The following is a 142,039-nucleotide window of genomic DNA, read 5'->3' as shown; positions in this document are numbered from 1 at the left end:
GATTGCTTGCCTACTGTCTTTTTGTATGCTGTATGGACGAGGGGATGTTTCAGTTGCACAGGAAAATTAGGATTAATACCCAAGTGAGGGCTGGGTTGGGGAGACTGTGCTTCCCAGGCAGCAACCAGGGCGTCTGTGAAGGCTAGCTTTTTGGAACAGATTGAGTTGGCAATCGGGTTCGCTTGCCTACTGACTTTTTCTAAACCGTATGGACGGGGGGATGTTTCACTTGCACAAGAAAATTAGGGTTAAGAAGCCTCAAGTTAGGGTTAGGGTTGGTGAGACCGGGCTTCCCAGGCAGGAACCAGGGCCTCTGTGAAGGCTAGCTTGGTGAAACAGATTGAGTTGGCAATCGGGATGGCTTGCCTACTGACTTTTTCTAAACCGTAAGGACGGGAGGATGTTTCACTTGCACGAGAAAATTAGGGTTAAGACTCAAGTTAGGGTCAGGGTTGGGGAGACTGGGCTTCCCAGGCGGGATCCTGGGCGTCGGTGTAGCCTAGCTTGGTGAAACAGACTGAGTGGGCCATCGGGATAGCTTTCCTACTGGCTTTCTGTGCACTGTAAGGTCGGGGTATCGTTTCAGTTGCACAAGAAAATTTGTGTTAAAACTCAAGTTAGGGTTAGGGTTGGGGAGACTGCGGATCCCAAGCGTGATCCTGGGCTTCGGTGCAGCCTAGCTTGGTGAAACAGACTGAGTGGGGCATCGGGATAGCTTGCCTACTTTCTTTTTGTACACCGTTTGGACGGGGGAATGTTTCAGTTGCACAAGAAAATTAGGGCCAAGACTCTAGTTAGGGGTAAGGTTGGGGAGGCTAGGCTTCCCTGGAGGGAACCAGACCCTCTGTGAAGCCTAGCTTGGTGAAACAGACTTGATTGGGCCACGAGGATGGCTTCCCTACTCCGTTTTAGTACACCTTATCCATGGGGGGATGTTTCCATTGCAGAAGAACATTAGCATTAAGACCCAAATTAGCGTTAGGGTTATGGAGGCTGGGCTTCCCAGGCAGGAACCAGGGCCTCTGTGAAGGCTAGCTTGTTGGAACAGATTGAGCTGGCAATCGGGTTCGCTTGCCTACTGACTTTTTCTAAACCGTATGGACGGGGGGATGTTTCACTTGCACAAGAAAATTAGGGTTAAGAAGACTCAAGTTAGGGCTGGGTTGGGGAGACTGTGCTTCCCAGGTAGCAACCAGGGCCTCTGTGAAGGCTAGCTTGGTGGAACACATTGAGTTGGCAATCGGGATGGCTTGCCTACTGACTTTTTCTAAACCGTATGGACGGGGGGATGTTTCACTTGCACAAGAAAATTAGGGTTAAGACTCAAGTTAGGGTTAGGGTTGGGGAGACTGGGCTTCCCAGGTGGGATCCTGGGCGTCGGTGTAGCCTAGCTTGGTGAAACAGACTGAGTGGGCCATCGGGATGGCTTTCCTACTGGCTTTCTGTGCACTGTAAGGACGGGGTATCGTTTCAGTTGCACAAGAAAATTTGTGTTAAAACTCAAGTTAGGGTTAGGGTTGGGGAGACTGCGGATCCCAAGCGTGATCCTGGGCTTCGGTGCAGCCTAGCTTGGTGAAACAGACTGAGTGGGGCATCGGGATAGCTTGCCTACTTTCTTTTTGTACACCGTTTGGACGGGGGAATGTTTCAGTTGCACAAGAAAATTAGGGCCAAGACTCTAGTTAGGGGTAAGGTTGGGGAGGCTAGGCTTCCCTGGGGGGAACCAGACCCTCTGTGAAGCCTAGCTTGGTGAAACAGACTTGATTGGGCCACGAGGATGGCTTCCCTACTCCGTTTTAGTACACCGTATCCATGGGCGGATGTTTCCATTGCAGAAGAACATTAGCATTAACACCCAAATTAGGGTTAGGGTTATGGAGGCTGGGCTTCCCAGGCAGGAACTACGGCCTCGATGAAGCCGATCCTGGTGAAACAGACTGAGTGGGCCATCAGGATTGCTTGCCTACTGTCTTTTTGTACGCTGTATGGACGAGGGGATGTTTCAGTTGCACAGGAAAATTAGGATTAATACCCAAGTGAGGGCTGGGTTGGGGAGACTGTGCTTCCCAGGCAGGAACCAGGGCCTCTGTGAAGGCTAGCTTGTTGGAACAGATTGAGTTGGCAATCGGGATGGCTTGCCTACTCACTTTTTCTAAACCGTATGGACGGGGGGATGTTTCACTTGCACAAGGAAATTAGGGTTAAGAAGACTCAAGTTAGGGCTGGGTTGGGGAGACTGTGCTTCCCAGGTAGCAACCAGGGCCTCTGTGAAGGCTAGCTTGGTGGAACACATTGAGTTGGCAATCGGGATGGCTTGCCTACTGACTTTTTCTAAACCGTATGGACGGGGGGATGTTTCACTTGCACAACAAAATTAGGGTTAAGACTCAAGTTAGGGTTAGGGTTGGGGAGACTGGGCTTCCCAGGTGGGATCCTGGGCTTCGGTGCAGCCTAGCTTGGTGAAACACACTGAGTGGGCCATCGGGATAGCTTTCCTACTGGCTTTCTGTGCACTGTAAGGACGGGGTATCGTTTCAGTTGCACAAGAAAATTTGTGTTAAAACTCAAGTTAGGGTTAGGGTTGGGGAGACTGTGGATCCCAAGCATGTTCCTGGGCGTCGGTGCAGCCTAGCTTGGTGATAAAGACTGAGTGGGCCATCGGGATAGCTTGCCTACTTTCTTTTTGTACACCGTTTGGACGGGGGAATGTTTCAGTTGCACAAGAAAATTAGGGCCAAGACTCTAGTTAGGGTTAAGGTTGGGGAGGCTAGGCTTCCCTGGAGGGAACCAGACCCTCTGTGAAGCCTAGCTTGGTGAAACAGACTGGAGTGGGCCACCAGGATGGCTTCCCTACTCCGGTTCAGTACATCGTGTCCATGGGGGGATGTTTCCATTGCAGAAGAACATTAGCATTAACACCCAAATTAGGGTTAGGGTTATGGAGGCTGGGCTTCCCAGGCAAGAACTACGGCCTCGATGAAGCCGAGCCTGGTGAAACAGACTGAGTGGGCCATCAGGATTGCTTGCCTACTGTCTTTTTGTACGCTGTATGGACGAGGGGATGTTTCAGTTGCACAGGAAAATTAGGATTAATACCCAAGTTAGGGCTGGGTTGGGGAGACTGTGCTTCCCAGGCAGCAACCAGGGCCTCTGTGAAGGCTAGCTTGGTGGAACAGATTGAGTTGGCAATCGGGATGGCTTGCCTACTGACTTTTTCTAAACCGTATGGACGGAGGGATGTTTCACTTGCACAAGAAAATTAGGGTTAAGACTCAAGTTAGGGTTAGGGTTGGGGAGACTGGGCTTCCCAGGTGGGATCCTGGGCGTCGGTGTAGCCTAGCTTGGTGAAACAGACTGAGTGGGCCATCGGGATAGCTTGCCTACTGGCTTTCTGTGCACTGTAAGGACGGGGTATCGTTTCAGTTGCACAAGAAAATTTGTGTTAAAACTCAAGTTACGGTTAGGGTTGGGGAGACTGCGGATCCCAAGCGTGATCCTGGGCTTCGGTGCAGCCTAGCTTGGTGAAACAGACTGAGTGGGCCATTGGGATAGCTTGCCTACTTTCTTTTTGTACACCGTTTGGACGGGGGAATATTTCAGTTGCACAAGAAAATTAGGGCCAAGACTCTAGTTAGGGGTAAGGTTGGGGAGTCTAGGCTTCCCTGGAGGGAACCAGACCTTCTGTGAAGCCTAGCTTGGTGAAACAGACTTGAGTGGGCCACCAGGATGGCTTCCCTACTCCGTTTTAGTACACCTTATCCATGGGGGGATGTTTCCATTGCAGAAGAACATTAGCATTAAGACCCAAATTAGCGTTAGGGTTATGGAGGCTGGGCTTCCCAGGCAGGAACTACGGCCTCGATGAAGCCGAGCCTGGTGAAACAGACTGAGTGGGCCATCAGGATTGCTTGCCTACTGTCTTTTTGTACGCTGTATGGACGAGGGGATGTTTCAGTTGCACAGGAAAATTAGGATTAATACCCAAGTGAGGGCTGGGTTGTGGAGACTGTGCTTCCCAGGCAGGAACCAGGGCCTCTGTGAAGGCTAGCTTGTTGGAACAGATTGAGGTGGCAATCGGGTTCGCTTGCCTACTGACTTTTTCTAAACCGTATGGACGGGGGGATGTTTCACTTGCACAAGAAAATTAGGGTTAAGAAGACTCAAGTTAGGGCTGGGTTGGGGAGACTGTGCTTCCCAGGTAGCAACCAGGGCCTCTGTGAAGGCTAGCTTGGTGGAACACATTGAGTTGGCAATCGGGATGGCTTGCCTACTGACTTTTTCTAAACCGTATGGACGGGGGGATGTTTCACTTGCACAAGAAAATTAGGGTTAAGACTCAAGTTAGGGTTAGGGTTGGGGAGACTGGGCTTCCCAGGCGGGATCCTGGGCTTCGGTGCAGCCTAGCTTGGTGAAACAGACTGAGTGGGCCATCGGGATAGCTTTCCTACTGGCTTTCTGTGCACTGTAAGGACGGGGTATCGTTTCAGTTGCACAAGAAAATTTGTGTTAAAACTCAAGTTAGGGTTAGGGTTGGGGAGACTGCGGATCCCAAGCGTGATCCTGGGCTTCGGTGCAGCCTAGCTTGGTGAAACAGACTGAGTGGGCCATCGGGATAGCTTGCCTACTTTCTTTTTGTTCACCGTTTGGACGGGGGAATGTTTCAGTTGCACAAGAAAATTAGGGCCAAGACTCTAGTTAGGGGTAAGGTTGGGGAGGCTAGGCTTCCCTGGAGGGAACCAGACCCTCTGTGAAGCCTAGCTTGGTGAAACAGACTTGAGTGGGCCACCAGGATGGCTTCCCTACTCCGTTTTAGTACACCGTATCCATGGGGGGATGTTTCCATTGCAGAAGAACATTAGCACTAAGACCCAAATTAGGGTTAGGGTTATGGAGGCTGGGCTTCCCAGGCAAGAACTACGGCCTCGATGAAGCCGAGCCTGGTGAAACAGACTGAGTGGGCCATCAGGATTGCTTGCCTACTGTCTTTTTGTACGCTGTATGGACGAGGGGATGTTTCAGTTGCACAGGAAAATTAGGATTAATACCCAAGTGAGGGCTGGGTTGTGGAGACTGTGCTTCCCAGGCAGGAACCAGGGCCTCTGTGAAGGCTAGCTTGTTGGAACAGATTGAGGTGGCAATCGGGTTCGCTTGCCTACTGACTTTTTCTAAACCGTATGGACGGGGGGATGTTTCACTTGCACAAGAAAATTAGGGTTAAGAAGACTCAAGTTAGGGCTGGGTTGGGGAGACTGTGCTTCCCAGGTAGCAACCAGGGCCTCTGTGAAGGCTAGCTTGGTGGAACACATTGAGTTGGCAATCGGGATGGCTTGCCTACTGACTTTTTCTAAACCGTATGGACGGGGGAATGTTTCAGTTGCACAAGAAAATTAGGGCCAAGACTCTAGTTAGGGGTAAGGTTGGGGAGGCTAGGCTTCCCTGGAGGGAACCAGACCCTCTGTGAAGCCTAGCTTGGTGAAACAGACTTGATTGGGCCACCAGGATGGCTTCCCTACTCCGTTTTAGTACACCGTATCCATGGGGGGATGTTTCCATTGCAGAAGAACATTAGCATTAAGACCCAAATTAGGGTTAGGGTTATGGAGGCTGGGCTTCCCAGGCAGGAACTACGGCCTCGATGAAGCCGAGCCTGGTGAAACAGACTGAGTGGGCCATCAGGATTGCTTGCCTACTGTCTTTTTGTACGCTGTATGGACGAGGGGATGTTTCAGTTGCACAGGAAAATTAGGATTAATACCCAAGTGAGGGCTGGGTTGGGGAGACTGTGCTTCCCAGGCAGCAACCAGGGCCTCTGTGAAGGCTAGCTTGTTGGAACAGATTGAGTTGGCAATCGGGATGGCTTGCCTACTGACTTTTTCTAAACCGTATGGACGGAGGGATGTTTCACTCGCACAAGAAAATTAGGGTTAAGACTCAAGTTAGGGTTAGGGTTGGGGAGACTGGGCTTCCCAGGTGGGATCCTGGGCGTCGGTGTAGCCTAGCTTGGTGAAACAGACTGAGTGGGCCATCGGGATAGCTTGCCTAGTGGCTTTCTGTGCACTGTAAGGACGGGGTATCGTTTCAGTTGCACAAGAAAATTTGTGTTAAAACTCAAGTTACGGTTAGGGTTGGGGAGACTGCGGATCCCAAGCGTGATCCTGGGCTTCGGTGCAGCCTAGCTTGGTGAAACAGACTGAGTGGGCCATCGGGATAGCTTGCCTACTTTCTTTTTGTACACCGTTTGGACGGGGGAATATTTCAGTTGCACAAGAAAATTAGGGCCAAGACTCTAGTTAGGGGTAAGGTTGGGGAGTCTAGGCTTCCCTGGAGGGAACCAGACCTTCTGTGAAGCCTAGCTTGGTGAAACAGACTTGAGTGGGCCACCAGGATGGCTTCCCTACTCCGTTTTAGTACACCTTATCCATGGGGGGATGTTTCCATTGCAGAAGAACATTAGCATTAACACCCAAATTAGGGTTAGGGTTATGGAGGCTGGGCTTCCCAGGCAGGAACTATGGCCTCGATGAAGCCGAGCCTGGTGAAACAGACTGAGTGGGCCATCAGGATTGCTTGCCTACTGTCTTTTTGTACGCTGTATGGACGAGGGGATGTTTCAGTTGCACAGGAAAATTAGGATTAATACCCAAGTGAGGGCTGGGTTGTGGAGACTGTGCTTCCCAGGCAGGAACCAGGGCCTCTGTGAAGGCTAGCTTGTTGGAACAGATTGAGTTGGCAATCGGGTTCGCTTGCCTACTGACTTTTTCTAAACCGTATGGACGGGGGGATGTTTCACTTGCACAAGAAAATTAGGGTTAAGAAGACTCAAGTTAGGGCTGGGTTGGGGAGACTGTGCTTCCCAGGTAGCAACCAGGGCCTCTGTGAAGGCTAGCTTGGTGGAACACATTGAGTTGGCAATCGGGATGGCTTGCCTACTGACTTTTTCTAAACCGTATGGACGGGGGGATGTTTCACTTGCACAAGAAAATTAGGGTTAAGACTCAAGTTAGGGTTAGGGTTGGGGAGACTGGGCTTCCCAGGCGAGATCCTGGGCTTCGGTGCAGCCTAGCTTGGTGAAACAGACTGAGTGGGCCATCGGGATAGCTTTCCTACTGGCTTTCTTTGCACTGTAAGGACGGGGTATCTTTTCAGTTGCACAAGAAAATTTGTGTTAAAACTCAAGTTAGGGTTAGGGTTGGGGAGACTGCGGATCCCAAGCGTGATCCTGGGCTTCGGTGCAGCCTAGCTTGGTGAAACAGACTGAGTGGGCCATCGGGATAGCTTGCCTACTTTCTTTTTGTTCACCGTTTGGACGGGGGAATGTTTCAGTTGCACAAGAAAATTAGGGCCAAGACTCTAGTTAGGGGTAAGGTTGGGGAGGCTAGGCTTCCCTGGAGGGAACCAGACCCTCTGTGAAGCCTAGCTTGGTGAAACAGACTTGAGTGGGCCACCAGGATGGCTTCCCTACTCCGTTTTAGTACACCGTATCCATGGGGGGATGTTTCCATTGCAGAAGAACATTAGCACTAAGACCCAAATTAGGGTTAGGGTTATGGAGGCTGGGCTTCCCAGGCAAGAACTACGGCCTTGATGAAGCCGAGCCTGGTGAAACAGACTGAGTGGGCCATCAGGATTGCTTGCCTACTGTCTTTTTGTACGCTGTATGGACGAGGGGATGTTTCAGTTGCACAGGAAAATTAGGATTAATACCCAAGTTAGGGCTGGGTTGGGGAGACTGTGCTTCCCAGGCAGCAACCAGGGCCTCTGTGAAGGCTAGCTTGGTGGAACAGATTGAGTTGGCAATCGGGATGGCTTGCCTACTGACTTTTTCTAAACAGTATGGACGGAGGGATGTTTCACTTGCACAAGAAAATTAGGGTTAAGATGCAAGTTAGGGTTAGGGATGGGGAGACTGGGCTTCCCAGGCGGGATCCTGGGCGTCGGTGTAGCCTAGCTTGGTGAAACAGACTGAGTGGGCCATCGGGATAGCTTTCCTACTGGCTTTCTGTGCACTGTAAGGACGGGGTATCGTTTCAGTTGCACAAGAAAATTTGTGTTAAAACTCAAGTTAGGGTTAGGGTTGGGGAGACTGTGGATCCCAAGCATGTTCCTGGGTGTGAGTGCAGCCTAGCTTGGTGAAAAAGACTGAGTGGGCCATCGGGATAGCTTGCCTACTTTCTTTTTGTACACCGTTTGGACGGGGGAATGTTTCAGTTGCACAAGAAAATTAGGGCCAAGACTCTAGTTAGGGTTAAGGTTGGGGAGGCTAGGCTTCCCTGCAGGGAACCAGACCCTCTGTGAAGCCTAGCTTGGTGAAACAGACTTGAGTGGGCCACCAGGATGGCTTCCCTACTCCGTTTTAGTACATCGTGTCCATGGGGGGATGTTTCCGTTGCAGAAGAACATTAGCATTAAGACCCAAATTAGGGTTAGGGTTATGGAGGCTAGGCTTCCCAGGCAGGAACTACGGCCTCGATGAAGCCGAGCCTGGTGAAACAGACTGAGTGTGCCATCAGGATTGCTTGCCTACTGTCTTTTTGTATGCTGTATGGACGAGGGGATGTTTCAGTTGCACAGGAAAATTAGGATTAATACCCAAGTGAGGGCTGGGTTGGGGAGACTGTGCTTCCCAGGCAGCAACCAGGGCGTCTGTGAAGGCTAGCTTTTTGGAACAGATTGAGTTGGCAATCAGGTTCGCTTGCCTACTGACTTTTTCTAAACTGTATGGACGGGGGGATGTTTCACTTGCACAAGAAAATTAGGGTTAAGAAGCCTCAAGTTAGGGTTAGGGTTGGTGAGACCGGGCTTCCCAGGCAGGAACCAGGGCCTCTGTGAAGGCTAGCTTGGTGAAACAGATTGAGTTGGCAATCGGGATGGCTTGCCTACTGACTTTTTCTAAACCGTAAGGACGGGAGGATGTTTCACTTGCACGAGAAAATTAGGGTTAAGACTCAAGTTAGGGTCAGGGTTGGGGAGACTGGGCTTCCCAGGCGGGATCCTGGGCGTCGGTGTAGCCTAGCTTGGTGAAACAGACTGAGTGGGCCATCGGGATAGCTTTCCTACTGGCTTTCTGTGCACTGTAAGGTCGGGGTATCGTTTCAGTTGCACAAGAAAATTTGTGTTAAAACTCAAGTTAGGGTTAGGGTTGGGGAGACTGCGGATCCCAAGCGTGATCCTGGGCTTCGGTGCAGCCTAGCTTGGTGAAACAGACTGAGTGGGCCATCGGGATAGCTTGCCTACTTTCTTTTTGTACACCGTTTGGACGGGGGAATGTTTCAGTTGCACAAGAAAATTAGGGCCAAGACTCTAGTTAGGGGTAAGGTTGGGGAGGCTAGGCTTCCCTGGAGGGAACCAGACCCTCTGTGAAGCCTAGCTTGGTGAAACAGACTTGATTGGGCCACGAGGATGGCTTCCCTACTCCGTTTTAGTACACCTTATCCATGGGGGGATGTTTCCATTGCAGAAGAACATTAGCATTAAGACCCAAATTAGCGTTAGGGTTATGGAGGCTGGGCTTCCCAGGCAGGAACTACGGCCTCGATGAAGCCGAGCCTGGTGAAACAGACTGAGTGGGCCATCAGGATTGCTTGCCTACTGTCTTTTTGTACGCTGTATGGACGAGGGGATGTTTCAGTTGCACAGGAAAATTAGGATTAATACCCAAGTGAGGGCTGGGTTGTGGAGACTGTGCTTCCCAGGCAGGAACCAGGGCCTCTGTGAAGGCTAGCTTGGTGGAACAGATTGAGCTGGCAATCGGGTTCGCTTGCCTACTGACTTTTTGTAAACCGTATGGACGGGGGGATGTTTCACTTGCACAAGAAAATTAGGGTTAAGAAGACTCAAGTTAGGGCTGGGTTGGGGAGACTGTGCTTCCCAGGTAGCAACCAGGGCCTCTGTGAAGGCTAGCTTGGTGGAACACATTGAGTTGGCAATCGGGATGGCTTGCCTACTGACTTTTTCTAAACCGTATGGACGGGGGGATGTTTCACTTGCACAAGAAAATTAGGGTTAAGACTCAAGTTAGGGTTAGGGTTGGGGAGACTGGGCTTCCCAGGTGGGATCCTGGGCGTCGGTGTAGCCTAGCTTGGTGAAACAGACTGAGTGGGCCATCGGGATGGCTTTCCTACTGGCTTTCTGTGCACTGTAAGGACGGGGTATCGTTTCAGTTGCACAAGAAAATTTGTGTTAAAACTCAAGTTAGGGTTAGGGTTGGGGAGACTGCGGATCCCAAGCATGATCCTGGGCTTCGGTGCAGCCTAGCTTGGTGAAACAGACTGAGTGGGGCATCGGGATAGCTTGCCTACTTTCTTTTTGGACACCGTTTGGACGGGGGAATGTTTCAGTTGCACAAGAAAATTAGGGCCAAGACTCTAGTTAGGGGTAAGGTTGGGGAGGCTAGGCTTCCCTGGGGGGAACCAGACCCTCTGTGAAGCCTAGCTTGGTGAAACAGACTTGATTGGGCCACGAGGATGGCTTCCCTACTCCGTTTTAGTACACCGTATCCATGGGGGGATGTTTCCATTGCAGAAGAACATTAGCATTAACACCCAAATTAGGGTTAGGGTTATGGAGGCTGGGCTTCCCAGGCAGGAACTACGGCCTCGATGAAGCCGATCCTGGTGAAACAGACTGAGTGGGCCATCAGGATTGCTTGCCTACTGTCTTTTTGTACGCTGTATGGACGAGGGGATGTTTCAGTTGCACAGGAAAATTAGGATTAATACCCAAGTTAGGGCTGGGTTGGGGAGACTGTGCTTCCCAGGCAGCAACCAGGGCCTCTGTGAAGGCTAGCTTGGTGGAACAGATTGAGTTGGCAATCGGGATGGCTTGCCTACTGACTTTTTCTAAACCGTATGGACGGAGGGATGTTTCACTTGCACAAGAAAATTAGGGTTAAGACTCAAGTTAGGGTTAGGGTTGGGGAGACTGGGCTTCCCAGGTGGGATCCTGGGCGTCGGTGTAGCCTAGCTTGGTGAAACAGACTGAGTGGGCCATCGGGATAGCTTGCCTACTGGCTTTCTGTGCACTGTAAGGACGGGGTATCGTTTCAGTTGCACAAGAAAATTTGTGTTAAACCTCAAGTTACGGTTAGGGTTGGGGAGACTGCGGATCCCAAGCGTGATCCTGGGCTTCGGTGCAGCCTAGCTTGGTGAAACAGACTGAGTGGGCCATCGGGATAGCTTGCCTACTTTCTTTTTGTACACCGTTTGGACGGGGGAATATTTCAGTTGCACAAGAAAATTAGGGCCAAGACTCTAGTTAGGGGTAAGGTTGGGGAGTCTAGGCTTCCCTGGAGGGAACCAGACCTTCTGTGAAGCCTAGCTTGGTGAAACAGACTTGAGTGGGCCACCAGGATGGCTTCCCTACTCCGTTTTAGTACACCTTATCCATGGGGGGATGTTTCCATTGCAGAAGAACATTAGCATTAAGACCCAAATTAGCGTTAGGGTTATGGAGGCTGGGCTTCCCAGGCAGGAACTACGGCCTCGATGAAGCCGAGCCTGGTGAAACAGACTGAGTGGGCCATCAGGATTGCTTGCCTACTGTCTTTTTGTACGCTGTATGGACGAGGGGATGTTTCAGTTGCACAGGAAAATTAGGATTAATACCCAAGTGAGGGCTGGGTTGTGGAGACTGTGCTTCCCAGGCAGGAACCAGGGCCTCTGTGAAGGCTAGCTTGTTGGAACAGATTGAGGTGGCAATCGGGTTCGCTTGCCTACTGACTTTTTCTAAACCGTATGGACGGGGGGATGTTTCACTTGCACAAGAAAATTAGGGTTAAGAAGACTCAAGTTAGGGCTGGGTTGGGGAGACTGTGCTTCCCAGGTAGCAACCAGGGCCTCTGTGAAGGCTAGCTTGGTGGAACACATTGAGTTGGCAATCGGGATGGCTTGCCTACTGACTTTTTCTAAACCGTATGGACGGGGGGATGTTTCACTTGCACAAGAAAATTAGGGTTAAGACTCAAGTTAGGGTTAGGGTTGGGGAGACTGGGCTTCCCAGGCGGGATCCTGGGCTTCGGTGCAGCCTAGCTTGGTGAAACAGACTGAGTGGGCCATCGGGATAGCTTTCCTACTGGCTTTCTGTGCACTGTAAGGACGGGGTATCGTTTCAGTTGCACAAGAAAATTTGTGTTAAAACTCAAGTTAGGGTTAGGGTTGGGGAGACTGTGGATCCCAAGCATGTTCCTGGGTGTGAGTGCAGCCTAGCTTGGTGAAAAAGACTGAGTGGGCCATCGGGATAGCTTGCCTACTTTCTTTTTGTACACCGTTTGGACGGGGGAATGTTTCAGTTGCACAAGAAAATTAGGGCCAAGACTCTAGTTAGGGTTAAGGTTGGGGAGGCTAGGCTTCCCTGCAGGGAACCAGACCCTCTGTGAAGCCTAGCTTGGTGAAACAGACTTGAGTGGGCCACCAGGATGGCTTCCCTACTCCGTTTTAGTACATCGTGTCCATGGGGGGATGTTTCCGTTGCAGAAGAACATTAGCATTAAGACCCAAATTAGGGTTAGGGTTATGGAGGCTAGGCTTCCCAGGCAGGAACTACGGCCTCGATGAAGCCGAGCCTTGTGAAACAGACTGAGTGTGCCATCAGGATTGCTTGCCTACTGTCTTTTTGTATGCTGTATGGACGAGGGGATGTTTCAGTTGCACAGGAAAATTAGGATTAATACCCAAGTGAGGGCTGGGTTGGGGAGACTGTGCTTCCCAGGCAGCAACCAGGGCGTCTGTGAAGGCTAGCTTTTTGGAACAGATTGAGTTGGCAATCAGGATTGCTTGCCTACTGACTTTTTCTAAACTGTATGGACGGGGGGATGTTTCACTTGCACAAGAAAATTAGGGTTAAGAAGCCTCAAGTTAGGGTTAGGGTTGGTGAGACCGGGCTTCCCAGGCAGGAACCAGGGCCTCTGTGAAGGCTAGCTTGGTGAAACAGATTGAGTTGGCAATCGGGATGGCTTGCCTACTGACTTTTTCTAAACCGTAAGGACGGGAGGATGTTTCACTTGCACGAGAAAATTAGGGTTAAGACTCAAGTTAGGGTCAGGGTTGGGGAGACTGGGCTTCCCAGGCGGGATCCTGGGCGTCGGTGTAGCCTAGCTTGGTGAAACAGACTGAGTGGGCCATCGGGATAGCTTTCCTACTGGCTTTCTGTGCACTGTAAGGTCGGGGTATCGTTTCAGTTGCACAAGAAAATTTGTGTTAAAACTCAAGTTAGGGTTAGGGTTGGGGAGACTGCGGATCCCAAGCGTGATCCTGGGCTTCGGTGCAGCCTAGCTTGGTGAAACAGACTGAGTGGGGCATCGGGATAGCTTGCCTACTTTCTTTTTGTACACCGTTTGGACGGGGGAATGTTTCAGTTGCACAAGAAAATTAGGGCCAAGACTCTAGTTAGGGGTAAGGTTGGGGAGGCTAGGCTTCCCTGGAGGGAACCAGACCCTCTGTGAAGCCTAGCTTGGTGAAACAGACTTGATTGGGCCACGAGGATGGCTTCCCTACTCCGTTTTAGTACACCTTATCCATGGGGGGACGTTTCCATTGCAGAAGAACATTAGCATTAAGACCCAAATTAGCGTTAGGGTTATGGAGGCTGGGCTTCCCAGGCAGGAACTACGGCCTCGATGAAGCCGAGCCTGGTGAAACAGACTGAGTGGGCCATCAGGATTGCTTGCCTACTGTCTTTTTGTACGCTGTATGGACGAGGGGAAGTTTCAGTTGCACAGGAAAATTAGGATTAATACCCAAGTGAGGGCTGGGTTGTGGAGACTGTGCTTCCCAGGCAGGAACCAGGGCCTCTGTGAAGGCTAGCTTGTTGGAACAGATTGAGCTGGCAATCGGGTTCGCTTGCCTACTGACTTTTTGTAAACCGTATGGACGGGGGGATGTTTCACTTGCACAAGAAAATTAGGGTTAAGAAGACTCAAGTTAGGGCTGGGTTGGGGAGACTGTGCTTCCCAGGTAGCAACCAGGGCCTCTGTGAAGGCTAGCTTGGTGGAACACATTGAGTTGGCAATCGGGATGGCTTGCCTACTGACTTTTTCTAAACCGTATGGACGGGGGGATGTTTCACTTGCACAAGAAAATTAGGGTTAAGACTCAAGTTAGGGTTAGGGTTGGGGAGACTGGGCTTCCCAGGTGGGATCCTGGGCGTCGGTGTAGCCTAGCTTGGTGAAACAGACTGAGTGGGCCATCGGGATGGCTTTCCTACTGGCTTTCTGTGCACTGTAAGGACGGGGTATCGTTTCAGTTGCACAAGAAAATTTGTGTTAAAACTCAAGTTAGGGTTAGGGTTGGGGAGACTGCGGATCCCAAGCGTGATCCTGGGCTTCGGTGCAGCCTAGCTTGGTGAAACAGACTGAGTGGGGCATCGGGATAGCTTGCCTACTTTCTTTTTGTACACCGTTTGGACGGGGGAATGTTTCAGTTGCACAAGAAAATTAGGGCCAAGACTCTAGTTAGGGGTAAGGTTGGGGAGGCTAGGCTTCCCTGGGGGGAACCAGACCCTCTGTGAAGCCTAGCTTGGTGAAACAGACTTGATTGGGCCACGAGGATGGCTTCCCTACTCCGTTTTAGTACACCGTATCCATGGGGGGATGTTTCCATTGCAGAAGAACATTAGCATTAACACCCAAATTAGGGTTAGGGTTATGGAGGCTGGGCTTCCCAGGCAGGAACTACGGCCTCGATGAAGCCGATCCTGGTGAAACAGACTGAGTGGGCCATCAGGATTGCTTGCCTACTGTCTTTTTGTACGCTGTATGGACGAGGGGATGTTTCAGTTGCACAGGAAAATTAGGATTAATACCCAAGTTAGGGCTGGGTTGGGGAGACTGTGCTTCCCAGGCAGCAACCAGGGCCTCTGTGAAGGCTAGCTTGGTGGAACAGATTGAGTTGGCAATCGGGATGGCTTGCCTACTGACTTTTTCTAAACCGTATGGACGGAGGGATGTTTCACTTGCACAAGAAAATTAGGGTTAAGACTCAAGTTAGGGTTAGGGTTGGGGAGACTGGGCTTCCCAGGTGGGATCCTGGGCGTCGGTGTAGCCTAGCTTGGTGAAACAGACTGAGTGGGCCATCGGGATAGCTTGCCTACTGGCTTTCTGTGCACTGTAAGGACGGGGTATCGTTTCAGTTGCACAAGAAAATTTGTGTTAAACCTCAAGTTACGGTTAGGGTTGGGGAGACTGCGGATCCCAAGCGTGATCCTGGGCTTCGGTGCAGCCTAGCTTGGTGAAACAGACTGAGTGGGACATCGGGATAGCTTGCCTACTTTCTTTTTGTACACCGTTTGGACGGGGGAATATTTCAGTTGCACAAGAAAATTAGGGCCAAGACTCTAGTTAGGGGTAAGGTTGGGGAGTCTAGGCTTCCCTGGAGGGAACCAGACCTTCTGTGAAGCCTAGCTTGGTGAAACAGACTTGAGTGGGCCACCAGGATGGCTTCCCTACTCCGTTTTAGTACACCTTATCCATGGGGGGATGTTTCCATTGCAGAAGAACATTAGCATTAAGACCCAAATTAGCGTTAGGGTTATGGAGGCTGGGCTTCCCAGGCAGGAACTACGGCCTCGATGAAGCCGAGCCTGGTGAAACAGACTGAGTGGGCCATCAGGATTGCTTGCCTACTGTCTTTTTGTACGCTGTATGGACGAGGGGATGTTTCAGTTGCACAGGAAAATTAGGATTAATACCCAAGTGAGGGCTGGGTTGTGGAGACTGTGCTTCCCAGGCAGGAACCAGGGCCTCTGTGAAGGCTAGCTTGTTGGAACAGATTGAGGTGGCAATCGGGTTCGCTTGCCTACTGACTTTTTCTAAACCGTATGGACGGGGGGATGTTTCACTTGCACAAGAAAATTAGGGTTAAGAAGACTCAAGTTAGGGCTGGGTTGGGGAGACTGTGCTTCCCAGGTAGCAACCAGGGCCTCTGTGAAGGCTAGCTTGGTGGAACACATTGAGTTGGCAATCGGGATGGCTTGCCTACTGACTTTTTCTAAACCGTATGGACGGGGGGATGTTTCACTTGCACAAGAAAATTAGGGTTAAGACTCAAGTTAGGGTTAGGGTTGGGGAGACTGGGCTTCCCAGGCGGGATCCTGGGCTTCGGTGCAGCCTAGCTTGGTGAAACAGACTGAGTGGGCCATCGGGATAGCTTTCCTACTGGCTTTCTGTGCACTGTAAGGACGGGGTATCGTTTCAGTTGCACAAGAAAATTTGTGTTAAAACTCAAGTTAGGGTTAGGGTTGGGGAGACTGTGGATCCCAAGCATGTTCCTGGGTGTGAGTGCAGCCTAGCTTGGTGAAAAAGACTGAGTGGGCCATCGGGATAGCTTGCCTACTTTCTTTTTGTACACCGTTTGGACGGGGGAATGTTTCAGTTGCACAAGAAAATTAGGGCCAAGACTCTAGTTAGGGTTAAGGTTGGGGAGGCTAGGCTTCCCTGCAGGGAACCAGACCCTCTGTGAAGCCTAGCTTGGTGAAACAGACTTGAGTGGGCCACCAGGATGGCTTCCCTACTCCGTTTTAGTACATCGTGTCCATGGGGGGATGTTTCCGTTGCAGAAGAACATTAGCATTAAGACCCAAATTAGGGTTAGGGTTATGGAGGCTAGGCTTCCCAGGCAGGAACTACGGCCTCGATGAAGCCAAGCCTGGTGAAACAGACTGAGTGTGCCATCAGGATTGCTTGCCTACTGTCTTTTTGTATGCTGTATGGACGAGGGGATGTTTCAGTTGCACAGGAAAATTAGGATTAATACCCAAGTGAGGGCTGGGTTGGGGAGACTGTGCTTCCCAGGCAGCAACCAGGGCGTCTGTGAAGGCTAGCTTTTTGGAACAGATTGAGTTGGCAATCAGGATTGCTTGCCTACTGACTTTTTCTAAACTGTATGGACGGGGGGATGTTTCACTTGCACAAGAAAATTAGGGTTAAGAAGCCTCAAGTTAGGGTTAGGGTTGGTGAGACCGGGCTTCCCAGGCAGGAACCAGGGCCTCTGTGAAGGCTAGCTTGGTGAAACAGATTGAGTTGGCAATCGGGATGGCTTGCCTACTGACTTTTTCTAAACCGTAAGGACGGGAGGATGTTTCACTTGCACGAGAAAATTAGGGTTAAGACTCAAGTTAGGGTCAGGGTTGGGGAGACTGGGCTTCCCAGGCGGGATCCTGGGCGTCGGTGTAGCCTAGCTTGGTGAAACAGACTGAGTGGGCCATCGGGATAGCTTTCCTACTGGCTTTCTGTGCACTGTAAGGTCGGGGTATCGTTTCAGTTGCACAAGAAAATTTGTGTTAAAACTCAAGTTAGGGTTAGGGTTGGGGAGACTGCGGATCCCAAGCGTGATCCTGGGCTTCGGTGCAGCCTAGCTTGGTGAAACAGACTGAGTGGGGCATCGGGATAGCTTGCCTACTTTCTTTTTGTACACCGTTTGGACGGGGGAATGTTTCAGTTGCACAAGAAAATTAGGGCCAAGACTCTAGTTAGGGGTAAGGTTGGGGAGGCTAGGCTTCCCTGGAGGGAACCAGACCCTCTGTGAAGCCTAGCTTGGTGAAACAGACTTGATTGGGCCACGAGGATGGCTTCCCTACTCCGTTTTAGTACACCTTATCCATGGGGGGATGTTTCCATTGCAGAAGAACATTAGCATTAAGACCCAAATTAGCGTTAGGGTTATGGAGGCTGGGCTTCCCAGGCAGGAACTACGGCCTCGATGAAGCCGAGCCTGGTGAAACAGACTGAGTGGGCCATCAGGATTGCTTGCCTACTGTCTTTTTGTACGCTGTATGGACGAGGGGAAGTTTCAGTTGCACAGGAAAATTAGGATTAATACCCAAGTGAGGGCTGGGTTGTGGAGACTGTGCTTCCCAGGCAGGAACCAGGGCCTCTGTGAAGGCTAGCTTGTTGGAACAGATTGAGCTGGCAATCGGGTTCGCTTGCCTACTGACTTTTTGTAAACCGTATGGACGGGGGGATGTTTCACTTGCACAAGAAAATTAGGGTTAAGAAGACTCAAGTTAGGGCTGGGTTGGGGAGACTGTGCTTCCCAGGTAGCAACCAGGGCCTCTGTGAAGGCTAGCTTGGTGGAACACATTGAGTTGGCAATCGGGATGGCTTGCCTACTGACTTTTTCTAAACCGTATGGACGGGGGGATGTTTCACTTGCACAAGAAAATTAGGGTTAAGACTCAAGTTAGGGTTAGGGTTGGGGAGACTGGGCTTCCCAGGTGGGATCCTGGGCGTCGGTGTAGCCTAGCTTGGTGAAACAGACTGAGTGGGCCATCGGGATGGCTTTCCTACTGGCTTTCTGTGCACTGTAAGGACGGGGTATCGTTTCAGTTGCACAAGAAAATTTGTGTTAAAACTCAAGTTAGGGTTAGGGTTGGGGAGACTGCGGATCCCAAGCGTGATCCTGGGCTTCGGTGCAGCCTAGCTTGGTGAAACAGACTGAGTGGGGCATCGGGATAGCTTGCCTACTTTCTTTTTGTACACCGTTTGGACGGGGGAATGTTTCAGTTGCACAAGAAAATTAGGGCCAAGACTCTAGTTAGGGGTAAGGTTGGGGAGGCTAGGCTTCCCTGGGGGGAACCAGACCCTCTGTGAAGCCTAGCTTGGTGAAACAGACTTGATTGGGCCACGAGGATGGCTTCCCTACTCCGTTTTAGTACACCGTATCCATGGGGGGATGTTTCCATTGCAGAAGAACATTAGCATTAACACCCAAATTAGGGTTAGGGTTATGGAGGCTGGGCTTCCCAGGCAGGAACTACGGCCTCGATGAAGCCGATCCTGGTGAAACAGACTGAGTGGGCCATCAGGATTGCTTGCCTACTGTCTTTTTGTACGCTGTATGGACGAGGGGATGTTTCAGTTGCACAGGAAAATTAGGATTAATACCCAAGTTAGGGCTGGGTTGGGGAGACTGTGCTTCCCAGGCAGCAACCAGGGCCTCTGTGAAGGCTAGCTTGGTGGAACAGATTGAGTTGGCAATCGGGATGGCTTGCCTACTGACTTTTTCTAAACCGTATGGACGGAGGGATGTTTCACTTGCACAAGAAAATTAGGGTTAAGACTCAAGTTAGGGTTAGGGTTGGGGAGACTGGGCTTCCCAGGTGGGATCCTGGGCGTCGGTGTAGCCTAGCTTGGTGAAACAGACTGAGTGGGCCATCGGGATAGCTTGCCTACTGGCTTTCTGTGCACTGTAAGGACGGGGTATCGTTTCAGTTGCACAAGAAAATTTGTGTTAAACCTCAAGTTACGGTTAGGGTTGGGGAGACTGCGGATCCCAAGCGTGATCCTGGGCTTCGGTGCAGCCTAGCTTGGTGAAACAGACTGAGTGGGCCATCGGGATAGCTTGCCTACTTTCTTTTTGTACACCGTTTGGACGGGGGAATATTTCAGTTGCACAAGAAAATTAGGGCCAAGACTCTAGTTAGGGGTAAGGTTGGGGAGTCTAGGCTTCCCTGGAGGGAACCAGACCTTCTGTGAAGCCTAGCTTGGTGAAACAGACTTGAGTGGGCCACCAGGATGGCTTCCCTACTCCGTTTTAGTACACCTTATCCATGGGGGGATGTTTCCATTGCAGAAGAACATTAGCATTAACACCCAAATTAGCGTTAGGGTTATGGAGGCTGGGCTTCCCAGGCAGGAACTACGGCCTCGATGAAGCCGAGCCTGGTGAAACAGACTGAGTGGGCCATCAGGATTGCTTGCCTACTGTCTTTTTGTACGCTGTATGGACGAGGGGATGTTTCAGTTGCACAGGAAAATTAGGATTAATACCCAAGTGAGGGCTGGGTTGTGGAGACTGTGCTTCCCAGGCAGGAACCAGGGCCTCTGTGAAGGCTAGCTTGTTGGAACAGATTGAGGTGGCAATCGGGTTCGCTTGCCTACTGACTTTTTCTAAACCGTATGGACGGGGGGATGTTTCACTTGCACAAGAAAATTAGGGTTAAGAAGACTCAAGTTAGGGCTGGGTTGGGGAGACTGTGCTTCCCAGGTAGCAACCAGGGCCTCTGTGAAGGCTAGCTTGGTGGAACACATTGAGTTGGCAATCGGGATGGCTTGCCTACTGACTTTTTCTAAACCGTATGGACGGGGGGATGTTTCACTTGCACAAGAAAATTAGGGTTAAGAGTCAAGTTAGGGTTAGGGTTGGGGAGACTGGGCTTCCCAGGCGGGATCCTGGGCTTCGGTGCAGCCTAGCTTGGTGAAACAGACTGAGTGGGCCATCGGGATAGCTTGCCTACTTTCTTTTTGTTCACCGTTTGGACGGGGGAATGTTTCAGTTGCACAAGAAAATTAGGGCCAAGACTCTAGTTAGGGGTAAGGTTGGGGAGGCTAGGCTTCCCTGGAGGGAACCAGACCCTCTGTGAAGCCTAGCTTGGTGAAACAGACTTGAGTGGGCCACCAGGATGGCTTCCCTACTCTGTTTTAGTACACCGTATCCATGGGGGGATGTTTCCATTGCAGAAGAACATTAGCACTAAGACCCAAATTAGGGTTAGGGTTATGGAGGCTGGGCTTCCCAGGCAAGAACTACGGCCTCGATGAAGCCGAGCCTGGTGAAACAGACTGAGTGGGCCATCAGGATTGCTTGCCTACTGTCTTTTTGTACGCTGTATGGACGAGGGGATGTTTCAGTTGCACAGGAAAATTAGGATTAATACCCTAGTTAGGGCTGGGTTGGGGAGACTGTGCTTCCCAGGCAGCAACCAGGGCCTCTGTGAAGGCTAGCTTGGTGGAACAGATTGAGTTGGCAATCGGGATGGCTTGCCTACTGACTTTTTCTAAACAGTATGGACGGAGGGATGTTTCACTTGCACAAGAAAATTAGGGTTAAGATGCAAGTTAGGGTTAGGGTTGGGGAGACTGGGCTTCCCAGGCGGGATCCTGGGCGTCGGTGTAGCCTAGCTTGGTGAAACAGACTGAGTGGGCCATCGGGATAGCTTTCCTACTGGCTTTCTGTGCACTGTAAGGTCGGGGTATCGTTTCAGTTGCACAAGAAAATTTGTGTTAAAACTCAAGTTAGGGTTAGGGTTGGGGAGACTGCGGATCCCAAGCGTGATCCTGGGCTTCGGTGCAGCCTAGCTTGGTGAAACAGACTGAGTGGGGCATCGGGATAGCTTGCCTACTTTCTTTTTGTACACCGTTTGGACGGGGGAATGTTTCAGTTGCACAAGAAAATTAGGGCCAAGACTCTAGTTAGGGGTAAGGTTGGGGAGGCTAGGCTTCCCTGGAGGGAACCAGACCCTCTGTGAAGCCTAGCTTGGTGAAACAGACTTGATTGGGCCACGAGGATGGCTTCCCTACTCCGTTTTAGTACACCTTATCCATGGGGGGATGTTTCCATTGCAGAAGAACATTAGCATTAAGACCCAAATTAGCATTAGGGTTATGGAGGCTGGGCTTCCCAGGCAGGAACTATGGCCTCGATGAAGCCGTGCCTGGTGAAACAGACTGAGTGGGCCATCAGGATTGCTTGCCTACTGTCTTTCTGTACGCTGTATGGACGAGGGGATGTTTCAGTTGCACAGGAAAATTAGGATTAATACCCAAGTGAGGGCTGGGTTGTGGAGACTGTGCTTCCCAGGCAGGAACCAGGGCCTCTGTGAAGGCTAGCTTGTTGGAACAGATTGAGCTGGCAATCGGGTTCGCTTGCCTACTGACTTTTTCTAAACCGTATGGACGGGGGGATGTTTCACTTGCACAAGAAAATTAGGGTTAAGAAGACTCAAGTTAGGGCTGGGTTGGGGAGACTGTGCTTCCCAGGTAGCAACCAGGGCCTCTGTGAAGGCTAGCTTGGTGGAACACATTGAGTTGGCAATCGGGATGGCTTGCCTACTGACTTTTTCTAAACCGTATGGACGGGGGGATGTTTCACTTGCACAAGAAAATTAGGGTTAAGACTCAAGTTAGGGTTAGGGTTGGGGAGACTGGGCTTCCCAGGTGGGATCCTGGGCGTCGGTGTAGCCTAGCTTGGTGAAACAGACTGAGTGGGCCATCGGGATGGCTTTCCTACTGGCTTTCTGTGCACTGTAAGGACGGGGTATCGTTTCAGTTGCACAAGAAAATTTGTGTTAAAACTCAAGTTAGGGTTAGGGTTGGGGAGACTGCGGATCCCAAGCGTGATCCTGGGCTTCGGTGCAGCCTAGCTTGGTGAAACAGACTGAGTGGGGCATCGGGATAGCTTGCCTACTTTCTTTTTGTACACCGTTTGGACGGGGGAATGTTTCAGTTGCACAAGAAAATTAGGGCCAAGACTCTAGTTAGGGGTAAGGTTGGGGAGGCTAGGCTTCCCTGGGGGGAACCAGACCCTCTGTGAAGCCTAGCTTGGTGAAACAGACTTGATTGGGCCACCAGGATGGCTTCCCTACTCCGTTTTAGTACACCGTATCCATGGGGGGATGTTTCCATTGCAGAAGAACATTAGCATTAACACCCAAATTAGGGTTAGGGTTATGGAGGCTGGGCTTCCCAGGCAGGAACTACGGCCTCGATGAAGCCGAGCCTGGTGAAACAGACTGAGTGGGCCATCAGGATTGCTTGCCTACTGTCTTTTTGTACGCTGTATGGACGAGGGGATGTTTCAGTTGCACAGGAAAATTAGGATTAATACCCAAGTGAGGGCTGGGTTGGGGAGACTGTGCTTCCCAGGCAGGAACCAGGGCCTCTGTGAAGGCTAGCTTGTTGGAACAGATTGAGTTGGCAATCGGGATGGCTTGCCTACTCACTTTTTCTAAACCGTATGGACGGGGGGATGTTTCACTTGCACAAGGAAATTAGGGTTAAGAAGACTCAAGTTAGGGCTGGGTTGGGGAGACTGTGCTTCCCAGGTAGCAACCAGGGCCTCTGTGAAGGCTAGCTTGGTGGAACACATTGAGTTGGCAATCGGGATGGCTTGCCTACTGACTTTTTCTAAACCGTATGGACGGGGGGATGTTTCACTTGCACAAGAAAATTAGGGTTAAGACTCAAGTTAGGGTTAGGGTTGGGGAGACTGGGCTTCCCAGGCGGGATCCTGGGCTTCGGTGCAGCCTAGCTTGGTGAAACACACTGAGTGGGCCATCGGGATAGCTTTCCTACTGGCTTTCTGTGCACTGTAAGGACGGGGTATCGTTTCAGTTGCACAAGAAAATTTGTGTTAAAACTCAAGTTAGGGTTAGGGTTGGGGAGACTGTGGATCCCAAGCATGTTCCTGGGCGTCGGTGCAGCCCAGCTTGGTGATAAAGACTGAGTGGGCCATCGGGATAGCTTGCCTACTTTCTTTTTGTACACCGTTTGGACGGGGGAATGTTTCAGTTGCACAAGAAAATTAGGGCCAAGACTCTAGTTAGGGTTAAGGTTGGGGAGGCTAAGCTTCCCTGGAGGGAACCAGACCCTCTGTGAAGCCTAGCTTGGTGAAACAGACTGGAGTGGGCCACCAGGATGGCTTCCCTACTCCGGTTCAGTACATCGTGTCCATGGGGGGATGTTTCCATTGCAGAAGAACATTAGCATTAACACCCAAATTAGGGTTAGGGTTATGGAGGCTAGGCTTCCCAGGCAGAAACTACGGCCTCGATGAAGCCGAGCCTGGTGAAACAGACTGAGTGGGCCATCAGGATTGCTTGCCTACTGTCTTTTTGTATGCTGTATGGAAGAGGGGATGTTTCAGTTGCACAGGAAAATTAGGATTAATACCCAAGTGAGGGCTGGGTTGGGGAGACTGTGCTTCCCAGGCAGGAACCAGGGCCTCTGTGAAGGCTAGCTTTTTGGAACAGATTGAGTTGGCAATCGGGTTCGCTTGCCTACTGACTTTTTCTAAACCGTATGGACGGGGGGATGATTCACTTGCACAAGAAAATTAGGGTTAAGAAGACTCAAGTTAGGGTTAGGGTTGGTGAGACCGGGCTTCCGAGGCAGGCACCAGGGCCTCTGTGAAGGCTAGCTTGGTGGAACAGATTGAGTTGGCAATCGGGATGGCTTGCCTACTGACTTTTTCTAAACCGTAAGGACGGGAGGATGTTTCACTTGCACGAGAAAATTAGGGTTAAGACTCAAGTTAGGGTCAGGGTTGGGGAGACTGGGCTTCCCAGGCGGGATCCTGGGCTTCGGTGTAGCCTAGCTTGGTGAAAGAGACTGAGTGGGCCATCGGGATAGCTTGCCTACTGTCTTTTTGTACGCTGTATGGACGAGGGGATGTTTCAGTTGCACAGGAAAATTAGGATTAATCCCCGAGTTAGGGCTGGGTTGGGGAGACTGTGCTTCCCAGGCAGCAACCAGGGCCTCTGTGAAGGCTAGCTTGGGGGAACACATTGAGTTGGCAATCGGGATGGCTTGCCTACTGACTTTTTCTAAACCCTATGGAAGGGGGGATGTTTCACTTGCACAAGAAAATTAGGGTTAAGAAGACTCAAGTTAGGGTTAGGGTTGGTGAGACCGGGCTTCCCAGGCAGCAACCAGGGCCTCTGTGAAGGCTAGCTTGGTGGAACACATTGAGTTGGCAATCGGGATGGCTTGCCTACTGACTTTTTCTAAACCGTAAGGACGGGAGGATGTTTCACTTGCACAAGAAAATTAGGGTTAAGACTCAAGTTAGGGTCAGGGTTGGGGAGACTGGGCTTCCCAGGCGAGATCCTGGGCTTCGCTGTAGCCTAGCTTGGTGAAACAGACTGAGTGGGCCATCGGGATAGCTTTCCTACTGGCTTTCTGTGCACTGTAAGGACGGGGTATCGTTTCAGTTGCACATGAAAATTTGTGTTAAAACTCAAGTTAGGGTTAGGGTTGGGGAGACTGCGGATCCCAAGCGTGATCCTGGGCTTCGGTGCAGCCTAGCTTGGTGAAACAGACTGAGTGGGCCATCGGGATAGCTTGCCTACTTTCTTTTTGTACACCGTTTGGACGGGGGAATATTTCAGTTGCTCAAGAAAATTAGGGCCAAGACTCTAGTTAGGGGTAAGGTTGGGGTGTCTAGGCTTCCCTGGAGGGAACCAGACCTTCTGTGAAGCCTAGCTTGGTGAAACAGACTTGAGTGGGCCACCAGGATGGCTTCCCTACTCCGTTTTAGTACACCTTATCCATGGGGGGATGTTTCCATTGCAGAAGAACATTAGCATTAAGACCCAAATTAGCGTTAGGGTTATGGAGGCTGGGCTTCCCAGGCAGGAACTACGGCCTCGATGAAGCCGAGCCTGGTGAAACAGACTGAGTGGGCCATCAGGATTGCTTGCCTACTGTCTTTTTGTACGCTGTATGGACGAGGGGATGTTTCAGTTGCACAGGAAAATTAGGATTAATACCCAAGTGAGGGCTGGGTTGTGGAGACTGTGCTTCCCAGGCAGGAACCAGGGCCTCTGTGAAGGCTAGCTTGTTGGAACAGATTGAGGTGGCAATCGGGTTCGCTTGCCTACTGACTTTTTCTAAACCGTATGGACGGGGGGATGTTTCACTTGCACAAGAAAATTAGGGTTAAGAAGACTCAAGTTAGGGCTGGGTTGGGGAGACTGTGCTTCCCAGGTAGCAACCAGGGCCTCTGTGAAGGCTAGCTTGGTGGAACACATTGAGATGGCAATCGGGATGGCTTGCCTACTGACTTTTTCTAAACCGTATGGACGGGGGGATGTTTCACTTGCACAAGAAAATTAGGGTTAAGACTCAAGTTAGGGTTAGGGTTGGGGAGACTGGGCTTCCCAGGCGGGATCCTGGGCTTCGGTGCAGCCTAGCTTGGTGAAACAGACTGAGTGGGCCATCGGGATAGCTTGCCTACTTTCTTTTTGTTCACCGTTTGGACGGGGGAATGTTTCAGTTGCACAAGAAAATTAGGGCCAAGACTCTAGTTAGGGGTAAGGTTGGGGAGGCTAGGCTTCCCTGGAGGGAACCAGACCCTCTGTGAAGCCTAGCTTGGTGAAACAGACTTGAGTGGGCCACCAGGATGGCTTCCCTACTCTGTTTTAGTACACCGTATCCATGGGGGGATGTTTCCATTGCAGAAGAACATTAGCACTAAGACCCAAATTAGGGTTAGGGTTATGGAGGCTGGGCTTCCCAGGCAAGAACTACGGCCTCGATGAAGCCGAGCCTGGTGAAACAGACTGAGTGGGCCATCAGGATTGCTTGCCTACTGTCTTTTTGTACGCTGTATGGACGAGGGGATGTTTCAGTTGCACAGGAAAATTAGGATTAATACCCTAGTTAGGGCTGGGTTGGGGAGACTGTGCTTCCCAGGCAGCAACCAGGGCCTCTGTGAAGGCTAGCTTGGTGGAACAGATTGAGTTGGCAATCGGGATGGCTTGCCTACTGACTTTTTCTAAACAGTATGGACGGAGGGATGTTTCACTTGCACAAGAAAATTAGGGTTAAGATGCAAGTTAGGGTTAGGGTTGGGGAGACTGGGCTTCCCAGGCGGGATCCTGGGCGTCGGTGTAGCCTAGCTTGGTGAAACAGACTGAGTGGGCCATCGGGATAGCTTTCCTACTGGCTTTCTGTGCACTGTAAGGTCGGGGTATCGTTTCAGTTGCACAAGAAAATTTGTGTTAAAACTCAAGTTAGGGTTAGGGTTGGGGAGACTGCGGATCCCAAGCGTGATCCTGGGCTTCGGTGCAGCCTAGCTTGGTGAAACAGACTGAGTGGGGCATCGGGATAGCTTGCCTACTTTCTTTTTGTACACCGTTTGGACGGGGGAATGTTTCAGTTGCACAAGAAAATTAGGGCCAAGACTCTAGTTAGGGGTAAGGTTGGGGAGGCTAGGCTTCCCTGGAGGGAACCAGACCCTCTGTGAAGCCTAGCTTGGTGAAACAGACTTGATTGGGCCACGAGGATGGCTTCCCTACTCCGTTTTAGTACACCTTATCCATGGGGGGATGTTTCCATTGCAGAAGAACATTAGCATTAAGACCCAAATTAGCATTAGGGTTATGGAGGCTGGGCTTCCCAGGCAGGAACTACGGCCTCGATGAAGCCGTGCCTGGTGAAACAGACTGAGTGGGCCATCAGGATTGCTTGCCTACTGTCTTTTTGTACGCTGTATGGACGAGGGGATGTTTCAGTTGCACAGGAAAATTAGGATTAATACCCAAGTGAGGGCTGGGTTGTGGAGACTGTGCTTCCCAGGCAGGAACCAGGGCCTCTGTGAAGGCTAGCTTGTTGGAACAGATTGAGCTGGCAATCGGGTTCGCTTGCCTACTGACTTTTTCTAAACCGTATGGACGGGGGGATGTTTCACTTGCACAAGAAAATTAGGGTTAAGAAGACTCAAGTTAGGGCTGGGTTGGGGAGACTGTGCTTCCCAGGTAGCAACCAGGGCCTCTGTGAAGGCTAGCTTGGTGGAACACATTGAGTTGGCAATCGGGATGGCTTGCCTACTGACTTTTTCTAAACCGTATGGACGGGGGGATGTTTCACTTGCACAAGAAAATTAGGGTTAAGACTCAAGTTAGGGTTAGGGTTGGGGAGACTGGGCTTCCCAGGTGGGATCCTGGGCGTCGGTGTAGCCTAGCTTGGTGAAACAGACTGAGTGGGCCATCGGGATGGCTTTCCTACTGGCTTTCTGTGCACTGTAAGGACGGGGTATCGTTTCAGTTGCACAAGAAAATTTGTGTTAAAACTCAAGTTAGGGTTAGGGTTGGGGAGACTGCGGATCCCAAGCGTGATCCTGGGCTTCGGTGCAGCCTAGCTTGGTGAAACAGACTGAGTGGGGCATCGGGATAGCTTGCCTACTTTCTTTTTGTACACCGTTTGGACGGGGGAATGTTTCAGTTGCACAAGAAAATTAGGGCCAAGACTCTAGTTAGGGGTAAGGTTGGGGAGGCTAGGCTTCCCTGGGGGGAACCAGACCCTCTGTGAAGCCTAGCTTGGTGAAACAGACTTGATTGGGCCACCAGGATGGCTTCCCTACTCCGTTTTAGTACACCGTATCCATGGGGGGATGTTTCCATTGCAGAAGAACATTAGCATTAACACCCAAATTAGGGTTAGGGTTATGGAGGCTGGGCTTCCCAGGCAGGAACTACGGCCTCGATGAAGCCGTGCCTGGTGAAACAGACTGAGTGGGCCATCAGGATTGCTTGCCTACTGTCTTTTTGTACGCTGTATGGACGAGGGGATGTTTCAGTTGCACAGGAAAATTAGGATTAATACCCAAGTGAGGGCTGGGTTGGGGAGACTGTGCTTCCCAGGCAGGAACCAGGGCCTCTGTGAAGGCTAGCTTGTTGGAACAGATTGAGTTGGCAATCGGGATGGCTTGCCTACTCACTTTTTCTAAACCGTATGGACGGGGGGATGTTTCACTTGCACAAGGAAATTAGGGTTAAGAAGACTCAAGTTAGGGCTGGGTTGGGGAGACTGTGCTTCCCAGGTAGCAACCAGGGCCTCTGTGAAGGCTAGCTTGGTGGAACACATTGAGTTGGCAATCGGGATGGCTTGCCTACTGACTTTTTCTAAACCGTATGGACGGGGGGATGTTTCACTTGCACAAGAAAATTTGTGTTAAGACTCAAGTTAGGGTTAGGGTTGGGGAGACTGGGCTTCCCAGGCGGGATCCTGGGCTTCGGTGCAGCCTAGCTTGGTGAAACACACTGAGTGGGCCATCGGGATAGCTTTCCTACTGGCTTTCTGTGCACTGTAAGGACGGGGTATCGTTTCAGTTGCACAAGAAAATTTGTGTTAAAACTCAAGTTAGGGTTAGGGTTGGGGAGACTGTGGATCCCAAGCATGTTCCTGGGCGTCGGTGCAGCCTAGCTTGGTGATAAAGACTGAGTGGGCCATCGGGATAGCTTGCCTACTTTCTTTTTGTACACCGTTTGGACGGGGGAATGTTTCAGTTGCACAAGAAAATTAGGGCCAAGACTCTAGTTAGGGTTAAGGTTGGGGAGGCTAAGCTTCCCTGGAGGGAACCAGACCCTCTGTGAAGCCTAGCTTGGTGAAACAGACTGGAGTGGGCCACCAGGATGGCTTCCCTACTCCGGTTCAGTACATCGTGTCCATGGGGGGATGTTTCCATTGCAGAAGAACATTAGCATTAACACCCAAATTAGGGTTAGGGTTATGGAGGCTAGGCTTCCCAGGCAGAAACTACGGCCTCGATGAAGCCGAGCCTGGTGAAACAGACTGAGTGGGCCATCAGGATTGCTTGCCTACTGTCTTTTTGTATGCTGTATGGAAGAGGGGATGTTTCAGTTGCACAGGAAAATTAGGATTAATACCCAAGTGAGGGCTGGGTTGGGGAGACTGTGCTTCCCAGGCAGGAACCAGGGCCTCTGTGAAGGCTAGCTTGTTGGAACAGATTGAGTTGGCAATCGGGTTCGCTTGCCTACTGACTTTTTCTAAACCGTATGGACGGGGGGATGATTCACTTGCACAAGAAAATTAGGGTTAAGAAGACTCAAGTTAGGGTTAGGGTTGGTGAGACCGGGCTTCCCAGGCAGGCACCAGGGCCTCTGTGAAGGCTAGCTTGGTGGAACAGATTGAGTTGGCAATCGGGATGGCTTGCCTACTGACTTTTTCTAAACCGTAAGGACGGGAGGATGTTTCACTTGCACGAGAAAATTAGGGTTAAGACTCAAGTTAGGGTCAGGGTTGGGGAGACTGGGCTTCCCAGGCGGGATCCTGGGCTTCGGTGTAGCCTAGCTTGGTGAAAGAGACTGAGTGGGCCATCGGGATAGCTTGCCTACTGTCTTTTTGTACGCTGTATGGACGAGGGGATGTTTCAGTTGCACAGGAAAATTAGGATTAATCCCCAAGTTAGGGCTGGGTTGGGGAGACTGTGCTTCCCAGGCAGCAACCAGGGCCTCTGTGAAGGCTAGCTTGGGGGAACACATTGAGTTGGCAATCGGGATGGCTTGCCTACTGACTTTTTCTAAACCCTATGGAAGGGGGGATGTTTCACTTGCACAAGAAAATTAGGGTTAAGAAGACTCAAGTTAGGGTTAGGGTTGGTGAGACCGGGCTTCCCAGGCAGCAACCAGGGCCTCTGTGAAGGCTAGCTTGGTGGAACACATTGAGTTGGCAATCGGGATGGCTTGCCTACTGACTTTTTCTAAACCGTAAGGACGGGAGGATGTTTCACTTGCACAAGAAAATTAGGGTTAAGACTCAAGTTAGGGTCAGGGTTGGGGAGACTGGGCTTCCCAGGCGAGATCCTGGGCTTCGCTGTAGCCTAGCTTGGTGAAACATACTGAGTGGGCCATCGGGATAGCTTTCCTACTGGCTTTCTGTGCACTGTAAGGACGGGGTATCGTTTCAGTTGCACATGAAAATTTGTGTTAAAACTCAAGTTAGGGTTAGGGTTGGGGAGACTGCGGATCCCAAGCGTGATCCTGGGCTTCGGTGCAGCCTAGCTTGGTGAAACAGACTGAGTGGGGCATCGGGATAGCTTGCCTACTTTCTTTTTGTTCACCGTTTGGACGGGGGAATGTTTCAGTTGCACAAGAAAATTAGGGCCAAGACTCTAGTTAGGGGTAAGGTTGGGGAGGCTAGGCTTCCCTGGAGGGAACCAGACCCTCTGTGAAGCCTAGCTTGGTGAAACAGACTTGATTGGGCCACGAGGATGGCTTCCCTACTCCGTTTTAGTACACCGTATCCATGGGGGGATGTTTCCATTGCAGAAGAACATTAGCATTAAGACCCAAATTAGGGTTAGGCTTATGGAGGCTGGGCTTCCCAGGCAGGAACTACGGCCTCGATGAAGCCGAGCCTGGTGAAACAGACTGAGTGGGCCATCAGGATTGCTTGCCTACTGTCTTTTTGTACGCTGTATGGACGAGGGGATGTTTCAGTTGCACAGGAAAATTAGGATTAATACCCAAGTGAGGGCTGGGTTGTGGAGACTGTGCTTCCCAGGCAGGAACCAGGGCCTCTGTGAAGGCTAGCTTGTTGGAACAGATTGAGGTGGCAATCGGGTTCGCTTGCCTACTGACTTTTTCTAAACCGTATGGACGGGGGGATGTTTCACTTGCACAAGAAAATTAGGGTTAAGAAGACTCAAGTTAGGGCTGGGTTGGGGAGACTGTGCTTCCCAGGTAGCAACCAGGGCCTCTGTGAAGGCTAGCTTGGTGGAACACATTGAGTTGGCAATCGGGATGGCTTGCCTACTGACTTTTTCTAAACCGTATGGACGGGGGAATGTTTCAGTTGCACAAGAAAATTAGGGCCAAGACTCTAGTTAGGGGTAAGGTTGGGGAGGCTAGGCTTCCCTGGAGGGAACCAGACCCTCTGTGAAGCCTAGCTTGGTGAAACAGACTTGATTGGGCCACCAGGATGGCTTCCCTACTCCGTTTTAGTACACCGTATCCATGGGGGGATGTTTCCATTGCAGAAGAACATTAGCATTAAGACCCAAATTAGGGTTAGGGTTATGGAGGCTGGGCTTCCCAGGCAGGAACTACGGCCTCGATGAAGCCGAGCCTGGTGAAACAGACTGAGTGGGCCATCAGGATTGCTTGCCTACTGTCTTTTTGTACGCTGTATGGACGAGGGGATGTTTCAGTTGCACAGGAAAATTAGGATTAATACCCAAGTTAGGGCTGGGTTGGGGAGACTGTGCTTCCCAGGCAGCAACCAGGGCCTCTGTGAAGGCTAGCTTGGTGGAACAGATTGAGTTGGCAATCGGGATGGCTTGCCTACTGACTTTTTCTAAACCGTATGGACGGAGGGATGTTTCACTCGCACAAGAAAATTAGGGTTAAGACTCAAGTTAGGGTTAGGGTTGGGGAGACTGGGCTTCCCAGGTGGGATCCTGGGCGTCGGTGTAGCCTAGCTTGGTGAAACAGACTGAGTGGGCCATCGGGATAGCTTGCCTACTGGCTTTCTGTGCACTGTAAGGACGGGGTATCGTTTCAGTTGCACAAGAAAATTTGTGTTAAAACTCAAGTTACGGTTAGGGTTGGGGAGACTGCGGATCCCAAGCGTGATCCTGGGCTTCGGTGCAGCCTAGCTTGGTGAAACAGACTGAGTGGGCCATCGGGATAGCTTGCCTACTTTCTTTTTGTACACCGTTTGGACGGGGGAATATTTCAGTTGCACAAGAAAATTAGGGCCAAGACTCTAGTTAGGGGTAAGGTTGGGGAGTCTAGGCTTCCCTGGAGGGAACCAGACCTTCTGTGAAGCCTAGCTTGGTGAAACAGACTTGAGTGGGCCACCAGGATGGCTTCCCTACTCCGTTTTAGTACACCTTATCCATGGGGGGATGTTTCCATTGCAGAAGAACATTAGCATTAACACCCAAATTAGGGTTAGGGTTATGGAGGCTGGGCTTCCCAGGCAGGAACTATGGCCTCGATGAAGCCGAGCCTGGTGAAACAGACTGAGTGGGCCATCAGGATTGCTTGCCTACTGTCTTTTTGTACGCTGTATGGACGAGGGGATGTTTCAGTTGCACAGGAAAATTAGGATTAATACCCAAGTGAGGGCTGGGTTGTGGAGACTGTGCTTCCCAGGCAGGAACCAGGGCCTCTGTGAAGGCTAGCTTGTTGGAACAGATTGAGTTGGCAATCGGGTTCGCTTGCCTACTCACTTTTTCTAAACCGTATGGACGGGGGGATGTTTCACTTGCACAAGGAAATTAGGGTTAAGAAGACTCAAGTTAGGGCTGGGTTGGGGAGACTGTGCTTCCCAGGTAGCAACCAGGGCCTCTGTGAAGGCTAGCTTGGTGGAACACATTGAGTTGGCAATCGGGATGGCTTGCCTACTGACTTTTTCTAAACCGTATGGACGGGGGGATGTTTCACTTGCACAAGAAAATTTGTGTTAAAACTCAAGTTAGGGTTAGGGTTGGGGAGACTGCGGATCCCAAGCGTGATCCTGGGCTTCGGTGCAGCCTAGCTTGGTGAAACAGACTGAGTGGGGCATCGGGATAGCTTGCCTACTTTCTTTTTGTTCACCGTTTGGACGGGGGAATGTTTCAGTTGCACAAGAAAATTAGGGCCAAGACTCTAGTTAGGGGTAAGGTTGGGGAGGCTAGGCTTCCCTGGAGGGAACCAGACCCTCTGTGAAGCCTAGCTTGGTGAAACAGACTTGAGTGGGCCACCAGGATGGCTTCCCTACTCCGTTTTAGTACACCGTATCCATGGGGGGATGTTTCCATTGCAGAAGAACATTAGCATTAAGACCCAAATTAGGGTTAGGCTTATGGAGGCTGGGCTTCCCAGGCAGGAACTACGGCCTCGATGAAGCCGAGCCTGGTGAAACAGACTGAGTGGGCCATCAGGATTGCTTGCCTACTGTCTTTTTGTACGCTGTATGGACGAGGGGATGTTTCAGTTGCACAGGAAAATTAGGATTAATACCCAAGTGAGGGCTGGGTTGTGGAGACTGTGCTTCCCAGGCAGGAACCAGGGCCTCTGTGAAGGCTAGCTTGTTGGAACAGATTGAGGTGGCAATCGGGTTCGCTTGCCTACTGACTTTTTCTAAACCGTATGGACGGGGGGATGTTTCACTTGCACAAGAAAATTAGGGTTAAGAAGACTCAAGTTAGGGCTGGGTTGGGGAGACTGTGCTTCCCAGGTAGCAACCAGGGCCTCTGTGAAGGCTAGCTTGGTGGAACACATTGAGTTGGCAATCGGGATGGCTTGCCTACTGACTTTTTCTAAACCGTATGGACGGGGGAATGTTTCAGTTGCACAAGAAAATTAGGGCCAAGACTCTAGTTAGGGGTAAGGTTGGGGAGGCTAGGCTTCCCTGGAGGGAACCAGACCCTCTGTGAAGCCTAGCTTGGTGAAACAGACTTGATTGGGCCACCAGGATGGCTTCCCTACTCCGTTTTAGTACACCGTATCCATGGGGGGATGTTTCCATTGCAGAAGAACATTAGCATTAAGACCCAAATTAGGGTTAGGGTTATGGAGGCTGGGCTTCCCAGGCAGGAACTACGGCCTCGATGAAGCCGAGCCTGGTGAAACAGACTGAGTGGGCCATCAGGATTGCTTGCCTACTGTCTTTTTGTACGCTGTATGGACGAGGGGATGTTTCAGTTGCACAGGAAAATTAGGATTAATACCCAAGTTAGGGCTGGGTTGGGGAGACTGTGCTTCCCAGGCAGCAACCAGGGCCTCTGTGAAGGCTAGCTTGGTGGAACAGATTGAGTTGGCAATCGGGATGGCTTGCCTACTGACTTTTTCTAAACCGTATGGACGGAGGGATGTTTCACTCGCACAAGAAAATTAGGGTTAAGACTCAAGTTAGGGTTAGGGTTGGGGAGACTGGGCTTCCCAGGTGGGATCCTGGGCGTCGGTGTAGCCTAGCTTGGTGAAACAGACTGAGTGGGCCATCGGGATAGCTTGCCTACTGGCTTTCTGTGCACTGTAAGGACGGGGTATCGTTTCCGTTGCACAAGAAAATTTGTGTTAAAACTCAAGTTACGGTTAGGGTTGGGGAGACTGCGGATCCCAAGCGTGATCCTGGGCTTCGGTGCAGCCTAGCTTGGTGAAACAGACTGAGTGGGGCATCGGGATAGCTTGCCTACTTTCTTTTTGTTCACCGTTTGGACGGGGGAATGTTTCAGTTGCACAAGAAAATTAGGGCCAAGACTCTAGTTAGGGGTAAGGTTGGGGAGGCTAGGCTTCCCTGGAGGGAACCAGACCCTCTGTGAAGCCTAGCTTGGTGAAACAGACTTGATTGGGCCACGAGGATGGCTTCCCTACTCCGTTTTAGTACACCGTATCCATGGGGGGATGTTTCCATTGCAGAAGAACATTAGCATTAAGACCCAAATTAGGGTTAGGCTTATGGAGGCTGGGCTTCCCAGGCAGGAACTACGGCCTCGATGAAGCCGAGCCTGGTGAAACAGACTGAGTGGGCCATCAGGATTGCTTGCCTACTGTCTTTTTGTACGCTGTATGGACGAGGGGATGTTTCAGTTGCACAGGAAAATTAGGATTAATACCCAAGTGAGGGCTGGGTTGTGGAGACTGTGCTTCCCAGGCAGGAACCAGGGCCTCTGTGAAGGCTAGCTTGTTGGAACAGATTGAGGTGGCAATCGGGTTCGCTTGCCTACTGACTTTTTCTAAACCGTATGGACGGGGGGATGTTTCACTTGCACAAGAAAATTAGGGTTAAGAAGACTCAAGTTAGGGCTGGGTTGGGGAGACTGTGCTTCCCAGGTAGCAACCAGGGCCTCTGTGAAGGCTAGCTTGGTGGAACACATTGAGTTGGCAATCGGGATGGCTTGCCTACTGACTTTTTCTAAACCGTATGGACGGGGGAATGTTTCAGTTGCACAAGAAAATTAGGGCCAAGACTCTAGTTAGGGGTAAGGTTGGGGAGGCTAGGCTTCCCTGGAGGGAACCAGACCCTCTGTGAAGCCTAGCTTGGTGAAACAGACTTGATTGGGCCACCAGGATGGCTTCCCTACTCCGTTTTAGTACACCGTATCCATGGGGGGATGTTTCCATTGCAGAAGAACATTAGCATTAAGACCCAAATTAGGGTTAGGGTTATGGAGGCTGGGCTTCCCAGGCAGGAACTACGGCCTCGATGAAGCCGAGCCTGGTGAAACAGACTGAGTGGGCCATCAGGATTGCTTGCCTACTGTCTTTTTGTACGCTGTATGGACGAGGGGATGTTTCAGTTGCACAGGAAAATTAGGATTAATACCCAAGTTAGGGCTGGGTTGGGGAGACTGTGCTTCCCAGGCAGCAACCAGGGCCTCTGTGAAGGCTAGCTTGGTGGAACAGATTGAGTTGGCAATCGGGATGGCTTGCCTACTGACTTTTTCTAAACCGTATGGACGGAGGGATGTTTCACTCGCACAAGAAAATTAGGGTTAAGACTCAAGTTAGGGTTAGGGTTGGGGAGACTGGGCTTCCCAGGTGGGATCCTGGGCGTCGGTGTAGCCTAGCTTGGTGAAACAGACTGAGTGGGCCATCGGGATAGCTTGCCTACTGGCTTTCTGTGCACTGTAAGGACGGGGTATCGTTTCAGTTGCACAAGAAAATTTGTGTTAAAACTCAAGTTACGGTTAGGGTTGGGGAGACTGCGGATCCCAAGCGTGATCCTGGGCTTCGGTGCAGCCTAGCTTGGTGAAACAGACTGAGTGGGCCATCGGGATAGCTTGCCTACTTTCTTTTTGTACACCGTTTGGACGGGGGAATATTTCAGTTGCACAAGAAAATTAGGGCCAAGACTCTAGTTAGGGGTAAGGTTGGGGAGTCTAGGCTTCCCTGGAGGGAACCAGACCTTCTGTGAAGCCTAGCTTGGTGAAACAGACTTGAGTGGGCCACCAGGATGGCTTCCCTACTCCGTTTTAGTACACCTTATCCATGGGGGGATGTTTCCATTGCAGAAGAACATTAGCATTAACACCCAAATTAGGGTTAGGGTTATGGAGGCTGGGCTTCCCAGGCAGGAACTATGGCCTCGATGAAGCCGAGCCTGGTGAAACAGACTGAGTGGGCCATCAGGATTGCTTGCCTACTGTCTTTTTGTACGCTGTATGGACGAGGGGATGTTTCAGTTGCACAGGAAAATTAGGATTAATACCCAAGTGAGGGCTGGGTTGTGGAGACTGTGCTTCCCAGGCAGGAACCAGGGCCTCTGTGAAGGCTAGCTTGTTGGAACAGATTGAGTTGGCAATCGGGTTCGCTTGCCTACTCACTTTTTCTAAACCGTATGGACGGGGGGATGTTTCACTTGCACAAGGAAATTAGGGTTAAGAAGACTCAAGTTAGGGCTGGGTTGGGGAGACTGTGCTTCCCAGGTAGCAACCAGGGCCTCTGTGAAGGCTAGCTTGGTGGAACACATTGAGTTGGCAATCGGGATGGCTTGCCTACTGACTTTTTCTAAACCGTATGGACGGGGGGATGTTTCACTTGCACAAGAAAATTTGTGTTAAAACTCAAGTTAGGGTTAGGGTTGGGGAGACTGCGGATCCCAAGCGTGATCCTGGGCTTCGGTGCAGCCTAGCTTGGTGAAACAGACTGAGTGGGGCATCGGGATAGCTTGCCTACTTTCTTTTTGTTCACCGTTTGGACGGGGGAATGTTTCAGTTGCACAAGAAAATTAGGGCCAAGACTCTAGTTAGGGGTAAGGTTGGGGAGGCTAGGCTTCCCTGGAGGGAACCAGACCCTCTGTGAAGCCTAGCTTGGTGAAACAGACTTGAGTGGGCCACCAGGATGGCTTCCCTACTCCGTTTTAGTACACCGTATCCATGGGGGGATGTTTCCATTGCAGAAGAACATTAGCATTAAGACCCAAATTAGGGTTAGGCTTATGGAGGCTGGGCTTCCCAGGCAGGAACTACGGCCTCGATGAAGCCGAGCCTGGTGAAACAGACTGAGTGGGCCATCAGGATTGCTTGCCTACTGTCTTTTTGTACGCTGTATGGACGAGGGGATGTTTCAGTTGCACAGGAAAATTAGGATTAATACCCAAGTGAGGGCTGGGTTGTGGAGACTGTGCTTCCCAGGCAGGAACCAGGGCCTCTGTGAAGGCTAGCTTGTTGGAACAGATTGAGGTGGCAATCGGGTTCGCTTGCCTACTGACTTTTTCTAAACCGTATGGACGGGGGGATGTTTCACTTGCACAAGAAAATTAGGGTTAAGAAGACTCAAGTTAGGGCTGGGTTGGGGAGACTGTGCTTCCCAGGTAGCAACCAGGGCCTCTGTGAAGGCTAGCTTGGTGGAACACATTGAGTTGGCAATCGGGATGGCTTGCCTACTGACTTTTTCTAAACCGTATGGACGGGGGAATGTTTCAGTTGCACAAGAAAATTAGGGCCAAGACTCTAGTTAGGGGTAAGGTTGGGGAGGCTAGGCTTCCCTGGAGGGAACCAGACCCTCTGTGAAGCCTAGCTTGGTGAAACAGACTTGATTGGGCCACCAGGATGGCTTCCCTACTCCGTTTTAGTACACCGTATCCATGGGGGGATGTTTCCATTGCAGAAGAACATTAGCATTAAGACCCAAATTAGGGTTAGGGTTATGGAGGCTGGGCTTCCCAGGCAGGAACTACGGCCTCGATGAAGCCGAGCCTGGTGAAACAGACTGAGTGGGCCATCAGGATTGCTTGCCTACTGTCTTTTTGTACGCTGTATGGACGAGGGGATGTTTCAGTTGCACAGGAAAATTAGGATTAATACCCAAGTTAGGGCTGGGTTGGGGAGACTGTGCTTCCCAGGCAGCAACCAGGGCCTCTGTGAAGGCTAGCTTGGTGGAACAGATTGAGTTGGCAATCGGGATGGCTTGCCTACTGACTTTTTCTAAACCGTATGGACGGAGGGATGTTTCACTCGCACAAGAAAATTAGGGTTAAGACTCAAGTTAGGGTTAGGGTTGGGGAGACTGGGCTTCCCAGGTGGGATCCTGGGCGTCGGTGTAGCCTAGCTTGGTGAAACAGACTGAGTGGGCCATCGGGATAGCTTGCCTACTGGCTTTCTGTGCACTGTAAGGACGGGGTATCGTTTCAGTTGCACAAGAAAATTTGTGTTAAAACTCAAGTTACGGTTAGGGTTGGGGAGACTGCGGATCCCAAGCGTGATCCTGGGCTTCGGTGCAGCCTAGCTTGGTGAAACAGACTGAGTGGGCCATCGGGATAGCTTGCCTACTTTCTTTTTGTACACCGTTTGGACGGGGGAATATTTCAGTTGCACAAGAAAATTAGGGCCAAGACTCTAGTTAGGGGTAAGGTTGGGGAGTCTAGGCTTCCCTGGAGGGAACCAGACCTTCTGTGAAGCCTAGCTTGGTGAAACAGACTTGAGTGGGCCACCAGGATGGCTTCCCTACTCCGTTTTAGTACACCTTATCCATGGGGGGATGTTTCCATTGCAGAAGAACATTAGCATTAACACCCAAATTAGGGTTAGGGTTATGGAGGCTGGGCTTCCCAGGCAGGAACTATGGCCTCGATGAAGCCGAGCCTGGTGAAACAGACTGAGTGGGCCATCAGGATTGCTTGCCTACTGTCTTTTTGTACGCTGTATGGACGAGGGGATGTTTCAGTTGCACAGGAAAATTAGGATTAATACCCAAGTGAGGGCTGGGTTGTGGAGACTGTGCTTCCCAGGCAGGAACCAGGGCCTCTGTGAAGGCTAGCTTGTTGGAACAGATTGAGTTGGCAATCGGGTTCGCTTGCCTACTGACTTTTTCTAAACCGTATGGACGGGGGGATGTTTCACTTGCACAAGAAAATTAGGGTTAAGAAGACTCAAGTTAGGGCTGGGTTGGGGAGACTGTGCTTCCCAGGTAGCAACCAGGGCCTCTGTGAAGGCTAGCTTGGTGGAACACATTGAGTTGGCAATCGGGATGGCTTGCCTACTGACTTTTTCTAAACCGTATGGACGGGGGGATGTTTCACTTGCCCAAGAAAATTAGGGTTAAGACTCAAGTTAGGGTTAGGGTTGGGGAGACTGGGCTTCCCAGGCGAGATCCTGGGCTTCGGTGCAGCCTAGCTTGGTGAAACAGACTGAGTGGGCCATCGGGATAGCTTTCCTACTGGCTGTCTTTGCACTGTAAGGATGGGGTATCTTTTCAGTTGCACAAGAAAATTTGTGTTAAAACTCAAGTTAGGGTTAGGGTTGGGGAGACTGCGGATCCCAAGCGTGATCCTGGGCTTCGGTGCAGCCTAGCTTGGTGAAACAGACTGAGTGGGCCATCGGGATAGCTTGCCTACTTTCTTTTTGTTCACCGTTTGGACGGGGGAATGTTTCAGTTGCACAAGAAAATTAGGGCCAAGACTCTAGTTAGGGGTAAGGTTGGGGAGGCTAGGCTTCCCTGGAGGGAACCAGACCCTCTGTGAAGCCTAGCTTGGTGAAACAGACTTGAGTGGGCCACCAGGATGGCTTCCCTACTCCGTTTTAGTACACCGTATCCATGGGGGGATGTTTCCATTGCAGAAGAACATTAGCACTAAGACCCAAATTAGGGTTAGAGGTATGGAGGCTGGGCTTCCCAGGCAAGAACTACGGCCTCGATGAAGCCGAGCCTGGTGAAACAGACTGAGTGGGCCATCAGGATTGCTTGCCTACTGTCTTTTTGTACGCTGTATGGACGAGGGGATGTTTCAGTTGCACAGGAAAATTAGGATTAATACCCAAGTTAGGGCTGGGTTGGGGAGACTGTGCTTCCCAGGCAGCAACCAGGGCCTCTGTGAAGGCTAGCTTGGTGGAACAGATTGAGTTGGCAATCGGGATGGCTTGCCTACTGACTTTTTCTAAACCGTATGGACGGAGGGATGTTTCACTTGCACAAGAAAATTAGGGTTAAGATGCAAGTTAGGGTTAGGGATGGGGAGACTGGGCTTCCCAGGCGGGATCCTGGGCGTCGGTGTAGCCTAGCTTGGTGAAACAGACTGAGTGGGCCATCGGGATAGCTTTCCTACTGGCTTTCTGTGCACTGTAAGGACGGGGTATCGTTTCAGTTGCACAAGAAAATTTGTGTTAAAACTCAAGTTAGGGTTAGGGTTGGGGAGACTGTGGATCCCAAGCATGTTCCTGGGTGTGAGTGCAGCCTAGCTTGGTGAAAAAGACTGAGTGGGCCATCGGGATAGCTTGCCTACTTTCTTTTTGTACACCGTTTGGACGGGGGAATGTTTCAGTTGCACAAGAAAATTAGGGCCAAGACTCTAGTTAGGGTTAAGGTTGGGGAGGCTAGGCTTCCCTGGAGGGAACCAGACCCTCTGTGAAGCCTAGCTTGGTGAAACAGACTTGAGTGGGCCACCAGGATGGCTTCCCTACTCCGTTTTAGTACATCGTGTCCATGGGGGGATGTTTCCGTTGCAGAAGAACATTAGCATTAAGACCCAAATTAGGGTTAGGGTTATGGAGGCTAGGCTTCCCAGGCAGGAACTACGGCCTCGATGAAGCCGAGCCTGGTGAAACAGACTGAGTGTGCCATCAGGATTGCTTGCCTACTGTCTTTTTGTATGCTGTATGGATGAGGGGATGTTTCAGTTGCACAGGAAAATTAGGATTAATACCCAAGTGAGGGCTGGGTTGGGGAGACTGTGCTTCCCAGGCAGCAACCAGGGCGTCTGTGAAGGCTAGCTTTTTGGAACAGATTGAGTTGGCAATCGGGTTCGCTTGCCTACTGACTTTTTCTAAACCGTATGGACGGGGGGATGTTTCACTTGCACAAGAAAATTAGGGTTAAGAAGCCTCAAGTTAGGGTTAGGGTTGGTGAGACCGGGCTTCCCAGGCAGGAACCAGGGCCTCTGTGAAGGCTAGCTTGGTGAAACAGATTGAGTTGGCAATCGGGATGGCTTGCCTACTGACTTTTTCTAAACCGTAAGGACGGGAGGATGTTTCACTTGCACGAGAAAATTAGGGTTAAGACTCAAGTTAGGGTCAGGGTTGGGGAGACTGGGCTTCCCAGGCGGGATCCTGGGCTTCGGTGTAGCCTAGCTTGGTGAAAGAGACTGAGTGGGCCATCGGGATAGCTTGCCTACTGTCTTTTTGTACGCTGTATGGACGAGGGGATGTTTCAGTTGCACAGGAAAATTAGGATTAATACCCAAGTTAGGGCTGGGTTGGGGAGACTGTGCTTCCCAGGCAGCAACCAGGGCCTCTGTGAAGGCTAGCTTGGTGGAACAGATTGAGTTGGCAATCGGGATGGCTTGCCTACTTACTTTTTCTAAACCGTATGGAAGGGGGAATCTTTCACTTGCACAAGAACATTAGGGTTAAGAAGACTCAAGTTAGGGTTAGGGTTGGTGAGTCCGGGCTTCCCAGGCAGCAACCAGGGCCTCTGTGAAGGCTAGCTTGGTGGAACAGATTGAGTTGGCAATCGTGATGGCTTGCCTACTGACTTTTTCTAAACCGTAAGGACGGGAGGATGTTTCACTTGCACAAGAAAATTAGGGTTAAGACTCAAGTTAGGGTTAGGGTTGGGGAGACTGGGCTTCCCAGGCGGGATCCTGGGCGTCGGTGTAGCCTAGCTTGGTGAAACAGACTGAGTGGGCCATCGGGATAGCTTGCCTACTGGCTTTCTGTGCACTGTAAGGACGGGGTATCGTTTCAGTTGCACAAGAAAATTTGTGTTAAAACTCAAGTTAGGGTTAGGGTTGGGGAGACTGCGGATCCCAAGCGTGATCCTGGGCTTCGGTGCAGCCTAGCTTGGTGAAACAGACTGAGTGGGGCATCGGGATAGCTTGCCTACTTTCTTTTTGTACACCGTTTGGACGGGGGAATGTTTCAGTTGCACAAGAAAATTAAGGGCCAAGACTCTAGTTAGGGGAAAGGTTGGGGAGGCTAGGCTTCCCTTGAGGGAACCAGACCCTCTGTGAAGCCTAGCTTGGTGAAACAGACTTGAGTGGGCCACCAGGATGGCGTCCCTACTCAGTTTTAGTACACCTTATCCATGGGGGGATGTTTCCATTGCAGAAGAACATTAGCATTAACACCCAAATTAGGGTTAGGGTTATGGAGGCTGGGCTTCCCAGGCAGGAACTACGGCCTCGATGAAGCCGAGCCTGGTGAAACAGACTGAGTGGGCTATCAGGATTGCTTGCCTACTGTCTTTTTGTACGCTGTATGGACGAGGGGATGTTTCAGTTGCACAGGAAAATTAGGATTAATACCCAAGTGAGGGCTGGGTTGTGGAGACTGTGCTTCCCAGGCAGGAACCAGGGCCTCTGTGAAGGCTAGCTTGTTGGAACAGATTGAGTTGGCAATCGGGATGGCTTGCCTACTCACTTTTTCTAAACCGTATGGACGGGGGGATGTTTCACTTGCACAAGGAAATTAGGGTTAAGAAGACTCAAGTTAGGGCTGGGTTGGGGAGACTGTGCTTCCCAGGTAGCAACCAGGGCCTCTGTGAAGGCTAGCTTGGTGGAACACATTGAGTTGGCAATCGGGATGGCTTGCCTACTGACTTTTTCTAAACAGTATGGACGGAGGGATGTTTCACTTGCACAAGAAAATTAGGGTTAAGATGCAAGTTAGGGTTAGGGATGGGGAGACTGGGCTTCCCAGGCGGGATCCTGGGCGTCGGTGTAGCCTAGCTTGGTGAAACAGACTGAGTGGGCCATCGGGATAGCTTTCCTACTGGCTTTCTGTGCACTGTAAGGACGGGGTATCGTTTCAGTTGCACAAGAAAATTTGTGTTAAAACTCAAGTTAGGGTTAGGGTTGGGGAGACTGTGGATCCCAAGCATGTTCCTGGGTGTGAGTGCAGCCTAGCTTGGTGAAAAAGACTGAGTGGGCCATCGGGATAGCTTGCCTACTTTCTTTTTGTACACCGTTTGGACGGGGGAATGTTTCAGTTGCACAAGAAAATTAGGGCCAAGACTCTAGTTAGGGGTAAGGTTGGGGAGGCTAGGCTTCCCTGGAGGGAACCAGACCCTCTGTGAAGCCAAGCTTGGTGGAACAGACTTGAGTGGGCCACCAGGATGGCTTCCCTACTCCGTTTTAGTACATCGTGTCCATGGGGGGATGTTTCCGTTGCAGAAGAACATTAGCATTAAGACCCAAATTAGGGTTAGGGTTATGGAGGCTAGGCTTCCCAGGCAGGAACTACGGCCTCGATGAAGCCAAGCCTGGTGAAACAGACTGAGTGTGCCATCAGGATTGCTTGCCTACTGTCTTTTTGTATGCTGTATGGACGAGGGGATGTTTCAGTTGCACAGGAAAATTAGGATTAATACCCAAGTGAGGGCTGGGTTGGGGAGACTGTGCTTCCCAGGCAGCAACCAGGGCGTCTGTGAAGGCTAGCTTTTTGGAACAGATTGAGTTGGCAATCGGGTTCGCTTGCCTACTGACTTTTTCTAAACCGTATGGACGGGGGGATGTTTCACTTGCACAAGAAAATTAGGGTTAAGAAGCCTCAAGTTAGGGTTAGGGTTGGTGAGACCGGGCTTCCCAGGCAGGAACCAGGGCCTCTGTGAAGGCTAGCTTGGTGAAACAGATTGAGTTGGCAATCGGGATGGCTTGCCTACTGACTTTTTCTAAACCGTAAGGACGGGAGGATGTTTCACTTGCACGAGAAAATTAGGGTTAAGACTCAAGTTAGGGTCAGGGTTGGGGAGACTGGGCTTCCCAGGCGGGATCCTGGGCTTCGGTGTAGCCTAGCTTGGTGAAAGAGACTGAGTGGGCCATCGGGATAGCTTGCCTACTGTCTTTTTGTACGCTGTATGGACGAGGGGATGTTTCAGTTGCACAGGAAAATTAGGATTAATACCCAAGTTAGGGCTGGGTTGGGGAGACTGTGCTTCCCAGGCAGCAACCAGGGCCTCTGTGAAGGCTAGCTTGGTGGAACAGATTGAGTTGGCAATCGGGATGGCTTGCCTACTTACTTTTTCTAAACCGTATGGAAGGGGGAATCTTTCACTTGCACAAGAACATTAGGGTTAAGAAGACTCAAGTTAGGGTTAGGGTTGGTGAGTCCGGGCTTCCCAGGCAGCAACCAGGGCCTCTGTGAAGGCTAGCTTGGTGGAACAGATTGAGTTGGCAATCGTGATGGCTTGCCTACTGACTTTTTCTAAACCGTAAGGACGGGAGGATGTTTCACTTGCACAAGAAAATTAGGGTTAAGACTCAAGTTAGGGTTAGGGTTGGGGAGACTGGGCTTCCCAGGCGGGATCCTGGGCGTCGGTGTAGCCTAGCTTGGTGAAACAGACTGAGTGGGCCATCGGGATAGCTTGTCTACTGGCTTTCTGTGCACTGTAAGGACGGGGTATCGTTTCAGTTGCACAAGAAAATTTGTGTTAAAACTCAAGTTAGGGTTAGGGTTGGGGAGACTGCGGATCCCAAGCGTGATCCTGGGCTTCGGTGCAGCCTAGCTTGGTGAAACAGACTGAGTGGGGCATCGGGATAGCTTGCCTACTTTCTTTTTGTACACCGTTTGGACGGGGGAATGTTTCAGTTGCACAAGAAAATTAAGGGCCAAGACTCTAGTTAGGGGAAAGGTTGGGGAGGCTAGGCTTCCCTTGAGGGAACCAGACCCTCTGTGAAGCCTAGCTTGGTGAAACAGACTTGAGTGGGCCACCAGGATGGCGTCCCTACTCAGTTTTAGTACACCTTATCCATGGGGGGATGTTTCCATTGCAGAAGAACATTAGCATTAACACCCAAATTAGGGTTAGGGTTATGGAGGCTGGGCTTCCCAGGCAGGAACTACGGCCTCGATGAAGCCGAGCCTGGTGAAACAGACTGAGTGGGCTATCAGGATTGCTTGCCTACTGTCTTTTTGTACGCTGTATGGACGAGGGGATGTTTCAGTTGCACAGGAAAATTAGGATTAATACCCAAGTGAGGGCTGGGTTGTGGAGACTGTGCTTCCCAGGCAGGAACCAGGGCCTCTGTGAAGGCTAGCTTGTTGGAACAGATTGAGTTGGCAATCGGGATGGCTTGCCTACTCACTTTTTCTAAACCGTATGGACGGGGGGATGTTTCACTTGCACAAGGAAATTAGGGTTAAGAAGACTCAAGTTAGGGCTGGGTTGGGGAGACTGTGCTTCCCAGGTAGCAACCAGGGCCTCTGTGAAGGCTAGCTTGGTGGAACACATTGAGTTGGCAATCGGGATGGCTTGCCTACTGACTTTTTCTAAACTGTATGGACGGGGGGATGTTTCACTTGCACAAGAAAATTTGTGTTAAAACTCAAGTTAGGGTTAGGGTTGGGGAGACTGCGGATCCCAAGCGTGATCCTGGGCTTCGGTGCAGCCTAGCTTGGTGAAACAGACTGAGTGGGGCATCGGGATAGCTTGCCTACTTTCTTTTTGTTCACCGTTTGGACGGGGGAATGTTTCAGTTGCACAAGAAAATTAGGGCCAAGACTCTAGTTAGGGGTAAGGTTGGGGAGGCTAGGCTTCCCTGGAGGGAACCAGACCCTCTGTGAAGCCTAGCTTGGTGAAACAGACTTGATTGGGCCACGAGGATGGCTTCCCTACTCCGTTTTAGTACACCGTATCCATGGGGGGATGTTTCCATTGCAGAAGAACATTAGCATTAAGACCCAAATTAGGGTTAGGCTTATGGAGGCTGGGCTTCCCAGGCAGGAACTACGGCCTCTATGAAGCCGAGCCTGGTGAAACAGACTGAGTGGGCCATCAGGATTGCTTGCCTACTGTCTTTTTGTACGCTGTATGGACGAGGGGATGTTTCAGTTGCACAGGAAAATTAGGATTAATACCCAAGTGAGGGCTGGGTTGTGGAGACTGTGCTTCCCAGGCAGGAACCAGGGCCTCTGTGAAGGCTAGCTTGTTGGAACAGATTGAGGTGGCAATCGGGTTCGCTTGCCTACTGACTTTTTCTAAACCGTATGGACGGGGGGATGTTTCACTTGCACAAGAAAATTAGGGTTAAGAAGACTCAAGTTAGGGCTGGGTTGGGGAGACTGTGCTTCCCAGGTAGCAACCAGGGCCTCTGTGAAGGCTAGCTTGGTGGAACACATTGAGTTGGCAATCGGGATGGCTTGCCTACTGACTTTTTCTAAACCGTATGGACGGGGGAATGTTTCAGTTGCACAAGAAAATTAGGGCCAAGACTCTAGTTAGGGGTAAGGTTGGGGAGGCTAGGCTTCCATGGAGGGAACCAGACCCTCTGTGAAGCCTAGCTTGGTGAAACAGACTTGATTGGGCCACCAGGATGGCTTCCCTACTCCGTTTTAGTACACCGTATCCATGGGGGGATGTTTCCATTGCAGAAGAACATTAGCATTAAGACCCAAATTAGGGTTAGGGTTATGGAGGCTGGGCTTCCCAGGCAGGAACTACGGCCTCGATGAAGCCGAGCCTGGTGAAACAGACTGAGTGGGCCATCAGGATTGCTTGCCTACTGTCTTTTTGTACACTGTATGGACGAGGGGATGTTTCAGTTGCACAGGAAAATTAGGATTAATACCCAAGTTAGGGCTGGGTTGGGGAGACTGTGCTTCCCAGGCAGCAACCAGGGCCTCTGTGAAGGCTAGCTTGGTGGAACAGATTGAGTTGGCAATCGGGATGGCTTGCCTACTGACTTTTTCTAAACCGTATGGACGGAGGGATGTTTCACTCGCACAAGAAAATTAGGGTTAAGACTCAAGTTAGGGTTAGGGTTGGGGAGACTGGGCTTCCCAGGTGGGATCCTGGGCGTCGGTGTAGCCTAGCTTGGTGAAACAGACTGAGTGGGCCATCGGGATAGCTTGCCTACTGGCTTTCTGTGCACTGTAAGGACGGGGTATCGTTTCAGTTGCACAAGAAAATTTGTGTTAAAACTCAAGTTACGGTTAGGGTTGGGGAGACTGCGGATCCCAAGCGTGATCCTGGGCTTCGGTGCAGCCTAGCTTGGTGAAACAGACTGAGTGGGCCATCGGGATAGCTTGCCTACTTTCTTTTTGTACACCGTTTGGACGGGGGAATATTTCAGTTGCACAAGAAAATTAGGGCCAAGACTCTAGTTAGGGGTAAGGTTGGGGAGTCTAGGCTTCCCTGGAGGGAACCAGACCTTCTGTGAAGCCTAGCTTGGTGAAACAGACTTGAGTGGGCCACCAGGATGGCTTCCCTACTCCGTTTTAGTACACCTTATCCATGGGGGGATGTTTCCATTGCAGAAGAACATTAGCATTAACACCCAAATTAGGGTTAGGGTTATGGAGGCTGGGCTTCCCAGGCAGGAACTATGGCCTCGATGAAGCCGAGCCTGGTGAAACAGACTGAGTGGGCCATCAGGATTGCTTGCCTACTGTCTTTTTGTACGCTGTATGGACGAGGGGATGTTTCAGTTGCACAGGAAAATTAGGATTAATACCCAAGTGAGGGCTGGGTTGTGGAGACTGTGCTTCCCAGGCAGGAACCAGGGCCTCTGTGAAGGCTAGCTTGTTGGAACAGATTGAGTTGGCAATCGGGTTCGCTTGCCTACTGACTTTTTCTAAACCGTATGGACGGGGGGATGTTTCACTTGCACAAGAAAATTAGGGTTAAGAAGACTCAAGTTAGGGCTGGGTTGGGGAGACTGTGCTTCCCAGGTAGCAACCAGGGCCTCTGTGAAGGCTAGGTTGGTGGAACACATTGAGTTGGCAATCGGGATGGCTTGCCTACTGACTTTTTCTAAACCGTATGGACGGGGGGATGTTTCACTTGCACAAGAAAATTAGGGTTAAGACTCAAGTTAGGGTTAGGGTTGGGGAGACTGGGCTTCCCAGGCGAGATCCTGGGCTTCGGTGCAGCCTAGCTTGGTGAAACAGACTGAGTGGGCCATCGGGATAGCTTTCCTACTGGCTTTCTTTGCACTGTAAGGACGGGGTATCGTTTCAGTTGCACAAGAAAATTTGTGTTAAAACTCAAGTTAGGGTTAGGGTTGGGGAGACTGCGGATCCCAAGCGTGATCCTGGGCTTCGGTGCAGCCTAGCTTGGTGAAACAGACTGAGTGGGCCATCGGGATAGCTTGCCTACTTTCTTTTTGTTCACCGTTTGGACGGGGGAATGTTTCAGTTGCACAAGAAAATTAGGGCCAAGACTCTAGTTAGGGGTAAGGTTGGGGAGGCTAGGCTTCCCTGGAGGGAACCAGACCCTCTGTGAAGCCTAGCTTGGTGAAACAGACTTGAGTGGGCCACCAGGATGGCTTCCCTACTCCGTTTTAGTACACCGTATCCATGGGGGGATGTTTCCATTGCAGAAGAACATTAGCACTAAGACCCAAATTAGGGTTAGGGTTATGGAGGCTGGGCTTCCCAGGCAAGAACTACGGCCTCGATGAAGCCGAGCCTGGTGAAACAGACTGAGTGGGCCATCAGGATTGCTTGCCTACTGTCTTTTTGTACGCTGTATGGACGAGGGGATGTTTCAGTTGCACAGGAAAATTAGGATTAATACCCAAGTTAGGGCTGGGTTGGGGAGACTGTGCTTCCCAGGCAGCAACCAGGGCCTCTGTGAAGGCTAGCTTGGTGGAACAGATTGAGTTGGCAATCGGGATGGCTTGCCTACTGACTTTTTCTAAACAGTATGGACGGAGGGATGTTTCACTTGCACAAGAAAATTAGGGTTAAGATGCAAGTTAGGGTTAGGGATGGGGAGACTGGGCTTCCCAGGCGGGATCCTGGGCGTCGGTGTAGCCTAGCTTGGTGAAACAGACTGAGTGGGCCATCGGGATAGCTTTCCTACTGGCTTTCTGTGCACTGTAAGGACGGGGTATCGTTTCAGTTGCACAAGAAAATTTGTGTTAAAACTCAAGTTAGGGTTAGGGTTGGGGAGACTGTGGATCCCAAGCATGTTCCTGGGTGTGAGTGCAGCCTAGCTTGGTGAAAAAGACTGAGTGGGCCATCGGGATAGCTTGCCTACTTTCTTTTTGTACACCGTTTGGACGGGGGAATGTTTCAGTTGCACAAGAAAATTAGGGCCAAGACTCTAGTTAGGGTTAAGGTTGGGGAGGCTAGGCTTCCCTGCAGGGAACCAGACCCTCTGTGAAGCCTAGCTTGGTGAAACAGACTTGAGTGGGCCACCAGGATGGCTTCCCTACTCCGTTTTAGTACATCGTGTCCATGGGGGGATGTTTCCGTTGCAGAAGAACATTAGCATTAAGACCCAAATTAGGGTTAGGGTTATGGAGGCTAGGCTTCCCAGGCAGGAACTACGGCCTCGATGAAGCCGAGCCTGGTGAAACAGACTGAGTGTGCCATCAGGATTGCTTGCCTACTGTCTTTTTGTATGCTGTATGGACGAGGGGATGTTTCAGTTGCACAGGAAAATTAGGATTAATACCCAAGTGAGGGCTGGGTTGGGGAGACTGTGCTTCCCAGGCAGCAACCAGGGCGTCTGTGAAGGCTAGCTTTTTGGAACAGATTGAGTTGGCAATCGGGTTCGCTTGCCTACTGACTTTTTCTAAACCGTATGGACGGGGGGATGTTTCACTTGCACAAGAAAATTAGGGTTAAGAAGCCTCAAGTTAGGGTTAGGGTTGGTGAGACCGGGCTTCCCAGGCAGGAACCAGGGCCTCTGTGAAGGCTAGCTTGGTGAAACAGATTGAGTTGGCAATCGGGATGGCTTGCCTACTGACTTTTTCTAAACCGTAAGGACGGGAGGATGTTTCACTTGCACGAGAAAATTAGGGTTAAGACTCAAGTTAGGGTCAGGGTTGGGGAGACTGGGCTTCCCAGGCGGGATCCTGGGCTTCGGTGTAGCCTAGCTTGGTGAAAGAGACTGAGTGGGCCATCGGGATAGCTTGCCTACTGTCTTTTTGTACGCTGTATGGACTAGGGGATGTTTCAGTTGCACAGGAAAATTAGGATTAATACCCAAGTTAGGGCTGGGTTGGGGAGACTGTGCTTCCCAGGCAGCAACCAGGGCCTCTGTGAAGGCTAGCTTGGTGGAACAGATTGAGTTGGCAATCGGGATGGCTTGCCTACTTACTTTTTCTAAACCGTATGGAAGGGGGAATGTTTCACTTGCACAAGAAAATTAGGGTTAAGAAGACTCAAGTTAGGGTTAGGGTTGGTGAGTCCGGGCTTCCCAGGCAGCAACCAGGGCCTCTGTGAAGGCTAGCTTGGTGGAACAGATTGAGTTGGCAATCGTGATGGCTTGCCTACTGACTTTTTCTAAACCGTAAGGACGGGAGGATGTTTCACTTGCACAAGAAAATTAGGGTTAAAACTCAAGTTAGGGTTAGGGTTGGGGAGACTGGGCTTCCCAGGCGGGATCCTGGGCATCGGTGTAGCCTAGCTTGGTGAAACAGACTGAGTGGGCCATCGGGATAGCTTGCCTACTGGCTTTCTGTGCACTGTAAGGACGGGGTATCGTTTCAGTTGCACAAGAAAATTTGTGTTAAAACTCAAGTTAGGGTTAGGGTTGGGGAGACTGCGGATCCCAAGCGTGATCCTGGGCTTCGGTGCAGCCTAGCTTGGTGAAACAGACTGAGTGGGGCATCGGGATAGCTTGCCTACTTTCTTTTTGTACACCGTTTGGACGGGGGAATGTTTCAGTTGCACAAGAAAATTAAGGGCCAAGACTCTAGTTAGGGGAAAGGTTGGGGAGGCTAGGCTTCCCTTGAGGGAACCAGACCCTCTGTGAAGCCTAGCTTGGTGAAACAGACTTGAGTGGGCCACCAGGATGGCGTCCCTACTCAGTTTTAGTACACCTTATCCATGGGGGTCTGTTTCCATTGCAGAAGAACATTAGCATTAACACCCAAATTAGGGTTAGGGTTATGGAGGCTGGGCTTCCCAGGCAGGAACTACGGCCTCGATGAAGCCGAGCCTGGTGAAACAGACTGAGTGGGCTATCAGGATTGCTTGCCTACTATCTTTTTGTACGCTGTATGGACGAGGGGATGTTTCAGTTGCACAGGAAAATTAGGATTAATACCCAAGTGAGGGCTGGGTTGTGGAGACTGTGCTTCCCAGGCAGGAACCAGGGCCTCTGTGAAGGCTAGCTTGTTGGAACAGATTGAGTTGGCAATCGGGATGGCTTGCCTACTCACTTTTTCTAAACCGTATGGACGGGGGGATGTTTCACTTGCACAAGGAAATTAGGGTTAAGAAGACTCAAGTTAGGGCTGGGTTGGGGAGACTGTGCTTCCCAGGTAGCAACCAGGGCCTCTGTGAAGGCTAGCTTGGTGGAACACATTGAGTTGGCAATCGGGATGGCTTGCCTACTGACTTTTTCTAAACCGTATGGACGGGGGGATGTTTCACTTGCACAAGAAAATTTGTGTTAAAACTCAAGTTACGGTTAGGGTTGGGGAGACTGCGGATCCCAAGCGTGATCCTGGGCTTCGGTGCAGCCTAGCTTGGTGAAACAGACTGAGTGGGGCATCGGGATAGCTTGCCTACTTTCTTTTTGTTCACCGTTTGGACGGGGGAATGTTTCAGTTGCACAAGAAAATTAGGGCCAAGACTCTAGTTAGGGGTAAGGTTGGGGAGGCTAGGCTTCCCTGGAGGGAACCAGACCCTCTGTGAAGCCTAGCTTGGTGAAACAGACTTGATTGGGCCACGAGGATGGCTTCCCTACTCCGTTTTAGTACACCGTATCCATGGGGGGATGTTTCCATTGCAGAAGAACATTAGCATTAAGACCCAAATTAGGGTTAGGCTTATGGAGGCTGGGCTTCCCAGGCAGGAACTACGGCCTCTATGAAGCCGAGCCTGGTGAAACAGACTGAGTGGGCCATCAGGATTGCTTGCCTACTGTCTTTTTGTACGCTGTATGGACGAGGGGATGTTTCAGTTGCACAGGAAAATTAGGATTAATACCCAAGTGAGGGCTGGGTTGTGGAGACTGTGCTTCCCAGGCAGGAACCAGGGCCTCTGTGAAGGCTAGCTTGTTGGAACAGATTGAGGTGGCAATCGGGTTCGCTTGCCTACTGACTTTTTCTAAACCGTATGGACGGGGGGATGTTTCACTTGCACAAGAAAATTAGGGTTAAGAAGACTCAAGTTAGGGCTGGGTTGGGGAGACTGTGCTTCCCAGGTAGCAACCAGGGCCTCTGTGAAGGCTAGCTTGGTGGAACACATTGAGTTGGCAATCGGGATGGCTTGCCTACTGACTTTTTCTAAACCGTATGGACGGGGGAATGTTTCAGTTGCACAAGAAAATTAGGGCCAAGACTCTAGTTAGGGGTAAGGTTGGGGAGGCTAGGCTTCCATGGAGGGAACCAGACCCTCTGTGAAGCCTAGCTTGGTGAAACAGACTTGATTGGGCCACCAGGATGGCTTCCCTACTCCGTTTTAGTACACCGTATCCATGGGGGGATGTTTCCATTGCAGAAGAACATTAGCATTAAGACCCAAATTAGGGTTAGGGTTATGGAGGCTGGGCTTCCCAGGCAGGAACTACGGCCTCGATGAAGCCGAGCCTGGTGAAACAGACTGAGTGGGCCATCAGGATTGCTTGCCTACTGTCTTTTTGTACACTGTATGGACGAGGGGATGTTTCAGTTGCACAGGAAAATTAGGATTAATACCCAAGTTAGGGCTGGGTTGGGGAGACTGTGCTTCCCAGGCAGCAACCAGGGCCTCTGTGAAGGCTAGCTTGGTGGAACAGATTGAGTTGGCAATCGGGATGGCTTGCCTACTGACTTTTTCTAAACCGTATGGACGGAGGGATGTTTCACTCGCACAAGAAAATTAGGGTTAAGACTCAAGTTAGGGTTAGGGTTGGGGAGACTGGGCTTCCCAGGTGGGATCCTGGGCGTCGGTGTAGCCTAGCTTGGTGAAACAGACTGAGTGGGCCATCGGGATAGCTTGCCTACTGGCTTTCTGTGCACTGTAAGGACGGGGTATCGTTTCAGTTGCACAAGAAAATTTGTGTTAAAACTCAAGTTACGGTTAGGGTTGGGGAGACTGCGGATCCCAAGCGTGATCCTGGGCTTCGGTGCAGCCTAGCTTGGTGAAACAGACTGAGTGGGCCATCGGGATAGCTTGCCTACTTTCTTTTTGTACACCGTTTGGACGGGGGAATATTTCAGTTGCACAAGAAAATTAGGGCCAAGACTCTAGTTAGGGGTAAGGTTGGGGAGTCTAGGCTTCCCTGGAGGGAACCAGACCTTCTGTGAAGCCTAGCTTGGTGAAACAGACTTGAGTGGGCCACCAGGATGGCTTCCCTACTCCGTTTTAGTACACCTTATCCATGGGGGGATGTTTCCATTGCAGAAGAACATTAGCATTAACACCCAAATTAGGGTTAGGGTTATGGAGGCTGGGCTTCCCAGGCAGGAACTATGGCCTCGATGAAGCCGAGCCTGGTGAAACAGACTGAGTGGGCCATCAGGATTGCTTGCCTACTGTCTTTTTGTACGCTGTATGGACGAGGGGATGTTTCAGTTGCACAGGAAAATTAGGATTAATACCCAAGTGAGGGCTGGGTTGTGGAGACTGTGCTTCCCAGGCAGGAACCAGGGCCTCTGTGAAGGCTAGCTTGTTGGAACAGATTGAGTTGGCAATCGGGTTCGCTTGCCTACTGACTTTTTCTAAACCGTATGGACGGGGGGATGTTTCACTTGCACAAGAAAATTAGGGTTAAGAAGACTCAAGTTAGGGCTGGGTTGGGGAGACTGTGCTTCCCAGGTAGCAACCAGGGCCTCTGTGAAGGCTAGCTTGGTGGAACACATTGAGTTGGCAATCGGGATGGCTTGCCTACTGACTTTTTCTAAACCGTATGGACGGGGGGATGTTTCACTTGCACAAGAAAATTAGGGTTAAGACTCAAGTTAGGGTTAGGGTTGGGGAGACTGGGCTTCCCAGGCGAGATCCTGGGCTTCGGTGCAGCCTAGCTTGGTGAAACAGACTGAGTGGGCCATCGGGATAGCTTTCCTACTGGCTTTCTTTGCACTGTAAGGACGGGGTATCGTTTCAGTTGCACAAGAAAATTTGTGTTAAAACTCAAGTTAGGGTTAGGGTTGGGGAGACTGCGGATCCCAAGCGTGATCCTGGGCTTCGGTGCAGCCTAGCTTGGTGAAACAGACTGAGTGGGCCATCGGGATAGCTTGCCTACTTTCTTTTTGTTCACCGTTTGGACGGGGGAATGTTTCAGTTGCACAAGAAAATTAGGGCCAAGACTCTAGTTAGGGGTAAGGTTGGGGAGGCTAGGCTTCCCTGGAGGGAACCAGACCCTCTGTGAAGCCTAGCTTGGTGAAACAGACTTGAGTGGGCCACCAGGATGGCTTCCCTACTCCGTTTTAGTACACCGTATCCATGGGGGGATGTTTCCATTGCAGAAGAACATTAGCACTAAGACCCAAATTAGGGTTAGGGTTATGGAGGCTGGGCTTCCCAGGCAAGAACTACGGCCTCGATGAAGCCGAGCCTGGTGAAACAGACTGAGTGGGCCATCAGGATTGCTTGCCTACTGTCTTTTTGTACGCTGTATGGACGAGGGGATGTTTCAGTTGCACAGGAAAATTAGGATTAATACCCAAGTTAGGGCTGGGTTGGGGAGACTGTGCTTCCCAGGCAGCAACCAGGGCCTCTGTGAAGGCTAGCTTGGTGGAACAGATTGAGTTGGCAATCGGGATGGCTTGCCTACTGACTTTTTCTAAACAGTATGGACGGAGGGATGTTTCACTTGCACAAGAAAATTAGGGTTAAGATGCAAGTTAGGGTTAGGGATGGGGAGACTGGGCTTCCCAGGCGGGATCCTGGGCGTCGGTGTAGCCTAGCTTGGTGAAACAGACTGAGTGGGCCATCGGGATAGCTTTCCTACTGGCTTTCTGTGCACTGTAAGGACGGGGTATCGTTTCAGTTGCACAAGAAAATTTGTGTTAAAACTCAAGTTAGGGTTAGGGTTGGGGAGACTGCGGATCCCAAGCGTGATCCTGGGCTTCGGTGCAGCCTAGCTTGGTGAAACAGACTGAGTGGGCCATCGGGATAGCTTGCCTACTTTCTTTTTGTTCACCGTTTGGACGGGGGAATGTTTCAGTTGCACAAGAAAATTAGGGCCAAGACTCTAGTTAGGGGTAAGGTTGGGGAGGCTAGGCTTCCCTGGAGGGAACCAGACCCTCTGTGAAGCCTAGCTTGGTGAAACAGACTTGAGTGGGCCACCAGGATGGCTTCCCTACTCCGTTTTAGTACACCGTATCCATGGGGGGATGTTTCCATTGCAGAAGAACATTAGCACTAAGACCCAAATTAGGGTTAGGGTTATGGAGGCTGGGCTTCCCAGGCAAGAACTACGGCCTCGATGAAGCCGAGCCTGGTGAAACAGACTGAGTGGGCCATCAGGATTGCTTGCCTACTGTCTTTTTGTACGCTGTATGGACGAGGGGATGTTTCAGTTGCACAGGAAAATTAGGATTAATACCCAAGTTAGGGCTGGGTTGGGGAGACTGTGCTTCCCAGGCAGCAACCAGGGCCTCTGTGAAGGCTAGCTTGGTGGAACAGATTGAGTTGGCAATCGGGATGGCTTGCCTACTGACTTTTTCTAAACAGTATGGACGGAGGGATGTTTCACTTGCACAAGAAAATTAGGGTTAAGATGCAAGTTAGGGTTAGGGATGGGGAGACTGGGCTTCCCAGGCGGGATCCTGGGCGTCGGTGTAGCCTAGCTTGGTGAAACAGACTGAGTGGGCCATCGGGATAGCTTTCCTACTGGCTTTCTGTGCACTGTAAGGACGGGGTATCGTTTCAGTTGCACAAGAAAATTTGTGTTAAAACTCAAGTTAGGGTTAGGGTTGGGGAGACTGTGGATCCCAAGCATGTTCCTGGGTGTGAGTGCAGCCTAGCTTGGTGAAAAAGACTGAGTGGGCCATCGGGATAGCTTGCCTACTTTCTTTTTGTACACCGTTTGGACGGGGGAATGTTTCAGTTGCACAAGAAAATTAGGGCCAAGACTCTAGTTAGGGTTAAGGTTGGGGAGGCTAGGCTTCCCTGCAGGGAACCAGACCCTCTGTGAAGCCTAGCTTGGTGAAACAGACTTGAGTGGGCCACCAGGATGGCTTCCCTACTCCGTTTTAGTACATCGTGTCCATGGGGGGATGTTTCCGTTGCAGAAGAACATTAGCATTAAGACCCAAATTAGGGTTAGGGTTATGGAGGCTAGGCTTCCCAGGCAGGAACTACGGCCTCGATGAAGCCGAGCCTGGTGAAACAGACTGAGTGTGCCATCAGGATTGCTTGCCTACTGTCTTTTTGTATGCTGTATGGACGAGGGGATGTTTCAGTTGCACAGGAAAATTAGGATTAATACCCAAGTGAGGGCTGGGTTGGGGAGACTGTGCTTCCCAGGCAGCAACCAGGGCGTCTGTGAAGGCTAGCTTTTTGGAACAGATTGAGTTGGCAATCGGGTTCGCTTGCCTACTGACTTTTTCTAAACCGTATGGACGGGGGGATGTTTCACTTGCACAAGAAAATTAGGGTTAAGAAGCCTCAAGTTAGGGTTAGGGTTGGTGAGACCGGGCTTCCCAGGCAGGAACCAGGGCCTCTGTGAAGGCTAGCTTGGTGAAACAGATTGAGTTGGCAATCGGGATGGCTTGCCTACTGACTTTTTCTAAACCGTAAGGACGGGAGGATGTTTCACTTGCACGAGAAAATTAGGGTTAAGACTCAAGTTAGGGTCAGGGTTGGGGAGACTGGGCTTCCCAGGCGGGATCCTGGGCTTCGGTGTAGCCTAGCTTGGTGAAAGAGACTGAGTGGGCCATCGGGATAGCTTGCCTACTGTCTTTTTGTACGCTGTATGGATGAGGGGATGTTTCAGTTGCACAGGAAAATTAGGATTAATACCCAAGTTAGGGCTGGGTTGGGGAGACTGTGCTTCCCAGGCAGCAACCAGGGCCTCTGTGAAGGCTAGCTTGGTGGAACAGATTGAGTTGGCAATCGGGATGGCTTGCCTACTTACTTTTTCTAAACCGTATGGAAGGGGGAATCTTTCACTTGCACAAGAACATTAGGGTTAAGAAGACTCAAGTTAGGGTTAGGGTTGGTGAGTCCGGGCTTCCCAGGCAGCAACCAGGGCCTCTGTGAAGGCTAGCTTGGTGGAACAGATTGAGTTGGCAATCGTGATGGCTTGCCTACTGACTTTTTCTAAACCGTAAGGACGGGAGGATGTTTCACTTGCACAAGAAAATTAGGGTTAAGACTCAAGTTAGGGTTAGGGTTGGGGAGACTGGGCTTCCCAGGCGGGATCCTGGGCGTCGGTGTAGCCTAGCTTGGTGAAACAGACTGAGTGGGCCATCGGGATAGCTTGCCTACTGGCTTTCTGTGCACTGTAAGGACGGGGTATCGTTTCAGTTGCACAAGAAAATTTGTGTTAAAACTCAAGTTAGGGTTAGGGTTGGGGAGACTGCGGATCCCAAGCGTGATCCTGGGCTTCGGTGCAGCCTAGCTTGGTGAAACAGACTGAGTGGGGCATCGGGATAGCTTGCCTACTTTCTTTTTGTACACCGTTTGGATGGGGGAATGTTTCAGTTGCACAAGAAAATTAAGGGCCAAGACTCTAGTTAGGGGAAAGGTTGGGGAGGCTAGGCTTCCCTTGAGGGAACCAGACCCTCTGTGAAGCCTAGCTTGGTGAAACAGACTTGAGTGGGCCATCAGGATGGCGTCCCTACTCAGTTTTAGTACACCTTATCCATGGGGGGATGTTTCCATTGCAGAAGAACATTAGCATTAACACCCAAATTAGGGTTAGGGTTATGGAGGCTGGGCTTCCCAGGCAGGAACTATGGCCTCGATGAAGCCGAGCCTGGTGAAACAGACTGAGTGGGCCATCAGGATTGCTTGCCTACTGTCTTTTTGTACGCTGTATGGACGAGGGGATGTTTCAGTTGCACAGGAAAATTAGGATTAATACCCAAGTGAGGGCTGGGTTGTGGAGACTGTGCTTCCCAGGCAGGAACCAGGGCCTCTGTGAAGGCTAGCTTGTTGGAACAGATTGAGTTGGCAATCGGGTTCGCTTGCCTACTGACTTTTTCTAAACCGTATGGACGGGGGGATGTTTCACTTGCACAAGAAAATTAGGGTTAAGAAGACTCAAGTTAGGGCTGGGTTGGGGAGACTGTGCTTCCCAGGTAGCAACCAGGGCCTCTGTGAAGGCTAGCTTGGTGGAACACATTGAGTTGGCAATCGGGATGGCTTGCCTACTGACTTTTTCTAAACCGTATGGACGGGGGGATGTTTCACTTGCACAAGAAAATTAGGGTTAAGACTCAAGTTAGGGTTAGGGTTGGGGAGACTGGGCTTCCCAGGCGAGATCCTGGGCTTCGGTGCAGCCTAGCTTGGTGAAACAGACTGAGTGGGCCATCGGGATAGCTTTCCTACTGGCTTTCTTTGCACTGTAAGGACGGGGTATCGTTTCAGTTGCACAAGAAAATTTGTGTTAAAACTCAAGTTAGGGTTAGGGTTGGGGAGACTGCGGATCCCAAGCGTGATCCTGGGCTTCGGTGCAGCCTAGCTTGGTGAAACAGACTGAGTGGGCCATCGGGATAGCTTGCCTACTTTCTTTTTGTTCACCGTTTGGACGGGGGAATGTTTCAGTTGCACAAGAAAATTAGGGCCAAGACTCTAGTTAGGGGTAAGGTTGGGGAGGCTAGGCTTCCCTGGAGGGAACCAGACCCTCTGTGAAGCCTAGCTTGGTGAAACAGACTTGAGTGGGCCACCAGGATGGCTTCCCTACTCCGTTTTAGTACACCGTATCCATGGGGGGATGTTTCCATTGCAGAAGAACATTAGCACTAAGACCCAAATTAGGGTTAGGGTTATGGAGGCTGGGCTTCCCAGGCAAGAACTACGGCCTCGATGAAGCCGAGCCTGGTGAAACAGACTGAGTGGGCCATCAGGATTGCTTGCCTACTGTCTTTTTGTACGCTGTATGGACGAGGGGATGTTTCAGTTGCACAGGAAAATTAGGATTAATACCCAAGTTAGGGCTGGGTTGGGGAGACTGTGCTTCCCAGGCAGCAACCAGGGCCTCTGTGAAGGCTAGCTTGGTGGAACAGATTGAGTTGGCAATCGGGATGGCTTGCCTACTGACTTTTTCTAAACAGTATGGACGGAGGGATGTTTCACTTGCACAAGAAAATTAGGGTTAAGATGCAAGTTAGGGTTAGGGATGGGGAGACTGGGCTTCCCAGGCGGGATCCTGGGCGTCGGTGTAGCCTAGCTTGGTGAAACAGACTGAGTGGGCCATCGGGATAGCTTTCCTACTGGCTTTCTGTGCACTGTAAGGACGGGGTATCGTTTCAGTTGCACAAGAAAATTTGTGTTAAAACTCAAGTTAGGGTTAGGGTTGGGGAGACTGCGGATCCCAAGCGTGATCCTGGGCTTCGGTGCAGCCTAGCTTGGTGAAACAGACTGAGTGGGCCATCGGGATAGCTTGCCTACTTTCTTTTTGTTCACCGTTTGGACGGGGGAATGTTTCAGTTGCACAAGAAAATTAGGGCCAAGACTCTAGTTAGGGGTAAGGTTGGGGAGGCTAGGCTTCCCTGGAGGGAACCAGACCCTCTGTGAAGCCTAGCTTGGTGAAACAGACTTGAGTGGGCCACCAGGATGGCTTCCCTACTCCGTTTTAGTACACCGTATCCATGGGGGGATGTTTCCATTGCAGAAGAACATTAGCACTAAGACCCAAATTAGGGTTAGGGTTATGGAGGCTGGGCTTCCCAGGCAAGAACTACGGCCTCGATGAAGCCGAGCCTGGTGAAACAGACTGAGTGGGCCATCAGGATTGCTTGCCTACTGTCTTTTTGTACGCTGTATGGACGAGGGGATGTTTCAGTTGCACAGGAAAATTAGGATTAATACCCAAGTTAGGGCTGGGTTGGGGAGACTGTGCTTCCCAGGCAGCAACCAGGGCCTCTGTGAAGGCTAGCTTGGTGGAACAGATTGAGTTGGCAATCGGGATGGCTTGCCTACTGACTTTTTCTAAACAGTATGGACGGAGGGATGTTTCACTTGCACAAGAAAATTAGGGTTAAGATGCAAGTTAGGGTTAGGGATGGGGAGACTGGGCTTCCCAGGCGGGATCCTGGGCGTCGGTGTAGCCTAGCTTGGTGAAACAGACTGAGTGGGCCATCGGGATAGCTTTCCTACTGGCTTTCTGTGCACTGTAAGGACGGGGTATCGTTTCAGTTGCACAAGAAAATTTGTGTTAAAACTCAAGTTAGGGTTAGGGTTGGGGAGACTGTGGATCCCAAGCATGTTCCTGGGTGTGAGTGCAGCCTAGCTTGGTGAAAAAGACTGAGTGGGCCATCGGGATAGCTTGCCTACTTTCTTTTTGTACACCGTTTGGACGGGGGAATGTTTCAGTTGCACAAGAAAATTAGGGCCAAGACTCTAGTTAGGGTTAAGGTTGGGGAGGCTAGGCTTCCCTGCAGGGAACCAGACCCTCTGTGAAGCCTAGCTTGGTGAAACAGACTTGAGTGGGCCACCAGGATGGCTTCCCTACTCCGTTTTAGTACATCGTGTCCATGGGGGGATGTTTCCGTTGCAGAAGAACATTAGCATTAAGACCCAAATTAGGGTTAGGGTTATGGAGGCTAGGCTTCCCAGGCAGGAACTACGGCCTCGATGAAGCCGAGCCTGGTGAAACAGACTGAGTGTGCCATCAGGATTGCTTGCCTACTGTCTTTTTGTATGCTGTATGGACGAGGGGATGTTTCAGTTGCACAGGAAAATTAGGATTAATACCCAAGTGAGGGCTGGGTTGGGGAGACTGTGCTTCCCAGGCAGCAACCAGGGCGTCTGTGAAGGCTAGCTTTTTGGAACAGATTGAGTTGGCAATCGGGTTCGCTTGCCTACTGACTTTTTCTAAACCGTATGGACGGGGGGATGTTTCACTTGCACAAGAAAATTAGGGTTAAGAAGCCTCAAGTTAGGGTTAGGGTTGGTGAGACCGGGCTTCCCAGGCAGGAACCAGGGCCTCTGTGAAGGCTAGCTTGGTGAAACAGATTGAGTTGGCAATCGGGATGGCTTGCCTACTGACTTTTTCTAAACCGTAAGGACGGGAGGATGTTTCACTTGCACGAGAAAATTAGGGTTAAGACTCAAGTTAGGGTCAGGGTTGGGGAGACTGGGCTTCCCAGGCGGGATCCTGGGCTTCGGTGTAGCCTAGCTTGGTGAAAGAGACTGAGTGGGCCATCGGGATAGCTTGCCTACTGTCTTTTTGTACGCTGTATGGATGAGGGGATGTTTCAGTTGCACAGGAAAATTAGGATTAATACCCAAGTTAGGGCTGGGTTGGGGAGACTGTGCTTCCCAGGCAGCAACCAGGGCCTCTGTGAAGGCTAGCTTGGTGGAACAGATTGAGTTGGCAATCGGGATGGCTTGCCTACTTACTTTTTCTAAACCGTATGGAAGGGGGAATCTTTCACTTGCACAAGAACATTAGGGTTAAGAAGACTCAAGTTAGGGTTAGGGTTGGTGAGTCCGGGCTTCCCAGGCAGCAACCAGGGCCTCTGTGAAGGCTAGCTTGGTGGAACAGATTGAGTTGGCAATCGTGATGGCTTGCCTACTGACTTTTTCTAAACCGTAAGGACGGGAGGATGTTTCACTTGCACAAGAAAATTAGGGTTAAGACTCAAGTTAGGGTTAGGGTTGGGGAGACTGGGCTTCCCAGGCGGGATCCTGGGCGTCGGTGTAGCCTAGCTTGGTGAAACAGACTGAGTGGGCCATCGGGATAGCTTGCCTACTGGCTTTCTGTGCACTGTAAGGACGGGGTATCGTTTCAGTTGCACAAGAAAATTTGTGTTAAAACTCAAGTTAGGGTTAGGGTTGGGGAGACTGCGGATCCCAAGCGTGATCCTGGGCTTCGGTGCAGCCTAGCTTGGTGAAACAGACTGAGTGGGGCATCGGGATAGCTTGCCTACTTTCTTTTTGTACACCGTTTGGATGGGGGAATGTTTCAGTTGCACAAGAAAATTAAGGGCCAAGACTCTAGTTAGGGGAAAGGTTGGGGAGGCTAGGCTTCCCTTGAGGGAACCAGACCCTCTGTGAAGCCTAGCTTGGTGAAACAGACTTGAGTGGGCCATCAGGATGGCGTCCCTACTCAGTTTTAGTACACCTTATCCATGGGGGGATGTTTCCATTGCAGAAGAACATTAGCATTAACACCCAAATTAGGGTTAGGGTTATGGAGGCTGGGCTTCCCAGGCAGGAACTACGGCCTCGATGAAGCCGAGCCTGGTGAAACAGACTGAGTGGGCTATCAGGATTGCTTGCCTACTGTCTTTTTGTACGCTGTATGGACGAGGGGATGTTTCAGTTGCACAGGAAAATTAGGATTAATACCCAAGTGAGGGCTGGGTTGTGGAGACTGTGCTTCCCAGGCAGGAACCAGGGCCTCTGTGAAGGCTAGCTTGTTGGAACAGATTGAGTTGGCAATCGGGATGGCTTGCCTACTCACTTTTTCTAAACCGTATGGACGGGGGGATGTTTCACTTGCACAAGGAAATTAGGGTTAAGAAGACTCAAGTTAGGGCTGGGTTGGGGAGACTGTGCTTCCCAGGTAGCAACCAGGGCCTCTGTGAAGGCTAGCTTGGTGGAACACATTGAGTTGGCAATCGGGATGGCTTGCCTACTGACTTTTTCTAAACCGTATGGACGGGGGGATGTTTCACTTGCACAAGAAAATTTGTGTTAAAACTCAAGTTAGGGTTAGGGTTGGGGAGACTGCGGATCCCAAGCGTGATCCTGGGCTTCGGTGCAGCCTAGCTTGGTGAAACAGACTGAGTGGGCCATCGGGATAGCTTGCCTACTTTCTTTTTGTTCACCGTTTGGACGGGGGAATGTTTCAGTTGCACAAGAAAATTAGGGCCAAGACTCTAGTTAGGGGTAAGGTTGGGGAGGCTAGGCTTCCCTGGAGGGAACCAGACCCTCTGTGAAGCCTAGCTTGGTGAAACAGACTTGATTGGGCCACGAGGATGGCTTCCCTACTCCGTTTTAGTACACCGTATCCATGGGGGGATGTTTCCATTGCAGAAGAACATTAGCATTAAGACCCAAATTAGGGTTAGGCTTATGGAGGCTGGGCTTCCCAGGCAGGAACTACGGCCTCGATGAAGCCGAGCCTGGTGAAACAGACTGAGTGGGCCATCAGGATTGCTTGCCTACTGTCTTTTTGTACGCTGTATGGACGAGGGGATGTTTCAGTTGCACAGGAAAATTAGGATTAATACCCAAGTGAGGGCTGGGTTGTGGAGACTGTGCTTCCCAGGCAGGAACCAGGGCCTCTGTGAAGGCTAGCTTGTTGGAACAGATTGAGGTGGCAATCGGGTTCGCTTGCCTACTGACTTTTTCTAAACCGTATGGACGGGGGGATGTTTCACTTGCACAAGAAAATTAGGGTTAAGAAGACTCAAGTTAGGGCTGGGTTGGGGAGACTGTGCTTCCCAGGTAGCAACCAGGGCCTCTGTGAAGGCTAGCTTGGTGGAACACATTGAGTTGGCAATCGGGATGGCTTGCCTACTGACTTTTTCTAAACCGTATGGACGGGGGAATGTTTCAGTTGCACAAGAAAATTAGGGCCAAGACTCTAGTTAGGGGTAAGGTTGGGGAGGCTAGGCTTCCCTGGAGGGAACCAGACCCTCTGTGAAGCCTAGCTTGGTGAAACAGACTTGATTGGGCCACCAGGATGGCTTCCCTACTCCGTTTTAGTACACCGTATCCATGGGGGGATGTTTCCATTGCAGAAGAACATTAGCATTAAGACCCAAATTAGGGTTAGGGTTATGGAGGCTGGGCTTCCCAGGCAGGAACTACGGCCTCGATGAAGCCGAGCCTGGTGAAACAGACTGAGTGGGCCATCAGGATTGCTTGCCTACTGTCTTTTTGTACGCTGTATGGACGAGGGGATGTTTCAGTTGCACAGGAAAATTAGGATTAATACCCAAGTTAGGGCTGGGTTGGGGAGACTGTGCTTCCCAGGCAGCAACCAGGGCCTCTGTGAAGGCTAGCTTGGTGGAACAGATTGAGTTGGCAATCGGGATGGCTTGCCTACTGACTTTTTCTAAACCGTATGGACGGAGGGATGTTTCACTCGCACAAGAAAATTAGGGTTAAGACTCAAGTTAGGGTTAGGGTTGGGGAGACTGGGCTTCCCAGGTGGGATCCTGGGCGTCGGTGTAGCCTAGCTTGGTGAAACAGACTGAGTGGGCCATCGGGATAGCTTGCCTACTGGCTTTCTGTGCACTGTAAGGACGGGGTATCGTTTCAGTTGCACAAGAAAATTTGTGTTAAAACTCAAGTTACGGTTAGGGTTGGGGAGACTGCGGATCCCAAGCGTGATCCTGGGCTTCGGTGCAGCCTAGCTTGGTGAAACAGACTGAGTGGGCCATCGGGATAGCTTGCCTACTTTCTTTTTGTACACCGTTTGGACGGGGGAATATTTCAGTTGCACAAGAAAATTAGGGCCAAGACTCTAGTTAGGGGTACGGTTGGGGAATCTAGGCTTCCCTGGAGGGAACCAGACCTTCTGTGAAGCCTAGCTTGGTGAAACAGACTTGAGTGGGCCACCAGGATGGCTTCCCTACTCCGTTTTAGTACACCTTATCCATGGGGGGATGTTTCCATTGCAGAAGAACATTAGCATTAAGACCCAAATTAGCGTTAGGGTTATGGAGGCTGGGCTTCCCAGGCAGGAACTACGGCCTCGATGAAGCCGAGCCTGGTGAAACAGACTGAGTGGGCCATCAGGATTGCTTGCCTACTGTCTTTTTGTACGCTGTATGGACGAGGGGATGTTTCAGTTGCACAGGACAATTAGGATTAATACCCAAGTGAGGGCTGGGTTGTGGAGACTGTGCTTCCCAGGCAGGAACCAGGGCCTCTGTGAAGGCTAGCTTGTTGGAACAGATTGAGGTGGCAATCGGGTTCGCTTGCCTACTGACTTTTTCTAAACCGTATGGACGGGGGGATGTTTCACTTGCACAAGAAAATTAGGGTTAAGAAGACTCAAGTTAGGGCTGGGTTGGGGAGACTGTGCTTCCCAGGTAGCAACCAGGGCCTCTGTGAAGGCTAGCTTGGTGGAACACATTGAGTTGGCAATCGGGATGGCTTGCCTACTGACTTTTTCTAAACCGTATGGACGGGGGGATGTTTCACTTGCACAAGAAAATTAGGGTTAAGACTCAAGTTAGGGTTAGGGTTGGGGAGACTGGGCTTCCCAGGCGGGATCCTGGGCTTCGGTGCAGCCTAGCTTGGTGAAACAGACTGAGTGGGCCATCGGGATAGCTTTCCTACTGGCTTTCTGTGCACTGTAAGGACGGGGTATCGTTTCAGTTGCACAAGAAAATTTGTGTTAAAACTCAAGTTAGGGTTAGGGTTGGGGAGACTGCGGATCCCAAGCGTGATCCTGGGCTTCGGTGCAGCCTAGCTTGGTGAAACAGACTGAGTGGGCCATCGGGATAGCTTGCCTACTTTCTTTTTGTTCACCGTTTGGACGGGGGAATGTTTCAGTTGCACAAGAAAATTAGGGCCAAGACTCTAGTTAGGGGTAAGGTTGGGGAGGCTAGGCTTCCCTGGAGGGAACCAGACCCTCTGTGAAGCCTAGCTTGGTGAAACAGACTTGAGTGGGCCACCAGGATGGCTTCCCTACTCCGTTGTAGTACACCGTATCCATGGGGGGATGTTTCCATTGCAGAAGAACATTAGCACTAAGACCCAAATTAGGGTTAGGGTTATGGAGGCTGGGCTTCCCAGGCAAGAACTACGGCCTCGATGAAGCCGAGCCTGGTGAAACAGACTGAGTGGGCCATCAGGATTGCTTGCCTACTGTCTTTTTGTACGCTGTATGGACGAGGGGATGTTTCAGTTGCACAGGAAAATTAGGATTAATACCCTAGTTAGGGCTGGGTTGGGGAGACTGGGCTTCCCAGGCGGGATCCTGGGCGTCGGTGTAGCCTAGCTTGGTGAAACAGACTGAGTGGGCCATCGGGATAGCTTTCCTACTGGCTTTCTGTGCACTGTAAGGTCGGGGTATCGTTTCAGTTGCACAAGAAAATTTGTGTTAAAACTCAAGTTAGGGTTAGGGTTGGGGAGACTGCGGATCCCAAGCGTGATCCTGGGCTTCGGTGCAGCCTAGCTTGGTGAAACAGACTGAGTGGGCCATCGGGATAGCTTGCCTACTTTCTTTTTGTACACCGTTTGGACGGGGGAATGTTTCAGTTGCACAAGAAAATTAGGGCCAAGACTCTAGTTAGGGGTAAGGTTGGGGAGGCTAGGCTTCCCTGGAGGGAACCAGACCCTCTGTGAAGCCTAGCTTGGTGAAACAGACTTGATTGGGCCACGAGGATGGCTTCCCTACTCCGTTTTAGTACACCGTATCCATGGGGGGATGTTTCCATTGCAGAAGAACATTAGCATTAAGACCCAAATTAGGGTTAGGGTTATGGAGGCTGGGCTTCCCAGGCAGGAACTACGGCCTCGATGAAGCCGAGCCTGGTGAAACAGACTGAGTGGGCCATCAGGATTGCTTGCCTACTGTCTTTTTGTACGCTGTATGGACGAGGGGATGTTTCAGTTGCACAGGAAAATTAGGATTAATACCCAAGTTAGGGCTGGGTTGGGGAGACTGTGCTTCCCAGGTAGCAACCAGGGCCTCTGTGAAGGCTAGCTTGGTGGAACACATTGAGTTGGCAATCGGGATGGCTTGCCTACTGACTTTTTCTAAACCGTATGGACGGGGGGATGTTTCACTTGCACAAGAAAATTAGGGTTAAGACTCAAGTTAGGGTTAGGGTTGGGGAGACTGGGCTTCCCAGGCGAGATCCTGGGCTTCGGTGCAGCCTAGCTTGGTGAAACAGACTGAGTGGGCCATCGGGATATCTTTCCTACTGGCTTTCTTTGCACTGTAAGGACGGGGTATCTTTTCAGTTGCACAAGAAAATTTGTGTTAAAACTCAAGTTAGGGTTAGGGTTGGGGAGACTGCGGATCCCAAGCGTGATCCTGGGCTTCGGTGCAGCCTAGCTTGGTGAAACAGACTGAGTGGGCCATCGGGATAGCTTGCCTACTTTCTTTTTGTTCACCGTTTGGACGGGGGAATGTTTCAGTTGCACAAGAAAATTAGGGCCAAGACTCTAGTTAGGGGTAAGGTTGGGGAGGCTAGGCTTCCCTGGAGGGAACCAGACCCTCTGTGAAGCCTAGCTTGGTGAAACAGACTTGAGTGGGCCACCAGGATGGCTTCCCTACTCCGTTTTAGTACACCGTATCCATGGGGGGATGTTTCCATTGCAGAAGAACATTAGCACTAAGACCCAAATTAGGGTTAGGCTTATGGAGGCTGGGCTTCCCAGGCAGGAACTACGGCCTCGATGAAGCCGAGCCTGGTGAAACAGACTGAGTGGGCCATCAGGATTGCTTGCCTACTGTCTTTTTGTACGCTGTATGGACGAGGGGATGTTTCAGTTGCACAGGAAAATTAGGATTAATACCCAAGTGAGGGCTGGGTTGTGGAGACTGTGCTACCCAGGCAGGAACCAGGGCCTCTGTGAAGGCTAGCTTGTTGGAACAGATTGAGGTGGCAATCGGGTTCGCTTGCCTACTGACTTTTTCTAAACCGTATGGACGGGGGGATGTTTCACTTGCACAAGAAAATTAGGGTTAAGAAGACTCAAGTTAGGGCTGGGTTGGGGAGACTGTGCTTCCCAGGTAGCAACCAGGGCCTCTGTGAAGGCTAGCTTGGTGGAACACATTGAGTTGGCAATCGGGATGGCTTGCCTACTGACTTTTTCTAAACCGTATGGACGGGGGAATGTTTCAGTTGCACAAGAAAATTAGGGCCAAGACTCTAGTTAGGGGTAAGGTTTGGGAGGCTAGGCTTCCCTGGAGGGAACCAGACCCTCTGTGAAGCCTAGCTTGGTGAAACAGACTTGAGTGGGCCACCAGGATGGCTTCCCTACTCCGTTGTAGTACACCGTATCCATGGGGGGATGTTTCCATTGCAGAAGAACATTAGCACTAAGACCCAAATTAGGGTTAGGGTTATGGAGGCTGGGCTTCCCAGGCAAGAACTACGGCCTCGATGAAGCCGAGCCTGGTGAAACAGACTGAGTGGGCCATCAGGATTGCTTGCCTACTGTCTTTTTGTACGCTGTATGGACGAGGGGATGTTTCAGTTGCACAGGAAAATTAGGATTAATACCCAAGTTAGGGCTGGGTTGGGGAGACTGTGCTTCCCAGGCAGCAACCAGGGCCTCTGTGAAGGCTAGCTTGGTGGAACAGATTGAGTTGGCAATCGGGATGGCTTGCCTACTGACTTTTTCTAAACAGTATGGACGGAGGGATGTTTCACTTGCACAAGAAAATTAGGGTTAAGATGCAAGTTAGGGTTAGGGTTGGGGAGACTGGGCTTCCCAGGCGGGATCCTGGGCGTCGGTGTAGCCTAGCTTGGTGAAACAGACTGAGTGGGCCATCGGGATAGCTTTCCTGATGGCTTTCTGTGCACTGTAAGGTCGGGGTATCGTTTCAGTTGCACAAGAAAATTTGTGTTAAAACTCAAGTTAGGGTTAGGGTTGGGGAGACTGCGGATCCCAAGCGTGATCCTGGGCTTCGGTGCAGCCTAGCTTGGTGAAACAGACTGAGTGGGCCATCGGGATAGCTTGCCTACTTTCTTTTTGTACACCGTTTGGACGGGGGAATGTTTCAGTTGCACAAGAAAATTAGGGCCAAGACTCTAGTTAGGGGTAAGGTTGGGGAGGCTAGGCTTCCCTGGAGGGAACCAGACCCTCTGTGAAGCCTAGCTTGGTGAAACAGACTTGATTGGGCCACGAGGATGGCTTCCCTACTCCGTTTTAGTACACCGTATCCATGGGGGGATGTTTCCATTGCAGAAGAACATTAGCATTAAGACCCAAATTAGGGTTAGGGTTATGGAGGCTGGGCTTCCCAGGCAGGAACTACGGCCTCGATGAAGCCGAGCCTGGTGAAACAGACTGAGTGGGCCATCAGGATTGCTTGCCTACTGTCTTTTTGTACGCTGTATGGACGAGGGGATGTTTCAGTTGCACAGGAAAATTAGGATTAATACCCAAGTTAGGGCTGGGTTGGGGAGACTGTGCTTCCCAGGCAGCAACCAGGGCCTCTGTGAAGGCTAGCTTGGTGGAACAGATTGAGTTGGCAATCGGGATGGCTTGCCTACTGACTTTTTCTAAACCGTATGGACGGAGGGATGTTTCACTTGCACAAGAAAATTAGGGTTAAGACTCAAGTTAGGGTTAGGGTTGGGGAGACTGGGCTTCCCAGGTGGGATCCTGGGCGTCGGTGTAGCCTAGCTTGGTGAAACAGACTGAGTGGGCCATCGGGATAGCTTGCCTACTGGCTTTCTGTGCACTGTAAGGACGGGGTATCGTTTCAGTTGCACAAGAAAATTTGTGTAAAAACTCAAGTTACGGTTAGGGTTGGGGAGACTGCGGATCCCAAGCGTGATCCTGGGCTTCGGTGCAGCCTAGCTTGGTGAAAAAGACTGAGTGGGCCATCGGGATAGCTTGCCTACTTTCTTTTTGTACACCGTTTGGACGGGGGAATATTTCAGTTGCACAAGAAAATTAGGGCCAAGACTCTAGTTAGGGGTAAGGTTGGGGAGTCTAGGCTTCCCTGGAGGGAACCAGACCTTCTGTGAAGCCTAGCTTGGTGAAACAGACTTGAGTGGGCCACCAGGATGGCTTCCCTACTCCGTTTTAGTACACCTTATCCATGGGGGGATGTTTCCATTGCAGAAGAACATTAGCATTAACACCCAAATTAGGGTTAGGGTTATGGAGGCTGGGCTTCCCAGGCAGGAACTATGGCCTCGATGAAGCCGAGCCTGGTGAAACAGACTGAGTGGGCCATCAGGATTGCTTGCCTACTGTCTTTTTGTACGCTGTATGGACGAGGGGATGTTTCAGTTGCACAGGAAAATTAGGATTAATACCCAAGTGAGGGCTGGGTTGTGGAGACTGTGCTTCCCAGGCAGGAACCAGGGCCTCTGTGAAGGCTAGCTTGTTGGAACAGATTGAGTTGGCAATCGGGTTCGCTTGCCTACTGACTTTTTCTAAACCGTATGGACGGGGGGATGTTTCACTTGCACAAGAAAATTAGGGTTAAGAAGACTCAAGTTAGGGCTGGGTTGGGGAGACTGTGCTTCCCAGGTAGCAACCAGGGCCTCTGTGAAGGCTAGCTTGGTGGAACACATTGAGTTGGCAATCGGGATGGCTTGCCTACTGACTTTTTCTAAACCGTATGGACGGGGGGATGTTTCACTTGCCCAAGAAAATTAGGGTTAAGACTCAAGTTAGGGTTAGGGTTGGGGAGACTGGGCTTCCCAGGCGAGATCCTGGGCTTCGGTGCAGCCTAGCTTGGTGAAACAGACTGAGTGGGCCATCGGGATATCTTTCCTACTGGCTTTCTTTGCACTGTAAGGACGGGGTATCTTTTCAGTTGCACAAGAAAATTTGTGTTAAAACTCAAGTTAGGGTTAGGGTTGGGGAGACTGCGGATCCCAAGCGTGATCCTGGGCTTCGGTGCAGCCTAGCTTGGTGAAACAGACTGAGTGGGCCATCGGGATAGCTTGCCTACTTTCTTTTTGTTCACCGTTTGGACGGGGGAATGTTTCAGTTGCACAAGAAAATTAGGGCCAAGACTCTAGTTAGGGGTAAGGTTGGGGAGGCTAGGCTTCCCTGGAGGGAACCAGACCCTCTGTGAAGCCTAGCTTGGTGAAACAGACTTGAGTGGGCCACCAGGATGGCTTCCCTACTCCGTTTTAGTACACCGTATCCATGGGGGGATGTTTCCATTGCAGAAGAACATTAGCACTAAGACCCAAATTAGGGTTAGGCTTATGGAGGCTGGGCTTCCCAGGCAGGAACTACGGCCTCGATGAAGCCGAGCCTGGTGAAACAGACTGAGTGGGCCATCAGGATTGCTTGCCTACTGTCTTTTTGTACGCTGTATGGACGAGGGGATGTTTCAGTTGCACAGGAAAATTAGGATTAATACCCAAGTGAGGGCTGGGTTGTGGAGACTGTGCTTCCCAGGCAGGAACCAGGGCCTCTGTGAAGGCTAGCTTGTTGGAACAGATTGAGGTGGCAATCGGGTTCGCTTGCCTACTGACTTTTTCTAAACCGTATGGACGGGGGGATGTTTCACTTGCACAAGAAAATTAGGGTTAAGAAGACTCAAGTTAGGGCTGGGTTGGGGAGACTGTGCTTCCCAGGTAGCAACCAGGGCCTCTGTGAAGGCTAGCTTGGTGGAACACATTGAGTTGGCAATCGGGATGGCTTGCCTACTGACTTTTTCTAAACCGTATGGACGGGGGGATGTTTCAGTTGCACAAGAAAATTAGGGCCAAGACTCTAGTTAGGGGTAAGGTTGGGGAGGCTAGGCTTCCCTGGAGGGAACCAGACCCTCTGTGAAGCCTAGCTTGGTGAAACAGACTTGATTGGGCCACCAGGATGGCTTCCCTACTCCGTTTTAGTACACCGTATCCATGGGGGGATGTTTCCATTGCAGAAGAACATTAGCATTAAGACCCAAATTAGGGTTAGGGTTATGGAGGCTGGGCTTCCCAGGCAGGAACTACGGCCTCGATGAAGCCGAGCCTGGTGAAACAGACTGAGTGGGCCATCAGGATTGCTTGCCTACTGTCTTTTTGTACGCTGTATGGACGAGGGGATGTTTCAGTTGCACAGGAAAATTAGGATTAATACCCAAGTTAGGGCTGGGTTGGGGAGACTGTGCTTCCCAGGCAGCAACCAGGGCCTCTGTGAAGGCTAGCTTGGTGGAACAGATTGAGTTGGCAATCGGGATGGCTTGCCTACTGACTTTTTCTAAACCGTATGGACGGAGGGATGTTTCACTCGCACAAGAAAATTAGGGTTAAGACTCAAGTTAGGGTTAGGGTTGGGGAGACTGGGCTTCCCAGGTGGGATCCTGGGCGTCGGTGTAGCCTAGCTTGGTGAAACAGACTGAGTGGGCCATCGGGATAGCTTGCCTACTGGCTTTCTGTGCACTGTAAGGACGGGGTATCGTTTCAGTTGCACAAGAAAATTTGTGTTAAAACTCAAGTTACGGTTAGGGCTGGGGAGACTGCGGATCCCAAGCGTGATCCTGGGCTTCGGTGCAGCCTAGCTTGGTGAAACAGACTGAGTGGGCCATCGGGATAGCTTGCCTACTTTCTTTTTGTACACCGTTTGGACGGGGGAATATTTCAGTTGCACAAGAAAATTAGGGCCAAGACTCTAGTTAGGGGTACGGTTGGGGAGTCTAGGCTTCCCTGGAGGGAACCAGACCTTCTGTGAAGCCTAGCTTGGTGAAACAGACTTGAGTGGGCCACCAGGATGGCTTCCCTACTCCGTTTTAGTACACCTTATCCATGGGGGGATGTTTCCATTGCAGAAGAACATTAGCATTAAGACCCAAATTAGCGTTAGGGTAATGGAGGCTGGGCTTCCCAGGCAGGAACTACGGCCTCGATGAAGCCGAGCCTGGTGAAACAGACTGAGTGGGCCATCAGGATTGCTTGCCTACTGTCTTTTTGTACGCTGTATGGACGAGGGGATGTTTCAGTTGCACAGGAAAATTAGGATTAATACCCAAGTGAGGGCTGGGTTGTGGAGACTGTGCTTCCCAGGCAGGAACCAGGGCCTCTGTGAAGGCTAGCTTGTTGGAACAGATTGAGGTGGCAATCGGGTTCGCTTGCCTACTGACTTTTTCTAAACCGTATGGACGGGGGGATGTTTCACTTGCACAAGAAAATTAGGGTTAAGAAGACTCAAGTTAGGGCTGGGTTGGGGAGACTGTGCTTCCCAGGTAGCAACCAGGGCCTCTGTGAAGGCTAGCTTGGTGGAACACATTGAGTTGGCAATCGGGATGGCTTGCCTACTGACTTTTTCTAAACAGTATGGACGGAGGGATGTTTCACTTGCACAAGAAAATTAGGGTTAAGATGCAAGTTAGGGTTAGGGTTGGGGAGACTGGGCTTCCCAGGCGGGATCCTGGGCGTCGGTGTAGCCTAGCTTGGTGAAACAGACTGAGTGGGCCATCGGGATAGCTTTCCTACTGGCTTTCTGTGCACTGTAAGGTCGGGGTATCGTTTCAGTTGCACAAGAAAATTTGTGTTAAAACTCAAGTTAGGGTTAGGGTTGGGGAGACTGCGGATCCCAAGCGTGATCCTGTGCTTCGGTGCAGCCTAGCTTGGTGAAACAGACTGAGTGGGCCATCGGGATAGCTTGCCTACTTTCTTTTTGTACACCGTTTGGACGGGGGAATGTTTCAGTTGCACAAGAAAATTAGGGCCAAGACTCTAGTTAGGGGTAAGGTTGGGGAGGCTAGGCTTCCCTGGAGGGAACCAGACCCTCTGTGAAGCCTAGCTTGGTGAAACAGACTTGATTGGGCCACGAGGATGGCTTCCCTACTCCGTTTTAGTACACCGTATCCATGGGGGGATGTTTCCATTGCAGAAGAACATTAGCATTAAGACCCAAATTAGGGTTAGGGTTATGGAGGCTGGGCTTCCCAGGCAGGAACTACGGCCTCGATGAAGCCGAGCCTGGTGAAACAGACTGAGTGGGCCATCAGGATTGCTTGCCTACTGTCTTTTTGTACGCTGTATGGACGAGGGGATGTTTCAGTTGCACAGGAAAATTAGGATTAATACCCAAGTTAGGGCTGGGTTGGGGAGACTGTGCTTCCCAGGCAGCAACCAGGGCCTCTGTGAAGGCTAGCTTGGTGGAACAGATTGAGTTGGCAATCGGGATGGCTTGCCTACTGACTTTTTCTAAACCGTATGGACGGAGGGATGTTTCACTTGCACAAGAAAATTAGGGTTAAGACTCAAGTTAGGGTTAGGGTTGGGGAGACTGGGCTTCCCAGGTGGGATCCTGGGCGTCGGTGTAGCCTAGCTTGGTGAAACAGACTGAGTGGGCCATCGGGATAGCTTGCCTACTGGCTTTCTGTGCACTGTAAGGACGGGGTATCGTTTCAGTTGCACAAGAAAATTTGTGTTAAAACTCAAGTTACGGTTAGGGTTGGGGAGACTGCGGATCCCAAGCGTGATCCTGGGCTTCGGTGCAGCCTAGCTTGGTGAAAAAGACTGAGTGGGCCATCGGGATAGCTTGCCTACTTTCTTTTTGTACACCGTTTGGACGGGGGAATATTTCAGTTGCACAAGAAAATTAGGGCCAAGACTCTAGTTAGGGGTAAGGTTGGGGAGTCTAGGCTTCCCTGGAGGGAACCAGTCCTTCTGTGAAGCCTAGCTTGGTGAAACAGACTTGAGTGGGCCACAAGGATGGCTTCCCTACTCCGTTTTAGTACACCTTATCCATGGGGGGATGTTTCCATTGCAGAAGAACATTAGCATTAACACCCAAATTAGGGTTAGGGTTATGGAGGCTGGGCTTCCCAGGCAGGAACTATGGCCTCGATGAAGCCGAGCCTGGTGAAACAGACTGAGTGGGCCATCAGGATTGCTTGCCTACTGTCTTTTTGTACGCTGTATGGACGAGGGGATGTTTCAGTTGCACAGGAAAATTAGGATTAATACCCAAGTGAGGGCTGGGTTGTGGAGACTGTGCTTCCCAGGCAGGAACCAGGGCCTCTGTGAAGGCTAGCTTGTTGGAACAGATTGAGTTGGCAATCGGGTTCGCTTGCCTACTGACTTTTTCTAAACCGTATGGACGGGGGGATGTTTCACTTGCACAAGAAAATTAGGGTTAAGAAGACTCAAGTTAGGGCTGGGTTGGGGAGACTGTGCTTCCCAGGTAGCAACCAGGGCCTCTGTGAAGGCTAGCTTGGTGGAACACATTGAGTTGGCAATCGGGATGGCTTGCCTACTGACTTTTTCTAAACCGTATGGACGGGGGGATGTTTCACTTGCACAAGAAAATTAGGGTTAAGACTCAAGTTAGGGTTAGGGTTGGGGAGACTGGGCTTCCCAGGCGAGATCCTGGGCTTCGGTGCAGCCTAGCTTGGTGAAACAGACTGAGTGGGCCATCGGGATAGCTTTCCTACTGGCTTTCTTTGCACTGTAAGGACGGGGTATCGTTTCAGTTGCACAAGAAAATTTGTGTTAAAACTCAAGTTAGGGTTAGGGTTGGGGAGACTGCGGATCCCAAGCGTGATCCTGGGCTTCGGTGCAGCCTAGCTTGGTGAAACAGACTGAGTGGGCCATCGGGATAGCTTGCCTACTTTCTTTTTGTTCACCGTTTGGACGGGGGAATGTTTCAGTTGCACAAGAAAATTAGGGCCAAGACTCTAGTTAGGGGTAAGGTTGGGGAGGCTAGGCTTCCCTGGAGGGAACCAGACCCTCTGTGAAGCCTAGCTTGGTGAAACAGACTTGAGTGGGCCACCAGGATGGCTTCCCTACTCCGTTGTAGTACACCGTATCCATGGGGGGATGTTTCCATTGCAGAAGAACATTAGCACTAAGACCCAAATTAGGGTTAGGGTTATGGAGGCTGGGCTTCCCAGGCAAGAACTACGGCCTCGATGAAGCCGAGCCTGGTGAAACAGACTGAGTGGGCCATCAGGATTGCTTGCCTACTGTCTTTTTGTACGCTGTATGGACGAGGGGATGTTTCAGTTGCACAGGAAAATTAGGATTAATACCCTAGTTAGGGCTGGGTTGGGGAGACTGTGCTTCCCAGGCAGCAACCAGGGCCTCTGTGAAGGCTAGCTTGGTGGAACAGATTGAGTTGGCAATCGGGATGGCTTGCCTACTGACTTTTTCTAAACAGTATGGACGGAGGGATGTTTCACTTGCACAAGAAAATTAGGGTTAAGATGCAAGTTAGGGTTAGGGTTGGGGAGACTGGGCTTCCCAGGCGGGATCCTGGGCGTCGGTGTAGCCTAGCTTGGTGAAACAGACTGAGTGGGCCATCGGGATAGCTTTCCTACTGGCTTTCTGTGCACTGTAAGGTCGGGGTATCGTTTCAGTTGAACAAGAAAATTTGTGTTAAAACTCAAGTTAGGGTTAGGGTTGGGGAGACTGCGGATCCCAAGCGTGATCCTGTGCTTCGGTGCAGCCTAGCTTGGTGAAACAGACTGAGTGGGCCATCGGGATAGCTTGCCTACTTTCTTTTTGTACACCGTTTGGACGGGGGAATGTTTCAGTTGCACAAGAAAATTAGGGCCAAGACTCTAGTTAGGGGTAAGGTTGGGGAGGCTAGGCTTCCCTGGAGGGAACCAGACCCTCTGTGAAGCCTAGCTTGGTGAAACAGACTTGATTGGGCCACGAGGATGGCTTCCCTACTCCGTTTTAGTACACCGTATCCATGGGGGGATGTTTCCATTGCAGAAGAACATTAGCATTAAGACCCAAATTAGGGTTAGGCTTATGGAGGCTGGGCTTCCCAGGCAGGAACTACGGCCTCGATGAAGCCGAGCCTGGTGAAACAGACTGAGTGGGCCATCAGGATTGCTTGCCTACTGTCTTTTTGTACGCTGTATGGACGAGGGGATGTTTCAGTTGCACAGGAAAATTAGGATTAATACCCAAGTTAGGGCTGGGTTGGGGAGACTGTGCTTCCCAGGCAGCAACCAGGGCCTCTGTGAAGGCTAGCTTGGTGGAACAGATTGAGTTGGCAATCGGGATGGCTTGCCTACTGACTTTTTCTAAACCGTATGGACGGAGGGATGTTTCACTTGCACAAGAAAATTAGGGTTAAGACTCAAGTTAGGGTTAGGGTTGGGGAGACTGGGCTTCCCAGGTGGGATCCTGGGCGTCGGTGTAGCCTAGCTTGGTGAAACAGACTGAGTGGGCCATCGGGATAGCTTGCCTACTGGCTTTCTGTGCACTGTAAGGACGGGGTATCGTTTCAGTTGCACAAGAAAATTTGTGTTAAAACTCAAGTTACGGTTAGGGTTGGGGAGACTGCGGATCCCAAGCGTGATCCTGGGCTTCGGTGCAGCCTAGCTTGGTGAAAAAGACTGAGTGGGCCATCGGGATAGCTTGCCTACTTTCTTTTTGTACACCGTTTGGACGGGGGAATATTTCAGTTGCACAAGAAAATTAGGGCCAAGACTCTAGTTAGGGGTAAGGTTGGGGAGTCTAGGCTTCCCTGGAGGGAACCAGACCTTCTGTGAAGCCTAGCTTGGTGAAACAGACTTGAGTGGGCCACCAGGATGGCTTCCCTACTCCGTTTTAGTACACCTTATCCATGGGGGGATGTTTCCATTGCAGAAGAACATTAGCATTAACACCCAAATTAGGGTTAGGGTTATGGAGGCTGGGCTTCCCAGGCAGGAACTATGGCCTCGATGAAGCCGAGCCTGGTGAAACAGACTGAGTGGGCCATCAGGATTGCTTGCCTACTGTCTTTTTGTACGCTGTATGGACGAGGGGATGTTTCAGTTGCACAGGAAAATTAGGATTAATACCCAAGTGAGGGCTGGGTTGTGGAGACTGTGCTTCCCAGGCAGGAACCAGGGCCTCTGTGAAGGCTAGCTTGTTGGAACAGATTGAGTTGGCAATCGGGTTCGCTTGCCTACTGACTTTTTCTAAACCGTATGGACGGGGGGATGTTTCACTTGCACAAGAAAATTAGGGTTAAGAAGACTCAAGTTAGGGCTGGGTTGGGGAGACTGTGCTTCCCAGGTAGCAACCAGGGCCTCTGTGAAGGCTAGCTTGGTGGAACACATTGAGTTGGCAATCGGGATGGCTTGCCTACTGACTTTTTCTAAACCGTATGGACGGAGGGATGTTTCACTTGCACAAGAAAATTAGGGTTAAGACTCAAGTTAGGGTTAGGGTTGGGGAGACTGGGCTTCCCAGGCGAGATCCTGGGCTTCGGTGCAGCCTAGCTTGGTGAAACAGACTGAGTGGGCCATCGGGATAGCTTTCCTACTGGCTTTCTTTGCACTGTAAGGACGGGGTATCGTTTCAGTTGCACAAGAAAATTTGTGTTAAAACTCAAGTTAGGGTTAGGGTTGGGGAGACTGCGGATCCCAAGCGTGATCCTGGGCTTCGGTGCAGCCTAGCTTGGTGAAACAGACTGAGTGGGCCATCGGGATAGCTTGCCTACTTTCTTTTTGTTCACCATTTGGACGGGGGAATGTTTCAGTTGCACAAGAAAATTAGGGCCAAGACTCTAGTTAGGGGTAAGGTTGGGGAGGCTAGGCTTCCCTGGAGGGAACCAGACCCTCTGTGAAGCCTAGCTTGGTGAAACAGACTGGAGTGGGCCACCAGGATGGCTTCCCTACTCCGTTTTAGTACACCGTATCCATGGGGGGATGTTTCCATTGCAGAAGAACATTAGCACTAAGACCCAAATTAGGGTTAGGGTTATGGAGGCTGGGCTTCCCAGGCAAGAACTACGGCCTCGATGAAGCCGAGCCTGGTGAAACAGACTGAGTGGGCCATCAGGATTGCTTGCCTACTGTCTTTTTGTACGCTGTATGGACGAGGGGATGTTTCAGTTGCACAGGAAAATTAGGATTAATACCCAAGTTAGGGCTGGGTTGGGGAGACTGTGCTTCCCAGGCAGCAACCAGGGCCTCTGTGAAGGCTAGCTTGGTGGAACAGATTGAGTTGGCAATCGGGATGGCTTGCCTACTGACTTTTTCTAAACAGTATGGACGGAGGGATGTTTCACTTGCACAAGAAAATTAGGGTTAAGATGCAAGTTAGGGTTAGGGATGGGGAGACTGGGCTTACCAGGCGGGATCCTGGGCGTCGGTGTAGCCTAGCTTGGTGAAACAGACTGAGTGGGCCATCGGGATAGCTTTCCTACTGGCTTTCTGTGCACTGTAAGGACGGGGTATCGTTTCAGTTGCACAAGAAAATTTGTGTTAAAACTCAAGTTAGGGTTAGGGTTGGGGAGACTGTGGATCCCAAGCATGTTCCTGGGTGTCGGTGCAGCCTAGCTTGGTGAAAAAGACTGAGTGGGCCATCGGGATAGCTTGCCTACTTTCTTTTTGTACACCGTTTGGACGGGGGAATGTTTCAGTTGCACAAGAAAATTAGGGCCAAGACTCTAGTTAGGGGTAAGGTTGGGGAGGCTAGGCTTCCCTGGAGGGAACCAGACCCTCTGTGAAGCCTAGCTTGGTGAAACAGACTGGAGTGGGCCACCAGGATGGCTTCCCTACTCCGTTTTAGTACATCGTGTCCATGGGGGGATGTTTCCGTTGCAGAAGAACATTAGCATTAAGACCCAAATTAGGGTTAGGGTTATGGAGGCTAGGCTTCCCAGGCAGGAATTACGGCCTCGATGAAGCCGAGCCTGGTGAAACAGACTGAGTGGGCCATCAGGATTGCTTGCCTACTCTCTTTTTGTATGCTGTATGGATGAGGGGATGTTTCAGTTGCACAGGAAAATTAGGATTAATACCCAAGTGAGGGCTGGGTTGGGGAGACTGTGCTTCCCAGGCAGCAACCAGGGCGTCTGTGAAGGCTAGCTTTTTGGAACAGATTGAGTTGGCAATCGGGTTCGCTTGCCTACTGACTTTTTCTAAACCGTATGGACGGGGGGATGTTTCACTTGCACAAGAAAATTAGGGTTAAGAAGCCTCAAGTTAGGGTTAGGGTTGGTGAGACCGGGCTTCCCAGGCAGGAACCAGGGCCTCTGTGAAGGCTAGCTTGGTGAAACAGATTGAGTTGGCAATCGGGATGGCTTGCCTACTGACTTTTTCTAAACCGTAAGGACGGGAGGATGTTTCACTTGCACGAGAAAATTAGGGTTAAGACTCAAGTTAGGGTCAGGGTTGGGGAGACTGGGCTTCCCAGGCGGGATCCTGGGCTTCGGTGTAGCCTAGCTTGGTGAAAGAGACTGAGTGGGCCATCGGGATAGCTTGCCTACTGTCTTTTTGTACGCTGTATGGACGAGGGGATGTTTCAGTTGCACAGGAAAATTAGGATTAATACCCAAGTTAGGGCTGGGTTGAGGAGACTGTGCTTCCCAGGCAGCAACCAGGGCCTCTGTGAAGGCTAGCTTGGTGGAACAGATTGAGTTGGCAATCGGGATGGCTTGCCTACTTACTTTTTCTAAACCGTATGGAAGGGGGAATGTTTCACTTGCACAAGAACATTAGGGTTAAGAAGACTCAAGTTAGGGTTAGGGTTGGTGAGTCCGGGCTTCCCAGGCAGCAACCAGGGCCTCTGTGAAGGCTAGCTTGGTGGAACAGATTGAGTTGGCAATCGTGATGGCTTGCCTACTGACTTTTTCTAAACCGTAAGGACGGGAGGATGTTTCACTTGCACAAGAAAATTAGGGTTAAGACTCAAGTTAGGGTTAGGGTTGGGGAGACTGGGCTTCCCAGGCGGGATCCTGGGCGTCGGTGTAGCCTAGCTTGGTGAAACAGACTGAGTGGGCCATCGGGATAGCTTGCCTACTGGCTTTCTGTGCACTGTAAGGACGGGGTATCGTTTCAGTTGCACAAGAAAATTTGTGTTAAAACTCAAGTTAGGGTTAGGGTTGGGGAGACTGCGGATCCCAAGCGTGATCCTGGGCTTCGTTGCAGCCTAGCTTGGTGAAACAGACTGAGTGGGGCATCGGGATAGCTTGCCTACTTTCTTTTTGTACACCGTTTGGACGGGGGAATGTTTCAGTTGCACAAGAAAATTAAGGGCCAAGACTCTAGTTAGGGGAAAGGTTGGGGAGGCTAGGCTTCCCTTGAGGGAACCAGACCCTCTGTGAAGCCTAGCTTGGTGAAACAGACTTGAGTGGGCCACCAGGATGGCGTCCCTACTCAGTTTTAGTACACCTTATCCATGGGGGGATGTTTCCATTGCAGAAGAACATTAGCATTAACACCCAAATTAGGGTTAGGGTTATGGAGGCTGGGCTTCCCAGGCAGGAACTACGGCCTCGATGAAGCCGAGCCTGGTGAAACAGACTGAGTGGGCTATCAGGATTGCTTGCCTACTGTCTTTTTGTATGCTGTATGGACGAGGGGATGTTTCAGTTGCACAGGAAAATTAGGATTAATACCCAAGTGAGGGCTGGGTTGTGGAGACTGTGCTTCCCAGGCAGGAACCAGGGCCTCTGTGAAGGCTAGCTTGTTGGAACAGATTGAGGTGGCAATCGGGTTCGCTTGCCTACTGACTTTTTCTAAACCGTATGGACGGGGGGATGTTTCACTTGCACAAGAAAATTAGGGTTAAGAAGTCTCAAGTTAGGGCTGGGTTGGGGAGACTGTGCTTCCCAGGTAGCAACCAGGGCCTCTGTGAAGGCTAGCTTGGTGGAACACATTGAGTTGGCAATCGGGATGGCTTGCCTACTGACTTTTTCTAAACCGTATGGACGGGGGGATGTTTCACTTGCACAAGAAAATTAGGGTTAAGACTCAAGTTAGGGTTAGGGTTGGGGAGACTGGGCTTCCCAGGCGGGATCCTGGGCTTCGGTGCAGCCTAGCTTGGTGAAACAGACTGAGTGGGCCATCGGGATAGCTTTCCTACTGGCTTTCTGTGCACTGTAAGGTCGGGGTATCGTTTCGGTTGCACAAGAAAATTTGTGTTAAAACTCAAGTTAGGGTTAGGGTTGGGGAGACTGCGGATCCCAAGCGTGATCCTGGGCTTCGGTGCAGCCTAGCTTGGTGAAACAGACTGAGTGGGCCATCGGGATAGCTTGCCTACTTTCTTTTTGTACACCGTTTGGACGGGGGAATGTTTCAGTTGCACAAGAAAATTAGGGCCAAGACTCTAGTTAGGGGTAAGGTTGGGGAGGCTAGGCTTCCCTGGAGGGAACCAGACCCTCTGTGAAGCCTAGCTTGGTGAAACAGACTTGAGTGGGCCACCAGGATGGCTTCCCTACTCCGTTTTAGTACACCGTATCCATGGGGGGATGTTTCCATTGCAGAAGAACATTAGCATTAAGACCCAAATTAGGGTTAGGGTTATGGAGGCTGGGCTTCCCAGGCAGGAACTACGGCCTCGATGAAGCCGAGCCTGGTGAAACAGACTGAGTGGGCCATCAGGATTGCTTGCCTACTGTCTTTTTGTACGCTGTATGGACGAGGGGATGTTTCAGTTGCACAGGAAAATTAGGATTAATACCCAAGTTAGGGCTGGGTTGGGGAGACTGTGCTTCCCAGGCAGCAACCAGGGCCTCTGTGAAGGCTAGCTTGGTGGAACAGATTGAGTTGGCAATCGGGATGGCTTGCCTACTGACTTTTTCTAAACCGTATGGACGGAGGGATGTTTCACTTGCACAAGAAAATTAGGGTTAAGACTCAAGTTAGGGTTAGGGTTGGGGAGACTGGGCTTCCCAGGTGGGATCCTGGGCGTCGGTGTAGCCTAGCTTGGTGAAACAGACTGAGTGGGCCATCGGGATAGCTTGCCTACTGGCTTTCTGTGCACTGTAAGGACGGGGTATCGTTTCAGTTGCACAAGAAAATTTGTGTTAAAACTCAAGTTACGGTTAGGGTTGGGGAGACTGCGGATCCCAAGCGTGATCCTGGGCTTCGGTGCAGCCTAGCTTGGTGAAAAAGACTGAGTGGGCCATCGGGATAGCTTGCCTACTTTCTTTTTGTACACCGTTTGGACGGGGGAATATTTCAGTTGCACAAGAAAATTAGGGCCAAGACTCTAGTTAGGGGTAAGGTTGGGGAGTCTAGGCTTCCCTGGAGGGAACCAGACCTTCTGTGAAGCCTAGCTTGGTGAAACAGACTTCAGTGGGCCACCAGGATGGCTTCCCTACTCCGTTTTAGTACACCTTATCCATGGGGGGATGTTTCCATTGCAGAAGAACATTAGCATTAACACCCAAATTAGGGTTAGGGTTATGGAGGCTGGGCTTCCCAGGCAGGAACTATGGCCTCGATGAAGCCGAGCCTGGTGAAACAGACTGAGTGGGCCATCAGGATTGCTTGCCTACTGTCTTTTTGTACGCTGTATGGACGAGGGGATGTTTCAGTTGCACAGGAAAATTAGGATTAATACCCAAGTGAGGGCTGGGTTGTGGAGACTGTGCTTCCCAGGCAGGAACCAGGGCCTCTGTGAAGGCTAGCTTGTTGGAACAGATTGAGTTGGCAATCGGGTTCGCTTGCCTACTGACTTTTTCTAAACCGTATGGACGGGGGGATGTTTCACTTGCACAAGAAAATTAGGGTTAAGAAGACTCAAGTTAGGGCTGGGTTGGGGAGACTGTGCTTCCCAGGTAGCAACCAGGGCCTCTGTGAAGGCTAGCTTGGTGGAACACATTGAGTTGGCAATCGGGATGGCTTGCCTACTGACTTTTTCTAAACAGTATGGACGGAGGGATGTTTCACTTGCACAAGAAAATTAGGGTTAAGATGCAAGTTAGGGTTAGGGATGGGGAGACTGGGCTTCCCAGGCGGGATCCTGGGCGTCGGTGTAGCCTAGCTTGGTGAAACAGACTGAGTGGGCCATCGGGATAGCTTTCCTACTGGCTTTCTGTGCACTGTAAGGACGGGGTATCGTTTCAGTTGCACAAGAAAATTTGTGTTAAAACTCAAGTTAGGGTTAGGGTTGGGGAGACTGTGGATCCCAAGCATGTTCCTGGGTGTCGGTGCAGCCTAGCTTGGTGAAAAAGACTGAGTGGGCCATCGGGATAGCTTGCCTACTTTCTTTTTGTACACCGTTTGGACGGGGGAATGTTTCAGTTCCACAAGAAAATTAGGGCCAAGACTCTAGTTAGGGGTAAGGTTGGGGAGGCTAGGCTTCCCTGGAGGGAACCAGACCCTCTGTGAAGCCTAGCTTGGTGAAACAGACTGGAGTGGGCCACCAGGATGGCTTCCCTACTCCGTTTTAGTACATCGTGTCCATGGGGGGATGTTTCCGTTGCAGAAGAACATTAGCATTAAGACCCAAATTAGGGTTAGGGTTATGGAGGCTAGGCTTCCCAGGCAGGAACTACGGCCTCGATGAAGCCGAGCCTGGTGAAACAGACTGAGTGGGCCATCAGGATTGCTTGCCTACTGTCTTTTTGTATGCTGTATGGACGAGGGGATGTTTCAGTTGCACAGGAAAATTAGGATTAATACCCAAGTGAGGGCTGGGTTGGGGAGACTGTGCTTCCCAGGCAGCAACCAGGGCGTCTGTGAAGGCTAGCTTTTTGGAACAGATTGAGTTGGCAATCGGGTTCGCTTGCCTACTGACTTTTTCTAAACCGTATGGACGGGGGGATGTTTCACTTGCACAAGAAAATTAGGGTTAAGAAGCCTCAAGTTAGGGTTAGGGTTGGTGAGACCGGGCTTCCCAGGCAGGAACCAGGGCCTCTGTGAAGGCTAGCTTGGGGAAACAGATTGAGTTGGCAGTCGGGATGGCTTGCCTACTGACTTTTTCTAAACCGTAAGGACGGGAGGATGTTTCACTTGCACGAGAAAATTAGGGTTAAGACTCAAGTTAGGGTCAGGGTTGGGGAGACTGGGCTTCCCAGGCGGGATCCTGGGCTTCGGTGTAGCCTAGCTTGGTGAAAGAGACTGAGTGGGCCATCGGGATAGCTTGCCTACTGTCTTTTTGTACGCTGTATGGACGAGGGGATGTTTCAGTTGCACAGGAAAATTAGGATTAATACCCAAGTTAGGGCTGGGTTGTGGAGACTGTGCTTCCCAGGCAGGAACCAGGGCCTCTGTGAAGGCTAGCTTGTTGGAACAGATTGAGTTGGCAATCGGGTTCGCTTGCCTACTGACTTTTTCTAAACCGTATGGACGGGGGGATGTTTCACTTGCACAAGAAAATTAGGGTTAAGAAGACTCAAGTTAGGGCTGGGTTGGGGAGACTGTGCTTCCCAGGTAGCAACCAGGGCCTCTGTGAAGGCTAGCTTGGTGGAACACATTGAGTTGGCAATCGGGATGGCTTGCCTACTGACTTTTTCTAAACCGTATGGACGGGGGGATGTTTCACTTGCACAAGAAAATTTGTGTTAAAACTCAAGTTAGGGTTAGGGTTGGGGAGACTGCGGATCCCAAGCGTGATCCTGGGCTTCGGTGCAGCCTAGCTTGGTGAAACAGACTGAGTGGGGCATCGGGATAGCTTGCCTACTTTCTTTTTGTTCACCGTTTGGACGGGGGAATGTTTCAGTTGCACAAGAAAATTAGGGCCAAGACTCTAGTTAGGGGTAAGGTTGGGGAGGCTAGGCTTCCCTGGAGGGAACCAGACCCTCTGTGAAGCCTAGCTTGGTGAAACAGACTTGATTGGGCCACGAGGATGGCTTCCCTACTCCGTTTTAGTACACCGTATCCATGGGGGGATGTTTCCATTGCAGAAGAACATTAGCATTAAGACCCAAATTAGGGTTAGGCTTATGGAGGCTGGGCTTCCCAGGCAGGAACTACGGCCTCGATGAAGCCGAGCCTGGTGAAACAGACTGAGTGGGCCATCAGGATTGCTTGCCTACTGTCTTTCTGTACGCTGTATGGACGAGGGGATGTTTCAGTTGCACAGGAAAATTAGGATTAATACCCAAGTGAGGGCTGGGTTGTGGAGACTGTGCTTCCCAGGCAGGAACCAGGGCCTCTGTGAAGGCTAGCTTGGTGGAACAGATTGAGGTGGCAATCGGGTTCGCTTGCCTACTGACTTTTTCTAAACAGTATGGACGGAGGGATGTTTCACTTGCACAAGAAAATTAGGGTTAAGACTCAAGTTAGGGTTAGGGTTGGGGAGACTGGGCTTCCCAGGCGGGATCCTGGGCGTCGGTGTAGCCTAGCTTGGTGAAACAGACTGAGTGGGCCATCGGGATAGCTTGCCTACTGGCTTTCTGTGCACTGTAAGGACGGGGTATCGTTTCAGTTGCACAAGAAAATTTGTGTTAAAACTCAAGTTAGGGTTAGGGTTGGGGAGACTGCGGATCCCAAGCGTGATCCTGGGCTTCGGTGCAGCCTAGCTTGGTGAAACAGACTGAGTGGGGCATCGGGATAGCTTGCCTACTTTCTTTTTGTACACCGTTTGGACGGGGGAATGTTTCAGTTGCACAAGAAAATTAAGGGCCAAGACTCTAGTTAGGGGAAAGGTTGGGGAGGCTAGGCTTCCCTTGAGGGAACCAGACCCTCTGTGAAGCCTAGCTTGGTGAAACAGACTTGAGTGGGCCACCAGGATGGCGTCCCTACTCAGTTTTAGTACACCTTATCCATGGGGGGATGTTTCCATTGCAGAAGAACATTAGCATTAACACCCAAATTAGGGTTAGGGTTATGGAGGCTGGGCTTCCCAGGCAGGAACTACGGCCTCGATGAAGCCGAGCCTGGTGAAACAGACTGAGTGGGCTATCAGGATTGCTTGCCTACTGTCTTTTTGTACGCTGTATGGACGAGGGGATGTTTCAGTTGCACAGGAAAATTAGGATTAATACCCAAGTGAGGGCTGGGTTGTGGAGACTGTGCTTCCCAGGCAGGAACCAGGGCCTCTGTGAAGGCTAGCTTGTTGGAACAGATTGAGGTGGCAATCGGGTTCGCTTGCCTACTGACTTTTTCTAAACCGTATGGACGGGGGGATGTTTCACTTGCACAAGAAAATTAGGGTTAAGAAGTCTCAAGTTAGGGCTGGGTTGGGGAGACTGTGCTTCCCAGGTAGCAACCAGGGCCTCTGTGAAGGCTAGCTTGGTGGAACACATTGAGTTGGCAATCGGGATGGCTTGCCTACTGACTTTTTCTAAACCGTATGGACGGGGGGATGTTTCACTTGCACAAGAAAATTAGGGTTAAGACTCAAGTTAGGGTTAGGGTTGGGGAGACTGGGCTTCCCAGGCGGGATCCTGGGCTTCGGTGCAGCCTAGCTTGGTGAAACAGACTGAGTGGGCCATCGGGATAGCTTTCCTACTGGCTTTCTGTGCACTGTAAGGACGGGGTATCGTTTCAGTTGCACAAGAAAATTTGTGTTAAAACTCAAGTTAGGGTTAGGGTTGGGGAGACTGCGGATCCCAAGCGTGATCCTGGGCTTCGGTGCAGCCTAGCTTGGTGAAACAGACTGAGTGGGCCATCGGGATAGCTTGCCTACTTTCTTTTTGTTCACCGTTTGGACGGGGGAATGTTTCAGTTGCACAAGAAAATTAGGGCCAAGACTCTAGTTAGGGGTAAGGTTGGGGAGGCTAGGCTTCCCTGGAGGGAACCAGACCCTCTGTGAAGCCTAGCTTGGTGAAACAGACTTGAGTGGGCCACCAGGAGGGCTTCCCTACTCCGTTTTAGTACACCGTATCCATGGGGGGATCTTTCCATTGCAGAAGAACATTAGCACTAAGACCCAAATTAGGGTTAGGGTTATGGAGGCTGGGCTTCCCAGGCAAGAACTACGGCCTCGATGAAGCCGAGCCTGGTGAAACAGACTGAGTGGGCCATCAGGATTGCTTGCCTACTGTCTTTTTGTACGCTGTATGGACGAGGGGATGTTTCAGTTGCACAGGAAAATTAGGATTAATACCCTAGTTAGGGCTGGGTTGGGGAGACTGTGCTTCCCAGGCAGCAACCAGGGCCTCTGTGAAGGCTAGCTTGGTGGAACAGATTGAGTTGGCAATCGGGATGGCTTGCCTACTGACTTTTTCTAAACAGTATGGACGGAGGGATGTTTCACTTGCACAAGAAAATTAGGGTTAAGATGCAAGTTAGGGTTAGGGTTGGGGAGACTGGGCTTCCCAGGCGGGATCCTGGGCGTCGGTGTAGCCTAGCTTGGTGAAACAGACTGAGTGGGCCATCGGGATAGCTTTCCTACTGGCTTTCTGTGCACTGTAAGGTCGGGGTATCGTTTCAGTTGCACAAGAAAATTTGTGTTAAAACTCAAGTTAGGGTTAGGGTTGGGGAGACTGCGGATCCCAAGCGTGATCCTGGGCTTCGGTGCAGCCTAGCTTGGTGAAACAGACTGAGTGGGCCATCGGGATAGCTTGCCTACTTTCTTTTTGTACACCGTTTGGACGGGGGAATGTTTCAGTTGCACAAGAAAATTAGGGCCAAGACTCTAGTTAGGGGTAAGGTTGGGGAGGCTAGGCTTCCCTGGAGGGAACCAGACCCTCTGTGAAGCCTAGCTTGGTGAAACAGACTTGATTGGGCCACCAGGATGGCTTCCCTACTCCGTTTTAGTACACCGTATCCATGGGGGGATGTTTCCATTGCAGAAGAACATTAGCATTAAGACCCAAATTAGGGTTAGGGTTATGGAGGCTGGGCTTCCCAGGCAGGAACTACGGCCTCGATGAAGCCGAGCCTGGTGAAACAGACTGAGTGGGCCATCAGGATTGCTTGCCTACTGTCTTTTTGTACGCTGTATGGACGAGGGGATGTTTCAGTTGCACAGGAAAATTAGGATTAATACCCAAGTTAGGGCTGGGTTGGGGAGACTGTGCTTCCCAGGCAGCAACCAGGGCCTCTGTGAAGGCTAGCTTGGTGGAACAGATTGAGTTGGCAATCGGGATGGCTTGCCTACTGACTTTTTCTAAACCGTATGGACGGAGGGATGTTTCACTTGCACAAGAAAATTAGGGTTAAGACTCAAGTTAGGGTTAGGGTTGGGGAGACTGGGCTTCCCAGGTGGGATCCTGGGCGTCGGTGTAGCCTAGCTTGGTGAAACAGACTGAGTGGGCCATCGGGATAGCTTGCCTACTGGCTTTCTGTGCACTGTAAGGACGGGGTATCGTTTCAGTTGCACAAGAAAATTTGTGTTAAAACTCAAGTTACGGTTAGGGTTGGGGAGACTGCGGATCCCAAGCGTGATCCTGGGCTTCGGTGCAGCCTAGCTTGGTGAAAAAGACTGAGTGGGCCATCGGGATAGCTTGCCTACTTTCTTTTTGTACACCGTTTGGACGGGGGAATATTTCAGTTGCACAAGAAAATTAGGGCCAAGACTCTAGTTAGGGGTAAGGTTGGGGAGTCTAGGCTTCCCTGGAGGGAACCAGACCTTCTGTGAAGCCTAGCTTGGTGAAACAGACTTGAGTGGGCCACCAGGATGGCTTCCCTACTCCGTTTTAGTACACCTTATCCATGGGGGGATGTTTCCATTGCAGAAGAACATTAGCATTAACACCCAAATTAGGGTTAGGGTTATGGAGGCTGGGCTTCCCAGGCAGGAACTATGGCCTCGATGAAGCCGAGCCTGGTGAAACAGACTGAGTGGGCCATCAGGATTGCTTGCCTACTGTCTTTTTGTACGCTGTATGGACGAGGGGATGTTTCAGTTGCACAGGAAAATTAGGATTAATACCCAAGTGAGGGCTGGGTTGTGGAGACTGTGCTTCCCAGGCAGGAACCAGGGCCTCTGTGAAGGCTAGCTTGTTGGAACAGATTGAGTTGGCAATCGGGTTCGCTTGCCTACTGACTTTTTCTAAACCGTATGGACGGGGGGATGTTTCACTTGCACAAGAAAATTAGGGTTAAGAAGACTCAAGTTAGGGCTGGGTTGGGGAGACTGTGCTTCCCAGGTAGCAACCAGGGCCTCTGTGAAGGCTAGCTTGGTGGAACACATTGAGTTGGCAATCGGGATGGCTTGCCTACTGACTTTTTCTAAACAGTATGGACGGAGGGATGTTTCACTTGCACAAGAAAATTAGGGTTAAGATGCAAGTTAGGGTTAGGGATGGGGAGACTGGGCTTCCCAGGCGGGATCCTGGGCGTCGGTGTAGCCTAGCTTGGTGAAACAGACTGAGTGGGCCATCGGGATAGCTTTCCTACTGGCTTTCTGTGCACTGTAAGGACGGGGTATCGTTTCAGTTGCACAAGAAAATTTGTGTTAAAACTCAAGTTAGGGTTAGGGTTGGGGAGACTGTGGATCCCAAGCATGTTCCTGGGTGTCGGTGCAGCCTAGCTTGGTGAAAAAGACTGAGTGGGCCATCGGGATACCTTGCCTACTTTCTTTTTGTACACCGTTTGGACGGGGGAATGTTTCAGTTGCACAAGAAAATTAGGGCCAAGACTCTAGTTAGGGGTAAGGTTGGGGAGGCTAGGCTTCCCTGGAGGGAACCAGACCCTCTGTGAAGCCTAGCTTGGTGAAACAGACTGGAGTGGGCCACCAGGATGGCTTCCCTACTCCGTTTTAGTACATCGTGTCCATGGGGGGATGTTTCCGTTGCAGAAGAACATTAGCATTAAGACCCAAATTAGGGTTAGGGTTATGGAGGCTAGGCTTCCCAGGCAGGAACTACGGCCTCGATGAAGCCGAGCCTGGTGAAACAGACTGAGTGGGCCATCAGGATTGCTTGCCTACTGTCTTTTTGTATGCTGTATGGACGAGGGGATGTTTCAGTTGCACAGGAAAATTAGGATTAATACCCAAGTGAGGGCTGGGTTGGGGAGACTGTGCTTCCCAGGCAGCAACCAGGGCGTCTGTGAAGGCTAGCTTTTTGGAACAGATTGAGTTGGCAATCGGGTTCGCTTGCCTACTGACTTTTTCTAAACCGTATGGACGGGGGGATGTTTCACTTGCACAAGAAAATTACGGTTAAGAAGCCTCAAGTTAGGGTTAGGGTTGGTGAGACCGGGCTTCCCAGGCAGGAACCAGGGCCTCTGTGAAGGCTAGCTTGGTGAAACAGATTGAGTTGGCAATCGGGATGGCTTGCCTACTGACTTTTTCTAAACCGTAAGGACGGGAGGATGTTTCACTTGCACGAGAAAATTAGGGTTAAGACTCAAGTTAGGGTCAGGGTTGGGGAGACTGGGCTTCCCAGGCGGGATCCTGGGCTTCGGTGTAGCCTAGCTTGGTGAAAGAGACTGAGTGGGCCATCGGGATAGCTTGCCTACTGTCTTTTTGTACGCTGTATGGACGAGGGGATGTTTCAGTTGCACAGGAAAATTAGGATTAATACCCAAGTTAGGGCTGGGTTGTGGAGACTGTGCTTCCCAGGCAGGAACCAGGGCCTCTGTGAAGGCTAGCTTGTTGGAACAGATTGAGTTGGCAATCGGGTTCGCTTGCCTACTGACTTTTTCTAAACCGTATGGACGGGGGGATGTTTCACTTGCACAAGAAAATTAGGGTTAAGAAGACTCAAGTTAGGGCTGGGTTGGGGAGACTGTGCTTCCCAGGTAGCAACCAGGGCCTCTGTGAAGGCTAGCTTGGTGGAACACATTGAGTTGGCAATCGGGATGGCTTGCCTACTGACTTTTTCTAAACAGTATGGACGGAGGGATGTTTCACTTGCACAAGAAATTAGGGTTAAGATGCAAGTTAGGGTTAGGGATGGGGAGACTGGGCTTCCCAGGCGGGATCCTGGGCGTCGGTGTAGCCTAGCTTGGTGAAACAGACTGAGTGGGCCATCGGGATAGCTTTCCTACTGGCTTTCTGTGCACTGTAAGGACGGGGTATCGTTTCAGTTGCACAAGAAAATTTGTGTTAAAACTCAAGTTAGGGTTAGGGTTGGGGAGACTGTGCATCCCACGCATGTTCCTGGGTGTCGGTGCAGCCTAGCTTGGTGAAAAAGACTGAGTGGGCCATCGGGATACCTTGCCTACTTTCTTTTTGTACACCGTTTGGACGGGGGAATGTTTCAGTTGCACAAGAAAATTAGGGCCAAGACTCTAGTTAGGGGTAAGGTTGGGGAGGCTAGGCTTCCCTGGAGGGAACCAGACCCTCTGTGAAGCCTAGCTTGGTGAAACAGACTGGAGTGGGCCACCAGGATGGCTTCCCTACTCCGTTTTAGTACATCGTGTCCATGGGGGGATGTTTCCGTTGCAGAAGAACATTAGCATTAAGACCCAAATTAGGGTTAGGGTTATGGAGGCTAGGCTTCCCAGGCAGGAACTACGGCCTCGATGAAGCCGAGCCTGGTGAAACAGACTGAGTGGGCCATCAGGATTGCTTGCCTACTGTCTTTTTGTATGCTGTATGGACGAGGGGATGTTTCAGTTGCACAGGAAAATTAGGATTAATACCCAAGTGAGGGCTGGGTTGGGGAGACTTTGCTTCCCAGGCAGCAACCAGGGCGTCTGTGAAGGCTAGCTTTTTGGAACAGATTGAGTTGGCAATCGGGTTCGCTTGCCTACTGACTTTTTCTAAACCGTATGGACGGGGGGATGTTTCACTTGCACAAGAAAATTAGGGTTAAGAAGCCTCAAGTTAGGGTTAGGGTTGGTGAGACCGGGCTTCCCAGGCAGGAACCAGGGCCTCTGTGAAGGCTAGCTTGGTGAAACAGATTGAGTTGGCAATCGGGATGGCTTGCCTACTGACTTTTTCTAAACCGTAAGGACGGGAGGATGTTTCACTTGCACGAGAAAATTAGGGTTAAGACTCAAGTTAGGGTCAGGGTTGGGGAGACTGGGCTTCCCAGGCGGGATCCTGGGCTTCGGTGTAGCCTAGCTTGGTGAAAGAGACTGAGTGGGCCATCGGGATAGCTTGCCTACTGTCTTTTTGTACGCTGTATGGACGAGGGGATGTTTCAGTTGCACAGGAAAATTAGGATTAATACCCAAGTTAGGGCTGGGTTGGGGAGACTGTGCTTCCCAGGCAGGAACCAGGGCCTCTGTGAAGGCTAGCTTGTTGGAACAGATTGAGGTGGCAATCGGGTTCGCTTGCCTACTGACTTTTTCTAAACCGTATGGACGGGGGGATGTTTCACTTGCACAAGAAAATTAGGGTTAAGAAGACTCAAGTTAGGGCTGGGTTGGGGAGACTGTGCTTCCCAGGTAGCAACCAGGGCCTCTGTGAAGGCTAGCTTGGTGGAACACATTGAGTTGGCAATCGGGATGGCTTGCCTACTGACTTTTTCTAAACCGTATGGACGGGGGGATGTTTCACTTGCACAAGAAAATTTGTGTTAAAACTCAAGTTAGGGTTAGGGTTGGGGAGACTGCGGATCCCAAGCGTGATCCTGGGCTTCGGTGCAGCCTAGCTTTGTGAAACAGACTGAGTGGGGCATCGGGATAGCTTGCCTACTTTCTTTTTGTTCACCGTTTGGACGGGGGAATGTTTCAGTTGCACAAGAAAATTAGGGCCAAGACTCTAGTTAGGGGTAAGGTTGGGGAGGCTAGGCTTCCCTGGAGGGAACCAGACCCTCTGTGAAGCCTAGCTTGGTGAAACAGACTTGATTGGGCCACGAGGATGGCTTCCCTACTCCGTTTTAGTACACCGTATCCATGGGGGGATGTTTCCATTGCAGAAGAACATTAGCATTATGACCCAAATTAGGGTTAGGCTTATGGAGGCTGGGCTTCCCAGGCAGGAACTACGGCCTCGATGAAGCCGAGCCTGGTGAAACAGACTGAGTGGGCCATCAGGATTGCTTGCCTACTGTCTTTTTGTACGCTGTATGGACGAGGGGATGTTTCAGTTGCACAGGAAAATTAGGATTAATACCCAAGTGAGGGCTGGGTTGTGGAGACTGTGCTTCCCAGGCAGGAACCAGGGCCTCTGTGAAGGCTAGCTTGTTGGAACAGATTGAGGTGGCAATCGGGTTCGCTTGCCTACTGACTTTTTCTAAACCGTATGGACGGGGGGATGTTTCACTTGCACAAGAAAATTAGGGTTAAGAAGACTCAAGTTAGGGCTGGGTTGGGGAGACTGTGCTTCCCAGGTAGCAACCAGGGCCTCTGTGAAGGCTAGCTTGGTGGAACACATTGAGTTGGCAATCGGGATGGCTTGCCTACTGACTTTTTCTAAACCGTATGGACGGGGGAATGTTTCAGTTGCACAAGAAAATTAGGGCCAAGACTCTAGTTAGGGGTAAGGTTGGGGAGGCTAGGCTTCCCTGGAGGGAACCAGACCCTCTGTGAAGCCTAGCTTGGTGAAACAGACTTGATTGGGCCACCAGGATGGCTTCCCTACTCCGTTTTAGTACACCGTATCCATGGGGGGATGTTTCCATTGCAGAAGAACATTAGCATTAAGACCCAAATTAGGGTTAGGGTTATGGAGGCTGGGCTTCCCAGGCAGGAACTACGGCCTCGATGAAGCCGAGCCTGGTGAAACAGACTGAGTGGGCCATCAGGATTGCTTGCCTACTGTCTTTTTGTACGCTGTATGGACGAGGGGATGTTTCAGTTGCACAGGAAAATTAGGATTAATACCCAAGTTAGGGCTGGGTTGGGGAGACTGTGCTTCCCAGGCAGCAACCAGGGCCTCTGTGAAGGCTAGCTTGGTGGAACAGATTGAGTTGGCAATCGGGATGGCTTGCCTACTGACTTTTTCTAAACCGTATGGACGGAGGGATGTTTCACTCGCACAAGAAAATTAGGGTTAAGACTCAAGTTAGGGTTAGGGTTGGGGAGACTGGGCTTCCCAGGTGGGATCCTGGGCGTCGGTGTAGCCTAGCTTGGTGAAACAGACTGAGTGGGCCATCGGGATAGCTTGCCTACTGGCTTTCTGTGCACTGTAAGGACGGGGTATCGTTTCAGTTGCACAAGAAAATTTGTGTTAAAACTCAAGTTACGGTTAGGGTTGGGGAGACTGCGGATCCCAAGCGTGATCCTGGGCTTCGGTGCAGCCTAGCTTGGTGAAACAGACTGAGTGGGCCATCGGGATAGCTTGCCTACTTTCTTTTTGTACACCGTTTGGACGGGGGAATATTTCAGTTGCACAAGAAAATTAGGGCCAAGACTCTAGTTAGGGGTACGGTTGGGGAGTCTAGGCTTCCCTGGAGGGAACCAGACCTTCTGTGAAGCCTAGCTTGGTGAAACAGACTTGAGTGGGCCACCAGGATGGCTTCCCTACTCTGTTTTAGTACACCTTATCCATGGGGGGATGTTTCCATTGCAGAAGAACATTAGCATTAAGACCCAAATTAGCGTTAGGGTTATGGAGGCTGGGCTTCCCAGGCAGGAACTACGGCCTCGATGAAGCCGAGCCTGGTGAAAGAGACTGAGTGGGCCATCAGGATTGCTTGCCTACTGTCTTTTTGTACGCTGTATGGACGAGGGGATGTTTCAGTTGCACAGGAAAATTAGGATTAATACCCAAGTGAGGGCTGGGTTGTGGAGACTGTGCTTCCCAGGCAGGAACCAGGGCCTCTGTGAAGGCTAGCTTGTTGGAACAGATTGAGGTGGCAATCGGGTTCGCTTGCCTACTGACTTTTTCTAAACCGTATGGACGGGGGGATGTTTCACTTGCACAAGAAAATTAGGGTTAAGAAGACTCAAGTTAGGGCTGGGTTGGGGAGACTGTGCTTCCCAGGTAGCAACCAGGGCCTCTGTGAAGGCTAGCTTGGTGGAACACATTGAGTTGGCAATCGGGATGGCTTGCCTACTGACTTTTTCTAAACCGTATGGACGGGGGGATGTTTCACTTGCACAAGAAAATTAGGGTTAAGACTCAAGTTAGGGTTAGGGTTGGGGAGACTGGGCTTCCCAGGCGGGATCCTGGGCTTCGGTGCAGCCTAGCTTGGTGAAACAGACTGAGTGGGCCATCGGGATAGCTTTCCTACTGGCTTTCTGTGCACTGTAAGGACGGGGTATCGTTTCAGTTGCACAAGAAAATTTGTGTTAAAACTCAAGTTAGGGTTAGGGTTGGGGAGACTGCGGATCCCAAGCGTGATCCTGGGCTTCGGTGCAGCCTAGCTTGGTGAAACAGACTGAGTGGGCCATCGGGATAGCTTGCCTACTTTCTTTTTGTTCACCGTTTGGACGGGGGAATGTTTCAGTTGCACAAGAAAATTAGGGCCAAGACTCTAGTTAGGGGTAAGGTTGGGGAGGCTAGGCTTCCCTGGAGGGAACCAGACCCTCTGTGAAGCCTAGCTTGGTGAAACAGACTTGAGTGGGCCACCAGGATGGCTTCCCTACTCCGTTGTAGTACACCGTATCCATGGGGGGATGTTTCCATTGCAGAAGAACATTAGCACTAAGACCCAAATTAGGGTTAGGGTTATGGAGGCTGGGCTTCCCAGGCAAGAACTACGGCCTCGATGAAGCCGAGCCTGGTGAAACAGACTGAGTGGGCCATCAGGATTGCTTGCCTACTGTCTTTTTGTACGCTGTATGGACGAGGGGATGTTTCAGTTGCACAGGAAAATTAGGATTAATACCCTAGTTAGGGCTGGGTTGGGGAGACTGTGCTTCCCAGGCAGCAACCAGGGCCTCTGTGAAGGCTAGCTTGGTGGAACAGATTGAGTTGGCAATCGGGATGGCTTGCCTACTGACTTTTTCTAAACAGTATGGACGGAGGGATGTTTCACTTGCACAAGAAAATTAGGGTTAAGATGCAAGTTAGGGTTAGGGTTGGGGAGACTGGGCTTCCCAGGCGGGATCCTGGGCGTCGGTGTAGCCTAGCTTGGTGAAACAGACTGAGTGGGCCATCGGGATAGCTTTCCTACTGGCTTTCTGTGCACTGTAAGGTCGGGGTATCGTTTCAGTTGCACAAGAAAATTTGTGTTAAAACTCAAGTTAGGGTTAGGGTTGGGGAGACTGCGGATCCCAAGCGTGATCCTGGGCTTCGGTGCAGCCTAGCTTGGTGAAACAGACTGAGTGGGCCATCGGGATAGCTTGCCTACTTTCTTTTTGTACACCGTTTGGACGGGGGAATGTTTCAGTTGCACAAGAAAATTAGGGCCAAGACTCTAGTTAGGGGTAAGGTTGGGGAGGCTAGGCTTCCCTGGAGGGAACCAGACCCTCTGTGAAGCCTAGCTTGGTGAAACAGACTTGATTGGGCCACGAGGATGGCTTCCCTACTCCGTTTTAGTACACCGTATCCATGGGGGGATGTTTCCATTGCAGAAGAACATTAGCATTAAGACCCAAATTAGGGTTAGGGTTATGGAGGCTGGGCTTCCCAGGCAGGAACTACGGCCTCGATGAAGCCGAGCCTGGTGAAACAGACTGAGTGGGCCATCAGGATTGCTTGCCTACTGTCTTTTTGTACGCTGTATGGACGAGGGGATGTTTCAGTTGCACAGGAAAATTAGGATTAATACCCAAGTTAGGGCTGGGTTGGGGAGACTGTGCTTCCCAGGCAGCAACCAGGGCCTCTGTGAAGGCTAGCTTGGTGGAACAGATTGAGTTGGCAATCGGGATGGCTTGCCTACTGACTTTTTCTAAACCGTATGGACGGAGGGATGTTTCACTTGCACAAGAAAATTAGGGTTAAGACTCAAGTTAGGGTTAGGGTTGGGGAGACTGGGCTTCCCAGGTGGGATCCTGGGCGTCGGTGTAGCCTAGCTTGGTGAAACAGACTGAGTGGGCCATCGGGATAGCTTGCCTACTGGCTTTCTGTGCACTGTAAGGACGGGGTATCGTTTCAGTTGCACAAGAAAATTTGTGTTAAAACTCAAGTTACGGTTAGGGTTGGGGAGACTGCGGATCCCAAGCGTGATCCTGGGCTTCGGTGCAGCCTAGCTTGGTGAAAAAGACTGAGTGGGCCATCGGGATAGCTTGCCTACTTTCTTTTTGTACACCGTTTGGACGGGGGAATATTTCAGTTGCACAAGAAAATTAGGGCCAAGACTCTAGTTAGGGGTAAGGTTGGGGAGTCTAGGCTTCCCTGGAGGGAACCAGACCTTCTGTGAAGCCTAGCTTGGTGAAACAGACTTGAGTGGGCCACCAGGATGGCTTCCCTACTCCGTTTTAGTACACCTTATCCATGGGGGGATGTTTCCATTGCAGAAGAACATTAGCATTAACACCCAAATTAGGGTTAGGGTTATGGAGGCTGGGCTTCCCAGGCAGGAACTATGGCCTCGATGAAGCCGAGCCTGGTGAAACAGACTGAGTGGGCCATCAGGATTGCTTGCCTACTGTCTTTTTGTACGCTGTATGGACGAGGGGATGTTTCAGTTGCACAGGAAAATTAGGATTAATACCCAAGTGAGGGCTGGGTTGTGGAGACTGTGCTTCCCAGGCAGGAACCAGGGCCTCTGTGAAGGCTAGCTTGTTGGAACAGATTGAGTTGGCAATCGGGTTCGCTTCCCTACTGACTTTTTCTAAACCGTATGGACGGGGGGATGTTTCACTTGCACAAGAAAATTAGGGTTAAGAAGACTCAAGTTAGGGCTGGGTTGGGGAGACTGTGCTTCCCAGGTAGCAACCAGGGCCTCTGTGAAGGCTAGCTTGGTGGAACACATTGAGTTGGCAATCGGGATGGCTTGCCTACTGACTTTTTCTAAACCGTATGGACGGGGGGATGTTTCACTTGCACAAGAAAATTAGGGTTAAGACTCAAGTTAGGGTTAGGGTTGGGGAGACTGGGCTTCCCAGGCGAGATCCTGGGCTTCGGTGCAGCCTAGCTTGGTGAAACAGACTGAGTGGGCCATCGGGATAGCTTTCCTACTGGCTTTCTTTGCACTGTAAGGACGGGGTATCGTTTCAGTTGCACAAGAAAATTTGTGTTAAAACTCAAGTTAGGGTTAGGGTTGGGGAGACTGCGGATCCCAAGCGTGATCCTGGGCTTCGGTGCAGCCTAGCTTGGTGAAACAGACTGAGTGGGCCATCGGGATAGCTTGCCTACTTTCTTTTTGTTCACCGTTTGGACGGGGGAATGTTTCAGTTGCACAAGAAAATTAGGGCCAAGACTCTAGTTAGGGGTAAGGTTGGGGAGGCTAGGCTTCCCTGGAGGGAACCAGACCCTCTGTGAAGCCTAGCTTGGTGAAACAGACTTGAGTGGGCCACCAGGATGGCTTCCCTACTCCGTTGTAGTACACCATATCCATGGGGGGATGTTTCCATTGCAGAAGAACATTAGCACTAAGACCCAAATTAGGGTTAGGGTTATGGAGGCTGGGCTTCCCAGGCAAGAACTACGGCCTCGATGAAGCCGAGCCTGGTGAAACAGACTGAGTGGGCCATCAGGATTGCTTGCCTACTGTCTTTTTGTACGCTGTATGGACGAGGGGATGTTTCAGTTGCACAGGAAAATTAGGATTAATACCCTAGTTAGGGCTGGGTTGGGGAGACTGTGCTTCCCAGGTAGCAACCAGGGCCTCTGTGAAGGCTAGCTTGGTGGAACACATTGAGTTGGCAATCGGGATGGCTTGCCTACTGACTTTTTCTAAACCGTATGGACGGGGGGATGTTTCACTTGCACAAGAAAATTAGGGTTAAGACTCAAGTTAGGGTTAGGGTTGGGGAGACTGGGCTTCCCAGGCGGGATCCTGGGCTTCGGTGCAGCCTAGCTTGGTGAAACAGACTGAGTGGGCCATCGGGATAGCTTTCCTACTGGCTTTCTGTGCACTGTAAGGACGGGGTATCGTTTCAGTTGCACAAGAAAATTTGTGTTAAAACTCAAGTTAGGGTTAGGGTTGGGGAGACTGCGGATCCCAAGCGTGATCCTGGGCTTCGGTGCAGCCTAGCTTGGTGAAACAGACTGAGTGGGCCATCGGGATAGCTTGCCTACTTTCTTTTTGTTCACCGTTTGGACGGGGGAATGTTTCAGTTGCACAAGAAAATTAGGGCCAAGACTCTAGTTAGGGGTAAGGTTGGGGAGGCTAGGCTTCCCTGGAGGGAACCAGACCCTCTGTGAAGCCTAGCTTGGTGAAACAGACTTGAGTGGGCCACCAGGAGGGCTTCCCTACTCCGTTGTAGTACACCCTATCCATGGGGGGATGTTTCCATTGCAGAAGAACATTAGCACTAAGACCCAAATTAGGGTTAGGGTTATGGAGGCTGGGCTTCCCAGGCAAGAACTACGGCCTCGATGAAGCCGAGCCTGGTGAAACAGACTGAGTGGGCCATCAGGATTGCTTGCCTACTGTCTTTTTGTACGCTGTATGGACGAGGGGATGTTTCAGTTGCACAGGAAAATTAGGATTAATACCCTAGTTAGGGCTGGGTTGGGGAGACTGTGCTTCCCAGGCAGCAACCAGGGCCTCTGTGAAGGCTAGCTTGGTGGAACAGATTGAGTTGGCAATCGGGATGGCTTGCCTACTGACTTTTTCTAAACAGTATGGACGGAGGGATGTTTCACTTGCACAAGAAAATTAGGGTTAAGATGCAAGTTAGGGTTAGGGTTGGGGAGACTGGGCTTCCCAGGCGGGATCCTGGGCGTCGGTGTAGCCTAGCTTGGTGAAACAGACTGAGTGGGCCATCGGGATAGCTTTCCTACTGGCTTTCTGTGCACTGTAAGGTCGGGGTATCGTTTCAGTTGCACAAGAAAATTTGTGTTAAAACTCAAGTTAGGGTTAGGGTTGGGGAGACTGCGGATCCCAAGCGTGATCCTGGGCTTCGGTGCAGCCTAGCTTGGTGAAACAGACTGAGTGGGCCATCGGGATAGCTTGCCTACTTTCTTTTTGTACACCGTTTGGACGGGGGAATGTTTCAGTTGCACAAGAAAATTAGGGCCAAGACTCTAGTTAGGGGTAAGGTTGGGGAGGCTAGGCTTCCCTGGAGGGAACCAGACCCTCTGTGAAGCCTAGCTTGGTGAAACAGACTTGATTGGGCCACGAGGATGGCTTCCCTACTCCGTTTTAGTACACCGTATCCATGGGGGGATGTTTCCATTGCAGAAGAACATTAGCATTAAGACCCAAATTAGGGTTAGGGTTATGGAGGCTGGGCTTCCCAGGCAGGAACTACGGCCTCGATGAAGCCGAGCCTGGTGAAACAGACTGAGTGGGCCATCAGGATTGCTTGCCTACTGTCTTTTTGTACGCTGTATGGACGAGGGGATGTTTCAGTTGCACAGGAAAATTAGGATTAATACCCAAGTTAGGGCTGGGTTGGGGAGACTGTGCTTCCCAGGCAGCAACCAGGGCCTCTGTGAAGGCTAGCTTGGTGGAACAGATTGAGTTGGCAATCGGGATGGCTTGCCTACTGACTTTTTCTAAACCGTATGGACGGAGGGATGTTTCACTTGCACAAGAAAATTAGGGTTAAGACTCAAGTTAGGGTTAGGGTTGGGGAGACTGGGCTTCCCAGGTGGGATCCTGGGCGTCGGTGTAGCCTAGCTTGGTGAAACAGACTGAGTGGGCCATCGGGATAGCTTGCCTACTGGCTTTCTGTGCACTGTAAGGACGGGGTATCGTTTCAGTTGCACAAGAAAATTTGTGTTAAAACTCAAGTTACGGTTAGGGTTGGGGAGACTGCGGATCCCAAGCGTGATCCTGGGCTTCGGTGCAGCCTAGCTTGGTGAAAAAGACTGAGTGGGCCATCGGGATAGCTTGCCTACTTTCTTTTTGTACACCGTTTGGACGGGGGAATATTTCAGTTGCACAAGAAAATTAGGGCCAAGACTCTAGTTAGGGGTAAGGTTGGGGAGTCTAGGCTTCCCTGGAGGGAACCAGACCTTCTGTGAAGCCTAGCTTGGTGAAACAGACTTGAGTGGGCCACCAGGATGGCTTCCCTACTCCGTTTTAGTACACCTTATCCATGGGGGGATGTTTCCATTGCAGAAGAACATTAGCATTAACACCCAAATTAGGGTTAGGGTTATGGAGGCTGGGCTTCCCAGGCAGGAACTATGGCCTCGATGAAGCCGAGCCTGGTGAAACAGACTGAGTGGGCCATCAGGATTGCTTGCCTACTGTCTTTTTGTACGCTGTATGGACGAGGGGATGTTTCAGTTGCACAGGAAAATTAGGATTAATACCCAAGTGAGGGCTGGGTTGTGGAGACTGTGCTTCCCAGGCAGGAACCAGGGCCTCTGTGAAGGCTAGCTTGTTGGAACAGATTGAGTTGGCAATCGGGTTCGCTTGCCTACTGACTTTTTCAAAACCGTATGGACGGGGGGATGTTTCACTTGCACAAGAAAATTAGGGTTAAGAAGACTCAAGTTAGGGCTGGGTTGGGGAGACTGTGCTTCCCAGGTAGCAACCAGGGCCTCTGTGAAAGCTAGCTTGGTGGAACACATTGAGTTGGCAATCGGGATGGCTTGCCTACTGACTTTTTCTAAACAGTACGGACGGAGGGATGTTTCACTTGCACAAGAAAATTAGGGTTAAGATGCAAGTTAGGGTTAGGGATGGGGAGACTGGGCTTCCCAGGCGGGATCCTGGGCGTCGGTGTAGCCTAGCTTGGTGAAAGAGACTGAGTGGGCCATCGGGATAGCTTTCCTACTGGCTTTCTGTGCACTGTAAGGACGGGGTATCGTTTCAGTTGCACAAGAAAATTTGTGTTAAAACTCAAGTTAGGGTTAGGGTTGGGGAGACTGTGGATCCCAAGCATGTTCCTGGGTGTCGGTGCAGCCTAGCTTGGTGAAAAAGACTGAGTGGGCCATCGGGATAGCTTGCCTACTTTCTTTTTGTACACCGTTTGGACGGGGGAATGTTTCAGTTGCACAAGAAAATTAGGGCCAAGACTCTAGTTAGGGGTAAGGTTGGGGAGGCTAGGCTTCCCTGGAGGGAACCAGACCCTCTGTGAAGCCTAGCTTGGTGAAACAGACTGGAGTGGGCCACCAGGATGACTTCCCTACTCCGTTTTAGTACATCGTGTCCATGGGGTGATGTTTCCGTTGCAGAAGAACATTAGCATTAAGACCCAAATTAGGGTTAGGGTTATGGAGGCTAGGCTTCCCAGGCAGGAACTACGGCCTCGATGAAGCCGAGCCTGGTGAAACAGACTGAGTGGGCCATCAGGATTGCTTGCCTACTGTCTTTTTGTATGCTGTATGGACGAGGGGATGTTTCAGTTGCACAGGAAAATTAGGATTAATACCCAAGTGAGGGCTGGGTTGGGGAGACTGTGCTTCCCAGGCAGCAACCAGGGCGTCTGTGAAGGCTAGCTTTTTGGAACAGATTGAGTTGGCAATCGGGTTCGCTTGCCTACTGACTTTTTCTAAACCGTATGGACGGGGGGATGTTTCACTTGCACAAGAAAATTAGGGTTAAGAAGCCTCAAGTTAGGGTTAGGGTTGGTGAGACCGGGCTTCCCAGGCAGGAACCAGGGCCTCTGTGAAGGCTAGCTTGGGGAAACAGATTGAGTTGGCAATCGGGATGGCTTGCCTACTGACTTTTTCTAAACCGTAAGGACGGGAGGATGTTTCACTTGCACGAGAAAATTAGGGTTAAGACTCAAGTTAGGGTCAGGGTTGGGGAGACTGGGCTTCCCAGGCGGGATCCTGGGCTTCGGTGTAGCCTAGCTTGGTGAAAGAGACTGAGTGGGCCATCGGGATAGCTTGCCTACTGTCTTTTTGTACGCTGTATGGACGAGGGGATGTTTCAGTTGCACAGGAAAATTAGGATTAATACCCAAGTTAGGGCTGGGTTGGGGAGACTGTGCTTCCCAGGCAGGAACCAGGGCCTCTGTGAAGGCTAGCTTGTTGGAACAGATTGAGTTGGCAATCGGGTTCGCTTGCCTACTGACTTTTTCTAAACCGTATGGACGGGGGGATGTTTCACTTGCACAAGAAAATTAGGGTTAAGAAGACTCAAGTTAGGGCTGGGTTGGGGAGACTGTGCTTCCCAGGTAGCAACCAGGGCCTCTGTGAAGGCTAGCTTGGTGGAACACATTGAGTTGGCAATCGGGATGGCTTGCCTACTGACTTTTTCTAAACCGTATGGACGGGGGGATGTTTCACTTGCACAAGAAAATTTGTGTTAAAACTCAAGTTAGGGTTAGGGTTGGGGAGACTGCGGATCCCAAGCGTGATCCTGGGCTTCGGTGCAGCCTAGCTTGGTGAAACAGACTGAGTGGGGCATCGGGATAGCTTGCCTACTTTCTTTTTGTTCACCGTTTGGACGGGGGAATGTTTCAGTTGCACAAGAAAATTAGGGCCAAGACTCTAGTTAGGGGTAAGGTTGGGGAGGCTAGGCTTCCCTGGAGGGAACCAGACCCTCTGTGAAGCCTAGCTTGGTGAAACAGACTTGATTGGGCCACGAGGATGGCTTCCCTACTCCGTTTTAGTACACCGTATCCATGGGGGGATGTTTCCATTGCAGAAGAACATTAGCATTAAGACCCAAATTAGGGTTAGGCTTATGGAGGCTGGGCTTCCCAGGCAGGAACTACGGCCTCGATGAAGCCGAGCCTGGTGAAACAGACTGAGTGGGCCATCAGGATTGCTTGCCTACTGTCTTTTTGTACGCTGTATGGACGAGGGGATGTTTCAGTTGCACAGGAAAATTAGGATTAATACCCAAGTGAGGGCTGGGTTGTGGAGACTGTGCTTCCCAGGCAGGAACCAGGGCCTCTGTGAAGGCTAGCTTGGTGGAACAGATTGAGGTGGCAATCGGGTTCGCTTGCCTACTGACTTTTTCTAAACAGTATGGACGGAGGGATGTTTCACTTGCACAAGAAAATTAGGGTTAAGACTCAAGTTAGGGTTAGGGTTGGGGAGACTGGGCTTCCCAGGCGGGATCCTGGGCGTCGGTGTAGCCTAGCTTGGTGAAACAGACTGAGTGGGCCATCGGGATAGCTTGCCTACTGGCTTTCTGTGCACTGTAAGGACGGGGTATCGTTTCAGTTGCACAAGAAAATTTGTGTTAAAACTCAAGTTAGGGTTAGGGTTGGGGAGACTGCGGATCCCAAGCGTGATCCTGGGCTTCGGTGCAGCCTAGCTTGGTGAAACAGACTGAGTGGGGCATCGGGATAGCTTGCCTACTTTCTTTTTGTACACCGTTTGGACGGGGGAATGTTTCAGTTGCACAAGAAAATTAAGGGCCAAGACTCTAGTTAGGGGAAAGGTTGGGGAGGCTAGGCTTCCCTTGAGGGAACCAGACCCTCTGTGAAGTCTAGCTTGGTGAAACAGACTTGAGTGGGCCACCAGGATGGCGTCCCTACTCAGTTTTAGTACACCTTATCCATGGGGGGATGTTTCCATTGCAGAAGAACATTAGCATTAACACCCAAATTAGGGTTAGGGTTATGGAGGCTGGGCTTCCCAGGCAGGAACTACGGCCTCGATGAAGCCGAGCCTGGTGAAACAGACTGAGTGGGCTATCAGGATTGCTTGCCTACTGTCTTTTTGTACGCTGTATGGACGAGGGGATGTTTCAGTTGCACAGGAAAATTAGGATTAATACCCAAGTGAGGGCTGGGTTGTGGAGACTGTGCTTCCCAGGCAGGAACCAGGGCCTCTGTGAAGGCTAGCTTGTTGGAACAGATTGAGGTGGCAATCGGGTTCGCTTGCCTACTGACTTTTTCTAAACCGTATGGACGGGGGGATGTTTCACTTGCACAAGAAAATTAGGGTTAAGAAGTCTCAAGTTAGGGCTGGGTTGGGGAGACTGTGCTTCCCAGGTAGCAACCAGGGCCTCTGTGAAGGCTAGCTTGGTGGAACACATTGAGTTGGCAATCGGGATGGCTTGCCTACTGACTTTTTCTAAACCGTATGGACGGGGGGATGTTTCACTTGCACAAGAAAATTAGGGTTAAGACTCAAGTTAGGGTTAGGGTTGGGGAGACTGGGCTTCCCAGGCGGGATCCTGGGCTTCGGTGCAGCCTAGCTTGGTGAAACAGACTGAGTGGGCCATCGGGATAGCTTTCCTACTGGCTTTCTGTGCACTGTAAGGACGGGGTATCGTTTCAGTTGCACAAGAAAATTTGTGTTAAAACTCAAGTTAGGGTTAGGGTTGGGGAGACTGCGGATCCCAAGCGTGATCCTGGGCTTCGGTGCAGCCTAGCTTGGTGAAACAGACTGAGTGGGCCATCGGGATAGCTTGCCTACTTTCTTTTTGTTCACCGTTTGGACGGGGGAATGTTTCAGTTGCACAAGAAAATTAGGGCCAAGACTCTAGTTAGGGGTAAGGTTGGGGAGGCTAGGCTTCCCTGGAGGGAACCAGACCCTCTGTGAAGCCTAGCTTGGTGAAACAGACTTGAGTGGGCCACCAGGAGGGCTTCCCTACTCCGTTTTAGTACACCGTATCCATGGGGGGATGTTTCCATTGCAGAAGAACATTAGCACTAAGACCCAAATTAGGGTTAGGGTTATGGAGGCTGGGCTTCCCAGGCAAGAACTACGGCCTCGATGAAGCCGAGCCTGGTGAAACAGACTGAGTGGGCCATCAGGATTGCTTGCCTACTGTCTTTTTGTACGCTGTATGGACGAGGGGATGTTTCAGTTGCACAGGAAAATTAGGATTAATACCCTAGTTAGGGCTGGGTTGGGGAGACTGTGCTTCCCAGGCAGCAACCAGGGCCTCTGTGAAGGCTAGCTTGGTGGAACAGATTGAGTTGGCAATCGGGATGGCTTGCCTACTGACTTTTTCTAAACAGTATGGACGGAGGGATGTTTCACTTGCACAAGAAAATTAGGGTTAAGATGCAAGTTAGGGTTAGGGTTGGGGAGACTGGGCTTCCCAGGCGGGATCCTGGGCGTCGGTGTAGCCTTGCTTGGTGAAACAGACTGAGTGGGCCATCGGGATAGCTTTCCTACTGGCTTTCTGTGCACTGTAAGGTCGGGGTATCGTTTCAGTTGCACAAGAAAATTTGTGTTAAAACTCAAGTTAGGGTTAGGGTTGGGGAGACTGCGGATCCCAAGCGTGATCCTGGGCTTCGGTGCAGCCTAGCTTGGTGAAACAGACTGAGTGGGCCATCGGGATAGCTTGCCTACTTTCTTTTTGTACACCGTTTGGACGGGGGAATGTTTCAGTTGCACAAGAAAATTAGGGCCAAGACTCTAGTTAGGGGTAAGGTTGGGGAGGCTAGGCTTCCCTGGAGGGAACCAGACCCTCTGTGAAGCCTAGCTTGGTGAAACAGACTTGATTGGGCCACCAGGATGGCTTCCCTACTCCGTTTTAGTACACCGTATCCATGGGGGGATGTTTCCATTGCAGAAGAACATTAGCATTAAGACCCAAATTAGGGTTAGGGTTATGGAGGCTGGGCTTCCCAGGCAGGAACTACGGCCTCGATGAAGCCGAGCCTGGTGAAACAGACTGAGTGGGCCATCAGGATTGCTTGCCTACTGTCTTTTTGTACGCTGTATGGACGAGGGGATGTTTCAGTTGCACAGGAAAATTAGGATTAATACCCAAGTTAGGGCTGGGTTGGGGAGACTGTGCTTCCCAGGCAGCAACCAGGGCCTCTGTGAAGGCTAGCTTGGTGGAACAGATTGAGTTGGCAATCGGGATGGCTTGCCTACTGACTTTTTCTAAACCGTATGGACGGAGGGATGTTTCACTTGCACAAGAAAATTAGGGTTAAGACTCAAGTTAGGGTTAGGGTTGGGGAGACTGGGCTTCCCAGGTGGGATCCTGGGCGTCGGTGTAGCCTAGCTTGGTGAAACAGACTGAGTGGGCCATCGGGATAGCTTGCCTACTGGCTTTCTGTGCACTGTAAGGACGGGGTATCGTTTCAGTTGCACAAGAAAATTTGTGTTAAAACTCAAGTTACGGTTAGGGTTGGGGAGACTGCGGATCCCAAGCGTGATCCTGGGCTTCGGTGCAGCCTAGCTTGGTGAAAAAGACTGAGTGGGCCATCGGGATAGCTTGCCTACTTTCTTTTTGTACACCGTTTGGACGGGGGAATATTTCAGTTGCACAAGAAAATTAGGGCCAAGACTCTAGTTAGGGGTAAGGTTGGGGAGTCTAGGCTTCCCTGGAGGGAACCAGACCTTCTGTGAAGCCTAGCTTGGTGAAACAGACTTGAGTGGGCCACCAGGATGGCTTCCCTACTCCGTTTTAGTACACCTTATCCATGGGGGGATGTTTCCATTGCAGAAGAACATTAGCATTAACACCCAAATTAGGGTTAGGGTTATGGAGGCTGGGCTTCCCAGGCAGGAACTATGGCCTCGATGAAGCCGAGCCTGGTGAAACAGACTGAGTGGGCCATCAGGATTGCTTGCCTACTGTCTTTTTGTACGCTGTATGGACGAGGGGATGTTTCAGTTGCACAGGAAAATTAGGATTAATACCCAAGTTAGGGCTGGGTTGGGGAGACTGTGCTTCCCAGGCAGGAACCAGGGCCTCTGTGAAGGCTAGCTTGTTGGAACAGATTGAGTTGGCAATCGGGTTCGCTTGCCTACTGACTTTTTCTAAACCGTATGGACGGGGGGATGTTTCACTTGCACAAGAAAATTAGGGTTAAGAAGACTCAAGTTAGGGCTGGGTTGGGGAGACTGTGCTTCCCAGGTAGCAACCAGGGCCTCTGTGAAGGCTAGCTTGGTGGAACAGATTGAGGTGGCAATCGGGATGGCTTGCCTACTGACTTTTTCTAAACAGTATGGACGGAGGGATGTTTCACTTGCACAAGAAAATTAGGGTTAAGATGCAAGTTAGGGTTAGGGATGGGGAGACTGGGCTTCCCAGGCGGGATCCTGGGCGTCGGTGTAGCCTAGCTTGGTGAAACAGACTGAGTGGGCCATCGGGATAGCTTTCCTACTGGCTTTCTGTGCACTGTAAGGACGGGGTATCGTTTCAGTTGCACAAGAAAATTTGTGTTAAAACTCAAGTTAGGGTTAGGGTTGGGGAGACTGTGGATCCCAAGCATGTTCCTGGGTGTCGGTGCAGCCTAGCTTGGTGAAAAAGACTGAGTGGGCCATCGGGATACCTTGCCTACTTTCTTTTTGTACACCGTTTGGACGGGGGAATGTTTCAGTTGCACAAGAAAATTAGGGCCAAGACTCTAGTTAGGGGTAAGGTTGGGGAGGCTAGGCTTCCCTGGAGGGAACCAGACCCTCTGTGAAGCCTAGCTTGGTGAAACAGACTGGAGTGGGCCACCAGGATGGCTTCCCTACTCCGTTTTAGTACATCGTGTCCATGGGGGGATGTTTCCGTTGCAGAAGAACATTAGCATTAAGACCCAAATTAGGGTTAGGGTTATGGAGGCTAGGCTTCCCAGGCAGGAACTACGGCCTCGATGAAGCCGAGCCTGGTGAAACAGACTGAGTGGGCCATCAGGATTGCTTGCCTACTGTCTTTTTGTATGCTGTATGGACGAGGGGATGTTTCAGTTGCACAGGAAAATTAGGATTAATACCCAAGTGAGGGCTGGGTTGGGGAGACTGTGCTTCCCAGGCAGCAACCAGGGCGTCTGTGAAGGCTAGCTTTTTGGAACAGATTGAGTTGGCAATCGGGTTCGCTTGCCTACTGACTTTTTCTAAACCGTATGGACGGGGGGATGTTTCACTTGCACAAGAAAATTACGGTTAAGAAGCCTCAAGTTAGGGTTAGGGTTGGTGAGACCGGGCTTCCCAGGCAGGAACCAGGGCCTCTGTGAAGGCTAGCTTGTTGGAACAGATTGAGTTGGCAATCGGGATGGCTTGCCTACTGACTTTTTCTAAACCGTAAGGACGGGAGGATGTTTCACTTGCACGAGAAAATTAGGGTTAAGACTCAAGTTAGGGTCAGGGTTGGGGAGACTGGGCTTCCCAGGCGGGATCCTGGGCTTCGGTGTAGCCTAGCTTGGTGAAAGAGACTGAGTGGGCCATCGGGATAGCTTGCCTACTGTCTTTTTGTACGCTGTATGGACGAGGGGATGTTTCAGTTGCACAGGAAAATTAGGATTAATACCCAAGTTAGGGCTGGGTTGTGGAGACTGTGCTTCCCAGGCAGGAACCAGGGCCTCTGTGAAGGCTAGCTTGTTGGAACAGATTGAGTTGGCAATCGGGTTCGCTTGCCTACTGACTTTTTCTAAACCGTATGGACGGGGGGATGTTTCACTTGCACAAGAAAATTAGGGTTAAGAAGACTCAAGTTAGGGCTGGGTTGGGGAGACTGTGCTTCCCAGGTAGCAACCAGGGCCTCTGTGAAGGCTAGCTTGGTGGAACACATTGAGTTGGCAATCAGGATGGCTTGCCTACTGACTTTTTCTAAACAGTATGGACGGAGGGATGTTTCACTTGCACAAGAAAATTAGGGTTAAGATGCAAGTTAGGGTTAGGGATGGGGAGACTGGGCTTCCCAGGCGGGATCCTGGGCGTCGGTGTAGCCTAGCTTGGTGAAACAGACTGAGTGGGCCATCGGGATAGCTTTCCTACTGGCTTTCTGTGCACTGTAAGGACGGGGTATCGTTTCAGTTGCACAAGAAAATTTGTGTTAAAACTCAAGTTAGGGTTAGGGTTGGGGAGACTGTGGATCCCAAGCATGTTCCTGGGTGTCGGTGCAGCCTAGCTTGGTGAAAAAGACTGAGTGGGCCATCGGGATACCTTGCCTACTTTCTTTTTGTACACCGTTTGGACGGGGGAATGTTTCAGTTGCACAAGAAAATTAGGGCCAAGACTCTAGTTAGGGGTAAGGTTGGGGAGGCTAGGCTTCCCTGGAGGGAACCAGACCCTCTGTGAAGCCTAGCTTGGTGAAACAGACTGGAGTGGGCCACCAGGATGGCTTCCCTACTCCGTTTTAGTACATCGTGTCCATGGGGGGATGTTTCCGTTGCAGAAGAACATTAGCATTAAGACCCAAATTAGGGTTAGGGTTATGGAGGCTAGGCTTCCCAGGCAGGAACTACGGCCTCGATGAAGCCGAGCCTGGTGAAACAGACTGAGTGGGCCATCAGGATTGCTTGCCTACTGTCTTTTTGTATGCTGTATGGACGAGGGGATGTTTCAGTTGCACAGGAAAATTAGGATTAATACCCAAGTGAGGGCTGGGTTGGGGAGACTGTGCTTCCCAGGCAGCAACCAGGGCGTCTGTGAAGGCTAGCTTTTTGGAACAGATTGAGTTGGCAATCGGGTTCGCTTGCCTACTGACTTTTTCTAAACCGTATGGACGGGGGGATGTTTCACTTGCACAAGAAAATTACGGTTAAGAAGCCTCAAGTTAGGGTTAGGGTTGGTGAGACCGGGCTTCCCAGGCAGGAACCAGGGCCTCTGTGAAGGCTAGCTTGGTGAAACAGATTGAGTTGGCAATCGGGATGGCTTGCCTACTGACTTTTTCTAAACCGTAAGGACGGGAGGATGTTTCACTTGCACGAGAAAATTAGGGTTAAGACTCAAGTTAGGGTCAGGGTTGGGGAGACTGGGCTTCCCAGGCGGGATCCTGGGCTTCGGTGTAGCCTAGCTTGGTGAAAGAGACTGAGTGGGCCATCGGGATAGCTTGCCTACTGTCTTTTTGTACGCTGTATGGACGAGGGGATGTTTCAGTTGCACAGGAAAATTAGGATTAATACCCAAGTTAGGGCTGGGTTGGGGAGACTGTGCTTCCCAGGCAGGAACCAGGGCCTCTGTGAAGGCTAGCTTGTTGGAACAGATTGAGTTGGCAATCGGGTTCGCTTGCCTACTGACTTTTTCTAAACCGTATGGACGGGGGGATGTTTCACTTGCACAAGAAAATTAGGGTTAAGAAGACTCAAGTTAGGGCTGGGTTGGGGAGACTGTGCTTCCCAGGTAGCAACCAGGGCCTCTGTGAAGGCTAGCTTGGTGGAACACATTGAGTTGGCAATCGGGATGGCTTGCCTACTGACTTTTTCTAAACCGTATGGACGGGGGAATGTTTCAGTTGCACAAGAAAATTAGGGCCAAGACTCTAGTTAGGGGTAAGGTTGGGGAGGCTAGGCTTCCCTGGAGGGAACCAGACCCTCTGTGAAGCCTAGCTTGGTGAAACAGACTTGATTGGGCCACCAGGATGGCTTCCCTACTCCGTTTTAGTACACCGTATCCATGGGGGGATGTTTCCATTGCAGAAGAACATTAGCATTAAGACCCAAATTAGGGTTAGGGTTATGGAGGCTGGGCTTCCCAGGCAGGAACTACGGCCTCGATGAAGCCGAGCCTGGTGAAACAGACTGAGTGGGCCATCAGGATTGCTTGCCTACTGTCTTTTTGTACGCTGTATGGACGAGGGGATGTTTCAGTTGCACAGGAAAATTAGGATTAATACCCAAGTTAGGGCTGGGTTGGGGAGACTGTGCTTCCCAGGCAGCAACCAGGGCCTCTGTGAAGGCTAGCTTGGTGGAACAGATTGAGTTGGCAATCGGGATGGCTTGCCTACTGACTTTTTCTAAACCGTATGGACGGAGGGATGTTTCACTCGCACAAGAAAATTAGGGTTAAGACTCAAGTTAGGGTTAGGGTTGGGGAGACTGGGCTTCCCAGGTGGGATCCTGGGCGTCGGTGTAGCCTAGCTTGGTGAAACAGACTGAGTGGGCCATCGGGATAGCTTGCCTACTGGCTTTCTGTGCACTGTAAGGACGGGGTATCGTTTCAGTTGCACAAGAAAATTTGTGTTAAAACTCAAGTTACGGTTAGGGTTGGGGAGACTGCGGATCCCAAGCGTGATCCTGGGCTTCGGTGCAGCCTAGCTTGGTGAAACAGACTGAGTGGGCCATCGGGATAGCTTGCCTACTTTCTTTTTGTACACCGTTTGGACGGGGGAATATTTCAGTTGCACAAGAAAATTAGGGCCAAGACTCTAGTTAGGGGTACGGTTGGGGAGTCTAGGCTTCCCTGGAGGGAACCAGACCTTCTGTGAAGCCTAGCTTGGTGAAACAGACTTGAGTGGGCCACCAGGATGGCTTCCCTACTCTGTTTTAGTACACCTTATCCATGGGGGGATGTTTCCATTGCAGAAGAACATTAGCATTAAGACCCAAATTAGCGTTAGGGTTATGGAGGCTGGGCTTCCCAGGCAGGAACTACGGCCTCGATGAAGCCGAGCCTGGTGAAACAGACTGAGTGGGCCATCAGGATTGCTTGCCTACTGTCTTTTTGTACGCTGTATGGACGAGGGGATGTTTCAGTTGCACAGGAAAATTAGGATTAATACCCAAGTGAGGGCTGGGTTGTGGAGACTGTGCTTCCCAGGCAGGAACCAGGGCCTCTGTGAAGGCTAGCTTGTTGGAACAGATTGAGGTGGCAATCGGGTTCGCTTGCCTACTGACTTTTTCTAAACCGTATGGACGGGGGGATGTTTCACTTGCACAAGAAAATTAGGGTTAAGAAGACTCAAGTTAGGGCTGGGTTGGGGAGACTGTGCTTCCCAGGTAGCAACCAGGGCCTCTGTGAAGGCTAGCTTGGTGGAACACATTGAGTTGGCAATCGGGATGGCTTGCCTACTGACTTTTTCTAAACCGTATGGACGGGGGGATGTTTCACTTGCACAAGAAAATTAGGGTTAAGACTCAAGTTAGGGTTAGGGTTGGGGAGACTGGGCTTCCCAGGCGGGATCCTGGGCTTCGGTGCAGCCTAGCTTGGTGAAACAGACTGAGTGGGCCATCGGGATAGCTTTCCTACTGGCTTTCTGTGCACTGTAAGGACGGGGTATCGTTTCAGTTGCACAAGAAAATTTGTGTTAAAACTCAAGTTAGGGTTAGGGTTGGGGAGACTGCGGATCCCAAGCGTGATCCTGGGCTTCGGTGCAGCCTAGCTTGGTGAAACAGACTGAGTGGGCCATCGGGATAGCTTGCCTACTTTCTTTTTGTTCACCGTTTGGACGGGGGAATGTTTCAGTTGCACAAGAAAATTAGGGCCAAGACTCTAGTTAGGGGTAAGGTTGGGGAGGCTAGGCTTCCCTGGAGGGAACCAGACCCTCTGTGAAGCCTAGCTTGGTGAAACAGACTTGAGTGGGCCACCAGGATGGCTTCCCTACTCCGTTGTAGTACACCGTATCCATGGGGGGATGTTTCCATTGCAGAAGAACATTAGCACTAAGACCCAAATTAGGGTTAGGGTTATGGAGGCTGGGCTTCCCAGGCAAGAACTACGGCCTCGATGAAGCCGAGCCTGGTGAAACAGACTGAGTGGGCCATCAGGATTGCTTGCCTACTGTCTTTTTGTACGCTGTATGGACGAGGGGATGTTTCAGTTGCACAGGAAAATTAGGATTAATACCCTAGTTAGGGCTGGGTTGGGGAGACTGTGCTTCCCAGGCAGCAACCAGGGCCTCTGTGAAGGCTAGCTTGGTGGAACAGATTGAGTTGGCAATCGGGATGGCTTGCCTACTGACTGTTTCTAAACAGTATGGACGGAGGGATGTTTCACTTGCACAAGAAAATTAGGGTTAAGATGCAAGTTAGGGTTAGGGTTGGGGAGACTGGGCTTCCCAGGCGGGATCCTGGGCGTCGGTGTAGCCTAGCTTGGTGAAACAGACTGAGTGGGCCATCGGGATAGCTTTCCTACTGGCTTTCTGTGCACTGTAAGGTCGGGGTATCGTTTCAGTTGCACAAGAAAATTTGTGTTAAAACTCAAGTTAGGGTTAGGGTTGGGGAGACTGCGGATCCCAAGCGTGATCCTGGGCTTCGGTGCAGCCTAGCTTGGTGAAACAGACTGAGTGGGCCATCGGGATAGCTTGCATACTTTCTTTTTGTACACCGTTTGGACGGGGGAATGTTTCAGTTGCACAAGAAAATTAGGGCCAAGACTCTAGTTAGGGGTAAGGTTGGGGAGGCTAGGCTTCCCTGGAGGGAACCAGACCCTCTGTGAAGCCTAGCTTGGTGAAACAGACTTGAGTGGGCCACCAGGATGGCTTCCCTACTCCGTTGTAGTACACCGTATCCATGGGGGGATGTTTCCATTGCAGAAGAACATTAGCACTAAGACCCAAATTAGGGTTAGGGTTATGGAGGCTGGGCTTCCCAGGCAAGAACTACGGCCTCGATGAAGCCGAGCCTGGTGAAACAGACTGAGTGGGCCATCAGGATTGCTTGCCTACTGTCTTTTTGTACGCTGTATGGACGAGGGGATGTTTCAGTTGCACAGGAAAATTAGGATTAATACCCTAGTTAGGGCTGGGTTGGGGAGACTGTGCTTCCCAGGCAGCAACCAGGGCCTCTGTGAAGGCTAGCTTGGTGGAACAGATTGAGTTGGCAATCGGGATGGCTTGCCTACTGACTTTTTCTAAACAGTATGGAGGGAGGGATGTTTCACTTGCACAAGAAAATTAGGGTTAAGATGCAAGTTAGGGTTAGGGTTGGGGAGACTGGGCTTCCCAGGCGGGATCCTGGGCGTCGGTGTAGCCTAGCTTGGTGAAACAGACTGAGTGGGCCATCGGGATAGCTTTCCTACTGGCTTTCTGTGCACTGTAAGGTCGGGGTATCGTTTCAGTTGCACAAGAAAATTTGTGTTAAAACTCAAGTTAGGGTTAGGGTTGGGGAGACTGCGGATCCCAAGCGTGATCCTGGGCTTCGGTGCAGCCTAGCTTGGTGAAACAGACTGAGTGGGCCATCGGGATAGCTTGCCTACTTTCTTTTTGTACACCGTTTGGACGGGGGAATGTTTCAGTTGCACAAGAAAATTAGGGCCAAGACTCTAGTTAGGGGTAAGGTTGGGGAGGCTAGGCTTCCCTGGAGGGAACCAGACCCTCTGTGAAGCCTAGCTTGGTGAAACAGACTTGATTGGGCCACCAGGATGGCTTCCCTACTTCGTTTTAGTACACCGTATCCATGGGGGGATGTTTCCATTGCAGAAGAACATTAGCATTAAGACCCAAATTAGGGTTAGGGTTATGGAGGCTGGGCTTCCCAGGCAGGAACTACGGCCTCGATGAAGCCGAGCCTGGTGAAACAGACTGAGTGGGCCATCAGGATTGCTTGCCTACTGTCTTTTTGTACGCTGTATGGACGAGGGGATGTTTCAGTTGCACAGGAAAATTAGGATTAATACCCAAGTTAGGGCTGGGTTGGGGAGACTGTGCTTCCCAGGCAGCAACCAGGGCCTCTGTGAAGGCTAGCTTGGTGGAACAGATTGAGTTGGCAATCGGGATGGCTTGCCTACTGACTTTTTCTAAACCGTATGGACGGAGGGATGTTTCACTTGCACAAGAAAATTAGGGTTAAGACTCAAGTTAGGGTTAGGGTTGGGGAGACTGGGCTTCCCAGGTGGGATCCTGGGCGTCGGTGTAGCCTAGCTTGGTGAAACAGACTGAGTGGGCCATCGGGATAGCTTGCCTACTGGCTTTCTGTGCACTGTAAGGACGGGGTATCGTTTCAGTTGCACAAGAAAATTTGTGTTAAAACTCAAGTTACGGTTAGGGTTGGGGAGACTGCGGATCCCAAGCGTGATCCTGGGCTTCGGTGCAGCCTAGCTTGGTGAAAAAGACTGAGTGGGCCATCGGGATAGCTTGCCTACTTTCTTTTTGTACACCGTTTGGACGGGGGAATATTTCAGTTGCACAAGAAAATTAGGGCCAAGACTCTAGTTAGGGGTAAGGTTGGGGAGTCTAGGCTTCCCTGGAGGGAACCAGACCTTCTGTGAAGCCTAGCTTGGTGAAACAGACTTGAGTGGGCCACCAGGATGGCTTCCCTACTCCGTTTTAGTACACCTTATCCATGGGGGGATGTTTCCATTGCAGAAGAACATTAGCATTAACACCCAAATTAGGGTTAGGGTTATGGAGGCTGGGCTTCCCAGGCAGGAACTATGGCCTCGATGAAGCCGAGCCTGGTGAAACAGACTGAGTGGGCCATCAGGATTGCTTGCCTACTGTCTTTTTGTACGCTGTATGGACGAGGGGATGTTTCAGTTGCACAGGAAAATTAGGATTAATACCCAAGTGAGGGCTGGGTTGTGGAGACTGTGCTTCCCAGGCAGGAACCAGGGCCTCTGTGAAGGCTAGCTTGTTGGAACAGATTGAGTTGGCAATCGGGTTCGCTTGCCTACTGACTTTTTCTAAACCGTATGGACGGGGGGATGTTTCACTTGCACAAGAAAATTAGGGTTAAGAAGACTCAAGTTAGGGCTGGGTTGGGGAGACTGTGCTTCCCAGGTAGCAACCAGGGCCTCTGTGAAGGCTAGCTTGGTGGAACACATTGAGTTGGCAATCGGGATGGCTTGCCTACTGACTTTTTCTAAACCGTATGGACGGGGGGATGTTTCACTTGCACAAGAAAATTAGGGTTAAGACTCAAGTTAGGGTTAGGGTTGGGGAGACTGGGCTTCCCAGGCGAGATCCTGGGCTTCGGTGCAGCCTAGCTTGGTGAAACAGACTGAGTGGGCCATCGGGATAGCTTTCCTACTGGCTTTCTTTGCACTGTAAGGACGGGGTATCGTTTCAGTTGCACAAGAAAATTTGTGTTAAAACTCAAGTTAGGGTTAGGGTTGGGGAGACTGCGGATCCCAAGCGTGATCCTGGGCTTCGGTGCAGCCTAGCTTGGTGAAACAGACTGAGTGGGCCATCGGGATAGCTTGCCTACTTTCTTTTTGTTCACCGTTTGGACGGGGGAATGTTTCAGTTGCACAAGAAAATTAGGGCCAAGACTCTAGTTAGGGGTAAGGTTGGGGAGGCTAGGCTTCCCTGGAGGGAACCAGACCCTCTGTGAAGCCTAGCTTGGTGAAACAGACTGGAGTGGGCCACCAGGATGGCTTCCCTACTCCGTTTTAGTACACCGTATCCATGGGGGGATGTTTCCATTGCAGAAGAACATTAGCACTAAGACCCAAATTAGGGTTAGGGTTATGGAGGCTGGGCTTCCCAGGCAAGAACTACGGCCTCGATGAAGCCGAGCCTGGTGAAACAGACTGAGTGGGCCATCAGGATTGCTTGCCTACTCTCTTTTTGTACGCTGTATGGACGAGGGGATGTTTCAGTTGCACAGGAAAATTAGGATTAATACCCAAGTTAGGGCTGGGTTGGGGAGACTGTGCTTCCCAGGCAGCAACCAGGGCCTCTGTGAAGGCTAGCTTGGTGGAACAGATTGAGTTGGCAATCGGGATGGCTTGCCTACTGACTTTTTCTAAACAGTATGGACGGAGGGATGTTTCACTTGCACAAGAAAATTAGGGTTAAGATGCAAGTTAGGGTTAGGGATGGGGAGACTGGGCTTCCCAGGCGGGATCCTGGGCGTCGGTGTAGCCTAGCTTGGTGAAACAGACTGAGTGGGCCATCGGGATAGCTTTCCTACTGGCTTTCTGTGCACTGTAAGGACGGGGTATCGTTTCAGTTGCACAAGAAAATTTGTGTTAAAACTCAAGTTAGGGTTAGGGTTGGGGAGACTGTGGATCCCAAGCATGTTCCTGGGTGTCGGTGCAGCCTAGCTTGGTGAAAAAGACTGAGTGGGCCATCGGGATAGCTTGCCTACTTTCTTTTTGTACACCGTTTGGACGGGGGAATGTTTCAGTTGCACAAGAAAATTAGGGCCAAGACTCTAGTTAGGGGTAAGGTTGGGGAGGCTAGGCTTCCCTGGAGGGAACCAGACCCTCTGTGAAGCCTAGCTTGGTGAAACAGACTGGAGTGGGCCACCAGGATGGCTTCCCTACTCCGTTTTAGTACATCGTGTCCATGGGGGGATGTTTCCGTTGCAGAAGAACATTAGCATTAAGACCCAAATTAGGGTTAGGGTTATGGAGGCTAGGCTTCCCAGGCAGGAATTACGGCCTCGATGAAGCCGAGCCTGGTGAAACAGACTGAGTGGGCCATCAGGATTGCTTGCCTACTGTCTTTTTGTATGCTGTATGGACGAGGGGATGTTTCAGTTGCACAGGAAAATTAGGATTAATACCCAAGTGAGGGCTGGGTTGGGGAGACTGTGCTTCCCAGGCAGCAACCAGGGCGTCTGTGAAGGCTAGCTTTTTGGAACAGATTGAGTTGGCAATCGGGTTCGCTTGCCTACTGACTTTTTCTAAACCGTATGGACGGGGGGATGTTTCACTTGCACAAGAAAATTAGGGTTAAGAAGCCTCAAGTTAGGGTTAGGGTTGGTGAGACCGGGCTTCCCAGGCAGGAACCAGGGCCTCTGTGAAGGCTAGCTTGGTGAAACAGATTGAGTTGGCAATCGGGATGGCTTGCCTACTGACTTTTTCTAAACCGTAAGGACGGGAGGATGTTTCACTTGCACGAGAAAATTAGGGTTAAGACTCAAGTTAGGGTCAGGGTTGGGGAGACTGGGCTTCCCAGGCGGGATCCTGGGCTTCGGTGTAGCCTAGCTTGGTGAAAGAGACTGAGTGGGCCATCGGGATAGCTTGCCTACTGTCTTTTTGTACGCTGTATGGACGAGGGGATGTTTCAGTTGCACAGGAAAATTAGGATTAATACCCAAGTTAGGGCTGGGTTGGGGAGACTGTGCTTCCCAGGCAGCAACCAGGGCCTCTGTGAAGGCTAGCTTGGTGGAACAGATTGAGTTGGCAATCGGGATGGCTTGCCTACTTACTTTTTCTAAACCGTATGGAAGGGGGAATGTTTCACTTGCACAAGAACATTAGGGTTAAGAAGACTCAAGTTAGGGTTAGGGTTGGTGAGTCCGGGCTTCCCAGGCAGCAACCAGGGCCTCTGTGAAGGCTAGCTTGGTGGAACAGATTGAGTTGGCAATCGTGATGGCTTGCCTACTGACTTTTTCTAAACCGTAAGGACGGGAGGATGTTTCACTTGCACATGAAAATTAGGGTTAAGACTCAAGTTAGGGTTAGGGTTGGGGAGACTGGGCTTCCCAGGCGGGATCCTGGGCGTCGGTGTAGCCTAGCTTGGTGAAACAGACTGAGTGGGCCATCGGGATAGCTTGCCTACTGGCTTTCTGTGCACTGTAAGGACGGGGTATCGTTTCAGTTGCACAAGAAAATTTGTGTTAAAACTCAAGTTAGGGTTAGGGTTGGGGAGACTGCGGATCCCAAGCGTGATCCTGGGCTTCGGTGCAGCCTAGCTTGGTGAAACAGACTGAGTGGGGCATCGGGATAGCTTGCCTACTTTCTTTTTGTACACCGTTTGGACGGGGGAATGTTTCAGTTGCACAAGAAAATTAAGGGCCAAGACTCTAGTTAGGGGAAAGGTTGGGGAGGCTAGGCTTCCCTTGAGGGAACCAGACCCTCTGTGAAGCCTAGCTTGGTGAAACAGACTTGAGTGGGCCACCAGGATGGCGTCCCTACTCAGTTTTAGTACACCTTATCCATGGGGGGATGTTTCCATTGCAGAAGAACATTAGCATTAACACCCAAATTAGGGTTAGGGTTATGGAGGCTGGGCTTCCCAGGCAGGAACTACGGCCTCGATGAAGCCGAGCCTGGTGAAACAGACTGAGTGGGCTATCAGGATTGCTTGCCTACTGTCTTTTTGTACGCTGTATGGACGAGGGGATGTTTCAGTTGCACAGGAAAATTAGGATTAATACCCAACTGAGGGCTGGGTTGTGGAGACTGTGCTTCCCAGGCAGGAACCAGGGCCTCTGTGAAGGCTAGCTTGTTGGAACAGATTGAGGTGGCAATCGGGTTCGCTTGCCTACTGACTTTTTCTAAACCGTATGGACGGGGGGATGTTTCACTTGCACAAGAAAATTAGGGTTAAGAAGTCTCAAGTTAGGGCTGGGTTGGGGAGACTGTGCTTCCCAGGTAGCAACCAGGGCCTCTGTGAAGGCTAGCTTGGTGGAACACATTGAGTTGGCAATCGGGATGGCTTGCCTACTGACTTTTTCTAAACCGTATGGACGGGGGGATGTTTCACTTGCACAAGAAAATTAGGGTTAAGACTCAAGTTAGGGTTAGGGTTGGGGAGACTGGGCTTCCCAGGCGGGATCCTGGGCTTCGGTGCAGCCTAGCTTGGTGAAACAGACTGAGTGGGCCATCGGGATAGCTTTCCTACTGGCTTTCTGTGCACTGTAAGGACGGGGTATCGTTTCAGTTGCACAAGAAAATTTGTGTTAAAACTCAAGTTAGGGTTAGGGTTGGGGAGACTGCGGATCCCAAGCGTGATCCTGGGCTTCGGTGCAGCCTAGCTTGGTGAAACAGACTGAGTGGGCCATCGGGATAGCTTGCCTACTTTCTTTTTGTTCACCGTTTGGACGGGGGAATGTTTCAGTTGCACAAGAAAATTAGGGCCAAGACTCTAGTTAGGGGTAAGGTTGGGGAGGCTAGGCTTCCCTGGAGGGAACCAGACCCTCTGTGAAGCCTAGCTTGGTGAAACAGACTTGAGTGGGCCACCAGGAGGGCTTCCCTACTCCGTTTTAGTACACCGTATCCATGGGGGGATGTTTCCATTGCAGAAGAACATTAGCACTAAGACCCAAATTAGGGTTAGGGTTATGGAGGCTGGGCTTCCCAGGCAAGAACTACGGCCTCGATGAAGCCGAGCCTGGTGAAACAGACTGAGTGGGCCATCAGGATTGCTTGCCTACTGTCTTTTTGTACGCTGTATGGACGAGGGGATGTTTCAGTTGCACAGGAAAATTAGGATTAATACCCTAGTTAGGGCTGGGTTGGGGAGACTGTGCTTCCCAGGCAGCAACCAGGGCCTCTGTGAAGGCTAGCTTGGTGGAACAGATTGAGTTGGCAATCGGGATGGCTTGCCTACTGACTTTTTCTAAACAGTATGGACGGAGGGATGTTTCCCTTGCACAAGAAAATTAGGGTTAAGATGCAAGTTAGGGTTAGGGTTGGGGAGACTGGGCTTCCCAGGCGGGATCCTGGGCGTCGGTGTAGCCTAGCTTGGTGAAACAGACTGAGTGGGCCATCGGGATAGCTTTCCTACTGGCTTTCTGTGCACTGTAAGGTCGGGGTATCGTTTCAGTTGCAAAAGAAAATTTGTGTTAAAACTCAAGTTAGGGTTAGGGTTGGGGAGACTGCGGATCCCAAGCGTGATCCTGGGCTTCGGTGCAGCCTAGCTTGGTGAAACAGACTGAGTGGGCCATCGGGATAGCTTGCCTACTTTCTTTTTGTACACCGTTTGGACGGGGGAATGTTTCAGTTGCACAAGAAAATTAGGGCCAAGACTCTAGTTAGGGGTAAGGTTGGGGAGGCTAGGCTTCCCTGGAGGGAACCAGACCCTCTGTGAAGCCTAGCTTGGTGAAACAGACTTGATTGGGCCACGAGGATGGCTTCCCTACTCCGTTTTAGTACACCGTATCCATGGGGAGATGTTTCCATTGCAGAAGAACATTAGCATTAAGACCCAAATTAGGGTTAGGGTTATGGAGGCTGGGCTTCCCAGGCGGGATCCTGGGCGTCGGTGTAGCCTAGCTTGGTGAAACAGACTGAGTGGGCCATCGGGATAGCTTTCCTACTGGCTTTCTGTGCACTGTAAGGACGGGGTATCGTTTCAGTTGCACAAGAAAATTTGTGTTAAAACTCAAGTTAGGGTTAGGGTTGGGGAGACTGTGGATCCCAAGCATGTTCCTGGGTGTCGGTGCAGCCTAGCTTGGTGAAAAAGACTGAGTGGGCCATCGGGATAGCTTGCCTACTTTCTTTTTGTACACCGTTTGGACGGGGGAATGTTTCAGTTGCACAAGAAAATTAGGGCCAAGACTCTAGTTAGGGGTAAGGTTGGGGAGGCTAGGCTTCCCTGGAGGGAACCAGACCCTCTGTGAAGCCTAGCTTGGTGAAACAGACTGGAGTGGGCCACCAGGATGGCTTCCCTACTCCGTTTTAGTACATCGTGTCCATGGGGGGATGTTTCCGTTGCAGAAGAACATTAGCATTAAGACCCAAATTAGGGTTAGGGTTATGGAGGCTAGGCTTCCCAGGCAGGAATTACGGCCTCGATGAAGCCGAGCCTGGTGAAACAGACTGAGTGGGCCATCAGGATTGCTTGCCTACTGTCTTTTTGTATGCTGTATGGACGAGGGGATGTTTCAGTTGCACAGGAAAATTAGGATTAATACCCAAGTGAGGGCTGGGTTGGGGAGACTGTGCTTCCCAGGCAGCAACCAGGGCGTCTGTGAAGGCTAGCTTTTTGGAACAGATTGAGTTGGCAATCGGGTTCGCTTGCCTACTGACTTTTTCTAAACCGTATGGACGGGGGGATGTTTCACTTGCACAAGAAAATTAGGGTTAAGAAGCCTCAAGTTAGGGTTAGGGTTGGTGAGACCGGGCTTCCCAGGCAGGAACCAGGGCCTCTGTGAAGGCTAGCTTGGTGAAACAGATTGAGTTGGCAATCGGGATGGCTTGCCTACTGACTTTTTCTAAACCGTAAGGACGGGAGGATGTTTCACTTGCACGAGAAAATTAGGGTTAAGACTCAAGTTAGGGTCAGGGTTGGGGAGACTGGGCTTCCCAGGCGGGATCCTGGGCTTCGGTGTAGCCTAGCTTGGTGAAAGAGACTGAGTGGGCCATCGGGATAGCTTGCCTACTGTCTTTTTGTACGCTGTATGGACGAGGGGATGTTTCAGTTGCACAGGAAAATTAGGATTAATACCCAAGTTAGGGCTGGGTTGGGGAGACTGTGCTTCCCAGGCAGCAACCAGGGCCTCTGTGAAGGCTAGCTTGGTGGAACAGATTGAGTTGGCAATCGGGATGGCTTGCCTACTTACTTTTTCTAAACCGTATGGAAGGGGGAATGTTTCACTTGCACAAGAACATTAGGGTTAAGAAGACTCAAGTTAGGGTTAGGGTTGGTGAGTCCGGGCTTCCCAGGCAGCAACCAGGGCCTCTGTGAAGGCTAGCTTGGTGGAACAGATTGAGTTGGCAATCGTGATGGCTTGCCTACTGACTTTTTCTAAACCGTAAGGACGGGAGGATGTTTCACTTGCACATGAAAATTAGGGTTAAGACTCAAGTTAGGGTTAGGGTTGGGGAGACTGGGCTTCCCAGGCGGGATCCTGGGCGTCGGTGTAGCCTAGCTTGGTGAAACAGACTGAGTGGGCCATCGGGATAGCTTGCCTACTGGCTTTCTGTGCACTGTAAGGACGGGGTATCGTTTCAGTTGCACAAGAAAATTTGTGTTAAAACTCAAGTTAGGGTTAGGGTTGGGGAGACTGCGGATCCCAAGCGTGATCCTGGGCTTCGGTGCAGCCTAGCTTGGTGAAACAGACTGAGTGGGGCATCGGGATAGCTTGCCTACTTTCTTTTTGTACACCGTTTGGACGGGGGAATGTTTCAGTTGCACAAGAAAATTAAGGGCCAAGACTCTAGTTAGGGGAAAGGTTGGGGAGGCTAGGCTTCCCTTGAGGGAACCAGACCCTCTGTGAAGCCTAGCTTGGTGAAACAGACTTGAGTGGGCCACCAGGATGGCGTCCCTACTCAGTTTTAGTACACCTTATCCATGGGGGGATGTTTCCATTGCAGAAGAACATTAGCATTAACACCCAAATTAGGGTTAGGGTTATGGAGGCTGGGCTTCCCAGGCAGGAACTACGGCCTCGATGAAGCCGAGCCTGGTGAAACAGACTGAGTGGGCTATCAGGATTGCTTGCCTACTGTCTTTTTGTACGCTGTATGGACGAGGGGATGTTTCAGTTGCACAGGAAAATTAGGATTAATACCCAACTGAGGGCTGGGTTGTGGAGACTGTGCTTCCCAGGCAGGAACCAGGGCCTCTGTGAAGGCTAGCTTGTTGGAACAGATTGAGGTGGCAATCGGGTTCGCTTGCCTACTGACTTTTTCTAAACCGTATGGACGGGGGGATGTTTCACTTGCACAAGAAAATTAGGGTTAAGAAGTCTCAAGTTAGGGCTGGGTTGGGGAGACTGTGCTTCCCAGGTAGCAACCAGGGCCTCTGTGAAGGCTAGCTTGGTGGAACACATTGAGTTGGCAATCGGGATGGCTTGCCTACTGACTTTTTCTAAACCGTATGGACGGGGGGATGTTTCACTTGCACAAGAAAATTAGGGTTAAGACTCAAGTTAGGGTTAGGGTTGGGGAGACTGGGCTTCCCAGGCGGGATCCTGGGCTTCGGTGCAGCCTAGCTTGGTGAAACAGACTGAGTGGGCCATCGGGATAGCTTTCCTACTGGCTTTCTGTGCACTGTAAGGACGGGGTATCGTTTCAGTTGCACAAGAAAATTTGTGTTAAAACTCAAGTTAGGGTTAGGGTTGGGGAGACTGCGGATCCCAAGCGTGATCCTGGGCTTCGGTGCAGCCTAGCTTGGTGAAACAGACTGAGTGGGCCATCGGGATAGCTTGCCTACTTTCTTTTTGTTCACCGTTTGGACGGGGGAATGTTTCAGTTGCACAAGAAAATTAGGGCCAAGACTCTAGTTAGGGGTAAGGTTGGGGAGGCTAGGCTTCCCTGGAGGGAACCAGACCCTCTGTGAAGCCTAGCTTGGTGAAACAGACTTGAGTGGGCCACCAGGAGGGCTTCCCTACTCCGTTTTAGTACACCGTATCCATGGGGGGATGTTTCCATTGCAGAAGAACATTAGCACTAAGACCCAAATTAGGGTTAGGGTTATGGAGGCTGGGCTTCCCAGGCAAGAACTACGGCCTCGATGAAGCCGAGCCTGGTGAAACAGACTGAGTGGGCCATCAGGATTGCTTGCCTACTGTCTTTTTGTACGCTGTATGGACGAGGGGATGTTTCAGTTGCACAGGAAAATTAGGATTAATACCCTAGTTAGGGCTGGGTTGGGGAGACTGTGCTTCCCAGGCAGCAACCAGGGCCTCTGTGAAGGCTAGCTTGGTGGAACAGATTGAGTTGGCAATCGGGATGGCTTGCCTACTGACTTTTTCTAAACAGTATGGACGGAGGGATGTTTCCCTTGCACAAGAAAATTAGGGTTAAGATGCAAGTTAGGGTTAGGGTTGGGGAGACTGGGCTTCCCAGGCGGGATCCTGGGCGTCGGTGTAGCCTAGCTTGGTGAAACAGACTGAGTGGGCCATCGGGATAGCTTTCCTACTGGCTTTCTGTGCACTGTAAGGTCGGGGTATCGTTTCAGTTGCACAAGAAAATTTGTGTTAAAACTCAAGTTAGGGTTAGGGTTGGGGAGACTGCGGATCCCAAGCGTGATCCTGGGCTTCGGTGCAGCCTAGCTTGGTGAAACAGACTGAGTGGGCCATCGGGATAGCTTGCCTACTTTCTTTTTGTACACCGTTTGGACGGGGGAATGTTTCAGTTGCACAAGAAAATTAGGGCCAAGACTCTAGTTAGGGGTAAGGTTGGGGAGGCTAGGCTTCCCTGGAGGGAACCAGACCCTCTGTGAAGCCTAGCTTGGTGAAACAGACTTGATTGGGCCACGAGGATGGCTTCCCTACTCCGTTTTAGTACACCGTATCCATGGGGAGATGTTTCCATTGCAGAAGAACATTAGCATTAAGACCCAAATTAGGGTTAGGGTTATGGAGGCTGGGCTTCCCAGGCAGGAACTACGGCCTCGATGAAACCGAGCCTGGTGAAACAGACTGAGTGGGCCATCAGGATTGCTTGCCTACTGTCTGTTTGTACGCTGTATGGACGAGGGGATGTTTCAGTTGCACAGGAAAATTAGGATTAATACCCAAGTTAGGGCTGGGTTGGGGAGACTGTGCTTCCCAGGCAGCAACCAGGGCCTCTGTGAAGGCTAGCTTGGTGGAACAGATTGAGTTGGCAATCGGGATGGCTTGCCTACTGACTTTTTCTAAACCGTATGGACGGAGGGATGTTTCACTTGCACAAGAAAATTAGGGTTAAGACTCAAGTTAGGGTTAGGGTTGGGGAGACTGGGCTTCCCAGGTGGGATCCTGGGCGTCGGTGTAGCCTAGCTTGGTGAAACAGACTGAGTGGGCCATCGGGATAGCTTGCCTACTGGCTTTCTGTGCACTGTAAGGACGGGGTATCGTTTCAGTTGCACAAGAAAATTTGTGTTAAAACTCAAGTTACGGTTAGGGTTGGGGAGACTGCGGATCCCAAGCGTGATCCTGGGCTTCGGTGCAGCCTAGCTTGGTGAAAAAGACTGAGTGGGCCATCGGGATAGCTTGCCTACTTTCTTTTTGTACACCGTTTGGACGGGGGAATATTTCAGTTGCACAAGAAAATTAGGGCCAAGACTCTAGTTAGGGGTAAGGTTGGGGAGGCTAGGCTTCCCTGGAGGGAACCAGACCTTCTGTGAAGCCTAGCTTGGTGAAACAGACTTGAGTGGGCCACCAGGATGGCTTCCCTACTCCGTTTTAGTACACCTTATCCATGGGGGGATGTTTCCATTGCAGAAGAACATTAGCATTAACACCCAAATTAGGGTTAGGGTTATGGAGGCTGGGCTTCCCAGGCAGGAACTATGGCCTCGATGAAGCCGAGCCTGGTGAAACAGACTGAGTGGGCCATCAGGATTGCTTGCCTACTGTCTTTTTGTATGCTGTATGGACGAGGGGATGTTTCAGTTGCACAGGAAAATTAGGATTAATACCCAAGTGAGGGCTGGGTTGGGGAGACTGTGCTTCCCAGGCAGCAACCAGGGCGTCTGTGAAGGCTAGCTTTTTGGAACAGATTGAGTTGGCAATCGGGTTCGCTTGCCTACTGACTTTTTCTAAACCGTATGGACGGGGGGATGTTTCACTTGCACAAGAAAATTAGGGTTAAGAAGCCTCAAGTTAGGGTTAGGGTTGGTGAGACCGGGCTTCCCAGGCAGGAACCAGGGCCTCTGTGAAGGCTAGCTTGGTGAAACAGATTGAGTTGGCAATCGGGATGGCTTGCCTACTGACTTTTTCTAAACCGTAAGGACGGGAGGATGTTTCACTTGCACGAGAAAATTAGGGTTAAGACTCAAGTTAGGGTCAGGGTTGGGGAGACTGGGCTTCCCAGGCGGGATCCTGGGCTTCGGTGTAGCCTAGCTTGGTGAAAGAGACTGAGTGGGCCATCGGGATAGCTTGCCTACTGTCTTTTTGTACGCTGTATGGACGAGGGGATGTTTCAGTTGCACAGGAAAATTAGGATTAATACCCAAGTTAGGGCTGGGTTGGGGAGACTGTGCTTCCCAGGCAGCAACCAGGGCCTCTGTGAAGGCTAGCTTGGTGGAACAGATTGAGTTGGCAATCGGGATGGCTTGCCTACTTACTTTTTCTAAACCGTATGGAAGGGGGAATGTTTCACTTGCACAAGAACATTAGGGTTAAGAAGACTCAAGTTAGGGTTAGGGTTGGTGAGTCCGGGCTTCCCAGGCAGCAACCAGGGCCTCTGTGAAGGCTAGCTTGGTGGAACAGATTGAGTTGGCAATCGTGATGGCTTGCCTACTGACTTTTTCTAAACCGTAAGGACGGGAGGATGTTTCACTTGCACATGAAAATTAGGGTTAAGACTCAAGTTAGGGTTAGGGTTGGGGAGACTGGGCTTCCCAGGCGGGATCCTGGGCGTCGGTGTAGCCTAGCTTGGTGAAACAGACTGAGTGGGCCATCGGGATAGCTTGCCTACTGGCTTTCTGTGCACTGTAAGGACGGGGTATCGTTTCAGTTGCACAAGAAAATTTGTGTTAAAACTCAAGTTAGGGTTAGGGTTGGGGAGACTGCGGATCCCAAGCGTGATCCTGGGCTTCGGTGCAGCCTAGCTTGGTGAAACAGACTGAGTGGGGCATCGGGATAGCTTGCCTACTTTCTTTTTGTACACCGTTTGGACGGGGGAATGTTTCAGTTGCACAAGAAAATTAAGGGCCAAGACTCTAGTTAGGGGAAAGGTTGGGGAGGCTAGGCTTCCCTTGAGGGAACCAGACCCTCTGTGAAGCCTAGCTTGGTGAAACAGACTTGAGTGGGCCACCAGGATGGCGTCCCTACTCAGTTTTAGTACACCTTATCCATGGGGGGATGTTTCCATTGCAGAAGAACATTAGCATTAACACCCAAATTAGGGTTAGGGTTATGGAGGCTGGGCTTCCCAGGCAGGAACTACGGCCTCGATGAAGCCGAGCCTGGTGAAACAGACTGAGTGGGCTATCAGGATTGCTTGCCTACTGTCTTTTTGTACGCTGTATGGACGAGGGGATGTTTCAGTTGCACAGGAAAATTAGGATTAATACCCAACTGAGGGCTGGGTTGTGGAGACTGTGCTTCCCAGGCAGGAACCAGGGCCTCTGTGAAGGCTAGCTTGTTGGAACAGATTGAGGTGGCAATCGGGTTCGCTTGCCTACTGACTTTTTCTAAACCGTATGGACGGGGGGATGTTTCACTTGCACAAGAAAATTAGGGTTAAGAAGTCTCAAGTTAGGGCTGGGTTGGGGAGACTGTGCTTCCCAGGTAGCAACCAGGGCCTCTGTGAAGGCTAGCTTGGTGGAACACATTGAGTTGGCAATCGGGATGGCTTGCCTACTGACTTTTTCTAAACCGTATGGACGGGGGGATGTTTCACTTGCACAAGAAAATTAGGGTTAAGACTCAAGTTAGGGTTAGGGTTGGGGAGACTGGGCTTCCCAGGCGGGATCCTGGGCTTCGGTGCAGCCTAGCTTGGTGAAACAGACTGAGTGGGCCATCGGGATAGCTTTCCTACTGGCTTTCTGTGCACTGTAAGGACGGGGTATCGTTTCAGTTGCACAAGAAAATTTGTGTTAAAACTCAAGTTAGGGTTAGGGTTGGGGAGACTGCGGATCCCAAGCGTGATCCTGGGCTTCGGTGCAGCCTAGCTTGGTGAAACAGACTGAGTGGGCCATCGGGATAGCTTGCCTACTTTCTTTTTGTTCACCGTTTGGACGGGGGAATGTTTCAGTTGCACAAGAAAATTAGGGCCAAGACTCTAGTTAGGGGTAAGGTTGGGGAGGCTAGGCTTCCCTGGAGGGAACCAGACCCTCTGTGAAGCCTAGCTTGGTGAAACAGACTTGAGTGGGCCACCAGGAGGGCTTCCCTACTCCGTTTTAGTACACCGTATCCATGGGGGGATGTTTCCATTGCAGAAGAACATTAGCACTAAGACCCAAATTAGGGTTAGGGTTATGGAGGCTGGGCTTCCCAGGCAAGAACTACGGCCTCGATGAAGCCGAGCCTGGTGAAACAGACTGAGTGGGCCATCAGGATTGCTTGCCTACTGTCTTTTTGTACGCTGTATGGACGAGGGGATGTTTCAGTTGCACAGGAAAATTAGGATTAATACCCTAGTTAGGGCTGGGTTGGGGAGACTGTGCTTCCCAGGCAGCAACCAGGGCCTCTGTGAAGGCTAGCTTGGTGGAACAGATTGAGTTGGCAATCGGGATGGCTTGCCTACTGACTTTTTCTAAACAGTATGGACGGAGGGATGTTTCCCTTGCACAAGAAAATTAGGGTTAAGATGCAAGTTAGGGTTAGGGTTGGGGAGACTGGGCTTCCCAGGCGGGATCCTGGGCGTCGGTGTAGCCTAGCTTGGTGAAACAGACTGAGTGGGCCATCGGGATAGCTTTCCTACTGGCTTTCTGTGCACTGTAAGGTCGGGGTATCGTTTCAGTTGCACAAGAAAATTTGTGTTAAAACTCAAGTTAGGGTTAGGGTTGGGGAGACTGCGGATCCCAAGCGTGATCCTGGGCTTCGGTGCAGCCTAGCTTGGTGAAACAGACTGAGTGGGCCATCGGGATAGCTTGCCTACTTTCTTTTTGTACACCGTTTGGACGGGGGAATGTTTCAGTTGCACAAGAAAATTAGGGCCAAGACTCTAGTTAGGGGTAAGGTTGGGGAGGCTAGGCTTCCCTGGAGGGAACCAGACCCTCTGTGAAGCCTAGCTTGGTGAAACAGACTTGATTGGGCCACCAGGATGGCTTCCCTACTCCGTTTTAGTACACCGTATCCATGGGGGGATGTTTCCATTGCAGAAGAACATTAGCATTAAGACCCAAATTAGGGTTAGGGTTATGGAGGCTGGGCTTCCCAGGCAGGAACTACGGCCTCGATGAAACCGAGCCTGGTGAAACAGACTGAGTGGGCCATCAGGATTGCTTGCCTACTGTCTGTTTGTACGCTGTATGGACGAGGGGATGTTTCAGTTGCACAGGAAAATTAGGATTAATACCCAAGTTAGGGCTGGGTTGGGGAGACTGTGCTTCCCAGGCAGCAACCAGGGCCTCTGTGAAGGCTAGCTTGGTGGAACAGATTGAGTTGGCAATCGGGATGGCTTGCCTACTGACTTTTTCTAAACCGTATGGACGGAGGGATGTTTCACTTGCACAAGAAAATTAGGGTTAAGACTCAAGTTAGGGTTAGGGTTGGGGAGACTGGGCTTCCCAGGTGGGATCCTGGGCGTCGGTGTAGCCTAGCTTGGTGAAACAGACTGAGTGGGCCATCGGGATAGCTTGCCTACTGGCTTTCTGTGCACTGTAAGGACGGGGTATCGTTTCAGTTGCACAAGAAAATTTGTGTTAAAACTCAAGTTACGGTTAGGGTTGGGGAGACTGCGGATCCCAAGCGTGATCCTGGGCTTCGGTGCAGCCTAGCTTGGTGAAAAAGACTGAGTGGGCCATCGGGATAGCTTGCCTACTTTCTTTTTGTACACCGTTTGGACGGGGGAATATTTCAGTTGCACAAGAAAATTAGGGCCAAGACTCTAGTTAGGGGTAAGGTTGGGGAGTCTAGGCTTCCCTGGAGGGAACCAGACCTTCTGTGAAGCCTAGCTTGGTGAAACAGACTTGAGTGGGCCACCAGGATGGCTTCCCTACTCCGTTTTAGTACACCTTATCCATGGGGGGATGTTTCCATTGCAGAAGAACATTAGCATTAACACCCAAATTAGGGTTAGGGTTATGGAGGCTGGGCTTCCCAGGCAGGAACTATGGCCTCGATGAAGCCGAGCCTGGTGAAACAGACTGAGTGGGCCATCAGGATTGCTTGCCTACTGTCTTTTTGTACGCTGTATGGACGAGGGGATGTTTCAGTTGCACAGGAAAATTAGGATTAATACCCAAGTGAGGGCTGGGTTGTGGAGACTGTGCTTCCCAGGCAGGAACCAGGGCCTCTGTGAAGGCTAGCTTGTTGGAACAGATTGAGTTGGCAATCGGGTTCGCTTGCCTACTGACTTTTTCTAAACCGTATGGACGGGGGGATGTTTCACTTGCACAAGAAAATTAGGGTTAAGAAGACTCAAGTTAGGGCTGGGTTGGGGAGACTGTGCTTCCCAGGTAGCAACCAGGGCCTCTGTGAAGGCTAGCTTGGTGGAACACATTGAGTTGGCAATCGGGATGGCTTGCCTACTGACTTTTTCTAAACCGTAAGGACGGGAGGATGTTTCACTTGCACGAGAAAATTAGGGTTAAGACTCAAGTTAGGGTCAGGGTTGGGGAGACTGGGCTTCCCAGGCGGGATCCTGGGCTTCGGTGTAGCCTAGCTTGGTGAAAGAGACTGAGTGGGCCATCGGGATAGCTTGCCTACTGTCTTTTTGTACGCTGTATGGACGAGGGGATGTTTCAGTTGCACAGGAAAATTAGGATTAATACCCAAGTTAGGGCTGGGTTGGGGAGACTGTGCTTCCCAGGCAGGAACCAGGGCCTCTGTGAAGGCTAGCTTGTTGGAACAGATTGAGTTGGCAATCGGGTTCGCTTGCCTACTGACTTTTTCTAAACCGTATGGACGGGGGGATGTTTCACTTGCACAAGAAAATTAGGGTTAAGAAGACTCAAGTTAGGGCTGGGTTGGGGAGACTGTGCTTCCCAGGTAGCAACCAGGGCCTCTGTGAAGGCTAGCTTGGTGGAACACATTGAGTTGGCAATCGGGATGGCTTGCCTACTGACTTTTTCTAAACCGTATGGACGGGTGGATGTTTCACTTGCACAAGAAAATTTGTGTTAAAACTCAAGTTAGGGTTAGGGTTGGGGAGACTGCGGATCCCAAGCGTGATCCTGGGCTTCGGTGCAGCCTAGCTTGGTGAAACAGACTGAGTGGGGCATCGGGATTGCTTGCCTACTTTCTTTTTGTTCACCGTTTGGACGGGGGAATGTTTCAGTTGCACAAGAAAATTAGGGCCAAGACTCTAGTTAGGGGTAAGGTTGGGGAGGCTAGGCTTCCCTGGAGGGAACCAGACCCTCTGTGAAGCCTAGCTTGGTGAAACAGACTTGATTGGGCCACGAGGATGGCTTCCCTACTCCGTTTTAGTACACCGTATCCATGGGGGGATGTTTCCATTGCAGAAGAACATTAGCATTAAGACCCAAATTAGGGTTAGGGTTATGGAGGCTGGGCTTCCCAGGCAGGAACTACGGCCTCGATGAAGCCGAGCCTGGTGAAACAGACTGAGTGGGCCATCAGGATTGCTTGCCTACTGTCTTTTTGTACGCTGTATGGACGAGGGGATGTTTCAGTTGCACAGGAAAATTAGGATTAATACCCAAGTTAGGGCTGGGTTGTGGAGACTGTGCTTCCCAGGCAGCAACCAGGGCCTCTGTGAAGGCTAGCTTGGTGGAACACATTGAGTTGGCAATCGGGATGGCTTGCCTACTGACTTTTTCTAAACCGTATGGACGGAGGGATGTTTCACTCGCACAAGAAAATTAGGGTTAAGACTCAAGTTAGGGTTAGGGTTGGGGAGACTGGGCTTCCCAGGTGGGATCCTGGGCGTCGGTGTAGCCTAGCTTGGTGAAACAGACTGAGTGGGCCATCGGGATAGCTTGCCTACTGGCTTTCTGTGCACTGTAAGGACGGGGTATCGTTTCAGTTGCACAAGAAAATTTGTGTTAAAACTCAAGTTACGGTTAGGGTTGGGGAGACTGCGGATCCCAAGCGTGATCCTGGGCTTCGGTGCAGCCTAGCTTGGTGAAACAGACTGAGTGGGCCATCGGGATAGCTTGCCTACTTTCTTTTTGTACACCGTTTGGACGGGGGAATATTTCAGTTGCACAAGAAAATTAGGGCCAAGACTCTAGTTAGGGGTACGGTTGGGGAGTCTAGGCTTCCCTGGAGGGAACCAGACCTTCTGTGAAGCCTAGCTTGGTGAAACAGACTTGAGTGGGCCACCAGGATGGCTTCCCTACTCCGTTTTAGTACACCTTATCCATGGGGGGATGTTTCCATTGCAGAAGAACATTAGCATTAAGACCCAAATTAGCGTTAGGGTTATGGAGGCTGGGCTTCCCAGGCAGGAACTACGGCCTCGATGAAGCCGAGCCTGGTGAAAGAGACTGAGTGGGCCATCAGGATTGCTTGCCTACTGTCTTTTTGTACGCTGTATGGACGAGGGGATGTTTCAGTTGCACAGGAAAATTAGGATTAATACCCAAGTGAGGGCTGGGTTGTGGAGACTGTGCTTCCCAGGCAGGAACCAGGGCCTCTGTGAAGGCTAGCTTGTTGGAACAGATTGAGGTGGCAATCGGGTTCGCTTGCCTACTGACTTTTTCTAAACCGTATGGACGGGGGGATGTTTCACTTGCACAAGAAAATTAGGGTTAAGAAGACTCAAGTTAGGGCTGGGTTGGGGAGACTGTGCTTCCCAGGTAGCAACCAGGGCCTCTGTGAAGGCTAGCTTGGTGGAACACATTGAGTTGGCAATCGGGATGGCTTGCCTACTGACTTTTTCTAAACCGTATGGACGGGGGGATGTTTCACTTGCACAAGAAAATTAGGGTTAAGACTCAAGTTAGGGTTAGGGTTGGGGAGACTGGGCTTCCCAGGCGGGATCCTGGGCTTCGGTGCAGCCTAGCTTGGTGAAACAGACTGAGTGGGCCATCGGGATAGCTTTCCTACTGGCTTTCTGTGCACTGTAAGGACGGGGTATCGTTTCAGTTGCACAAGAAAATTTGTGTTAAAACTCAAGTTAGGGTTAGGGTTGGGGAGACTGCGGATCCCAAGCGTGATCCTGGGCTTCGGTGCAGCCTAGCTTGGTGAAACAGACTGAGTGGGCCATCGGGATAGCTTGCCTACTTTCTTTTTGTTCACCGTTTGGACGGGGGAATGTTTCAGTTGCACAAGAAAATTAGGGCCAAGACTCTAGTTAGGGGTAAGGTTGGGGAGGCTAGGCTTCCCTGGAGGGAACCAGACCCTCTGTGAAGCCTAGCTTGGTGAAACAGACTTGAGTGGGCCACCAGGATGGCTTCCCTACTCCGTTGTAGTACACCGTATCCATGGGGGGATGTTTCCATTGCAGAAGAACATTAGCACTAAGACCCAAATTAGGGTTAGGGTTATGGAGGCTGGGCTTCCCAGGCAAGAACTACGGCCTCGATGAAGCCGAGCCTGGTGAAACAGACTGAGTGGGCCATCAGGATTGCTTGCCTACTGTCTTTTTGTACGCTGTATGGACGAGGGGATGTTTCAGTTGCACAGGAAAATTAGGATTAATACCCTAGTTAGGGCTGGGTTGGGGAGACTGTGCTTCCCAGGCAGCAACCAGGGCCTCTGTGAAGGCTAGCTTGGTGGAACAGATTGAGTTGGCAATCGGGATGGCTTGCCTACTGACTTTTTCTAAACAGTATGGACGGAGGGATGTTTCACTTGCACAAGAAAATTAGGGTTAAGATGCAAGTTAGGGTTAGGGTTGGGGAGACTGGGCTTCCCAGGCGGGATCCTGGGCGTCGGTGTAGCCTAGCTTGGTGAAACAGACTGAGTGGGCCATCGGGATAGCTTTCCTACTGGCTTTCTGTGCACTGTAAGGTCGGGGTATCGTTTCAGTTGCACAAGAAAATTTGTGTTAAAACTCAAGTTAGGGTTAGGGTTGGGGAGACTGCGGATCCCAAGCGTGATCCTGGGCTTCGGTGCAGCCTAGCTTGGTGAAACAGACTGAGTGGGCCATCGGGATAGCTTGCCTACTTTCTTTTTGTACACCGTTTGGACGGGGGAATGTTTCAGTTGCACAAGAAAATTAGGGCCAAGACTCTAGTTAGGGGTAAGGTTGGGGAGGCTAGGCTTCCCTGGAGGGAACCAGACCCTCTGTGAAGCCTAGCTTGGTGAAACAGACTTGATTGGGCCACCAGGATGGCTTCCCTACTCCGTTTTAGTACACCGTATCCATGGGGGGATGTTTCCATTGCAGAAGAACATTAGCATTAAGACCCAAATTAGGGTTAGGGTTATGGAGGCTGGGCTTCCCAGGCAGGAACTACGGCCTCGATGAAGCCGAGCCTGGTGAAACAGACTGAGTGGGCCATCAGGATTGCTTGCCTACTGTCTTTTTGTACGCTGTATGGACGAGGGGATGTTTCAGTTGCACAGGAAAATTAGGATTAATACCCAAGTTAGGGCTGGGTTGGGGAGACTGTGCTTCCCAGGCAGCAACCAGGGCCTCTGTGAAGGCTAGCTTGGTGGAACAGATTGAGTTGGCAATCGGGATGGCTTGCCTACTGACTTTTTCTAAACCGTATGGACGGAGGGATGTTTCACTTGCACAAGAAAATTAGGGTTAAGACTCAAGTTAGGGTTAGGGTTGGGGAGACTGGGCTTCCCAGGTGGGATCCTGGGCGTCGGTGTAGCCTAGCTTGGTGAAACAGACTGAGTGGGCCATCGGGATAGCTTGCCTACTGGCTTTCTGTGCACTGTAAGGACGGGGTATCGTTTCAGTTGCACAAGAAAATTTGTGTTAAAACTCAAGTTACGGTTAGGGTTGGGGAGACTGCGGATCCCAAGCGTGATCCTGGGCTTCGGTGCAGCCTAGCTTGGTGAAAAAGACTGAGTGGGCCATCGGGATAGCTTGCCTACTTTCTTTTTGTACACCGTTTGGACGGGGGAATATTTCAGTTGCACAAGAAAATTAGGGCCAAGACTCTAGTTAGGGGTAAGGTTGGGGAGTCTAGGCTTCCCTGGAGGGAACCAGACCTTCTGTGAAGCCTAGCTTGGTGAAACAGACTTGAGTGGGCCACCAGGATGGCTTCCCTACTCCGTTTTAGTACACCTTATCCATGGGGGGATGTTTCCATTGCAGAAGAACATTAGCATTAACACCCAAATTAGGGTTAGGGTTATGGAGGCTGGGCTTCCCAGGCAGGAACTATGGCCTCGATGAAGCCGAGCCTGGTGAAACAGACTGAGTGGGCCATCAGGATTGCTTGCCTACTGTCTTTTTGTACGCTGTATGGACGAGGGGATGTTTCAGTTGCACAGGAAAATTAGGATTAATACCCAAGTGAGGGCTGGGTTGTGGAGACTGTGCTTCCCAGGCAGGAACCAGGGCCTCTGTGAAGGCTAGCTTGTTGGAACAGATTGAGTTGGCAATCGGGTTCGCTTGCCTACTGACTTTTTCTAAACCGTATGGACGGGGGGATGTTTCACTTGCACAAGAAAATTAGGGTTAAGAAGACTCAAGTTAGGGCTGGGTTGGGGAGACTGTGCTTCCCAGGTAGCAACCAGGGCCTCTGTGAAGGCTAGCTTGGTGGAACACATTGAGTTGGCAATCGGGATGGCTTGCCTACTGACTTTTTCTAAACCGTATGGACGGGGGGATGTTTCACTTGCACAAGAAAATTAGGGTTAAGACTCAAGTTAGGGTTAGGGTTGGGGAGACTGGGCTTCCCAGGCGAGATCCTGGGCTTCGGTGCAGCCTAGCTTGGTGAAACAGACTGAGTGGGCCATCGGGATAGCTTTCCTACTGGCTTTCTTTGCACTGTAAGGACGGGGTATCGTTTCAGTTGCACAAGAAAATTTGTGTTAAAACTCAAGTTAGGGTTAGGGTTGGGGAGACGGCGGATCCCAAGCGTGATCCTGGGCTTCGGTGCAGCCTAGCTTGGTGAAACAGACTGAGTGGGCCATCGGGATAGCTTGCCTACTTTCTTTTTGTTCACCGTTTGGACGGGGGAATGTTTCAGTTGCACAAGAAAATTAGGGCCAAGACTCTAGTTAGGGGTAAGGTTGGGGAGGCTAGGCTTCCCTGGAGGGAACCAGACCCTCTGTGAAGCCTAGCTTGGTGAAACAGACTGGAGTGGGCCACCAGGATGGCTTCCCTACTCCGTTTTAGTACACCGTATCCATGGGGGGATGTTTCCATTGCAGAAGAACATTAGCACTAAGACCCAAATTAGGGTTAGGGTTATGGAGGCTGGGCTTCCCAGGCAAGAACTACGGCCTCGATGAAGCCGAGCCTGGTGAAACAGACTGAGTGGGCCATCAGGATTGCTTGCCTACTGTCTTTTTGTACGCTGTATGGACGAGGGGATGTTTCAGTTGCACAGGAAAATTAGGATTAATACCCAAGTTAGGGCTGGGTTGGGGAGACTGTGCTTCCCAGGCAGCAACCAGGGCCTCTGTGAAGGCTAGCTTGGTGGAACAGATTGAGTTGGCAATCGGGATGGCTTGCCTACTGACTTTTTCTAAACAGTATGGACGGAGGGATGTTTCACTTGCACAAGAAAATTAGGGTTAAGATGCAAGTTAGGGTTAGGGATGGGGAGACTGGGCTTCCCAGGCGGGATCCTGGGCGTCGGTGTAGCCTAGCTTGGTGAAACAGACTGAGTGGGCCATCGGGATAGCTTTCCTACTGGCTTTCTGTGCACTGTAAGGACGGGGTATCGTTTCAGTTGCACAAGAAAATTTGTGTTAAAACTCAAGTTAGGGTTAGGGTTAGGGTTGGGGAGACTGTGGATCCCAAGCATGTTCCTGGGTGTCGGTGCAGCCTAGCTTGGTGAAAAAGACTGAGTGGGCCATCGGGATAGCTTGCCTACTTTCTTTTTGTACACCGTTTGGACGGGGGAATGTTTCAGTTGCACAAGAAAATTAGGGCCAAGACTCTAGTTAGGGGTAAGGTTGGGGAGGCTAGGCTTCCCTGGAGGGAACCAGACCCTCTGTGAAGCCTAGCTTGGTGAAACAGACTGGAGTGGGCCACCAGGATGGCTTCCCTACTATGTTTTAGTACATCGTGTCCATGGGGGGATGTTTCCGTTGCAGAAGAACATTAGCATTAAGACCCAAATTAGGGTTAGGGTTATGGAGGCTGGGCTTCCCAGGCAGGAACTATGGCCTCGATGAAGCCGAGCCTGGTGAAACAGACTGAGTGGGCCATCAGGATTGCTTGCCTACTGTCTTTTTGTACGCTGTATGGACGAGGGGATGTTTCAGTTGCACAGGAAAATTAGGATTAATACCCAAGTGAGGGCTGGGTTGTGGAGACTGTGCTTCCCAGGCAGGAACCAGGGCCTCTGTGAAGGCTAGCTTGTTGGAACAGATTGAGTTGGCAATCGGGTTCGCTTGCCTACTGACTTTTTCTAAACCGTATGGACGGGGGGATGTTTCACTTGCACAAGAAAATTAGGGTTAAGAAGACTCAAGTTAGGGCTGGGTTGGGGAGACTGTGCTTCCCAGGTAGCAACCAGGGCCTCTGTGAAGGCTAGCTTGGTGGAACACATTGAGTTGGCAATCGGGATGGCTTGCCTACTGACTTTTTCTAAACCGTATGGACGGGGGGATGTTTCACTTGCACAAGAAAATTAGGGTTAAGACTCAAGTTAGGGTTAGGGTTGGGGAGACTGGGCTTCCCAGGCGAGATCCTGGGCTTCGGTGCAGCCTAGCTTGGTGAAACAGACTGAGTGGGCCATCGGGATAGCTTTCCTACTGGCTTTCTTTGCACTGTAAGGACGGGGTATCGTTTCAGTTGCACAAGAAAATTTGTGTTAAAACTCAAGTTAGGGTTAGGGTTGGGGAGACTGCGGATCCCAAGCGTGATCCTGGGCTTCGGTGCAGCCTAGCTTGGTGAAACAGACTGAGTGGGCCATCGGGATAGCTTGCCTACTTTCTTTTTGTTCACCGTTTGGACGGGGGAATGTTTCAGTTGCACAAGAAAATTAGGGCCAAGACTCTAGTTAGGGGTAAGGTTGGGGAGGCTAGGCTTCCCTGGAGGGAACCAGACCCTCTGTGAAGCCTAGCTTGGTGAAACAGACTTGAGTGGGCCACCAGGATGGCTTCCCTACTCCGTTGTAGTACACCGTATCCATGGGGGGATGTTTCCATTGCAGAAGAACATTAGCACTAAGACCCAAATTAGGGTTAGGGTTATGGAGGCTGGGCTTCCCAGGCAAGAACTACGGCCTCGATGAAGCCGAGCCTGGTGAAACAGACTGAGTGGGCCATCAGGATTGCTTGCCTACTGTCTTTTTGTACGCTGTATGGACGAGGGGATGTTTCAGTTGCACAGGAAAATTAGGATTAATACCCTAGTTAGGGCTGGGTTGGGGAGACTGTGCTTCCCAGGCAGCAACCAGGGCCTCTGTGAAGGCTAGCTTGGTGGAACAGATTGAGTTGGCAATCGGGATGGCTTGCCTACTGACTTTTTCTAAACAGTATGGACGGAGGGATGTTTCACTTGCACAAGAAAATTAGGGTTAAGATGCAAGTTAGGGTTAGGGTTGGGGAGACTGGGCTTCCCAGGCGGGATCCTGGGCGTCGGTGTAGCCTAGCTTGGTGAAACAGACTGAGTGGGCCATCGGGATAGCTTTCCTACTGGCTTTCTGTGCACTGTAAGGTCGGGGTATCGTTTCAGTTGCACAAGAAAATTTGTGTTAAAACTCAAGTTAGGGTTAGGGTTGGGGAGACTGCGGATCCCAAGCGTGATCCTGGGCTTCGGTGCAGCCTAGCTTGGTGAAACAGACTGAGTGGGCCATCGGGATAGCTTGCCTACTTTCTTTTTGTACACCGTTTGGACGGGGGAATGTTTCAGTTGCACAAGAAAATTAGGGCCAAGACTCTAGTTAGGGGTAAGGTTGGGGAGGCTAGGCTTCCCTGGAGGGAACCAGACCCTCTGTGAAGCCTAGCTTGGTGAAACAGACTTGATTGGGCCACCAGGATGGCTTCCCTACTCCGTTTTAGTACACCGTATCCATGGGGGGATGTTTCCATTGCAGAAGAACATTAGCATTAAGACCCAAATTAGGGTTAGGGTTATGGAGGCTGGGCTTCCCAGGCAGGAACTACGGCCTCGATGAAGCCGAGCCTGGTGAAACAGACTGAGTGGGCCATCAGGATTGCTTGCCTACTGTCTTTTTGTACGCTGTATGGACGAGGGGATGTTTCAGTTGCACAGGAAAATTAGGATTAATACCCAAGTTAGGGCTGGGTTGGGGAGACTGTGCTTCCCAGGCAGCAACCAGGGCCTCTGTGAAGGCTAGCTTGGTGGAACAGATTGAGTTGGCAATCGGGATGGCTTGCCTACTGACTTTTTCTAAACCGTATGGACGGAGGGATGTTTCACTTGCACAAGAAAATTAGGGTTAAGACTCAAGTTAGGGTTAGGGTTGGGGACACTGGGCTTCCCAGGCGAGATCCTGGGCTTCGGTGCAGCCTAGCTTGGTGAAACAGACTGAGTGGGCCATCGGGATAGCTTTCCTACTGGCTTTCTTTGCACTGTAAGGACGGGGTATCGTTTCAGTTGCACAAGAAAATTTGTGTTAAAACTCAAGTTAGGGTTAGGGTTGGGGAGACTGCGGATCCCAAGCGTGATCCTGGGCTTCGGTGCAGCCTAGCTTGGTGAAACAGACTGAGTGGGCCATCGGGATAGCTTGCCTACTTTCTTTTTGTTCACCGTTTGGACAGGGGAATGTTTCAGTTGCACAAGAAAATTAGGGCCAAGACTCTAGTTAGGGGTAAGGTTGGGGAGGCTAGGCTTCCCTGGAGGGAACCAGACCCTCTGTGAAGCCTAGCTTGGTGAAACAGACTGGAGTGGGCCACCAGGATGGCTTCCCTACTCCGTTTTAGTACACCGTATCCATGGGGGGATGTTTCCATTGCAGAAGAACATTAGCACTAAGACCCAAATTAGGGTTAGGGTTATGGAGGCTGGGCTTCCCAGGCAAGAACTACGGCCTCGATGAAGCCGAGCCTGGTGAAACAGACTGAGTGGGCCATCAGGATTGCTTGCCTACTGTCTTTTTGTACGCTGTATGGACGAGGGGATGTTTCAGTTGCACAGGAAAATTAGGATTAATACCCAAGTTAGGGCTGGGTTGGGGAGACTGTGCTTCCCAGGCAGCAACCAGGGCCTCTGTGAAGGCTAGCTTGGTGGAACAGATTGAGTTGGCAATCGGGATGGCTTGCCTACTGACTTTTTCTAAACAGTATGGACGGAGGGATGTTTCACTTGCACAAGAAAATTAGGGTTAAGATGCAAGTTAGGGTTAGGGATGGGGAGACTGGGCTTCCCAGGCGGGATCCTGGGCGTCGGTGTAGCCTAGCTTGGTGAAACAGACTGAGTGGGCCATCGGGATAGCTTTCCTACTGGCTTTCTGTGCACTGTAAGGACGGGGTATCGTTTCAGTTGCACAAGAAAATTTGTGTTAAAACTCAAGTTAGGGTTAGGGTTGGGGAGACTGTGGATCCCAAGCATGTTCCTGGGTGTCGGTGCAGCCTAGCTTGGTGAAAAAGACTGAGTGGGCCATCGGGATAGCTTGCCTACTTTCTTTTTGTACACCGTTTGGACGGGGGAATGTTTCAGTTGCACAAGAAAATTAGGGCCAAGACTCTAGTTAGGGGTAAGGTTGGGGAGGCTAGGCTTCCCTGGAGGGAACCAGACCCTCTGTGAAGCCTAGCTTGGTGAAACAGACTGGAGTGGGCCACCAGGATGGCTTCCCTACTCCGTTTTAGTACATCGTGTCCATGGGGGGATGTTTCCGTTGCAGAAGAACATTAGCATTAAGACCCAAATTAGGGTTAGGGTTATGGAGGCTAGGCTTCCCAGGCAGGAATTACGGCCTCGATGAAGCCGAGCCTGGTGAAACAGACTGAGTGGGCCATCAGGATTGCTTGCCTACTGTCTTTTTGTACGCTGTATGGACGAGGGGATGTTTCAGTTGCACAGGAAAATTAGGATTAATACCCAAGTTAGGGCTGGGTTGGGGAGACTGTGCTTCCCAGGCAGCAACCAGGGCCTCTGTGAAGGCTAGCTTGGTGGAACAGATTGAGTTGGCAATCGGGATGGCTTGCCTACTGACTTTTTCTAAACAGTATG

This window comes from Heloderma suspectum, chromosome 2 (assembly GCF_057233095.1).
Source record: "Heloderma suspectum isolate Gila_16-S chromosome 2, 16-S_ref, whole genome shotgun sequence".
Taxonomy (NCBI): domain Eukaryota; kingdom Metazoa; phylum Chordata; class Lepidosauria; order Squamata; family Helodermatidae; genus Heloderma; species Heloderma suspectum.
The sequence above is the reverse complement of the archived record's forward strand: the minus strand, read 5'-3'. Positions refer to the sequence as shown.